This window comes from Marmota monax, unplaced genomic scaffold, assembly GCF_021218885.2.
Source record: "Marmota monax isolate L192 unplaced genomic scaffold, Marmota_monax_Labrador192_F-V1.1 WCK01_AAM20220418_F8-fsc00230, whole genome shotgun sequence".
NCBI lineage: Eukaryota > Metazoa > Chordata > Mammalia > Rodentia > Sciuridae > Marmota > Marmota monax.
Genome location: NW_026693365.1, coordinates 114,879 through 255,180, shown reverse-complemented (window position 1 = coordinate 255,180; position 140,302 = coordinate 114,879). Strand labels below are relative to the sequence as shown.

General features: G+C 56.3%; 4 protein-coding genes and 2 long non-coding RNA genes across 7 annotated transcripts in view; 1 reads left to right on the top strand and 5 right to left on the bottom strand.

The window, feature by feature from the left end:
* LOC124101183 (uncharacterized) overlaps positions 1–860 on the bottom strand; it is a 9,877-nt gene extending 9,017 nt beyond the window's left edge. For both annotated transcript variants that reach the window (XM_058583290.1, XM_058583291.1), the window contains exon 1: positions 1–860. This exon is cut by the window's left edge. The gene's annotated coding sequence lies outside the window, so the exon portion shown is untranslated.
* A 43,389-nt stretch (positions 861–44,249) lies between these two features.
* On the bottom strand, positions 44,250–83,707 carry Ndufa10 (NADH:ubiquinone oxidoreductase subunit A10). Its single transcript, XM_046456930.2, has 10 exons — positions 83,551–83,707; positions 79,544–79,712; positions 78,702–78,917; positions 77,098–77,184; positions 74,653–74,774; positions 72,227–72,306; positions 68,774–68,828; positions 67,046–67,131; positions 59,174–59,282; positions 44,250–44,662 (listed from the first exon to the last, which is right to left on the bottom strand). The coding sequence occupies exons 1-10, from the start codon at positions 83,623–83,625 to the stop codon at positions 44,594–44,596; spliced, it is 1,068 nt and encodes a 355-aa protein (XP_046312886.1). The 5' UTR covers positions 83,626–83,707; the 3' UTR covers positions 44,250–44,593.
* Positions 83,708–87,746: 4,039 nt separating this feature from the next.
* LOC124101174 (olfactory receptor 6B2) lies at positions 87,747–88,711 on the bottom strand. The gene has a single exon (XM_046456959.2). It carries the CDS (start codon positions 88,707–88,709, stop codon positions 87,747–87,749), a length of 963 nt encoding a protein of 320 aa, XP_046312915.1. The 5' UTR covers positions 88,710–88,711.
* Positions 88,712–101,033: 12,322 nt separating this feature from the next.
* On the bottom strand, positions 101,034–102,854 carry LOC124101178 (olfactory receptor 6B2-like). Its single transcript, XM_046456965.2, has one exon. The coding sequence runs from the start codon at positions 102,724–102,726 to the stop codon at positions 101,539–101,541; it is 1,188 nt and encodes a 395-aa protein (XP_046312921.2). The 5' UTR covers positions 102,727–102,854; the 3' UTR covers positions 101,034–101,538.
* A 12,186-nt stretch (positions 102,855–115,040) lies between these two features.
* LOC124101171 (uncharacterized) lies at positions 115,041–118,433 on the bottom strand. The gene is made up of 2 exons (XR_006854553.2): positions 115,801–118,433; positions 115,041–115,533 (listed from the first exon to the last, which is right to left on the bottom strand). It is a non-coding gene; the product is annotated as an uncharacterized LOC124101171 (long non-coding RNA).
* Positions 118,434–135,652: 17,219 nt separating this feature from the next.
* The window catches only part of LOC131424650 (uncharacterized), a 15,702-nt gene continuing 11,052 nt past the window's right edge, over positions 135,653–140,302 (top strand). The window contains exons 1-2 of the long non-coding RNA XR_009228020.1: positions 135,653–136,594; positions 138,507–138,725. This is a non-coding gene — a long non-coding RNA (uncharacterized LOC131424650). The remainder of the gene's footprint in view (positions 136,595–138,506; positions 138,726–140,302) is intronic.

Genomic DNA, 140,302 nt, shown 5'->3' with positions numbered 1-140,302 from the left:
GCTCTGGTCACACTTGGCGTATCTGCTGCGCGCCTCTCCCTCGCTGCCCTTCCAAATCTGCCGTCCCAGGACCCCTCCTGAGGGGCTGCAGCCAAGGCCCGAAGGCCTTGTCCTCCGGTCACCTGGCCTCGGGTGAGTGGGGCAAACATACCTGAGCACAGTCGGCAGTGGGAGGGCTTCAGGCTCCACAGGGCCCTGGCTGACTGGGTGTCGGAGGGCCCTCCTCAAGGCCAGGCCTGGGGTGCTTCCCTGACACCTGCAGTGGACTGGCCTGACGTTCCTGTCCCAGGCACCTTGTTGAAAGGGGGATTCTCACCCCAGCATCCTCGTGGGGCCTGGGGGTCTGCATTCTGACGTCTACTGATGCCGGGGACCTCACACTTCCACGAGAGGGGCCTGGGTTCGAGTTTCCGGAGTGCCAGGCTGGTCCCAGTCCAACTGCCCTCTGGCTCCTTGGCTCCATCTGTCCCCTCTCTCCCAGGCCCATGGCACTGTGTTCTGTCGGGCTGTGCTCCTGCTGCAGGGCTTGCACTGTGGCTCAGGCCGCGGCAGGGAGTGGGCACCTGGCTCCCAGCTCCGGCCCCAAGTGCCTGCCGATCCCAGCTGGTGCTGCAGGATGGCCTCAGAGCTGGGGGACCCTCCTCAGAACAGCCCTGAGAGCCTAGTGCAGGCAAGAGGGTGTGGACAAGCTTGGCCCAGCCTGGGATTCCCATCAGAAGACCCCTTGAGCTGCTAACGGCTCTGCAGCCTGATCTGCCTCCCCCAGGTGCCCTGGGCCTGACTGTGCAGCAGACACCAGCTGGCCGTCTCTCCACTTCTCTCTGGTCAGCAAGACAAAGCTTCCCAGAGGGAAGCGCAGTGATTTGTCCCCAAGTCCCTGGAGCTGGCGAGGCAGGAAGTGCTCCTCGCGGCTGGGCGGGCAGCCAGGAGGCCACTGCCCTGCCCATCTCCCTCTGTCCCCAGCAGGGAGCCCAGGCCTCCTTTCCCACCACCACCCTCCCCATCCCAGTGCCTTGCACACACCAAGGGGCAACCTGGTCCATGGAAGGCCTCGGGAACCCTTTTCTGGGCCTCTGGGTAGACAGCCATGGCTCACACCTTTGGAGGGACGCAGACGCCTCTGGGGAGCGATAAGGGAAAGACTGAAGTCCAGCTCCTCTGCCCAGAGCCAGGGCTCAGCAGGATCGGCAGCTCTAGGTGCCGAGGCATCTCAGCTGTGGGGAGAGGGGGAAAGCTGCTGCTGCACAGGCAGGGCGTCCCCCTCGCTGGCCACGGCACCTGCTCTGGTCACAGTGGGCTGTGAGGGCCTGTCCCCCGGGCTGGAGGCGTGGCCACCTGACAGTGGTGGTGTGTGCTCCCTCCCCTCCGACTGGGTTCTGTGGGCCCAGTCCTTCTGTTGGAGTGGTCTAGCCTTGGCTGCTGGCCCTCCCCCCACCCCACAACTGAAACGTCCCTGGCCTAGGCAGGGTCCACGGCACCGCCCTGGAGGAAGCCCCGTCCACCCCTCTGTCCCCAGCGCCAGCACGGCATTCAAAGCTCCGCTCAAGGCTCCCCCACCAAGGAAATCACAGAGATCCGAAGTGTGGGGTGCGGCTTGTGTGCCCTGCGGCCTGGGCTGAGGGCTGAGCGGCCTCTGTGAGCTCAAGTGGCTGCCAGCTGCCCCGGGTGGGCGCAGTGGCCTCCCAGCCCTGCTCTTCCCTCCGCCCCAGATGGGGTCTTCCCTCTGTTGCAGTAGCGTGGCCACAGTGGCTGTCGGCAAGTCTGCAGCGTGGCCCCAGGGGCCTGCGTGTGGGTGTCCTCTGCCTGCCCCGCCTGGTCCACACAAGGGCGGAGGCTGCTTTGGCAGGCCCTGCCCTTGGAGCTGTTGTGCTGACGGTCAGGTTCAGGAAGCCGGGCAAGCAGATGTGTTTACTCTGAGTGTGAAACAGGTGTGACAGGCGGAGTCGGGGGCTCCCCTGAGCACTTGAGAGGAAAGGGGTCCTGGAGGCACCGAGCGCTTCCGCTGCCACCACCAGTGCTCCGTCCACAGTGGCCACCGGCCTCCAGGCAGGCCACACTGGCAAGTCCACGGACCACCAAGAGGACTCCAGTGCACACAGACGCCTCGCACACACCAGTGCTTACAGGCCTGGAGGGAGGGACCGGGGTTCCTCTGAGCACACAGCCAGGCGGGCTCCCTTGTGCCGCCCCCACTGGGTCCCACTCAAAGAGGGCGGGGCCTCCCGCGAGCCTGAGCAGGTTGGGAGCTGCTCCTTCAGAGGTCTCCTGCCCACGCACAGGTCCACCTGCCACCAGGGCCCCCGGCTTCCTCCTGTGCCCCTCCACACCGGGTCCTCCACACGCCCTGCAGCCCAGTCCCCGACGTGGACACTGAGGCACAGAGACGCAGAGTGGGCTGCTCGGGCTGCCGCTTGCAGGGGCTTCTGGTGGGATTGAGGAGCTCTGTGTCTGGAAACAGAAAGGGCTGCTCTGGCCCCCACGTCACTGTCATGGTCCTCGAGGGGCCTGATGGCTGAGGCACCTCGTCTCCAGGGAACCTTCCCGAGTCCTCCCTCTCTGCACCAGTCAGGGTGACAGGCTCCAGTGACTGCCGCAAGAAAGGGGTGAGGTTTCTCTGCCACAGCCTTGGGGTGCAGCACCCCTTTGTGCTGACCAAGGACTCGCCGGGGGGCCGCTCCGCCCTGGGGGCTGTGCTTACCTCATTATCGCCGGCCTCCCCCATGTTTCTAGGGGCTACTGAGGCCCAGGACATGGGCCTGGCCACGCACACACTCAGCGGCCTCTCGCTGGCCCTCCCTCTTTTCCCTCGCCCAACACAGTCTGAGGGGTGACGGCCACCAGGCGGTGCCCCCGGAGCAGGAACTACAGGCCTTGCAGCCTGGGGCTCAGAGCCAGGGAGACGCAGAGGCTCACTGAGGGAGGTGCGTTCCTGACAGCCCAGAGGACAGACGGCCATCTCTGGTTGTCCCCGAGGCTCTGAGCTCAGCTCCACGCGGTTCACGGCAAACCTCCCCAGTCCCTTCCAGCAGGTCTGGGCGGCCGGCTGCTTTAATTGCTGGAGGACACAGAAGCCCAAGCTGACCCTCGTCAGTGACGGCCTACGCTCGTGCCAAGCAGCAAGGAGAGGACATGTGGAAAAGCAGTGCTCAGACTCCCAAACTGTTAGTTAATGCAGCCGTCACCATGACAACCAAACAGCACAGACACAAACCATCAGCACGCAGATTTATGGCCGAGAAGGTTGAGCTGAAGCCATTCCAGAGGTACATTATTTTCCACTTTTAGTTATAATAATAATAATAAAAAAATTCACAATCGAGCTGGAGAGCCTGATCCGGCAGAAATCTCCACCCAAGGCAGAAGCCCTGGTGCGAACAGGCCCGCGCTCTTTCCCAGAGGCATGGCATGTGCACTGGGCGTGGTGCAGCCTGGCTGTCCAGGAGCCCTGGTGGAGGTCAGCTCAGGGGCATGAAGTGTACCAGTGGGTGGGCTGCAGCTGACCTCCCCGCCGGGCAGAGCAATGGGAAGGTGTGGCGACCACCCCCTGGCTCTGGGTCAGCCGAGAGCCCATGCACAGGTCTGAATCCCAGCTTCCCACCTGTAAAGTCAGGAAAAGGCTTCAGCCCACCCAAGCCCAGGGTAAGCAGGATGGTTCACTGAGCTGGCCAGCACTGAGCTTCACAGCACTCCCTCGGGAGGACCCGGGGCCTGAGACCCCAACACAGCAATCGCTCCCTTCCCTCCAACCCCACAGGAGGGCCGTCCCCGTGAAGAGGAGAGTAGGGAATGAATGCAGCCATGTGGGCCCTCGGCTTCTGCGGGGGCCTAAGTGCGAGGCAGTGGCAGACGGTGGGTGAGGCTGTGTGCCGATAAAGCTTTATTGACAACGGTGGGTCAGACCAGACCTGACAATTGTTCACAGCCCCTACCTGTTGTTTCGGGGCAGTCCCTTGGCATGAATCTGTCATTCGTATCTGTCACTATTTCTGCACCACTAGGGGTTAAACCCAGGCCTCGTGCGCGCTGGGCAGGAGCCTACCTGAGCCACGTCCCAGCCCTGCCAACACCACGTCAAAGAGGGCGGAGGTGTCAAGTGTGGATGGTTCTATCCTCAGGCACCTGTGGGACGGGGCGAGCCTTGGGCAAGGCCCCTGGGGGCCCCGAGGGGTTGGCGTGCAGCACCTCGAGTGGGCAGGAAGTGCCCGGCTGCTGGGCAGAGCTCAAAACTCAGGCTCCCCTTGTGGGTTTGGTCTCTAGGAATCGAACAGCTGACAAGGTGGTAAAGACTGTCCCTGCTGTCCCCCATTCCCGCTGTCCCTCTCAGACCATGCAGTCTCCCTGTCGGTCAAAAAGCAGAAGAGCCCAATGCATTGGCTCCAGGGACGTGAGGATGGGGCGGTCAGAACCGTCAGAGCTCTGGGTGACTTCTAGGACCCTGGGCCACTCACAGGATCCTGTGCTCCCAGAGATTCCCCTTGTTTCTGAAGGTCCCTCCTGACCACTGACCGACAGTGACATCCAATCCAGCCAAACCCTTGAGTTAGCAAGACCTACACTCCTCCTCATGAGGACCTGATGCCCTGATGACTGTCACAGCTTTTGTCCTGGCTGCAGGATGGATGAGCCAAATGGGGAGAGGGTCCACTCCATACTGGAGAGTGTATCTCCAGAGCTGTCCTGGACCAACCTACCATTTCTGGCCAGTAGAATCAGGGCCCTTGGAGCAGGGCTGTCCTGGATCCATGCAGGACCCAGCCTGAAGGGGTGATGACCACCAGGTGGTGCCCCTGGGAGCCGGAAGCTAGAGGCCTTGAGCCTGGGGCTCAGAGCCAGGGAGATGCACAGGTCACTGAGGTCCTGTGCCTGCCATCGAGGGGTCCTCCCCAGGGTGCAGTCCTGCTCTAACCCTTGGGGGCTGTTGCTTTAGTTGTCTTCATAAGTGCACCATGAAAACAGAGCACCAAGATGCCACCTGCCCAGGTCCCTTCTAACAGCCTCGTGTCTGCACCAGTGCCATCACTGGCCGGCACGCGGACCTGGACCCTGATGCCCCCAGGCCCTGCTTCCCACTGGCAAAGTAGCAAAGGCCTGCTGACAGGCCTATGGCCCCCACGTTGTGTCCAGGGGCGCTCAGAGGCCTGCTGACGGCCCACGACCCCGCGCTATGCCCAGGGGCCCTGGCTCCCACCGCGTCTCCTCACACTTGGCAGCCTGCCTGCCAGAGACGCCCTCCCCTCTGCAGTGGGCTCTGGAGGGCCCGAGGCCCTGCCTGCTCCTGACCCTGGCTCCAGTCTGCAGGGCCTGCTCTCCCCCAGCCTCGTCTCACTCCCCAGGACCCCTCCCCTGGAGCTCGGCAGCTTTAGGACCTTCCACAGCAGCCGTGGCCCCCGAGGTGCCTGCTGCCGTCAGGGCTGGTGAGTCCTGGCTTCAGGTAGGACCTTAGGAGTTCCTGGCTCCTCCCTGGTTCCCGGGAGCGTCCATCTGTCTTCCTGGGCAGGAAGTTGCCTGGGAGCCCTGGAAGGAGGCCCCATTGGTTTCCTCTGCCCCTTACTTGGTGTCTGGGATGACACCTGTCACGGCCACAAGAAGGACGTCTGAGCTCAGGCCCAGCTGGTCAGCTCGGTGTGGGGCCCAGCATGCCCACCCTTTCTGGTCCTCCTCCACTGTCCCACCCTGGCCTGGCCACACTGTCTCCAAGTTCCTGCAGCCCCCTGGGCCCCCTCCCCAGCCCTGTATCCTTCCCCATGACCATGGGTCCTGGCCTGGCTGCAGGACGTCCAGGCGCCCTGCTCTGCCCAGGAGCACTTGGGCACTCATCTGTGGGAAGGGCCAGTCCTGACCCCACTGCCTGGAGACGTGGCCTGGCTCCCCTGGAGATGACCTTTCAATGAGAGGAAGTAATTCAGTCCCCGGGAGACACTGGGGCCGGCTCAGGGCCTGTGGTCCTTGAGTCCCAGCCAGGGCACATCTGGCAAGCCAAGAGGTGCCCTGCGAGGTGGTGACATCCGGACAGCAGCAGAGGCACTGAATCCCGGGAGGGGCCATCAGGGCACAGGAAGTAGCTGCGAGCAGGAAGCTGCTCCCAGCAGCCACAGGAAGGTCACCAGGAGCAGGTATATGTGGCCTCGAGACCGAAGCCATGGCTGAAGAAGCCGTGTACAGCTAGCATTGGGCTGGCCAGGGACAGTCCTGCTCCCTGAGAGCCACATGAGAGAGCAGCAGCAGGGTCCAAGTCAGGCAGCTGCAGTGCGAGGCAGCCCCCGCGTGCCCCGGACAGGCCACCTGTCCACCCCCTGCCCGGCCATCTCCACCTCTGAGTCTTCCAGAGCAGAGCCCCCTCACAGCGGGCATGGCTGGAGCCCCCAGCACAGGTCAAGGGCACTGCCCTTCTCTCCTCCCTGCCCAGCAGGCTCACCTGCTCCCCACTGCCTGCGCTCGAGGCTCTGGTGGCCAGAAGCCCCCGTCATTTCCCTGGGCTCACTAGCCCTTCCTCTGGACTCAGCTTATCAGAGTCCTGGGGGGCTCTGTGGCCTTGCCAGGCCCTGCCAGGCTCCGCTCCTCCAGAGTCTCCACCCCCCACACCTGGAAACCACCTGTGCCCTTGTTTTCTAGAGTATCTACACAGTGACCATAGCAGCTGGGGCCACTCTCCCGAGGCTGAGCACACGAGGCTCTGACATGGTCAAGTGGTCAGGGGAGCGTCAGAGATGCCTCCCAGTGGGCAGGAGGCGGGAGGCTCTCATCAGAAACATGGAGGAGGCTGACGGGGTTGGGGGTGGACAGTGGATCCTGACCTCTGGCTGTCCGCCATCCGCTCCCTCCCCCAGGGTGTCTCAGGTGGCCTGGGACACTCCAGGTCAGATTCCAGTGCAGACTTCCTGACCCGCTGGAACATGTGGATGAATCTCTTGTGTTTCCTCAACTTCCTGAGTTAAAAAAGTCTCCCAGGGCTGCCCCGCTGTCCCCCTGGGGGACCTGCAGGAGCACTCTAAGACCGAGAGCCTTGAAAAACCCCACGGCCAGAGGACAGAGTCCCCACACAGGACAGGGCAGCAGGAGCCACTGCTGTGCCTAAGCAGGACAAGGACATGGCTTGTCCCAGGGGCAGGCCCTCTGGTGACCAGCAAGGCTGTGCGGGTCCCTAGCTCCAAAGGGCCTGGCCTTGGGTCAATGCTTGCTCAGACCTGAGGCTTCCTGCAGAGCACCATGAACCTGGGGGCTCCACGTTCCTGCCCCAGGCTGTGCAGCCGCCAGCAGACTGCGAGCGCACGCCTGACGGGGCCTCTGAGGCCTCCTGCTGCAGGATCCAGGGCGGAGGCTCAGGGCCGAGGCCTCCTGCTGCAGGATCCAGGGCGGAGGCTCAGGGCCGAGGCCAGGCTGGGAAGTCAAGATGGGCTTGGCCTCTGCTTCTCTCCAGGACCCTCCCACACCTGGTCGAGGGCTGCCCTCCGAGTCCGGCCCTGTCTGGCCTCCCCAGGACACCTGGTGCCCTCCCTTGGCAGGGCCTCCCAGACGACCCAATGCTCATTTCACTCAGCAGTCCCTGAAAGGTGCCCCAAGCCACCGCCAGGGAGCTCATGTCATGTGGGGTGAAGGGACAGCTGACTGGCAGACGCTGACCCCCTCCTCCACGTAGAATCCCTCCCTTTCCACGCCAGAGAGAGCCCAGTACTGGGAACGTGTTCCTTAGGGAAAGGAGCGCCAGGCACCACGGGCAGCACCGTCACCAGAGCCAGAGACCCGAGCTGCCGGGGGGCTGCAGGTGCAGGGCGGCTCCGGCTCCCGGACTGCGATTCCAGTCCACCCACAAGCACACTGCCGCTCCTTCTGCCCCAGGGGAACGCAGGAGGCTGGTGCTGGGAGCCGGAGGCCGGAGCCTGCTCCTCACCAGAGCCAATGAGGAGGAGGGTGTGAGTGGCCGGGCACGGTGAGGACGGGCCTCCTGCAGAGGGACAGCAGCCCCACACCCGGGATATCCGCAGCCACTGGCTGTGCCTGTGAATCCCTAGAGGAGAGGCAACGAGGGCCAAGTTCAGGGAGATCCAGGGGCCCCACAGGAAGAAGCAGTCAACAAGCCAGTTCTCCACAGGAGTCACGCTTCTGGGACAGTGGCCGCCAAGAGGCCTGGACCTCCCCCGTGTCACCCCCCCCTGCCTCCCTTGACCCTACACTTCCGTCCTCTCCCGTGACCTGTGAGCGCAGGATCCTCACTCTGACCAGGCTGAGGGCCCAGGAGCCCACACCGCTAAATCCCGGCTTCCTCATCGGACCCCAATCTACGGGGAAGGACACTCTGACCCCTGCCTGCCCTCAGTACGTCCACAGCTATGCACACCGCACTCCCAAGCTGGAAGCCCTAGAAAGGAACCCCTGCTGTCCTGACCTTGAAGGGGAACAAGGGGAGGAGCTCTCAGGTGGACAGCCAAGGCCGAGAGCCGGCAGACGAGCTGTGCAGACTAAGCCCATCTGCTGCAAGGCCAGGGAGCTGGACTCCAAACAGGGAGCCGTGCGCCGATCTCAGCCTCCAGGCTGCCCTGAGGCCCCCAGTACATGGCCCTGAGAGGGTGCCCAGGCAAGGAAGCGAGAGGCCCAGTTCCTACAGGGACGCAGCCTCCTGGTGGTCCGAGTCCCTGAGCCAAATCCGCCCCTTGATCCTGGACGTGAAATGGTGGGGATGCTTGTCCCGTCTCTCGGGGAGGCCCTAATGGCCAGCTATGACATAAGGACAGTCACCTTAGCGGCTGGTCAGGATATTGCACACCTGGAGTCTCCTGCGGCCCCAGCAATACAGCCGCACCTGCTCCTCCCTGCGATGCCCACGGGCTCATTCCAGGGGCCTGCACTCCTCGGGTGAAGGGGCCTTTGAAACCTCCTCTCAGCCAGGTACGGTGGCCATGCCTGTGATCCCAGCAGCTCAGGAGGCCCGGGTAGGAGGATGCCAAGCTCAAGGCCAGCCTCAATATTTCAGTGAGCCCCTAAGAAACTTGGCCAGACCCTGTCTCAAAATAAATAAAATAAAAAGGGCTGGGGGTGTGGCTCAGTGTAACTGCCCTGGGTTCAATCTCTGGTACAAAAACAAAACGAACCCCCTCTAAAAGCTCCAAATCCCAGAACAAAACCACAAAGGCATCCATGCCAAGCAACTCCCAGGCCTTGGCTGCCTGAGGAGGCCGGAGAAAGAGGCCATGATGCAGACTCTACTCTGTGGTGAGGAGAGGTCTTCCAGGCACCTGACCTGAGGCCACCTGGCAGGGACCACCCCAGGCTGCCTGGCCCATACTGAGCTCAGAGCACACTGCACCTGTCAGGTGACTGTGGCTGTGCTGCTGAGGCCCAGGGACAGGTCTCTGCTCTGCAGAGCAAGCTGGCAGCTGGTGGGCACCCTCTGCCAGGCACCTGCCGCCCTCCCTGTGCCAACCAGCAACATTGCTAGAGCAGAACTGCTGGCCTCCTGAGTTCCTAGCTGCTTGTGTCTCGTGCCCCAGAAGGCACCCTGAGCCGTCTGACCCACAGGTTCCCAAGAGCACAGCAGGACTGCCTACCCAGGGTCACTCTCCTCCGACCACTGTGTCACGGGCCCCTGTTTTCCAAGCCGTTTCCTATTTTCCTGTGAATACCAGGAAAACATCAACTGGCTCCAAGTGTGCTAAGTTCGTGGGCAGGCAGCCAGCTGGCATGGAGCTGGACAAGGCCACTGGAGGTCCAGTGGCCCACAGGAAGCAGCCCCTCAGGGCTCCTGACCACCGCTGTGGCTGACACGGGACCCTGCACAATCCCTGTGGCATCTACCTCCCATACTGCTGACTCCTTGGGCTGGGGAATGGAGGCTCATCACAACCTGGAAACAGTGGCTTCGTACCTCTCCAGGTGACCCTGGCCCCACCAGCCCCCTCAGAGCAGCCGGGGACTCACCTGCTCACTCCAGAACTCTCCGGGCCCTAGGAGGGCTCTAGCACGGCTCTGCACACAGATCCCTGCCGATCTTGGTAAAGCAGAGCTGACTCAGGGCCCCACATCTGCAAGCTCCAGGGGGTGGTGACGTGGCAGGTCCACCCAGGGTCACAGGATGCTCATCTGCACTGTAATGTCTTTAGTGAAAACAATAGTCACTCGGGGCGTGAACCTCTCAGGTCCCCTTTCCATGAGTAAGGCAGACATCTCCTAATCACAACTGAGAAAATGAATAGGGCAATAAGTAAATGCGGGAAGTTACATCCAGGTCATTTATTCACTCAACAACCATCTCTAGAGGCCCACTGTGTGCTGGGCCCTGTGATGGGGGTTGAGCAAAGTGACCTGGCCTAGAGGGGAGAAGCCGACCACTCCAGTGCCAGCTGCCCTGCAGAGTGAATGCTGAGGACCGGGAAGGGCCTTCCACAGGCGCGGGAGGCACTGAGGGCTGCGGGAGGCCTGGCCCCTTGGGGAGGCTGACGTGGCTGGATTGCGGCTCAGCACCCTATCTGGGGAGCTGATAGTTGGAAGTCCCACTAGGGCTCTGGGGCGTGTCCAGCCTCAGGGCTCTGAGCTCTGGTGGTTCCAGTGTGCAGAGGGCCAGGGCCACTGAGCCTGTAGAGGGAGGAGGAGTCTGAGAAAGTGTCCCCAGGAGTGAGAGAGCAGAGCCCCGGGGACATGATAGTGACCCTGGGCTCCTCCTGTGTGTCCTCCTCGCTGCTCTTACATGACCGCACTGTCCCTCTTCCCCTCACTGGCCTGTCTGACATGTGGGGAAGTTGGGCACAGGAGGAAGGAAGGGCTCTGTCCAGCAGTGGAGGCCAGGCAGCCTGTGCCTGGATCAGGACTGTGGTCAGGGCTGACCCTCAAGGGAACTCACCAGGGATGCCCACCGGATGACGAGATTCAGGACCGGGTCTGCCTCTGCAAAGGGCGCTGGTGCTGCCCCATCCCCAGGACCGAGTGAGCCCACCAAGCAGCTGTCCACGGGATGAGGATGGGACAACGGACACCACAATCAGGCCCCATTCACAAGGTGCCCCCGAGGGGTGCTGGGTTCACGCTGGCTGACCACAGTCATCCAAGTGGTGACCAAAGGTCTCCCAGAGAAATGAAAGGGGGCTCGGCCACACAGGATCCGGGACCCAAGGGCACCCAGTGTCTGAGCAGGGAAGAGGAAACTGGACACAGAAACACCTATTCTCACCAGACCACCAGCCTGGGGCTTCCTGGCCCCTCCTCGGCAATCCTGGGCCAGAGCCTGCTCAGAGCAGGAGGGCAGAGCCTGCAGAAGGCCCAAGTCTCCCACACGGGCAGCTGGACTCCAGCCTGGCACAGGGGACCTGCAGGAGGGAGCCCAGAACTCAGCCCCCAGCACCAGCTCCTGACCCCTCAGGAGACAGAGAACAGGAGGGCAGCAAAGAGAAGAAAATGGTGAACACGGTCACTGGTCTGGCCACCGCGCCACTTAATCCTAACCCACACGTGGTGGTCAGAGCTGGGTGCGGACAGGGCCGCTTCCTTGGAAACCAAGTTGTGTACCTGGGAAAGTTTTACCGAGTTCCGTCGGACTGTGTTCGGTGACGCAGCCCCAAAGGCCAGTCGCCAGAAAGTAGAAGGAATGACGTCCTTGGCGGGGGTTTTCAAGTTGGCTGAGCCTCCCCTCCGAGGGGAAAAGCAGGCAGTGGGAGCGCAGACGGCCCAGGGGAGACCAGAAAGCCCGCCATGGGACCCCCGCAGGGCTGAGACTGAAGACCCCAGCCCGCGTGGGCCAGGGCTGGCCAGCGCATGGCACTGTGGCTGTTAAGGTGCCGCGCTGAAGGTCTGCACGGACCCCCAGGTGGCTTTTAGAGTAGCTTACTAACTCCTGGCCCCAGCAGCCCTAAGGGAGTCCCTCCTCTTCCTCCACCTTCAGGAGGCAAAGTGGGTGACCCCACAGAGGAGCTCCGCCCTCCGCCCAGCACCTCCAGCCCCAGGGGCTCTTCCGGGCATCGCAGGCACACTCTAGGAGGCGCCATGTGGATGAAGGGGGCCTCGGTCGTTCCTGACAAAACCGCTGCTGGTGATCCAGCCCTGCTCCCGGGTCTCTCTCTCAGGCTCTTCAAAGCTCCACTCCACTCATTTCAAAACAGGTGCGCCTTGGTGTGCTGCGGGGACCTCGGCCCTGGGAAGACCTCAGGCCCCTCCCCAGGCCCCTCCCCAGGCCCCTCCCCAGGCCCCTCCCCAGGCCCCACCCCAGGCCCCACCCCAGGCCCCTCCCCAGGCCCCACCCCAGGCCCCTCCCCAGGGCCCACACAGGCTCCTCCCCAGGACCCGCCCCAGGCTCCACCCCAGGCCCCTCCCCAGGCCCCACCCCAGGCCCCTCCCCAGGACCCGCCCCAGGCTCCTCCCCAGGACCCGCCCCAGGCTCCTCCCCAGGCCCCTCCCCAGGCCCCTTCCCAGTCCCCACCCCAGACCCCACCCCAGGCCCCTCCCCAGGGCCCACACAGGCTCCTCCCCAGGACCCGCCCCAGGCTCCTCCCCAGGACCCTCCCCAGGGCCCACACAGGCTCCTCCCCAGGACCCAATCAGGCTCCTCCCCAGGCCACGCCCCAGGACCCACCCCACACCACACCCCCAGCTCTCTCCAGTCTCCTCACCAGACAGTCCCAGGCCCCTCCCCAGGCCCCTCCCAGGCCCCTTCCCAGTCCCCACCCCAGGCCCCACCTCAGGCCCCTCCCCAGGCCCCTTCCCAGTCCCCTCCCAGGCCCCTTCCCAGTCCCCACCCCAGGCCCCACCTCAGGCCCCTCCCCAGGCCCTTCCCCCGGCCCCTCCCCAGACCCTCGGCCCGGCCACGAAGGTGGTGGTCAGGGTGATGTTACCACAAACCCAGAGCACTGAAGGTCACCTCAGCCACGGACACAGGGGTGACTGCAGGAGGATGGGAAGTCCCGCAGCAGGTCTGCCCTGCACGAGGTCCAGAGCCCATGGCCTCCAGGGAGCAGGGCCACCAGCACGGGAGGTGGAGCCTGCGCTCACAGGGCCTCCAGAGCCTCCCGGGGAGGCTCCCAACCTCAGAGCCACAGGTGGGCAGGGAGATAGGAGGCCACTAGGAGGGCTGCACTGTGGGAGGGCAGGCCAGCTAGACAGAAGAGCCAGGGTCACTGTAACCACCCTCCAGACGTCCAGCTACCGCAGTCCAGAGGAGGTGAGGAGAGGGAGGAACTGACCAACCAGGTTGTGAGGCCACAGAGGGCTACGGCCCAATCAGAGCAGTTCTTCCCAGACCTTGGAGACACAGAGGACAGCACCTCCCACTGCTCAGTAGCAGGTCACTACTACTACGGCATCACCTCCAGGGGACATGGCTCCTAGGGGATATCACCTCCAGGGGACATGGCTCCTAGGGGATATCACCTCCAGGGGACATGGCTCCTAGGGGATATCACCTCCAGAGGACATGGCTCCTAGGAGATATCACCTCCAGAGCACATGGCTCCTAGGGGATATCACCTCCAGGGGACATGGCTGCTAGGGGATATCACCTCCAGGGGACGTGGCTCCTAGGGGATATCACCTCCAGGGGACGTGGCTCCTAGGGGATATCACCTCCAGGGGACGTGGCTCCTAGGGGATATCACCTCCAGGGGACGTGGCTCCTAGGGGATATCACCTCCAGGGGACGTGGCTCCTAGGGGATATCACCTCCAGGGGACGTGGCTCCTAGGGGATATCACCTCCAGGGGACGTGGCTCCTAGGGGATATCACCTCCAGGGGACGTGGCTCCTAGGGGATATCACCTCCAGGGGACGTGGCTCCTAGGGGATATCACCTCCAGAGGATGTGGCTCCTAGGAGATATCACCTCCAGGGGACATTACCTCCAGGAGATATCACCTCCAGGAGACGTGGCTCCTAGGGGATATCACCTCCAGGGGATATCATCTCTTGGGGACATCATCTGTAGGACATATCACTTCCAGGGTTTATCACCTCCAGGAGACATCACCTGTAGGGGCTCTACCTCTAGGGGATATCACCTTCAGGGAATGTCACTTCCAGGGGACATCACCTCTGGGGAAGATTACTTCCAGGGTTTATCACTTCAAGGGGACATCACTTCCAGGGATATCACCTCCGGGGACCCAACCTCCAGTCGATATCACCTCCAGGGGACAGTACGTTCAGGTATAGCACCTCCAGGTGTTCCCCTCCAGGGGACAGTATTTCCAGGGGCACCTCCAGGGGGACATCTATTTCTGGGGACTTCATCTCCAGGGGACTTCACCTCCAGGGGACTTCACTTTCAGGAGTCATCATTTCAGGGGGACATTGCCTCCAGTGTCCTCCCTGGGTCATGCCACCTGACACTGACTGCAAGCTATGTTCCTTGTCAGCATTTGGGCAAAATGGCCCTCTGCCTTTGTATTGGTCCATTTCAACAATCAGGATACTTATGGAGTTGACAAGAACTCCAGGTCTGTCGGCTCTGTAAGTCCACCAGAGATCCAGACTCTCTTCCTGCTCTGAGAACTTCTTTCCTGCATGTCTATACCACATAGTTGTAAGGTGGCTGTCACTGGCCCAGAAGTCACATCACCATTCCAAGGCAGAACAGAGGGAGAAGAGTAACAGCAGTTACTACATTAAAATACTGACACAGGCTACTTACAAAGGAAAGGGAGGCTGACTTTGGCGCAAGTTCTGGAGGTTCAAGTTCAAGATGGGGAGGGCAGCACATCAGGGCAGGAGTGTGTTTTGAGTTCCCTCTTACGAAGCCAGAGTGGAGAGAGAGCGGGGAGAGTCGGGGTCCCAGGGTGCCCTGGAGGGCACGCCCCCAGGACCTAGAGACCACACAGGGCCCTGTCTCTGACATGTCCACAGCCTCCCAACCCTGCAGCCTGGGGACAGGGCTCTGCATGTGACCCACGCTAGCCGGCAGCACCCTTCAGCATCGGGAACTTTCTCCCACATTTTTCTTAAACGTGTGCCTGGGCTTACAACCCAACTGTGCCCTGTCCTCTGCCCTGAGTGCCATTCCACAGGGACCTCGAGAGCTCTTCTCCGTGGGCAGCGCAGGTGTGCAGAGCTGGTGTGGAGGGGGCCTCCGCTGCCACCACCTGTCCCCATTGTGTTCCCATTTCTCTCCCCCATGTGCCCTGTGTCCCCGCCTCCTGCCAGCGCCCCCCCATGCCCCATGTGCCCCTCCACCCCCTGCCCCCTGCCCCCCACCCCTTGTCCCCCCCCCCGCCCTCCCTCCTCTGCCTGGTGCCCCTTCCTCCGCTCGGCCACAGGCCTCTCAGCATCAGCAGGAGTGGCCGCTCCCCAGGCCCACGGTGGGACAGCTGCTCCCAGCTGGAGAAAGCAGAGACGGTGCCTCCTCAGCCCTGATGGCAGGATGAGCGAGGGGGCGGCGCCAAGCCAGTCCCCTGAGTGACCCCGCAGGAGCCGGGCTGAGTCAGGGAGCCCAAGCAGAGGAAGGGGCGTCCTTGCCTGCGGTCACGCCCCGCGCCCCGGGCAATTTTGTGCGGCTCAGAATGTGAACCACCTTGGCCGACGTTTGGGACACAGGTCCACAGGTGACCCCAGGACCCCCTCAAATCCCGGTCCACTGCGACCAGAACAGGCACCGTCTACCACAGAGTCACTCTGCACCAGCGGCCTGAGTGGAAGGGTCAGGCTGGCGGGCGGCCCCTGGGCCCTGGCTTTGGAGGAGACAGATGGAGTCAGCAGTCACCCTGAGGGAGAGGCTGCCCGGCTCACAGCCTCCAGAGGGCGGCCTGGGCTCCAGCGGGCACCAGCCTCTCCCTCCCCACCAGGACGCCCCGCTGGGGTGCTTCTCGGCCGACCCAGAACCCTGCCCTGCTCCGGGCGCCCGTCCCAGCCTCTCTGCAGCAGGGCCGCGGTGGCCGAGGTGACCTAACGGAGCCAAAGGGAGACTTGTGGGAAAGGCCGTCCTCCTGGTAAAAGTAGAGAAGCCAGAGAAGAGTCCCCGCTGCTGTCACAGAAGATACGATGGCCCCGGGAAGAGACTTGGAGATGGAGGAGAGCGAGTTCACTCCGCAGGGTGCGGGCGCAGCAGAGCCTCCCCAGAAGCTGCCCGCTGCCCTGTCCTCAGGATCTGGGTGCAGCCCAGACTTCCTCATCCAGTCGCCTCGGTGTCCCGTCTCCAGGCAGCTCTCTTCCTGCCCAGGGCTGAGCCGGCTCCCCACGGAGCAGACAGGAGCCGGTCTCAGGGTTAACAGAGAGAAAGACATGCCTCAAGAAGGAGCCGCTCCTCCGCTCTGTTCCGCCTCGTGACGGACTCCTGACCCCCGCTACCTGCAGCTGTGGCATGAGCTGAAGAAGTTCTCACAGCAGAAAACAGGTGGTGAAAACAGGTGACAGACTGATCCTGAGACCCCCTGACCACAGCAGTCCTGTCCACTCCATGAGTATCCTGATTATTGCAACCATGTTTGGGGCCAGGCCTACAGCTGGCGCCCGTCTAACAGCTCAGGAGGCTAAGGCAGGAGGATCGCGGCCTCAAAGCCAGCCTCGGCAACTCAGCAAGGTCCTAAGCAACTTAACGAGACCCTGTCTCCAGATATAATATAAAAAGAGCTGGGGGTTGGCTCGGGTTTGGGATCTTTCTACCACTTGCATGAACGTGCCATTATAACATACACTGAGGCAGGAGCCCTAATGCAGAGCCGGACTGCTCACCCCTCAGGAGTAACAGGACCCCTCCTCGCAGGTGTTAATAGAGGCTGAGCAGGGGACCTGGGCTTCCACTCCCACCTGGCAGGAATGAGGCAGGAAGGACACGCAGGTGTCACTGGAAGTCACCTGAAACCCATTTCATAGACTCAGAGCTTGGTAATGTACCGCACAATACTTACGGATTTTTAACTGAGCTCACTTGTCACACCAAGACCCAGAGAATTTCAGATTGAACAGAAATAGAAATCAAAACATGCTGACAGTGAGATGTCAAAGATGTCAGAATTCTCTGACAGAGATTTCAAAGCAGCCCTCATGAAAGTGCCCCAACAAGTAATTGCAAACGTGCTTGAAATAAATTTTAAAAAGAGAATTTCAGCAGACAAAATACAAAGATCTAGCAATGAAATAGAAGGTTAAAAAAACTTAAATGGGGAGCCAGACAGATGGTGCACACCTGTAATCCCAGCGGCTCAGGAGGCTGAGGCAGGAGGATCACGAGTTCAAAGCCAGCCTCAGCAAGGGTGAGGTGCTAAGCAACTCAGTGAGACTCTGTCTCTAAATAAAACACAAAATAGGGCTGGGGATGTGGCTCAGTGGTGGAGTGCCCCTGATTCAATCCCCAGTAAATAAAAATAATAATAATGTGGAAACTTAGAGCTTAAAATGTATCTTGAACCTTTTCAAACTAGGCTGGGTGCACACCTGAAGTCCTAGCCCTCAAGAGACTGAGAGGGACGGATTGCTGGGGCCCAGGAGCTTTGGGCCAGTCTGGAAAACACAGGGAGAGCCTCTCTATCTCAGAACAAGTCGGCAATCAGTGGACGGGGACAGCAGAGGACAAGTCAGGAGCCGGACGGCAGGACCGTGACCACCCAGTCTGAACAGTGAGATGCATGAGCAGAGCCTCGGTACAGTGTGAGAGCAGAACAAGGCCTGGCCTTCATGTCATTGGAACCCCAGAAATAGAGGAGACATGGGGCGAGACAACAAAGGCCTTGAAGAAATATTCATCAAAACTCCCCGAATTTAACAAAACAGATATTATTATGTATTCAAGAGACTGAAAAAACAACAAATAATCACCACAAAACCCACACAGAAGAGTCAAGTTCATGAAAACTAAAGACAAGAAGAGCTCGCGGAAGCGACCAGAGGAAGCGTCCCCTACGGAGGAGGCATCTAAGTGACGTGACTTTCCATCAGACGTTGGGGGAGCTGGGGAAATATTCTTCATGTACTGAAAGAAAAGAGCCACCAACCCAGTGTCTCATAGTTTGAAAAGTGATCTTAGGAATAAGAGGGGAATCAGGTGTTACCAGATGTCCTGAAACGGAGGTCTCCATCAGCAGGTGAGCTCCCTGGAGGCTAAGTGAGACCCTCAAGCAGAGGCGGAGGTCAGGTAAGGCGATTTGGGAGGCTGGCTGGGAGTGAGGAGAGGGGGAGCAGGTGGGTAAGGACAGTGGGTCTCTGTTTTCTCTTGAGTTCTCTAGATCATGTTCATCATGAGATGAAGGCAGAACATCTCATTCTACGACACCGAGGACTCAGCCAGTGTGTCATCAACAGGGGGAGAGATGGGGGAGGGGCATCTAGACTCCCCTGGAGGGCGCCACCCCGCCGCGGTCACAGTGCAGACCCAGGGCCACCTCTCAACAAGCTCCGTGGAAGATGCACTCCCATTACGGCCCCGGAGCCTGTGGAAGCCGACCTGCAGCCAGGCGCGCAGGAAGGGGAGCCGAGATGGACGCGGACCCAAGGGACACACAGCAGCGTGGACACCGCAGCCTCCACACAGCAGTGGCCGCACACAGCAGTGGCCGCACCAGACGCAAACGGTGCAAATAAACTAACTGAAGACCAGCAGCCTGAGGAGCCGAGAGAAGCCATGGCCCAGCTACAGCTGACCAGACACAGGAAGCCTTGACAGGATGAAGGAGACAGAGGACGGCAGAGGCCAGGGAGGTGGAGGAGGTGGGGCCAGGCTGCCAGGCTGCCCGCGGCTGCGGAGTTTGCAGGGAGTCTATGCTCGGACTTTCCCAAGGGGAGCCCCAAAGAAGGTGCTCGGTCCAGTGAGGTGGTTCCAGTAAGCCCTCGGGCATTCAGCAGTCCAGCTCCTCCAGGCCTCCCCATGCTTGGCCCCAGCCACTGCTGGCCAGAGGGACTCCTGGGGCTGGGGTTGGAGGGCCAGGGTCTCCTGCACCAAGATGAGAGGGGCCGGAGGGTCTAACTCACCGACAGCACCCAGAACTGGTCACCCTGCATGTCGAGGGCTCCGATGGGCCCCCTGTGCCTCAGGGACCTCCAGTGGGCTGCCCGGCCCCGGCACTGGTGCAGGCCCTGGGGGTGCCGTGCCAGGTGGGCAGAGCCCGTGCCTGTGCGTCCTGTCGGCTGGGTACATGCAGAGGTGAGCTGGCCCAAGTGGCCGCCCTTCCTGGGAAGCTCCACCTGATTGAAAGCCGACCGCAGGGCACGGCCTTGGGGGAGCCGGCTTTAGCAACTCGAAGCTGGGGCCCAGGAGGGCCTGGGTAGACCGCCTCTCTCCCTGGGGACAAGTAGACACAAGTGGCTCTTTGCTAACGGACCCCCGACCCCCAACAAAACAAGACACAACAGAAAACCACCACAAGGTCCTCAGCACCTGGAACTCTTTGTGCCCGCGGCTGTTTCCTGAGAGCCACCTGACCAGGCCTGGGAGGGCAGGTCAGTGTGAGGCCAGGGCCTCCTCAGAGGCCCATGAGCACAAGGAACAGGCTGAGAGCCGGAGACGCTGCAGGGAAAGTCCCCGTCCCCAGGAGACCTGAGCAAGGGGCGGGAGGTGACTGCTGCGTGGCAGAGATGGCCAGAGTGGCCCAGGAGCGGGAGGGCCCTCAGACCTCTAAGGACAGGAGGTGGAGGAGTCCACATGGGAGGGGGACAGACGAGTCCAGCAGAAGCAGAAGGGGTCGGGGAGCTCAGGGTGGTGAGCCGAGTTAGAGACCGGCTTAGAACTCCTGAGGAGGGTCAGTGCAGGTGATGGTGCCCTTCACGCTCCGGGAGCAACCCCACCCGGGAAAGCTTCTCCGCAGTCAGAGAATCGCAGGCAGGAGGAGGCCAGGCCCCTGGGAGGGGAGGAAGAACGTTCCAGACTCCAGATCTGGGCCAGCACCCTGTGAAGGCAGAGGACAGCCCTCCCCAGCTAGGACAAGCTTGGCCACAGGCACAGAGCTGGACGCTGTGGACCACAAGCCAAAAATCCCTTCCGAGGCCCTGGAGGAGTCCCAGATGTCTCAAAAGGCCACTTATAAGCGATTATTCAGGGACCCAAGTGAGGACTGCTGTGATTCCTGGATCTTGTTCTGCGACTGCGGAGCGTCTCGGTGACGCTGCGTGTCCACTGCGTAGGTTTTGACCTACTTATCAGAGGTGTAGTTACAGTGTCCTGGTCACTGCTGATCGATTCTCTGAAACACCAGGGAGACAGCCAGAATCTGGCTTCGAAGACAAATCTGTTTTCCGTTTTGGTCTGTCACTGCTACGTAGGTGGTCACACGTAGCTCAAAGGCCGACGTACTGGGATTGTGAGTTTAAGGACAGCGTTTTACACATATGGCATGCACATGTGAATTGCTCGACTGTCACATCTGGTTCACAAACACTGTGAGCAGACCCAGACCTCTCTGCCCCGTGCTCCAGGGTTGTCTCCCAGGGATCCAGAAACCCTGTTTCCCCTGCTGCCACCCGCCCCCGAGCCTCCCCGTCTGGTCTTGCTGCTGTGTGGAGGTCCAGCTGCTCCACCTAAGCTGGGCCTGCCCTAGAGACGGCGACGAGAGATGCCCAGTGGACAGTCCCCTCCGTGCCTGCTGTACGGGGTGGGGACAGCCAACCCCACGCCACCTGCCGCCTCCTGGGGCCGTTCTGAGTCGTGGTCTGCTAGTGAGGCCTGGAGCAGCACTCAGTGAGTTTGGGGGTTTGTCCGCAGCTGTGGACAGGGGGCTCGCGGTCCTCTGTGGCGCAGGAGGTGGGCCTCCTAACGGGATGGCCCCGTGCCGCTCGCTGGAGTTGGGCTTAAAACACACACTCACTCCCATTGGCCCTGTCCCCAGGTCACCTTGGCCGTCAGAAGGAACTTGAACACGCAAAAGTGACCAAGCGACCGCTGCTCAGAGCCCTCCACGCCTCCACATCGCTTCCAGACTCAAGTCTGTCCTGTCTATGACCCTGAGGTTTTCCAGGCCCTGGGCACCCACTGCCCACACCTCTGTCCAGCTGCGGGACTTCCCGTGTCCCATGGCCTCAACCTCCACCTGCAGGCTGTGCCACCCCTCACACTCGGAATGCGCAGCCACGTGGACACCATGGCCGCCTGGTAGCTGCTGCCTGGTCGCTGCCTGGTCGCTGCCTGCTCTGGCCTGGGGTGCACAGCCCTGCCCTGGCACCACCGCAGTTCCTGCAGGCCTGGCTCTGAGATGCAGGTCTGGACAGAGGCTTCCCTCCTTCTCCACCGAACACCTCTCCCCCGGCACATGGGGGCACTCATCAAGGACCTGGGGGAGGGGGGCTCTGCAGGGCTCCGGGGTCTGTGCAGCCCTGGAAACCCACTTGGACCCAGGGCCTCCCTGAGGACCCCAGGTTGTCCCAATTCTGCTCCTTCCTGTGTCTGGGTGCTGAGCTCCCCCACTGTCCAGGGCAGGGGATGCTGAGTGTCCACGTCACTGGGTCATGAAGCAGCTGGAGAGCCCAAGGCTGTGGGAGGAGGGCGTGGTGTCACGGGGCCCAGTGGAGCTCTGGCCATCACACATCATGCTGGGCATGAGCTGCAGGGACCTCAGGGACAAAGGAGAAGACACTGGACCCCGGGCCCCAGGTTGCCCACCAGCGTGCACAGCCCCTCCCAGGTGTCCCTGGCACCTACAGGGCCCACTCACAACAGAGTCCCACCAAAACCCTGCTCCTTCTGCTTGGCTCCGTCTAATCTGCTGCAGCCACGGGTCGGGCGGGCGGTGCATTCAGACAGAGGCGGCCAGGTCCCCGCGCACCAGGACCGAGCAGAGGGGAGGGGCCAGGGACGAGTCCCGCCTCCGTTGCCCACTGTGGACGCTGGGACTTGTACCCTCCTCTGTCAGGTGGGTGGGGCTGCTGGCAGGCCAAATGGAAAGGGCTCCTGCACGGGCAGCCCCAGGGCCACCATCACCTCTGTCACGCCTCCTGGGTGAATGACCTTGGACCTGGGCCTCTGTCCCAAGCCCACTCAGTTTTCAGTCTCTGAAAAAAAGTTTCCTCCTCTTTTGCCTGGGCTCTACGTGCTGATTGCTACGTCACACACAGAGGGAAATGGTGACACTGTCACTCAGCAGGGTCCCAGCAGAGGTGTGGGCACGGCCGGGCTGCGTGTGCGGGTCTGAGGCTGGCACCCTTTCCACAGGCAGACCTGGCTCCCCGTGAGGTGCACGGGCAGGACAGCCAGGGACAAGGACACCTGGGCTCCCTGAGCTGACAGGGACTGCTGCCTGCTGTCCCCATGGGAGGTGACTTGCCGGGGGGTGGGGACTGAGGAGCTGAGCTGTGAGAGGGTAGCTGGGCATCGCTGAACGTGAGAGCCACCGGCCATCTCCACTCTCCTAAGAGCCAAGGTCCAGGCAGGCCCAAGCCCCCCCGCCAGGGAGGGGCTCCTGCTAGAGCCAGAGCTGATTCCACAGCCAAGGGACCCTTTCCTGCCTGGCTCCCGGCCACCGGTGGTGCGCTGGTCAATTTGGACTTACGACCTCTTAGGATCAAAAACTGAGATTCCAGGCACAGTGAGGGGGTTTCAAAACACTCAGCCTGGCATCAACTACCTTTTCCAAAATATGCATCAACTTTTCTCCTCCTGGTGAGATGGGATAACAGGAAGCAGGGTCCCCTTCTGTCTGAATCCACAAAGAAATGGACCAAACAGAGGAAAGAGCCTCTGACGTGAGGAAGAAAGGCTCTGTGCTTGAGAAACAGGAAATAAACCCGGTGCAGTGGCCACGTCTATGATCCCAGGGACTCCGGAGGCTGAGGCAGGAGGATTGTGATCAAGGCCAGCCTCAGCAATTTAGCAAGACCCCATCTCAAAATTACAAAAATAGTGGTGGGAAGTGCTCCTGGGATGTGGCTTGGTGATAAAGGTCCCCAGTGTTCAATCCCCAGCACCAAAAACCAGAACAAAAACAAAAATCAAAAATAAACCCAGCCAAGAAACCCATGCTAGAGCTGTCCAGCACGGATGAAGCAAGGGCTGAGGAGGTGTCTCCAGTCTAGGACAGTGGCCGGGTGACAGAATCAGACTGGAGACAACCATAGCATGCCAACTCCAGGCTCCTGGGCACTCCCTTGTCCCCGGGCACTCAGGACAAGACTGATCAGGGCACGTGTGAGGATCTCATGGTTATGAGTAGCACCCAACAAAGTCTGCACCCACTGTACTGGGTCCACTTAGAATCTTCCAGGTGCCGAGAAGCAGGAAGTGCCACCCACATGATGAAAGATTCAGATGGAACTGACCACAGCACGACGTGGCCGTGAGGACTGCAGACCAGGAAGTGGCTATAACTCCCTCCGCCTGTCCAAGGAGCCACAGGAGAGACGGCCACGTCACTCAGGGCACTAACGATGCTACCAAGGCCCACAGCAGAATTGGAGGGGTGGCAACCCAAGCCTGATGCGGAGAGCAGCCGGGTGGGTGGGACTCAAGAAGGGCTGACGTCCCAGGCACAGTGACCCTGCAGCTGGACACAGCAGGAGAAGCCACCCAAACAGAGACGGAAGCAAGACTGAAAGGCAAACGCAGAACGGGTCGAGTGCCACCTGACCCCACTGAAGCCAGCAGCCAACACCAGTGGACAGCAGGACTGGAGGGGACGCGTCGTGAACGGGTCAGAACTTGCCAAATTGGAGTATTTTAAACGAGCCCTTCACGGCAGCCTAATGATAGCTCAGGAGAAGTGTCGCAGAGACACAGGACCATGTGCAGACAATGTGTGGCGGCTACTTAGCAAGTGACCGCGGGCGTCTCCAGAGAGATGTACGTCCCTTCTCACGTTGTCCTCCACTGTCTGGGTTTCCAAGTCAGAGAGCATGGCTTTGCATTGCTTTTAAATACTGTCCCTGGCCGCACATGAACTGCACAGAATGAGCAGGTCAAGGCTCTCTCTATAGGTCAGAGTTCACCACCACTCAGGTGTCCAGGCCAAAGCCAGATGGCCTGGCTGCACTCCAGGGGGATGCTCTGGGGAGCCCTCTGTCCAGCTCACTCGGGTCCTCGGTGTCTGTGACTGACATCCCAGCTCTGGCTGCCTGCAGCTCCTGACCTGGCCCCTGTGTGTCCCTGTGCTGGCCAGCGGAGCACGTGATGCTGACTTCCTCCGTCTCTGGCCTCTGAGCGTGTGACTAGGTCAGGCCACTCGAATAACCTCCCTTTTGATTAACTCGAAGTTGGCCGATCAGTGGCCCGATCACATTTGCCGGAATCCTCTCGGCCAGGTCCTGTATTCCCAAATTCCACCTCCACTTCAAGGGAGTGGATCACTCAGGCCTGTGCGGCAGGGGTGGACATCTGGGGACATTTTAAGATTCTGCATACCATAAGTTTGTACAAATATTAAGTTTTCTGCAAGACAAAGAGAAGGTCACCTGGAGCTGCTTACTCATTCAGAGACTGAGGACTGACCGGCACCCGTGAGTCAGAGCCAGTGACGAGGAGCCTGGTGGCGGGCGGCCAGGGGCCTCCTGCCCAGGGGAGGCTGCTTCAGCCTCGCCAGCGCCTGGGCCTCCTAAGCAGAGGAGAGGGCCGTACACTTGTTACTGGTTTGATGAGCAGACAGTAGGTTCTGGAGGGGCCTGGGAGCCTCTGCCCAATCCCAAAAAGTCACTTAAAGGGCACCGCAGAGTGCCATTAACTTACAAGCCTGCCCTTAGGCTCCAGGACGGGACCTGCTTGGAGACCCAGAGAGCAGCACCTAGCCCACCTCCAGGGTCCTGGCCTCTCTCCCCTCCTGGGGGCCCTATGGGACCCCGGGTCCTGGAGGTCAGAGACCCTCTTGACTCCTCTGTATGTGCAGGCCCTGCCTCTGCCTGACTCACCACATCCTCTGGGACCAATGACAGAAGGAATCGAGCCATTTTTAAAACTCAAGATGATTAAAACATCAACGAATCTAAAGGGCAACAGGACACGTGGCGGGGCCTCTCCCGTGCCCTGGGTACCTGCGGTGCTGGCAATTGAGGGGTGGGCCGTGCCACCCCCGGGGCCGGGGGCCTGGGTTCTCTCCGGGGCCTGAGTCTGGGGACGCCTCTGTTCTGGGCCTCGGCAGGGCGGACTTGCTGTCTCTGGCCTCTGAGCGGGTGACTAGGTCCAGCGCCCATTTCTCTCAGGGTCTCAGCTTTCCCCCGAAACCTCCTGGTACCGACACCAGGCCTCGGGTTGGGGGGCTGCATCTTCTTCTGCGGATTGAACATTTTCCTTCTTTGTCCAACACTTATCAGGTTCTGGGGACTGTGTCCCCCTCTCGGGGTCAGTGGCTCCGACACACGGTCTGCCTGGTGTAGGTGGCCGTGGAAGCAGGGCGGGGGCTGGAGTCTCTTGGAGGACCCGTCTCCACTAGTCACTAGTGGGTCCCTGGGGACAGCACAGCCAGCACAGCCCTGGCCCAGCCCAGCAGGAATAAGCGCTTCCACCCCGAGCCAGTTCCCAGGGCCGAGGCCAGCACCGGCCCTCCCTCGGCAGCCCCCAGAAGTGAAGGGGGATCCAGGGGCCAGTTTCCAGACCGGGAGGACACACAGGGCTCCCTCAGGGTGATTCCTGAGACCCATGATGGCCAGAGCAAGTGACAGGGACACTGCCCAGCTGAGGAGGTAGACGTCCAGCACCTGCCCTGGAGACGTCGGTCCAGTGGTCGCCCTGAGAAGGGAGCAGGGTGCTCCACAGGAGTGAGACCAGGGGTGCTGGAGGTGGGAAGGCCCTCTCCTGCCTGGTCCTCGGTGGAGGTGTCAGGTGACAGGTGGAGGTGGCCAGTGGTCCAGGGCCAGTTCCCTTCCATCAGGCATAGAGAGGGAACCTCCTCCCCTGCAGGCCTGGAGACAAGCTGCAGCTGGGGGAGGAGGTGGAGGGGCCCTGATCACCAACCGAAGTCTCAAACGGCCTTTGGGGGAGAGGGGAGGAGCCAGTGGGGAGGCAGCCTGGGACCCTGCCGTGGCCAATGGCCAGCTTGGTGGGGACAGGTGCCTCTAGCCATGGTTGGACCAGCAGGGAGCTTTGTGTGCTGACTCGTCACCCCGGGGCTAGTGGAGCCTGGGGGGCGTTGAACTGGTGGCTCTGGGGTCAGCAGGCTCCATCTGCACGGTGTGGGGCCTGGGAAGCGTCTTGTCTGCAGGAGCTGCGCTGCGTGTCTGAGAAGTGGACGGTGGGCAGGACACCCCTGGGCAGAGCAGAGGGAGCAGGACCTAAAGGCCAACGTGAAGTAGGTGTCCATGATGGGCGCCAGCAGGCCCAGCTGGGTCACCTGCCCACCCTGAGCCAGTCTGCAGAGACGGGGTAGGAGGACTGGTGCCAGATGGCCACTGGTGTGGACATGAGTCACGTTCCTCACGACTCAAACACCCAGGGTCACTCCAGGGGATCTGGGCTGCACGGAAAAACCACACAAGAGACAGAGATAGATTTCTCTTTGGATCCTGTGATGGCTCCTCTGACCTGAGGGGTCCGTGGGGGGGCATGTGCTGACCCCTTTTATTGAGGAGAAGCCATTCAAATGAGGCAAGGGGTCAGGTTTCGGGGGACTGAGTCTACTTTCATGACTGTGAGCAGGTTGACTGACACCTGGGTAGGCCACACCCAAGGGCAGAGCAAGAGAAAGGGACATACAAAGGGCGTGTCCATGGAACATTCTGTCCCAAACAGGGCACAGGGGTAGGATTACAAAGGTACAGGTGAGCGTAGCTCCGCCCACGGGTGACATGCCTAAGTCTGAAGACGTGTCCTCAACCTCCGGGACCCAGGCAGTGTCCAAGTCACTGCGAGATGTAGTGACGGTCAGAACCTCTTGCTTCAGGACGGAAGGCGCGAATCACTCAGAGTGGCTGCCCACGGACATGGACATCAGGGTGCACCTTGGTCTGTCTGTGCCAAGGACACAAGGTTCACAGACCACGGAGGCCTGTTAGGGTCTGTAAACAAGTCTGGATGGCGCCTGGCATTTTGCAGAGGGAGTGGTTTGTGAAGTCACGCCAGCGAGCCATTAAGTGTGGAGATTCCTGATTGGCTGACTGCTGTATCTAGTTTATGCTAATTAGATAAGCTGTGTGGAATGTATAAATACCCCTCCTGTCCTACAATAAACGGCTCCCACTCCTGCTGTATCAATCTACACAAGTTGCTCGTCACCCCCCGGTTATTTTGCTGCAGCCGGACTGCGGCAGAGGCCTGGAGGCTGGACGTCCAGGTCAAGGCCCTGTAGGCTTGGAGTCTGACGAGGGCTGCTGTCTGCTTCTAAGAGGTGCCTCTGGCCCTGCCCCCAGAGGGAGGAGGCTGTGTCCTCCCAGGGGACGTGGGGGAGGGTGGCCTTGCCCTCCAGCTCCTGCATAAGGCTCTGACCCCAATGAGGTCAGGGTTCTGTGCGCCACACCAGAGCCCTTCTTGCCTCCCCAGAGGAGAGCGCCACACGTCCCCCACCCTGGCTGGCTCTCCCTCGTCCCTCAGCATCCGAGTCACCACCAGGGCCTGTCCCCGCATCCTCTCTGTCACTGATGCCACCACCCCTACCCCCTCGCTCTCCTGTGCCTCCTGAGGGGCGGGCAGGCAGGGACTCAGGGCTCCCTTCTCGCTCCTTCTGGGCCAAGTCTTCGCCCCCTGGGGTGGGCCAGGGACGGCAGGTTAGAGGACCAAGAGGCGCCCGGGGTCCTTGGCTGCTGGTGCCTTCACCAGCTGTGTTCCCTCCCAGAGGGAAGCTGACCGCCCTTACAGGCCAGCGTGGCCCCCGTCCTCAGCACCCGCTGACCCCCGCCAGAGGCAAGGTTCACCTCCTCCTGCCCTCAGGTTCCTGGTCCCCTGCAGATCCACATGGCCCCGGGAGGCTGCCTGTGGGTCGAGGAGGGAACAGCAGGGGCTGCAGCTTGAGCCTCTCTGCCCCTGCTCCACGGGCTTTGAGGAGTCCCAAGGGAAAAAGCCACAGGTTCACGGGAAGAAGCACCAAGTTCACGGGAAAAAGCACCAAGTTCACGGGAAAAAAGCCCCAGGTTCACGGGAAAAAGAACCAGGTTCATGGGAAAAAGAACCAGGTTCACGGGAAAAAGAACCAGGTTCACGGGAAAAAGAACCAGGTTCACGGTGGAGACGGTGAGTGGCCAAGCAGCACAGAGCCTCCAGGGACCCATGGGCTCACCTCCACGGGGCTCACCTCCACGGGGCTCACCTCCACGGGGGCTCACCTCCACGGGGCTCACCTCCACGGGGGCTCACCTCCACGCTGGTGCACACAGCTACACCCCTGAGCTCCTGCGTGAGGACCGGGGCTTAAGGTGGCACAGCTTGAGTTCTGGATGGGGCTGTGGGGGGGGTGTGTGTGCACAGGTGCAGGACACATGGGGCAGGGCCCATCTGTGGCCAGGACACAACACTGACCAGGTCCTCCGTGGAAGCCCCCAAGGGCTCGTGACCTGGCCCCATCTGCTCCCCAGACTGAGGCCTTCCCTCTGCGGGTTCCACACCAAGCTGACCGCATGGGATCCCGGGCTCCTGCACGCCCCAGGCCTCTGTCCTGCTGCTCCTGCCCTCTGCCTTGAGGGAGCAGGACCTCCCTGGTCCAGGTGGCATGGACCCTGGAGGAGCCCTGTGACCCCCACCCAGGGACCCCCCCTCCAGGCCCTGCAACCTCACATCTGTCCTTACCAAGATTCTCTCAAGTGTCCCCTAAGCCACCTGGCTGGAAGCAGGACAGGTGGACGTCACAAGGCCAAGCTGGCGGGTGGAAGCCCACAGCACCACCGTGTTCCTTCCTAAAAGCCGTGACCCTGAGAACAGCTGGGCCTCCGGTTCCCATGGGGCTGACCCACAGGTGGAGAAGCACTGAGGCAGCGCGGGCTCGGTGGGCAGAAAGCCAGTGGCCGGGGCAGAGGTGGGAGATGGACGCGTCCACAGTGACACTGGACAGGTCTGGCACCCAGCTCAAACAACCAACCGTGAGCACGCTGCCCAGGATGGCCCCGGAGACGCAGCTGGACCTCACTGTGAGGCGGGAGGCGGCTTCCTGACCTGGGCAGTCCTCACAGCTGACAGGCTTGGGTGCCCTGGGTCCAGGCACAAGGCACTGGGGTCCGACACTGTGGGACAAAGGTCCTGGGGACGATGAGAAGGAGACCTGCAAAGTGTTCACATTTTCATTTTATTTTACTCTTTTTCAGGGCTGACCTTTGAACCCCGGGGTTGCACATGTGCCAGGCAGGTCTTTACCTCTGAGCTGCGTCCACTGTGTCTTGAAAAGTGTCTGCCTTTGAGGCAGATGCTGCAAGATCCTGAGAACTGACCTTCCCAGCCAAGGGGGAAGCCAAGTCCACCTGCCTGCCTGGGCAGCCTCCAGGGCATCATCAGTGCCAGGTGGCACCAGGTGGCACCAGGTGGCTAGACCCACTGTCCGGGCAGGAGTGCAGACCTGTCTCACCAGGGGATGCTCGTCCTGTTGGCAACCATCACCTGGTCACTCGGGGGAGGAATGTGAGCCACCTGAGGTACAGAAGCAGACTCAGCCAACAGCAAGGGGCTCCCCCACGTCCCTCACACAGGTCACAGCCTCAGCACCACCCTGGGCTCTGCAGGGGGAGGAGAGGAGCCCGGGTACCTGGGGCAGGTGTCCCCAGCCCGGCCTCCTTCTTCACTCAGGTACGCTGTGGGGAGACCTGAGCCCTGCTCGGCTGTCACAGCCCAGGCCCCAAATAAGCAGCACAGGAGGAAGAGCCGGCCAAGGCCAGTCAAGGGCCACTCCCACCCACACTCCACGTCCTGAGATGGCCTTGGCCTCAGCAACTCCATCTTTAATGACCTGCAGTCTCCCCAGGCACGAGCCCAGAGCCTGCCAATCGCCATCAGGCATGGCCTGTAAACGGGTCACTTCCCACAGCCTGATAGGAGTCAGGTGAAGTCACTTAGTGTAAACATGTCACTGCCTGAACCCTGATAAGAGCCAGAGTGTGAGATCAGAGTGAAGTCACCAGACCATACGCCTTGGCTCTAAATGGAGATGTCACTGAGTAGCCTGGTGGCAGATGATAGGGCCCAAAGGGCCAGCAGAAGCTCCAAAAACTAGTGGGCATCCTTTCTCTCTCTCCTCGACTGCGTAAGTCACAACTCTGCCCATCGCACACCTGCTCATGAAGTTAAGTGGCCACGGCCAAGGACTCCCCTCAGCTGGGACCAGGCCAAGCTGCCCGGGTAATTGAGCGCAGACCTGTCACCAGGGGATGCTCTTCCTATTGGCAACTGTCACCTGGTCAGTCGGGGGAGGAATGTGGGCCACCTGCGGCACTGAGGCCGGCTCAGCCAACGGCCTGGGGTCTCAGGTCAGCCAGCTCACAGCCTGCACCTTGTCACTGTGGACCTTGACAGGGTGGACATCTACTTGAGAGGCAGGAGGGATTCCAAGGCTGCATGCGAGGCCCCTGGCCACTGGTCAGTCAAGTGCACGTGAGCTGTGGCCACCATGTCGTTATTGCAGGACACCTTGGGCTCTGGTCCATTTCCAGGCCAGAGAGGATGGCTGACACTGGTCCTCCCAGTTTGTGCAGGACTGGAGGCCAGGGAGGCCATGTGGCTGACACCTGTGGTTCTGGAGTGGTCTCGAGGGAGCCCAGACGTCCTGGCTCTCTGTGGAGAGAAGAAGGCCCGGGAGTCCCGAGCCCGGCCGGGCCCACGTGCTCCTGCTGCCAGGCTCACGGCCCCCGGGGGGACGAGGGGAGAAGGAGGGGTGTGGCCTGGTGGTCTGGCCTCTGGGACAGGGACACAGAGAGCACTCCCTGGGGTGGGTGCCCGAGCCCAGGGTGCGGATAGGAGCCAGCACCGAGGGTCACTGCTGCACTGGCCCCCGGGCCCCAGGCACGGCCGCCCGCCCACACGTCCCTCACACAGGAGCAGGGCGTGGACCCCGGTCGGGAGGTTGTCACTCCCGGCAGCCTGGCGCCCCACGGGTGGCCACGTGAGTCCTTTGCATGGCTGGCAGCAGGTGTCCCTGTCAGCGTGCGTCCCTCGGGGGCCACCCTGTCACCTCATTCTTCAGGGGTGAGTGCTCTGGTTCTAGGTGTGTGGCGTGGGCAGTCTGCTGGCCGGCGTGGTGGCCACACCTGGGCCTCCACTGCACCTGGCAGCAAGTCCTGGGGAGCAGCGTTCCTGTGGCCCCCGGCTGCCGGTCCCCACGCAGGCACAACTGGGCAGGGCCCTCGGGTGGCCTCTGTGAAGTGACTTCCCACCCTGGCCCTGCTCCCGGGCCTCCTGTGGCCACTCCTGGGGATGGAGCCCCTCGCCCTCCCAGCAGCAGCCTTTGCCCCTTCTCTGCCCTGCACCGCCCTCCTGCTGATGGGACCCTGCCCAGCCCACGTGACCCCCGCCCACGTGGAACCCCACCCACGTGGAACCCCCACCCATGTGACACCCCACCCATGTGACCCCCGGCCCACGTGACACCCCCCGCCCACGTGCCCCCACGGCTACCTCCCAGCTCCTCACTGGGGCCCTCCCTCCTCATGGGCACCCCCATGAGCCCTCGGCCTCCCGCCCACTGTGTGCCCCTGGTCCTCAGCGGCTCAGCACGACCCCGAATGGCTCTGGCTGCAGCAGTGACCACACATCCCATCCCTCCTGCCCTGTGCTCGGCCAGGACCGCGACCAGCTCTCTCACCAGCCATCTGCTATGTCCATTCTGCGGAGCTCCCTGTGCGTGTCCGAGGCCCTTCCCCTGTGCAGCCCCTGGACGTGGCCCAGCCACGGGCCTCTCTCCTCTCCTGCTGTCCGCAGCGCCCTGCTTCTCTGCGGCCTGTGGCAGGGCCTGGAGCCTGAGGGGCAGTGCCATGGGAGCACCTGGGCCTCTGTCCTCCCTCCTCCTCCTCCTGGCTGCCCAGGTGCTGCCCAGGTGCTGCCCAGGCGTCCACAGCTGCAGGAGAGCCAGGTGGCTCTGATAGGTGGCCCCAGCCGCCCACAGGTCCCCCCCCCACAGGTAGGTCCTGAACACCTACCGCACCTCACTGGTCACTCTCTGGGGACTGAGGTGGGGCATGTCCCCACCTCCCGTGGCCTCCCCACACATTGGGGAGACCCCCTTCCATGCACATGGCTGTCCCCATAGGGACTCCGGGTGACTCTGAGAGCCCCAGCAGAGGACAGAAGTGGAGGACGTGCACCATGGAGACCGCGGCCAGGCTTCCTGCCCCACACACGACCGCAGCCACAGCCCCTCCGCACAGCTGCTGGACCACCACCAAGGCCCAGAGCCGGTCTTCCTGACCTGCCAGGTCAGGGCTGCAGCAGGCTGGACGTGCAGGTGGTCTGAGCGGAGCAGAGGCGCCCTCCTGTGGCAGTGGGGGTGCGTGCGCAGGTGGGGACGTGTGGGGGCTGAGGGCAAAGACCGACATGGCAGGAGTGGGGCCACTGTTCCTCGGCTGGTGGCAGGTACCTGGAGGTTCCCTTGGTGGGGTGGGGACACTGGGGACGATGGGGACGGGCACCGGGAACTGCACCTCCCATTCAGGTGCCCTGAGCCTGAAACTTCTCTGCACGAGTAAAGCCTTCCACACACGGACAGGCTGCTGCCCTCTCCTCGAAGCCCCAGCGGCCCCCAGGCCCATTGTGAGTGAGGGAAGAGGGACCCCGCTCCAGCCCTGGTGGGAGTGGACTCAGGACCACACCGAGGCCCAGCAGGAGGGTCCTGGAGTGACCCACGCTTGGCCCAGGTGGTGTGTGTGGCCCCGAGCCCTTCGCACCCCCGTCCTGCCAGCCTTCTGGTCAGCAGTCTCTCCCGACCTCCACGGCAACCACTGACCCAGCCCCTGTCTCCCTGGACCTGCCAAATGGACATTTCAGGTGGAATCCGACACCACGTGGCCTCTGTTCTGGCTCCTCACTGGGCACGGCCATCCCGGCCTGGGCACCTGGGGCCTGCGTTGGCTGTTTCTTTGCAGGGACCACCGAGCTCTGTCGTGTGGATGGTCAGGTGGGCTGTGCCCGGCCTGGGGACACGCTGTGGCTGCTCCTCCTCCCGGGCTGCTCCGGGCACCTGTGGGTGAGCGTGAGCCTCCTGAGTCAAGGAGTGGGATTCCTGGCTGCGGGCGCGGCACTCACAGGCCAGCAGGTTACGGTGAAGACCCCGGAGAGCACGTGGGGACTCGGCTGGCCTAGGGCAGCTGCTGCAGATGCGGAGTGGCCAGGCTGGTGCCCAGGACCTCTGAGGCCACTCTGTGCAGACGCTGGGGAAGCCTGGACGTCACCAAGGGGGCTGCTGGCCCGGACATCGAGGATGTGTCCCCAGTCATGCCCTCTGCCTCGGCTGCCAGCTGACCCACAGGTCTGCACCGGTCAGAGGCTGTGAGGTCACCCATACTGGGGGCCACCTGCAGGCCAGCGTCCCTGCCCTGGGCAGCTGTTTCCCTGCAGGCTGCCCTGGGCCAGCTGCCACCCGGGCCCAGGCCGAGGCCTGTGGGGCCACCCTGAGGAAGCAGGGCGCCGGGAGAGGGTGCGAGGCTGTCCCAGCAGCACAGAGAGAGCGGCCCCCGCGGCCTGAGTGCAGACTCGGGGCTCTGCAGCCTCTGGACGCCCACACAGAGGGCCGCAGCGTCTCCACCGACCACTCCGCCCCGGTCCCGCCCTTCAGTTGAAGAGATGCTGCTCCGCGTGGACGCGGTGCCCCAGGTGACTGCCTTCAGAGCTCAGGGAGACGCGCGGGGGGACAGCACCTGGGGGCCTGTGGCCAGCTAGGCCCCAGCTGATGGCACTGCCCTCCCTGGGAGGATCGCGGTAAGTCCTGCTGGTGGGGGAGGTGCTGGCTTGGGGTCGAGGGTTCCAGCCCGAGGGCCCTGGGCCACCCAGCCATCAGGTGTCTTCCCACAACTCGGCAGGGGGTGGTTCATTAGAACGGAGCCTGGCCGGCCACCACTGCGGCATCGGGGGCGGGAGAAGGCCAGCAGGGCCCTGGAACATGGAGCTGCAATACCAACACGCCCAGGGAGCGCGTGCCAGCGGACAGTCCTGGGTGGCCGTGGCTCGCCCGCTGTCCCCAAGGCTGGGTCGGGCCTTTCTGTTCGCTGTGCTTACCGACTGCTTCTGTATTATTTAAAAAGTGACTTTTTTTGTTTTGTTTTAGCTAAAAGTGACACAAGCTTATCAAGAAGGATTTGGCCACACAGAGATTCAGGAAATGGGGGGAGACGTTCGCAACGCCCGAGTTCCAGGAGGTAAGGGGACTCTCTGCATCATCAGGAAAGGGCAGCTGTCCAGCCCAGAAGGGGCAAAGGATGTGGGCAGGCAAAGGAAAGAAAATGGCCAGACGTGTCCAAGCACACTCGAATGGGGGCAGCAGGGGTCCACTGCCCTTGACGTCAAACTGCAAAGCTCCCTGCAGCCATGGGCCACAGGCCTTCCAGGAGGCGCTGGACAGCGGCCCTGGGCCCAGCAGGCAGCACTGACCATCACCGCAGCCAAGCCTCACAGCCTCCCAGCTCAGGTGGTAGGAACCGGGTCAGCCTCTCACCAGCCGCTCTGCGCTCCGGCTGGGAAGGGGATGGCGCCCTCTGCCGCTCGGCCGCAACACAGCGCTTCTGCAAGGCGTGGCTTCCACGCGGGTCCCCAGGGGGACACTCGGATCCAGGTAACTTCAGGAGGAAGTAAACTCGTGACTGTCTTTGAGAGAGAGGAAGAGACACACGCTGAATGTGAGGGGCAGACGGTGTGAGGACCGGCTCCCGGGGATCCAGGGCAGTCACTTTCTAGGTCAGGACCTTTCAATACGCTGACCTGAGGGCATGGCAGGCCTGGCTCTCCTGAGAAGGGTCAGCACTGCGTCAGCCCCCCGGAGTAGTCCCCAGAGGAGGACAGGCTGCAGCCCACTGACCCGACCAGTGTCGTCTGCACAAGAAGAAGGCCCCGGGGCATTGTGTTGGGGAAATAATGCAGGAAACGGGTCTGGAGCCCTCGGCCCTCACGCACGCTGCAGGCGAAGCCAGAACCACCCAGGGTCCGAGGGGCTGAGTGGGGCAGGACGGAGCCAGGACCCCAGCAAGCAGGGGCTCAGCACCAGAGCCCCCCACAGCAGCCACATTCCATGCAGGACGAAGGGGAAGTCCCAGGGCCTCTGCTCCCAGCCACGGCCACAGAGCAGCACCACCCGCACGTCCCCGAGCGGGTCTCCCTGTGGTGCCCCCTCACTTCAGGTGTACTTCAATGGCAGTGCCCGGCTTGCCTTCTAGACAGGAAGCCCTCTGCCCAGCGCAGCCTCCTGGACCTGATCATCCCCGGGAAGAGAGGCGGGTACTGGCTCTGCGGACCACCGGGCCAGACCGTGCGCACACGGGGACAGGTTCCACTCCAGTTGTCGGGTGGCAACTCTCCTGTGTCCATCCTGACAGGTCGAGGACAGCAAGTCCCTCACAAGAAGCCACCGGCTTTGTCCCCACCTCGCTATCATAGGCAGGTGACTCCCACATGCAGAGCCCCTGGCCCCGGGGCCATGCGGGTGGGCCCTGAGCAAGCCCCCCGCAAACCCAGAGTTTGACTGCAGCCTGCCCGTCTGGCCCTCGGGCGCTTGCTGCTTACTTACTGGCCTTTGGTGGACTCTGGGGTTGTGGTTGGCCCCTGGGGTGTCTGCAAGCCCTTTCTGACATTACGCATGAAGTCCGTGCTCTTACGAACCTCTTCCTGGCAAAGTGTGGAGAGCGCCTCCGCTCTGCTGTCCCGTCCACGCCGTGGCCTCCCTTGCGTGTCTACTCCTGCAGTGGTCCGTGCACGTTGGCAGTGGCCCCCCACGCTGTCCCTCCCTGCCTTCCACGTCTCCAGATTGCACAGCCTGACCAGTCCTCACCTCTTTCCACAAACCTGGCACCGGGCTGCTTGCTCCGTGGGGTGATGGAGGCAGGAGGAGGAGGGACAGGGCAGGACGGGCTCAGTGAAGCTAGAGACTGGCCCAGGGCCTGGCCTTGCCCTCGGCCTCCCCTGAGCTGCTCTGGACAGGGGCTGGCTGGACGGCACTGAGGGGAGGCCGGCATAGCTCCAGGTCCCGGCCACGCCCGAGTGCCTTTCCCCAGAGGGGGCTCGTGCTTCTGCAGAGTGGCTTCGCGGCCCAGCTCTGCGTCTGCAGCCCGAGCCAGAGTGCCCAGGCCCGGCCACTGGCCACGAGGCTGGGGTGGAGCAGTGGCTGGGGAGCCGGGCTGGTGGCCCCTCTGCTGCACTCCGGGATCTTCTGCTTGTTTTTCTGGGAATCTTTTTCAGCTTTTCCTTATTTCCCCCTCTGTTCTGTTAGGGGAGGGCAGGACGTCCGGTCACTCTGCTGTCTTTGATGTTGCTTTTGCAAGCCCAGCAGCAGGCTGGACCTTGGGCTCTGAAGAACACATCTGGCTGGGGACAGTCTGAATGTGCCGGGAAGGGGTGGTTAGACCTTCAGAGCCAGGTCGAAAAGGACAGCAGCACAAGCCCCAGCAGTGGGAGGGACGCTCCCCGAATCGCATCCCTGGGCCTGAAGACAACGAGGCCGGCAGGGAGGGCACTTGGTCCCAAGAGTGGCAAGACCCCGTGACTCCCTTCCTCCGCAGCTAGCAGATGAGCCCTGCCCCCGCGAGTCCTTCAGATGAGGAGTGGGTGTGTGGTGGACAGCTCCCCTGCAGAGGCCCCAGGTCCTAGTGCTGAGCCAGTCACCCCTAGCCTGGCGGTCAGACTGAGGTCCACGGGGAGGCCAAGGCTGGGCATGCCAGCCGCCGATGTTTTTGTCTCACAGTCATAACTATGGGTCATTCAGAAACCAGAGAAGAGAGGTGACCCAGAATTGGGGACATTTGTTCTATGTCCACCACCCAGCTGTTGGGGACTTCCTTGTTCCTGGGAATGTAACTGTCCCCAGAGCATTCATAAATGTCCACAAAAGCAGAGTTTGCTGAGACCACTGGTCGGTGCAGGGTCGAGTGCCTGGCTGGACGCCTCCCTGTGAGCATCAGCGTCTGGCAGTGGCCACACAGAAAGGCCTCTCAGGATAACCCCAAAGAAAAACAAACCACAGTCCAGCAGGAAGCCCAGGTCTCCAGGAAACAGGATCAACTCAGAGTGCCCAAGGGGAGCCTGCAGCAGGGACTCAGGGCTGTCCCCTGGTGGCCCTGGGGCACTGGGCCCTGCAGCCTCTGCCCCTGCCCCACGTAGAGGTGGCCCTGAAGCTTGGCCTCAGCAGTGGAAGGCCATGCTGACCTCATCCCCAGGGAGTTTCCGCCACCCCGTGAGGGAGGCACCTGTGGGCCCCTGTGTGCCCCCTTTCTGAGTGCTCCACGCAGAGCCAGGGCTGCGGCCTCAGGAGCTGGACCGCCAGAGGGCGTGGCTGGCCGTGCAGACACTGCCCGCCCCTCAGCCGATGCAGGCAGCACCTGTGGCTCTGCAAACCCCGGGCTGCCGGGTCCTGGCAGGAAGGCCAGAGTGGGGGTCACATCAGCCCCGCTGGCCGCTGGGGAGAAGGCGGGAGGAGTGCTGCCGGCTGTGGGGGGTGGCCTCCTCGCAGGGGCCGCTGTGCAGTCACCTGCAGCCTCACGTCAGATGCACAGGTGGGCCTTCCAGGGCCCCTCAGGGCCTCCGGGGCCAGGGGCGGCAAGGCCTTGGGAGGAGCTGCCCTGAGAGGACGCACCCGGGGGAGGCAGTGGAGGCCCCGTGTGGAAGGCCCCATCGGGCCAAGCTCCTCGCAGCGGTCATGGCAGCCCACAGGGCCTGAGCCGGGCCGTGGCGCTGAGGCCCTGAAGGATGGACCACGGCCACACTGGCTCGCGCTGTGCATCTGCATGAAGCTCCTGCAGGCAGGGAGGGGACCAAGAGCGCAAGCCACGGCTGGGCCACACAGCCCAGGTTTGAATCCCAGACATGGGCTCCCCCGCTGTGTGTCTGGGGCGTCCTGCACAGCTCCTCTGAACCTCAGGCTGTCGGGAGGGAGAGACAGCGAAGACCCCTGGATGGGGGGCTAGCTCCCCGCCCCATGGGGATGGGCTAGCAGGGTGTGGTGTGCCTGTCGTGAGGCCCAGGGTGCAGAGGAAATGCCTGTGGAAGCGAGGCTCTGTGCGGGCGCCTCCCTGGTTCCTCCTGGCTCCTCCGGGGCCTGGTGAGGGAGGCTGTCTGGGGCTGCCCCCTGGGGCTGTGGCTGCAGGGACGCGCAGCCTGGAACCAGGCCCAATGTCCTCTGGCACTAGGCGGCAGAGACTGCGTCAGGAGGGTTGGCACCCAGGCCAGCCCTGCACCAGGGACCCTCAGCTCCCTGCCCAGCAAGCTGAACCCACGCTGGCAATGGCTCTGCAGGCCCTGGGTGCCTAGCCCGCATGTCCTGCTGGGTCCCTGTAGCACCTCCGGGGGCCTGGCTGGAGGGCCTCCTGCAGGAGAGCTACCCGGGCAGCATGGGCTGCCCCCCAGGGCTCCCTGCCTGGTTCAGCAGACCCTCCCAGAGAGTGCTGGTAAGGTGGGAAGGACCACCTGCCTTCACCCCAGAGGAGCCAGGCGAGATTCGAGGGGCCTGCAGGACGGTAGTAAGGGGACAGGACAGTTCACGTTAGCTGGGCTGCAGGTGCCCAGAGCTCGGCCAGGCACGCATGGGTGTCCAGCAAGGGAGTTGTGGATGGCCTCACCCAGCCTGCCAGGACCTGGAGAGCCCGGGGCGGGGAGGGGCACTGGTCAGCCTGCCTGGACAACTGGGCTGTCACCTGCCTTCACACGGGGACTTGCCTTAGGACTGTGGGGGTCAAGCCCCTCTGGGCCTCCCGGGCCACAGGAGCTGATTCCTTTAACAAACGCGTCTCCTCCGGGCGGTGTCTGGAGACCCTGCTGTAGCAGGACGGCAGGACTCCAGACCCGCTGGTCCAGCCCCTCGAACCTGCCTTCCCGTGTCCCCCAAGGGAGGAAGTCACAGCGTCACCCCCTCCTTGGCTTACTTGTGCCCCGCAGCGGCAAGCTCAGGGCAGGTCCTGACATCAGGGGACAGGCTTTGGAAGGCTCTGCTTGTCCCCTGGCAGCACAGGGTGCCCATTCCAGACACGGCTCCCCCCAGTCCAGCAAAGCAGCTGTCCAAGCAGAGAGCACCTGTCCTCTGCCACATCTCCCTGGGGGTCCGCTGCACAGGGCAGGGGTCCTGGCCAAGCCCCATGTCCCACCACACTGTGCCTCGGGGCATGGCCTGCAGCTGCAGGCCCCCGGCCCCTCAGGGGGTAACCAAGTGCACACACTGGCTAAGCCAGGTGCTCTGCGGCCTCTGTCCTCCCACCCTGCCGCACGCCTGTCTGTCCACGTGTGTTGTCCCCTACTATGTGTGTGGGGGTCCCCACTCCCAGGTCTTCCTCCAGTGGTTGTTTCAGCGTCTTCCTGCTGACCGGCTGGCCGGGGCCTCTGGCACCTTCTCCTCCGCCCATCTCTCCTCCAGGAGGTTACAGCCTCCCCCAAGCAGCCCTGCCGCCCCCAGGAAGGCCCCCTCCAAGCCTGGACTTCCAGGGGGACTCGGCCGCCCCTTCCTGAAAACCCCGACCCTGGAAGTCCCCAGGAAAAGGCCAGCTCTGAAAGGAAGAGTGACTGAGCAAAGGTGGCAGAGGTGCGTGAGGAGGTCAGGTGACCCTGCATGGGCGGCACCCTGCCCAGGGACTGCTGGTCAGGCCCCTTCCAAGGCCTCCCTGGGCCCCTCGGCACCCCGTGAGCTGTGCTGGGCCTTGGGGTGTCCATGTGGGAGATGAGCTGAGCAGGGCTGGGCGCGTGAGCCTGTCTGGAGGGACATCAGGACCCAGGAGACGGAGCCGCCGTGCCTTCTGCACTCTCTGTCCCTCGCCAGCCCCCTGAGTTATGGCAAGCAGGGTGCGTGGTCAGGAAGGGGCGTTCGGACCAGGGCTCCAGCACCATGGGCCAGGTCCCACAGCGGGAACCACCTCGCCAGGGGAGAAAGAAAAGGCTGCTCTACGTTAAGAGGCACGTCTGGGGTCTTTACAGCCACTTCAGACGACCTAGAAATGGCCGTTCCTATCTGTCCTCGCTGGGAAGAGCTGGCCTGAGCCAGTCCAAGGCTGGCATGTCTTCACTATGCTGGCTGACCACCAATGTCAGGGACACATCCTGCAAAACAGTCCCATGAAGGACACTCAGCACCTGTCACGGGACCACCAGAGCCCAGTGACACCAGAGCCCAGGACCCTGTCCTCAGCCCGGCCTAGCTGCCAGGGTATCAGAGTGTCTGCAGGACCAGCTGGTCAGCTCCTTCGGGGGCAGAGCCCCACCTGTCTAAGGGGCTCGCGCGCAGGTCTCAGGGTGGGGCACACAGAGAAGTCTGAATCACCGGTCCACCCAGGAGTGGCCACCGCATCTGACCGCGGCTCTGCACGGGCCTGGCTGTGAGGACTGCTGGGCCTTGGGACAAGGGTCCAGTGCAGAAGTCGGGGGCAGGGTGAGGGGAACTGACAGACTCTGAGCTGGGACGTGGGGAGGGGACGGCCACAGTGGACAAGGCTGTGGGTCTGGACGTCCTGTCTGTGGATGCTGCTCCTGGCGAGGTGACCTGGGCTGCAACCTGAGCCAGCAGAGCACCCGGCCCTGCAGGAAGCACTGCAGCCGGGAGGGCAGAGGACGGCAGGGCCAGCTGCCAGGAGAGGGACAGGCAGGCCGGCCACCAGAAGGGACCCATGTACAGCTCGGGTGGGCACCCCTGGAACACGCCAGGCCAACGCAGGAGAGCCGGTCACTGGCTCCCACGGACACTGCCGAAGCCCACTGCCATCGTCACTCACGAGCAGCAGGAAGGCCAGCGGCCTCTGCCACACAGGTGAGGGCATCTACAACAGCACATGCCGCGTGGCCACGTGTCCCTTGGCTGCCCACGGGCAGGTCCGGGGTACAGCCCCGCACCTGGAGATGTCCTCCTGGCCTCGCCTTCGCCTGCAACAGCAAGACTGAGATGGCTCAGTGTCCACGTCATGACCAAAGGCTGACGCTGAACACTGGTCTTCAGGGGACCGTGGACCCACTGGGGCCAGCGCACTCCTTACAGTCCCTCAGAAGGGTGGACACTGGGCACCCATCACTTCCTCCCACCGCAGGACAGGGGTCGAAACGCCACCACCTTCCCCCTGCTTCCCACGAGGATGCGGCTCAGCAGCTAAGAGCAGGAGGAGGCGCCTGGTCTCATGCACTCCCTGGGGGCCAGGGAAGCAGAGCCCCAGGCAGAGGACCCCGAGCTATCTGATGCCGCCCGTGGTCCCCACCTTTCCTTAGTCCTACCCTCTGCAACCCCCTCAATGAGCTCTGAGCCCCTCCATCGACGAGACCTTGCAGGTCACTTCCACGGTTAACTCTGGATTCTCCCTGACCACCCAGCAGCAGCTGCACCAGCACCCCCACCTGTGTCCATGCTCCCAACCACCAGCTCCTCAGCCCTCCCCTGGGGCTCACCGGGCCTCTCCAGCACCCCCCTGGGCTGGTGGGCTCACCTGGCCTTCCCCAGCCGTCCCCTGGGCTGGTGCCCTGGGGCTCACTCAGCCCTCCCCAGCCATCCCCTGGACTGATGCCCCAGGGCTCGTCCAGCCCTCTCCAGCTGTCCCTGTGCTGGTGAGCTCACCTGGCCTTCTCCAGTTGTCCCCTGGGCTGGTGCCCTGGGGCTCACCCGCCTTCCCAGTCCTCCCTGGGCTGGTGCCCTGGGGCCCACCCCCCACCTGGTCCTCTCCAGCTGTCCCTGGGCTGGTGCCCTGGGGCTCACCTGTCCCTCCCCAGCTGTCCCCTGGGCTGGTGCCCCGGGGCTCACGGCCCTCCCAGCCCTGACAGGCTGGCTCTGCTGGGTTCACCTGGTCCCATGGCTTTTAAGTCGTACAGGGTCCTGACCCAATGCTGGGCTGGCCTGGGCCTCTCCTAGAACGCAGCGGCTCCTCTTGAGGATGATGATATCTGTGTGCGGAGAGCAGTGCTGGGGATGCCTGAGCTCTGGGGACACACGTCACCGGGTGAGCGTGCCAAAGGAAACATCTGGCAAGAACTGAAAGCCAGGGTGTGGAAGGGAACCCTCGCCCAGCCTCAGAGGGGACACGTCCACCGAGGACACTCCCCAGCGTGGCCAGCCCTGGATGCAGCCGGAGGTCGGGATTTCCACTTAGAAGACTCTCAGGTGTGAAATGGGAAGTGTTCTATCACAACAAAGTTAAGATTTTCAAAACCATTAAGAAAATGGTGCACGCCAAGGAGCACTTTACCCAAGACGGGACGTGACTGTGCCTCCCGGGCCTCTTGGGTGGAGGTGGCCAGGGTGCGGCCTCACCACTCCTGGGGCAGGTTTGGAGCCGAGGCTCTCCAGCCTGTGGGCTTCGGGTGGGATGCCCAGTGCCATGGAGAGGGTGTCACTGGGGGAACTGCAGCACCTGGGGAGGGGGCGGGGCCTGCAAACATCATGACCCAGTGTCCTGCTTTCCGATGGGGAGGCCCACTGTCCCAGGCCACAGGTGTCCCTCTCTCAACGGGCTTTCCTTGGTGAAGTCCCACGTGGTGCGGGTGGTGTCTGCTGAGGCGCCTGCTGGCTTCTGGTCTGCATCTGCTGGGAGCGGGCCTTCAGTGCCCGGCTTCCTGTACACCCAGAGGGGACCCCTAAGCCACTCACCTGATTCTGACTGGCCAGGGCTGCTCCCACCGGCCTCCTTCAGCAGGCACAGATGCACAGGAGTGGCCGTGCTCTCCAGCCCTCCGCCAGGCTCCGCCCTGCAGACCTGCCCAGGAGCCCGGGGTGTGCTTTCCTACAGCGGAGCAGCTGCCTGCCTGCGCCTCAGCTCCAATGCGTCCAGCCAGCTAGAAGCTCAGGGATTCTGAGCCCATTAGCGGCCAGGAGCTTGTACAGAATGGACAGTATAAGGGCGTCTCCTGTTTGGCTGCGGAGCCCCAAGCTCGGGTGGTGCACCTGGTACCCAAGTCTGCTCCTGCCACAGTGCCTGTCAGGTCCAGGCAGCCATCCCCACAGCTGGACGCTGAGTGAGCAGCACATGGTACCCCGCCCTGGGGCCAGGGCACTGGAGTCCTGCTCTTCGAGGTGGACAAAAGGAACCGTGTGTTACGTCCTCTAAGCAGCTCCATGTTCTTAACCATCTGGTTCCACAATGTAACAGAGACCAGGAAGGGACTCGGGGAGACACAGAGCCACCGTGCCCACACACGCAGCTCCATGCAGGCCGCGGTCCCCGCGCTGGGTGACGCCTGCCTCCTTCCTCGGCTTCAGAGCACGAGATCCCCCAGGGAAGGGAGGCCTGAAACATGTGCCCGCCTCAGCCTGGGCTGTGTCTAAGGGCTGTAAGTGTTTTGTGAAAACAGCCCCTGTGCCCTGCCGAAGTGAGGGGTTGGGGCATCCGCGGCCACCTCTTCAGGGCTTCCCAGTGGAGAGGAGACTGGACTGTTTGACGCCTTCCTCTGCCCGACATGCGCACCAAACACCAGAAGACGGAGCAGATGGGCTTCCTCAGCACTGCGAGCTGCACACGCCTCACTGCAGCAGGGGACGGCACAGGTCAACGCACATGCCTGTGGCCTCCCGCAGGCCAGGTCCACTCCGCTCCTGTGCAGGGCTGACCACACGCAGCCCTCCGGGCTCTGAGGCACTGCCACCCACCACCCAGGCCCAGCGCAAGCACTGGCAACACCAAGAAGGTACAGCCCGTCTCCCTTTCCCTCCTCACCTGAAGGGGCTCTCAAGGTGCTCAGACCAAGACACACTCCAGGCCTGGCCCAATGCCTGGCCACTCTCTCGTCTAATGATCAAAACAGTGGCCACTTAAATCTGGACCCCAGCACAGAAGCCACCAGCAAACTTTTCAACCTTAAGGAATGCAAGAAGACAGTGGGAGGAGGGAGGAAGGAGGGAGGGAGGGAGGGAGGGAGGAGGGAGGGAGGGGGAGGGAGGAGGGCAGCATGCGTCCTCAGCGTGCTCTACAGCAGGGAGGCCAACAGGACTTCCTCCATCAGGAAATGTCCTCTTCTGCCCAGTACTGAAGCACTGCAACTAAGGACTTGCACTTTAAATTGCATTTGACTTTAACCAACTTAAAGGCACATCACACGGGTGACGGCTACTGGCAGGACCCAGTGGAGCTCAGGAGCCAAGCAGCAGAGTCACGCAGGAGTCACAGCTGGACGCCTGACCAGCTAGGCTGGGCGCTTCCGAGTGCCAGCAGAGGTGAGCAACGAGGTGACTCTCACTGCTCTCGTCACGGCCACCGACGCGGGGCGACCCAGCACCCTGTTCTCCGCTCCGGCTAGGCTCAAATCCCCTGCAGGGGAGCTGGGAAGCCAGCAGGAGGGTCTCCTCCTCCCTTTCACTTGCTCTGGCGCAGACTTAAACAAGGAGAACAGACCCTCAGACGCTGTCCCACCCCGGGGGACGCGCATGTGCGACAGAGAGGCGTGTGCAGACGCGGAGGGGACTCCACAGCAACGGCTTTATTTCTTCAAGTCAGAGGAACAGCGCGCCACCGTGGTGACGGAGCTGGGCGGACACCACGCCTCGGCGACAGCTGGGCTTGACAGCAAATGCCGCTCCTCCCCAGTGACAATCACGGTGACTTCAGAACACAGCCAGAAGGCCCGAGGCCGGCAAGAGAAGTTGTTTCCCAAACTCCACAGGCCGCACTGGGTGGGCTGCATTTGCTGGGCCCTCCGCGCAGCTCACCACCATCTGCATCCCGCAGCTGCACAGCTCCGTGGAGTCCGTGAGAGGGACGGGACAGAGGCGTCCTCGTGCCGTGACAGCCTGGTGGGCGCCGCTCACTTCAGCCAGATCCACTTGTCGCCCACGTCGGCGTTGTACCCGGGGCGGTACCTGCGGCCCGGCAGCTGGGGAGGAAGAAGTGGCCGGTGTCAGAGTGCAGTGTGCGCCCTGGTGCCCGCACTCGCGCCCCTTCACTCGCCCAGCCACTCTGCCTGAGGGAGGAGCTGCGGGAGGCTGCCCCGCCTGCAGGCCTACCACCCTAGGCGGGGACCTGGACAGACAGCACCCCCCACCCCCCGGGTTCCTACAGACACCAGGAGGGTGTCACTGGGGGAAATGCAGGAGGGGACAGGGCCCGAGAACAGGCTTCCCCATCATGACCCGAACACCCACTGACAGCCAGCAACGGACCGGACCGTGGGCAGGAGGTCACTGCGGCTGGTGCTGCGCAGCCCCAGCCGCCACCCAACCTGTGAAAGGCCTGGTCCAGGTTGCTGCACCGCTGCCCAGATGCGTGACCGGCGTGGGTGTCAGCCTCTCCTGAGGAGGCTCGTCAGGCTCCCGGCCTCTCTGCCTCACGTGGGGGTGACAGAAGGAGCTCCCAAACCTGCATGGGGCCCCTGGTCTCTGGCGAGGGCCTCCTGCTCACAAGTAGAGCTCCGGGCGGTGGCGTCCATGCCGGAGCCGCTTGCCCAGGACTCGGGTCAGCGTCCCACCACCAGCCTCTCCGTGCACACAGGGCAGGAAGAGAGCCCCCAGGCCAATCCTAGTGTGTACACTGTCCCCCGAAGACCAGCTGCCCCAGAAGCCCCCCAAACTGAAACTCCCATCCAAACAGGCTCAACGCTGCCATGCAAGCAGCCCCCCACCCACCAGAAACCCCAACGCTTGTCTCAGACCCAGAACGAGACCCCAACCAAGGCGAAAAGCAGGAGTGCCAGGTGATGGACAGGGGACCGGGACATGGAGGTGGCTGCCATGAAGCACTCGCATGCTTGGGTGCTGAGGGGAGGGCGGGCCTACTGAGAGCCCCCCCCCAGAGGGTGGCCTTTCCCGAGCCCCACGTGCAAACCAGGAGTCGCGCTCTCCCCAGAACAGCCACCTCCACGTAGCCCCTGGGGCTGTGAGCGTCCACTGTGCCATGTGCTTGTCCCCAGGCCCTCCCGCCCCCTCAGCGCCTCCCCGACCCTCCCTGGGCACTTCCCCACATGAAGCCCTTCCACAGTGAAACTCACCCCAGAGGACAGAGGAGAGGTCAGTGGCCCAGAGACAGCCACCTGGGTGTCAGGCACCCAGGACACGGATGGTACAGAACAAGCAGCTGAAAGCAAGCCGCGGCCTGTGGAGAAGGCCAGCCCCGTGCACGTGGACACACATCCGAGAAGGGGAGGGAGGGCCCCCAAAGTTCAGAGACGGCAACCTGCGCTTCCAGGAAGCCGAGGGCCCCCACCCGAGGTAAGGACAGCGAGGCAGCGCGAGGCGCGTGACCCGACTCTGGAAGCTCCAGGAGCAGCCGGAGGGGAGGGTGCGCGGGTGCCAGGAAGAGAGACCAGAGCAGCCGCGGACTTCCCGTCAGCAACCAGGCGCCCGGGCCGTGGGCATCTGCTCTGCTGTGGGAAGGGGACACACCACCCGGAGGCAGGCACTGCCAGTGCCGAGTGGAGCAGGAAGGAAGGTGGTTATGAACAGCAGTCAACAGCAGTTGTCACGTGCCGTGCCCTGGGAACACTGCTACTGAGGCCGCGCAGCTCACGGAATATGGTGCCGACCACACCTGGGTCCAGACGAAGGCACGAGGCCCGAGGTGGCAGGGACGTGCGGATGGTGCGAGGCTAGGAGTCCCTTCAAGACTCTCCAAAGACAACGAGGATGAGAGCCCCCACCGAGAGGCCCGCGGCAGGCGCGGTGCCCATGGAAGTGGAAAGCAGGAACCGCCACGGCAAGCCAGAGGCACAGCCGGAGCCGCCAGGAGAGAAGCCAGCAGGCCCCCGAAACAGCCCAGGGCAGAGCACACGCGGCCGGGAAAGGAGAGGGAGACCCGGGCCTCCTGGCCACCGCGCGAGGAGGAGCGCACCGGGCAGTGGGGGCTGCCCCCAGCCCGCAGGCTGGACCTCGGGGGCAACGGGGCGTTCACCCACAGCCCTGTTCAGAGTCCTCCTGGAGGACACTCAGTGCTGGTGTCACACACAGGTACACAGGGACGGACCCCAGTGGAGCTCCTGTAAACAGGGAGCGCAGAGGAGACAGGACTGAACGTAGCTGCGGGCAGGAAAGGGCTGCGTCAGGGACGGCAGGTCTGCCTCCTCTGGGCCTCTGAGGGACGCGGGGATTCTGGTCAGCTCCTGTTTCCGTCACTATGTGTACACAGATGAGCTCTGCTCCGAATGCTGTCGTTAATTGTAAGAAATAACATCATGGAGACTGCTGACCATTTCCTCAGTGTGCCATTTCCCTAAGACTTCTATGACTGTTCTCCACAAGTCAGGATCACAGTCAATTTCAAGAGAAATATTTCCATTGTCCACGTCAAGTTTCAAAAAGCCACCCTCTGTCTGCCATACAGGCATGGTGTCTGTGTACAGGCAGGCCACCTGTCGCTGGGATGCTCACTGGGACGCACACCACGGCAGCCCAGTCCCCAGTGTTCACCCCTCAACTGGCACCAGCCGTGACCGGCAGAAGGGCTCCCAAGCACCTGCTCACACGCTGGAGACAGCAAGCCCCTCCCAGCGCCCACAGACGTCTGTCGTGTGTCCGGACAGTGACGCTCTGGACCTCCAGGCCATGCCGAGCCCCCCACTCAGGTCAGCACATCTTCACACACGGTCACCAGCAGTGGCGAGCAAACCCACCCTCCTGTGCCGATTTCCTATGTGGGTAACTGAGGTGGCAGACTGATGCCAGGTGCTGGGGTTCTGCAGAGCAGGCATGAAGGCAGGCAGACCCGTCTCCTCCCAGCCCTGCTCTAGCTGAGATCTGGACTCTGACTTCATAACCAGATTCCCAGGGGAGCTCTGGGCTGAACGCCACGAGGACATTCCGACCACCACGGGCGGTGGTCTTCCTCTACAGGTCCGGTAACTCTCCTGGTACCCACTGCTGACTGCAGGTGAGTCCACTACGGTGAAGTCCCTAAGGGCCAGACCGCAGTGTCAGCACAACGGAGGTACTAAAGACAACTCTGCGGTAAAGGAGGATTTGAGACCGAGGATGACACAACTTGAGACAGTTAAGAAATAAAAACTAGCAGGTCAGAAAGCAGAAGACTCTGCCGTCCTGGCCACCGCCTCGGCCCTTGGATCCACGGGAGGAGCTCAGCCTCTTAGCAGCCCCTGGCCTCACTGGCGGGAAGGGACCAAGTCAGGGAGACAAAGACCAATCAGTCTGTGGCCCCAGAGCAGCTCTGTGCGGAACTGGAAAGTGGCTGTGAAAAGCGGGCCTGCTGACGGTGCTCAGGCTCTCCATGACCACGAGTAGGCACGGCTCCAAGCACAGAACTGGGAGGTCACGGATGGAAACCTGTTAACAAGTACTGCTGGGGTCCCAGTCCTCCTGCTCTTCTGAGAGCCACCCGGGCTGAAATCCTGGATCCCCAGGCACAGTGGCCAGGCACGGGGCAGTCACCTGGAAGCTGACAGACACTGAGAGCCTCTAGCACTCCAGCCAGACCAGTGGCAGGACTGGTCAAGAACGCCAAGGTCACAGGACCCATGAAGACACAAAACAAAACCACCCCTATGAACACCTGAGCTGCCTCGTCCTCTGCAGCAGTCTCTGGTTGCGTATCTGTGCCCACGTCAGTCGGCAGAGCAGGAAATGCTGCCTACCCAGGACGACCGCTGCAGCGCCAGGCCAGGGGCTGCGCACCGCCCAGGCACCTGCATGCTGACCACGCCTCTGCAAGTGGGAGGGACAGGCGCTTCCTTGTGGCCACCACACGGTGCCCAGCACACAGCAGGTGCCCGTGGTACTCAGCAGTCACTGCTGTGAGCGCCAGCCCCTGCCTCTGCCAGGTCCTGCTTCCCCCGTGACCACCTCGAAACACAGCCCCTTCCAAGACCCCTGCCAGCTCTACAAGCCAGGGCACCAGACTGACCTGTGTACCTGCCCAGGCACCCACACGGGAGGGAGCTGGAGCCATCCTGGAAATAAGCCCAGGGTTATGTCTCCTGCCCTTCACGACCAAAGCCACTCCTCCTACTGGGAAAGTCTTGGGCCACCACCCTGTACCTTCACCTGCACTGTCACCTCCAGTAACTTTCCTGAGCCTCACTCTGTTGTCCACCCTCTAGGATTCACTCCCAGGTCTCCCAGAGCCGGCGAGGTGTTCAAAACAGCCCTGGAATCCTCCCTCGCCCCAGTCCACCATCCTGAGCACCTTTCCTAACTCTCCCCGGCACACTGGCCACGCCCTTGCTTGGCGAGGCAGGGACATGTTCCGGCGGTGCTTAGGTAGCCTCTCTCACCACCTGCAGCAGCACCAGCACGCCCCGCTGGCCCGCTGCCCTCCCCTTTACACACCACCAGGTGGCCACCAAGCAGCCCCATGCCCTCAGGCCAGCAGTCCTGCCCTCAGCTGCCCCTGACCTTCTCCTGCTGGGCCAAGTTCACTTCTCCTGTGAGAATCCTGAGGGTCACGACCCCAGGCCCTGGGACCACACCACACCTCCTCCCTCACACCATGCCACGCCCACGGCTGCCCTGCCTCCTGCCCAGCAGGTCTGCAGGGACGGGCTGCGCCTGCATCTGTGTCCCCATGCAGCGTCCAGGCAACAGGTGAGTGCGCAGAGAGGCAGGGCTCGTGCTGGCAGGCTTGAAGGCCTAGGAGCTGTCCTGCAAGGACAAACGGTGAACGGCCCAGGGCCTGAGGACTGAGCGGATAAGCAGAAAAAGTGAGCTCCTGGGAGAACCACTCCCCCGTGCAGCCAGCCCCAGGGCAGCAGCCCCTTCCAGAGGCCGCCCGATGCAGATCACTGCATCAAACAGAGGGGTCCAAGTTCAAGCAAAGGCAAGACCTGCAGAGCCCAAGCAATGGGTTGGTGGGAACCTTCTGAGACTCGGGCCTCAGGGCCTCGACTCCGCCACCACAGAGCAGTGGGAGGTCTAGGTCCCCACGCTGCGCTCCCTAGGCTCCCACTGAAGGCCAGGAGAGACAGCTGCAGCTTCCGCCTGCCATCAAGGGTGGCCAACTCACCCCAACCACCACGTTCTGCTGGCATTCAGTCCCCCAGCCACGATGCCACCAGGTGAAGGAACCCGAGGCTCAGAGTCCCATCAGCGCCATCTCTGCGTCCTGGTCCTGCACGGCCACACTGCTGGGGTGCGGGCACCAGGCCCTTACCTCCCCGGACAGCCTATCTGAACTGTCCACTTGAGTGTGCAGCGATTGGGAAAAGGCGGCTTCCGCGGCCCAGCGTGGCAGCCTGGTGCCACGGCTCGGCGTGGCCCAAGAGCGCTGAGCCCCGCAGTGGCGCCAGCTGCTTCCAGACACTCTGGCCACCACGTGCTTCCACCACCTTGGAAATGGTGCTGACACAAGTGTGTGAACACTGTAGAAAGCCCAGCAGCTCGACCTGCCCTGCGTGTGCACCAGTGGCTGCCAACAAGGGGACGAGAAACTTCAACCCGGAGCCAGCGAGGTCCTGAGGTGGGGCCACAGGAAGACTCCCACCAGCCCACGCGCCCTGCACCACCAGGAAGCAGTGAGTCCTTCTCCTGCGCAGCACCCCTGAACCCCTGCACCCCTCTAGAGAGGAGCTTGGTGGTCTTATAAAATGAGCAGTGATTGGCACTGGCATGGCCCCTGCCCTTCTGCTGCGCCCAGAAATGAGGCCCTAGGCCCCATCCCACCCGCTGCCCGGTCTCTCTCTCACACCTCCTGCACACCAACCAGTGGCATCTGCTCTTTCCTTACACACACTCAGGAGGTCTTGGCCTTTAAAAACAATAAAATGAGAAGCTAGTAAAAGGTGGCTAGCAGATCCCTGCGCTCTCCTGAGACCGTCCCCACGGTCTGTGATGACCCAGTTGTCACAGCAGCATCCTGCAAGGGCCTGCTGGCTGCGACCCTCCCGCAGTGCCTGGGATGGGAGCTGCGCTCTGCACACACCTCCACGGGTTGGCCCCTGCCCAGCACTCGGTGAGCTGGTCCTCCCTGGCAGCCTCAGGTTGGCAGGCAGCTCCGGGGCCACCAGACCTGTTAGCTGGGGCAAGCCCTGCTGGACGCTGGTGGCAGCAGCAGTACTGCTCCTCTGGGCAGGCCAGGAGAGGCGTGCCTGCGCAGCGAGGCCTGGGAAGCGTGAGGCTGCAGGGGCAGAAGCGACCCTCCTACGACTGCTGAGCGAGCGCGGTGTGAAAGGCAGCCTGCTCGGTCAGAACCAGGCCCACACCCTGGAACCTCCTGGCAACGGCAGGTCACTAGGCCAAGGCTGCGCGGGAGTTGGCGAGCCTGTCCCCCACCAGCCAGGACGTTTCCCAGCACCTGCAGGCTCTGCTCGGGGCGGTCTAGCTACACTCCTGCAGCAGGAGTGGGACCGATGGCTTCCTCTTGTGACAAGCTCACTCCCAACCTGCTCAGGCTCGGGCTCAGCTGGCCCAGCCTTCACGGCTCCTGCGCTGGTCACTGGCAGAGCTAAACCAGTCAGTGGGATACCCACGGTGAGCACACCCAGCCCCAGAGAACCCTCGCCCACGTCCACTGTCACCAAGAGCCACCTCCCTTCTCTGAAAGCCAGAGTAGCCGCTCAGTGGACTCCAGTGCTGTCTGTGAGTAAGCCCTGCCCGGGCGAGGAAGCCGCCGCGCCAGGCCTGGGCCGCTCCCCCAGCTTCCCCACCCACCCTGAAGCCCACGGTCTGCGGAGTTTTGAAAACCTGAGGCAAGAACAGACCTGGCTGCGCAAAGAGGGAGGCCTGGGGGGAAGGAGGGCACTGGCCTCGGGCCACGCTCAGGCCTCAGCGTCTCCATCCAGAACTGGGGAGATGCTCCCAACCTTTCCCAACCTGCACCCTGGCCCTGTCACGTCCAACACACACACGGCTACAAGGGAGGACTTGAGTGGGCCCACAGCCTGAGAGCACCAGTCCTCTCTGCAGCCCGCAGGCCCTCCTGGCCTTGCCTGGATGGCCTCAGCACGTTCCTGGGCAGGAGGCTCTCCTGCTCGCAGACTGCCCGCCTGCTCCCTGCCCGAGGTGGGCTGCTCCTCACGGCTCCAGTGCTGCCTCTCGGCAAGGCAGCCCGTGTCTGGCCTGGTCTCAGATGCCTCCTGCGTACTGCTCATCCCTGCTGCCCACGAGGATGCAGGCTCCTGGACAAGGCCTGTTGCACCCCGACATCACCCTATGCTGGAGACCTGTCAGACATCTGCCGAGGGGTGAGAGACTGAGGGGGGAGCTCAAGATGGCAATGCTGGGGGCTGAGCCTGGGGCTTGGCTGAGCACCAGGTGGCTGTCTTCCCAGTCGCTCCACGATCCTGGGCCCAGGAACCTGGGGAAGGGCGGCCAGAGCTAGCTCCAGACGCAGGACGAACAGTGGATGCGGCACTTGGCACACACTCACACCACCAAGGCAAGGCGGTATCTGAGCACCCTGCGTGTGTCGGGCTCCTACATTCTACCGGCCAGGCCAGTCCTCCTCAGGAGGCGATGCCCAGGGCAGAGGCCCCACAAAGAGGAGCCAAGACTCCAGAGTCCCATAACAGGGGAAAATGAGCCTCCAAGGGTAAGAGCAAGGAAAACCAAGGCAAGACAAAGTGAAGGAGCCTGGGAACCACAGGTGGACACAGACCACGCAGGAACGCAGTTTCAGCACTCAGGAGCCCAGCAGCGGAAGCCCGAGCCAGGAGCAGGTCTGGCAAACACTGCCGTAAACAAAGTCAAACCAAGACCTATCTTGTTTGTTCAGCTACAAAACTCCCAAGGACAAAAAAGTCGGAAAGATCTCAAAGAGATAACAACACTACACTAATTAATGAATTTCAGGACGGGCAGCAAAAGATGGTTCCGTCTCCAAGACTCCAAGCAGAGCCAGCGCCAGGCACTGTGAGACCCGACCACGGGAGAGAAGGGGTGCACCAGGACACACTCAGCACCTGCCTCCTCCACGCCCCAAGTTCAAGCTTCTCACAAAACTAGAGCTATGCTCTTGGCAATTCGTTTGTCTTTCTAATGTTAACTGAGATTATATAAAGGACTCCTGTTGTTGGTGGAGTCTGGTGAAAACCCATGTGTTTCTACCTTTTTAAAAAAGTTCCTGCTGGGCCTGGTGGTGCACACCTATAATCCTAGTGGCTCAGGAGGCTGAGGCAGGAGGATTGCAAGTTCAAAGCCAGCCTCAGCAACTTAGCAAGGATCTCAGCAATTTAGATCTCATCTCAAAATAAAAAATGGGCTGGGGATGTGGCAGTGGTTGAGCGTCCCTGGGTTCAATCCCAGTGCCAAAAAAAGAAAACAAATTCCTAACAAGGGAGCAAGTGCCTCCAAGGTGCTGGTGCCCAGGGCCCCACTGCCTTCCTCCTGCTCCAGGAAACAGCTGGCCATGGAACACCCCTGTGCCATTATCAGGAAGGCCCCTCTTCTGAGAGGTGCCCACGCAGCTGCAGGCTCTGGAAGGGACAACTGCAGGTCTTCTCACCACGGGCACTTGCAGGTGCTGTAGGCCCGGCTGGCTTCCGCTTCCTGTGCTCGAGGGCAGGGTGGTTCTCAGGCAGCAAGCTCGAGGTGAAGAGCCAGTCCATGCGGCCTCAGGCCCAGCACTGCCTCTGCCCCTGCCAAGGGGCTGATTCTACTTTCCTAGCCTCTCAACAAAAGGCCCATGAAGCAAATCCCAGCCCTTCTCTAAAAGGCTCTGTTCTGTTCAGATCTGGAAAACGGCAGTGGATCTGGTTAGCAATTCAACTTCACAGTAACCCTCAGTAACCTCAGAAGCCCAGCCTCTGACCTGACAAGAGCAACCTGACAGCGTGTCCTTCTGCTGGCCTGAGGTGAGGGTCTGCAGGAAGAGCAGCCTCCACTGGGTGTTCTCGGAGCAAGGCCAGCACACTGCCATCTGCATGGTCCCTGCCCCAGGCTTCCAGTCTTGCCTAGGCCTGAGGTCCCAGCGGAGCCACAGGAACAAGGAGGAGCACTGTGACCTGAACAACTAAGGAGGGACGCCTGCAGGACAGCCTGCCTTCGGGCCTCTCCACTCCATGGCCCTGGAACTGCCTCCAGGGAAGGAAGACAGGGCAGAAGAGGTGGACGGCTAAGGGTTTGTTTTTTGTTTTTTCTTTTTTTTTTTGTGGTGCTGGGGATTGAATAATGTGTTTTAATGCAGTGGGGTGTGTTGTCCCTAATATGTGGCCTGTCTGAAGGGATGGCCACAGAGAACGAAGCTGCCCTATGACTCTGCCTCTTGAGCGTGGGAACACATGGACCTCCGTAGGGCGCTGGAGGAGGGAGGCCAGGTATGTAGGCATCTGCCTGTCTGCCGAGGCCACCAAGAGGCCACCAGCCAGCTGCAGCTCACCAGAGGGACTCTCGTGCAAGACGGAGCACAGCTGGGCAGCTGTCCACCCAGGGAAGCCACGTGTGGAGCCACGGACCCAGACCCTCAGCACTGCTCAGGCACCCAGAGCCCTCCACTGCTCATCGCCACACCCCACAAGCCACCTCCAGGGGACACTTGGGACAATCCTCACTATGTCCTCAGTGGCCAGAGGGAATGCTATCAATGAAGAGAAGCAGAATCTTTAATATCAAGCAACTGAATTTCCTTAAAAAAAAAAAGCATTCCTCTCAATGGTCCCACAATTCTCCCCAACAGGCACATACAAAGCCACACCGTGCGGCGACCCTCTGGAAAGAGGGAAGAGCCACTCTCCATGGACCAGGTGGTCAGTGATGCCAAGTGACGGTCACACTGACAGGGCACCTCGACCCCTGCCCAGCCCAGCTGACCTTGAGAAAAGCCCGGCCAGCCATCGGAGGCTGTGCTACAACGGCCGCTGTGCTCCTTCTGGCAGCCGAAGGTGCCCAAGTCAGGGAAGGCCGAGCAGAGGCCACCGCCCAGAGGGGCCTGCAGGCTTGGGACTCCTGCCGGGAGGCCTGGACTGGGGGACACTGGGAGACCCAAGGTTCAGGTTCCAGCGAGGTGTCCGTGAGGCCTCACTAACAACACGTGCTCTGCACCCGACCTGGAGGATGTGGAAAAGCACCGTGGGGAGAGGAGGCCTGTCTACCGTCCACGTCATTGTTCTGTAAATCTAAAACTGCTCCAAAAATGCAGCTTGTTTTTAAAAAACATGTACAAATTTTAAAAAAAGATTTCCCCAATCACTTAAACATTGATTAAAAATTTTATCATTTCTCAACATTAAATTAAAATCACAAGCCCAATAATATCCTCTTTTATGTTGACAAGTTAAACTGTACAAAACACAATAATGATAAGAAAGTGCTAAGCAATCTCCCTGTAGCTGGTTAAGACAGCTGAGAGGCCAGTTTGGGTGACTGGCTTGGTCAACCAGGTCCTGCTCCTGACCACTCCTACAGAAAGGACCTGGCTCACAAGCCCCAGGCAGGAGGGCTCCCGGGTCCCAGGAGAAAGCAATGCGGAGCCTGTGCCTGCCACCCAAGGGCCTGTCCACCTCCACCAGCAGCAGCCTCTGAGATACTGATCAGGACTTTCCAACCCAGAGAACTCAAAAATTTCAGGACCCACCAAAAAGAAGGGACCCTCCTGAAGTTGGCCTCTCGGGAAGAGCAAGTGAAGCACACCAGACCCAGAGAACCGGCTCCCTTGCTCAGCTCTTGGACGCACTGGGACCTGCTCTGCCTCCCACGCCTGCCAGAGACGGGGCCACGGAAGCTTCGCGCAACCTGCACAGTCTTAGGATGAACAGCCACCGTGGAGAGCACTGCGAAACAACAAAGGACAGCCCCAGGCAGTCAGTGACCAGAAACACAGGGCAAGAGACCCGAGGGTTCGCCCACCCCGGAGAAGACGCTGCGGTTATCAGTTCACTGTGCCTGGGACCAGGACGCCCAAGACACTGACGACAAAACAGTTACAGCAGAAAGTGAAAATGATGACAGGAAATTCTAGAGACAAAAATTGACAACAATTAAAATTAAACACTAAGATGCAGGAAATGCAGGTCTATCAACAGGTTAGAAAGAGCTCAAAAGATGATCAGGAACTTGCAGACAGTGTAGAGCATGTTTTTTGGGGTTTTTTTGGTTTTTTTTGGGGGAGGGGATGCGCGGTACCAGGCATTAAACTCAGGGGCACCCGACCACTGAGCCCCATCCCAGCCCTATCTTGTATTTTATTTAGAAACAGGGTCTCGCTGAGTTGCAGGAGAAAACCTGGCTTTGAATTTGTGATCCTCCTGGCTCAGCCTCCCAAGCCACTGGGATTATAGGTGTGTACCACCGCGCCCTGCTCCCAGGCTGAGCATGTTGAGAAACAAGGGAGGGGCACAACAGGACACAGGGACAGGGCAGGACAGGCCCCTGAAAGGCGAGCAGGAGGGAACGGAAGGCAGTCATCTGACAGCAGAGAGCAGCCAGAGAGCAGAGTGCTGGGCCACAGCAAGCTGACGCACACCCACCAAGGGCAAGGACAACCTGGACAATGCGCAAAGCCACCCAGACACCTGTTTGACAGAAGAGACCCTGCCAGAGAAAGAAGAAAGGCATCTTCAGGGGGAAGAGCAAGCTTCTCAAGAGAAACGCAAAGGACAGAGTTATGAAGTACTGAAAGTTTGCAAGTGCTGGGGAAAACAGCACTGTGGGCGGCTACACCCAATGCAAGTGTTCTTCAAGAATCAGTCGCCTTCCTCCCAAGTTCAGTCCTAAAGTGACTGTGCCCAGCTAGGGCTGGGACAGACAGTGGCAATCTTGGCAGGCCAGCATGGCAGCTGAGATGGCACGCTTGTCACACATAAGGATCGATCCAGCAAGGAAACACCACACCAGGGATGGAACCAGGCTTCCCACTCTGAGACGGTGGCACAGGCACTAGAAGAACCCTGCAGGGTCACACTGGAGCAGAGACGCTGGGCTGGACACACTGTTCCCAGCAGACACAGGTAACTGCAGCTGAGTGGACAGGAGCCTGGGGTGGGGGGCGGTCCATGGTGACACAGACACGTTAAGGAACAAACCAGTGCAGTAGGAGAAACGTTTCCTCAGACTGGACACTACCTAGAGCCACAGGAGGAAAGACAGACCTGAAAAAGCCGAACAGCGCGGCAACCACCTTGTTAACAACCAACGCAATCCAGAATCCAAGGGCTGCTCCAACGGCCGAGCGAAGCCTCAGGGAGAACTCCTGCACAGCCTCGAAGCGCCCAGGGTGCACTGGCCACCAAAGGCCACAGGGTGACCTCACAGTGAGGATACCACTCTCAAGAGAGGCGAGGAGTTCGCCAACAGTCCCACAGGGAGAAGGAAAACCACCCTAACCATGGGAAACAGCCAATAAAACCAAACGGAGAGATGTTCAAAATACAGTCCCGGGGTCCTCCTGAGTGTCAAGGCCTTGAACGTTGAGCAAAGCCCCAGGAACTAGTGCAGACCAAGGAGACCAGGAGCCAGGCCTGGCAGGGTCTCTGCTTGAGTCACAGCACTGGCCTAGAGGGCTGACCAGGTCTGTGGCAGGTGGCCCAGCATGCAGCACAGGCACGCGCCTGCTCTACTGGACCAGGACAGCTGCTGGCTGGTGAGGGGACGCGTCCGTGCCTGTGAGGAGGACACATTCAAACAGAGTTCTCCAGCCTCGGTGCCCATCAGAGAGAACGAAGCTCTCGTCCATGGGGTGACTGACCAGGGAGGAGGTGTGATGCAGGGGTGGCACTCTGCCAACTGGGCAGTGTGGTTTGGGAAAAGCTAATTTTCTATTCTTGTTTGATGCTCCAAAATAAAACAAAGAAAATGAAGACCAACTAAAGGCCATTTTAAATAAATGTGAGAATCTGTTATCTGCAAAGGATTCTTCAGGCCGAAGGCCAGCGATCCTGAACAGAAGCAGGTGCCAGGCAGGTGTGAGCCATAGCAAGGCAAAAACACAGGCTGAGCATCACATCAACCCCGACTGCACCGGAGCACGGCTGAGGGCTGGAGGGGCACAGACCGAGGACACAGGGCCGAGCAGCGCTGCAAAGTCAGGAGAACCACAGGCGCCGCGGGACTCCAGGCAGCCAGAGAGGAGCGCCCGCCTCTCCAGGTCAGTCACTGCCAGCTGTGAGGAGGACGAGGACCAGCAGGCAACAGAAGGGGCGAGGGCGGGAGGACAGCTTCATCCAGAGAGGGACAACAGCACTCAACAGGTAAGAAGACCATGAGAGCAAGACAAGCTATTTACAGATTTATCAAGAACGCATTAAATCCGAACAACGTTCAGGCTAACAAAAGATTTAAAAACACCTACAAGCTTTTTATAAGGTACTTACATTAAATATAAACACACAGAGAAGCTGAAATTACAGGGTGGAGAAAAGCTACCCAATAAACATCAATTAAAGAAGCTTGGAAGCCACGTGAACATCAAATGAAAAAAGCTTTAAAGTCGGAGTGGCCACTAGGAGACCAGGGGTTTCCCAGCGCCCACAGGGCAGCTCGGCCGACACCACGCCCCAGCAACAGCTCCCAGGCCAGCAAGACGGAAGCCGGAGAGCTGAGGGCAGGCGAGGCCTGCAGTGGGCACAGCTTCTCCTCGCGGTGGCAGGCGGAAGGAGCCCGAGGAGAAAGCTGCAGGTCCACACAGCCTGCTTAGGAGGAGCGGCGCAGGCACCCTGCAGGGCGCCAGGACAGCAGGAGCAGCGGCAGGGCCACGGCGTGCAGGCAGGGTCGGCAGGGCTGCAAGTCTACACTGGAAGAAGTCACGTCAGAACCACCCAAAGAATTCACGAAAAAGAAAGTGATGGGCTGGAGATGCACAGATCAGAGTAGAGCACGTGGCTGGCACGCATAGCCCCTGGGTTCAAGGGTCCATTCCCCAGAAAAACAGGCACGGAGCCAAGTAACCTCAAGGGAGGTGACGCATACCCTCCGCGCCTCGGGGTACCTGCAGCACCCACCTGAAATCACAGCAGTGCAGAAGCGTCCCTCTCCAAACCCATCACGGGTCCCCTGCTCAGCTCAGAGTGCAGACCCCACTACGATCACGCACACATTGCCAGTAGCCAACGACCAGAGCAGCCCCGGCTCTCCTGCTGGCCCCTGTCCCTCCCTCAGAGTCTGGCTGGGGATGACTCTCCATGCCAACGGGGATACACAATCCACTGGACGGCGTGGAAATCACAGACAGGATGAGTGGGATGGGCTGGCCCCCAACTTCCTGCCCACTGTCAGGCCCGGTGCTCCCACTGGTTGGAGGCCCTTGTGTAGAAACGTGAGCCTCATGATTCACAGACGGACGTGAGAGTTGAGGTGACAGCAGAGAGGAGATGGTGGCGGAGGAACAGAGGACGTGTGTGCATCAAGATAGCTGTATGCCAGGCGGCCAGGGCCACCAGAACACGGCTGCTCCTGCCTCCACCTGAGGACCCCAGCAGGACTGCAGAAGGGCAAGGCAGCAAGCCACTCTTCAGCGGAGTGACGTGGTGTCTGCGGCCACCACCACCCCAGCCTGGCTGGCCCTCAGGCTTCCTACTCACCTCTCTGAAGGCTCGAAAGACCCGGTCACTCTGATGAGCCCCAATGGTGATCTCCGGGAGATAGACAGGGATGGTCGTGTAATTCAGCACCTCCAACTTGTCCTGAACCCTGCAAGACAAGACCGACAGGGATCACGCCAAGCCATCAAAAGGAGTGTCACAGAGCACGAGTGTCACACGGCAGGCACTGATGTTTTCAAAGCATCTGCACAGGAGCTCGTGGCCTCAGCCACAGGGGTTCCCCCCGACGCAGCCATCCCGGGCACAGCCCCTCTGCCAAGACCTTGGGGCTGTGTCACCCCAAGAACCCAAGGGAGCCTCTAAAAAGCCTCAGGGCTGGCAGACGATGGCCTTTGGAAACATTTAAAAAGGAGCCCTGGTGTGCTCTGTACACAGGGCAGCTGGACAGAGCTGCCAGTGGACGGCACCCCAGCGCTCTGCTCTGCGTGAATGTGTCCTGGGACAAGACCTGGGAAGAACTGGGCCCTGCAGCTCACCAGCCGGCAGGCGGGGCCGTGTGTGTGCCAACCGCCTGCAGGCAAAGTCCAGACTGCCTGCAGCTGGAGCGCGCAGGCACCCCGTGGCCTGGCCTGTGAAAGGTCTACTTCTCCCTTCCCGGGCACCAACAAACTCAAGTCACAGGGCACTCTCCTTGTTTCACCATGTAATTTTGCTGAACGCTAAAATCTTTATATTTTGTTATATAGGCCTATTTTAAACCAAGTTAAGTCTGAATATTACCACTACATTTGAAGTCCTCCCCTATAGATTTAGAGCAGAGAGCGTAATTATTTTCAACAGCCACTTTTCCATGGGGAGCTATAAAAGCAGTGGAAGAACAGCTCAAGTGGAGACTGAACAAAGCTGACCCTGGCCAGGCCCTGGACAAGTGACCCAGGCCTGCTATGTGAACCCCAGCTGGTTCCCACAGCAGAGACAGACCACCCAGTGGGGACACATGCCATTCCCAGTATTGATGCTGACAGCCATGTCTGCTGGTGCCCCTCAATGCTCACGGGGAGTTCCACTTGGCTGGGCAAACGGCTACCATGTACACACTCAAAGGTAAGATCACTTTCTTTTTTTCTTTTTTTTTTTTTTTTTAAAGAAAGAGAGAGAGAGTGAGAGAGAGAGAGAGAGAATTCTTCAGTATTTATTTTTCAGTTTTGGGCGGACACAACATCTTTGTTTGTATGTGGTGCTGAGGATCGAACCCGGGCCGCACGCATGCCAGGCGAGCACGCTACTGCTTGAGCCACATCCCCAGCCCGTAAGATCACTTTCTTAATTTCAATGTCAAGTTGATTTTATCTGCCGAAAGACCAAATATTTTTAAAAACTCAGGCAAGTGTATTGGGAAGTCTGCAAGGGCACAAAGTGGCTGTGCTCTGGGCTGCCAGAAACACAACCTGGCTGCTGCTGAGCCCTCAGAGCACAGGACCCTCCCTCCCAGCTGCGTGGGGCTTCCAGTTGTGCACATGCACCTCAGTGACAGGTAAGCACACAGCTCCTCACTGTTCACAGGTCCGACTCTTCTACACCTGTTACTGCATAACTTTCTAAAGCCATCTCACAGTAAGATTCAAATAAAAACGAAGTTCACATAAACATTAACAAATACCGTGGTGACTAGAGGCTGATTTGGTTTTCTCCACAGTTGAAAACCCTAAGAAAAATCTAGAAAATTTGGAAGGACTTACTGACCAGCAAACGTGGGGAGCACACAGAGCAACGGTGCCATCTACGTCTGACTTGGCAGAATTATAATTTGCACACTGCCCTGAGAATCTTCCAGAGAACGTGCTTCTCAGGATGCTGAAGATGAGGGAAGCCACACATGGCCGCTGCCCCGGCTCATGGGAACCAGGCAGCACTGGGTTCCAGGACCTGGGAAGGGCCAGGGTGCAGCCCCACTGAGCCCGAAGCCTGCGCCTCTGCTGGCCTATGGTGCCACCAAGGAGCAAAGACACCAGGAGCCTCTCCAGATGCAGAGGAAAACAGGGAAGGGAAGCACAAGCACGGTGTGTACTTTAAGGACCAACATCTGACAGAATAATCCATTGTCTTAGGCCGAGCGTCCAAATTAAAAAGAAAAGCTGCGTTAGTGTGGTTTGCAGTTATCAAAAGAAAAGAGTGAGACTGGAAGACAGAAAAGAATAAGATGGAAAATAAGATTTTATGGCTCAAACTGTGTCCCAATCACCAGAAAGTCCACTTTCTCCTAGGTCCCAGCCGGCTCACCCAGCCCACAGCGTTCTGCAGGGAGACTGCACCTGCACGGGGGACCCCAAGCCTCTGCAGTGTGGGACGCCGGGCTGCAAAGCTGAAGGGCTCCAAGCTGGGGGCAGCTCGGAGTGGAAGGCCTGGGCTCTGGGAAGCAGGAAGACCAGACAGAGGCCTGCACATGGGGCGCCCCGCTGGAACCACGCTCCTCACAGGCCAGGCCCACTGGGCAGGCGCCAGTCGTGGGCCACAGAGGGGATCGCAGGGCCAGCAAGACCAAAGCCAGTCACCACCCCTCAGCATGGGCATGCACAGTGGATCACACACCTACACCGTGGCTCGGGAGGAACCGCGGTGCTCTGGACTGGCCATTCAGCCGGTCTGGACAAAACACCTAGGATGATCATCGCAGAAACCGGCGATGTCCACTTCAGAAATGGTGATCAAAGGAAAATAAAGACAACACCATTGTAAAATGTCACGAGATGTCCAGGGGAGGACAAGGAATAGGAGAAAAGGAAAGGACCAGACCACAGCGAGCTGAACCAGGACGACTCACTGGACGCTGTGGCGTATGAGACGGGCAGTTACAGGGTCCTTCTGTTTGATAAGCAGATGACCAAGTAACTACTAAAATAATGGTCTTAGGACATCAGTTTTAGGCATGGTAGAGAATCAAGATCAACAAACACTTCAGAAGGCGTTTAGAAACTGACAAGGTACCGTCACTAGAGGGGCCAGCCAGACATCCCGAGGCTGTGGCTTCAGGACAGCACCCCTCCTGCGGCCAGCTCACGCTCTGCCTGGCAGAATCAGCAGCAGCCAACAGGGGCACACAGGCCCACAGGCAGTCAGGAGAGCCAGGGAGAAAAGAGAAAGCGACTCCACACAGGCTTGAGAGTGCGCCAGGACAAGCAGGCCACATCCAGGCAGAGGGGCGGGCAGGCTCAGTGCAGGCCACGTCCGGGCGGAGGGGTGGGCAGGCTCAGTGCAGGCCACGGCTGGGCGGAGGGGTGGGCAGGCTCAGTGCAGGCCACGGCTGGGCGGAGGGGTGGGCAGGCTCAGTGTAGGCAGCCAAGCCGGGCAGACACCTCGGGTTCTGGGTCAACTCTAGAAAATGAAATCTGGATCTACAACCGGATGAGGACAAGCCACCGAAAGATTCTGGAAAGAAACAGCAGGTCTTGTGACATTTGTGTTGGACACTAGCCTGGTAGAGGCATGTACTGGACAGGTAGGAGAGCAAGATGCAGATGGGCACAGACCACAAAGGCAGCAGAAGCAAGAGAGGCAGACAGGAACCACTCCAACGGGACACAGGACAGGTAGAGGCCAGGTCAGTGCAGGGAGGGCAAGATGGCGTCACCTGCCCAGGGCACTGGTAGCTCCGGCCCCTGCAGCACAAGCAAGAGGCTGACCCACAACTGCCCCTGGGCCCGCAGTCTCCAGACCTGAGCCACAGAGCACATCTCCATGTACCCTGCAACAGAGGGCACATGATGCAACTGCACATTCAGGCCACACAGAACACACTCAGCTTCGTGGCTACACAGCTTCTGTGGCACCCACTTCTCCTCCCTCCTGAGAGCAGCCAAGGCTGAACCTGGCCCGCGGGCAGCGGTGTGCCCCCCACCTTGCCCCTCAGTCAGGGCACGCAGGGGAAGCTATTAGAAAAGTCAGACTGTTGAACGTTCAGAAAAACAGAGAAATGCTCGTGCCGTTATACAAGGTGAGCGTCCAGGAGACGGTGAGGACCACGCATGCGTCCTGGCCGCTGTGGAGCAGCAGCAGGTGCTATGTGTGGCTTCAGCCTCTGTGTGGCCCTTCAGAGGAAGGGCTTGTGACCTCGAGATGCTGTCCTTAGCCTCTGTGCCCAGCTCTTGGCCGCGAATGGGTCTGCCTCTCATGAGCCTGTCCTTGCCCATTCACAGCCTCCTGCTGGGAGCCTGGACCTTGAGGGAGCAAGGCAGTTGTGTCTCGCTCTCCTCCACCCTGTGGGGCCTGGGCACTCTGCCCACAAACCTCAACTCCCGAGTGCTCCGTCAGCCCAGGTGACCTTCCTTTAAAGTCTTCCCTTACTCCACAGAAAGCTCACAGCTCACAAACGGTGACGAGCTACAGTGGGAATCAGCCCCCACTCAATTCCAAGCAAGGCTTCAGGACACTGAGGTGATGGAGGCAGCGGGCACACGGGACAGGACACTGCTCACGGCACAGCCACAGGTGAGCGGGCGGAGACCCATACAGGGCACTCAGCTCAGAAGCAATGGCCCAGGGCATTCAATGGGAGAGTGGCAGCCGACAACCACTGGATCTGGGGCGAGGCCCGAAGACCTGGGAGAAAGGAGTGAGCCACCCTGGGAAGCTCAGCTCCACAGCCGCTGGCCTGGCAAGTGTCCACAAGGCAGTGAGTGGACAGGGCAGAGTGAGCCAGGAAAGGGCAGCCTCACAGCCCCTCATACCATGTGCCTTTGCTTGGTGCTAAGGGCTGTGCACCTCCACTGTACAATGTGGTCACCTGCGATGGACACTGGCTCAACCTGGTGCCCAAGACAGGCGCTGTCCAAGTCCTTCAGACCAGCTCTGCGTTACTGGGTTTTGCACTGGGGACTGGACCCCAGAGTGCTCTACCACTGAGCTCCATTCCCGGACCTTCTTAGTTAGACAGAAGCTGTGTTTACTTGGCTTAAGACAGTTTTCGAGGGCAGTGAGTCCATGAAATGGACAACATACAAAACTCATATGGAGAGCGGTCTTGTTTTCTCTTCAGAAAATAGAGCTTAGCCTTTTACTTCTGTGCCAAAGTTTACAGATGAAAATACCAGGCACCACAGATCAAGTTGTTAGGTACTAACTGGTAATGGGCAGTGACGTGTGGCCAGTACCACGGCAGGTCACAGGCTTTTCTGGATTCCTTTGATGAACAATCCAGTACCTGGAACACGGCAGCAGGTGGGCCTGCCCCGGGGGTGAACAGGCGGGAGCAAGGGAGCCAACTATGAAACCCACCAAGAGGATCGGCCAAGGCAGCTGGCTCCTGGCGGGGTCTGCCGAGGGCACCCTGAGGTCAGGACCTAGGCCACAGGTTTCTGTGGGAACTTCAGAAGGGACAGTTCGCCCCAGCAGGAGCACTAAGTTAATCTCCCCATCGTTGATGGCAGCACCGTCATTAACCTGGGACTGGCTTGTGGAAGCAGCCCCCTGAGCAGGATGTCCCCGTGCAGGATGTCCTCTTGACAGTGAGGAGAGGACCTGCGAGGCTCAAGACCTCCCGGGGGCCTGGGGAGGAGAGAGCCGTGACTCGGGAGCCTGGACGGTGGGGCCAGTTCTCCCGGCAGACGCCAAACAGCGACAGGCTTGGCCGCAGCAGCGCTGCCCCCTGTGGCCTCCGCAGGAGAAGGGCCCGCCCCAGGCGCTCTGTGCCCGGGTCTCACTTCACCCCCACTGTGGCAAAGCTCTGCTGCCTGGCTTTGGGGTCTGACCCTAGATTTCCCTTTGCTAGGGCACACGGATGGACGTTCGGAGTTTTAGCTCCCCACTCTCCTGTGCAGAGCGACAGTCCCAGGACCACAGCCTGGAGTTGACCTGCCGCATCTGCCTGCCTGTGGCCTCCTCATGCCTGCTACACCAGCACCCGTTCCCTTAACTGGGGGGCAGGTCTCACTGACAGTGACGAACACAGGACCCAGTCTGATCTGGACTCGTAAACACGACTGTGACCTGAACACCACTGAGCACAGTGCTGGGAGCACAGGCACTCGGCAGACTCACTGGTCCTTTCTGCCAGTGACCCTGCACCAGAGACAGAGGGAAGCTCAGCTCAGGCCTGCAGGGATCGGGGACCTCTTAGTTACATGTGCCGTGAGCCACCAACCCTCTGGAGCTCTCGAGAGGACTGCTTCACTCACCTCCCGCAGATCCTGCCCACACAATCAAGATCAAGGGCCAATGACACAGCAGCACCAAGAAGGAGCTGCCACCAGGCACAGGGCCACCTCTGCAGCCACCTGAGGAGCCCAGCCTAATTCCCTCTTAAGATTGGGAGCCATCTTGTCACAAAGCCATGGAAAGTTAGTTTCTGCTTCGCTGTAAATTCCTGCGATTTCTAAATTCTAATTCTATAAATTCTAGCTTGGAATGCCTGCCCGTGCCTTGAACTCCCCACACCTGACCAGATAACAGCCCTCTCTGAAACCTCAGGGGGCCTCACAAACCCTGATGTGGGGATCTGAATCTGCTCCCTTCCTTAACTATCATGCCACATCCATCATTAAGCTGCTCTCTGACTCTGTACCATGACTGTCAGAACCCCATTGTCTCTAAGTTCTCAAGACACCCCCGCCTTTGCAACTTTTTGTGCTATAAAATCATGTTCCTGGAGAGCTGGGGGCTGGTCTGCAGCCCGGGGTTTTCAGGAGAGACAGTCCTGGCCTGCTCCTGTGCACACAAATACAAGCTTGCTTTAATCTGATTTAAAACTGGAGTCAGAGGTCTTTTCTTCATGTCGGGGTTCAACACCACCATCACGTCCCTCTGAGATCAAGGTGACAGGACATGCGCCAAGGCCATCCCTGCCCCAGACAGGCCCAGGAAAGCCAAGGGGAGTGAGGCTTCCATGCTGAAGGGCAGGGGCCCTGAGAAGGTGTTCTTGGGAGATGGCCAGAGATGACCCAGAAAGGCCCCGGTGGCAGCCAGGACTTCAAATGAGAAGCAGGCCCCAAACACCACGCACCCAGCTCAGCCCTGCTGCTATGAGCTAACTATTCACACTTACAAGTCATCACGACCAACAGCACTTTCTTTGCCAATTCCTGAGCTTTGCAGGAATTGTGGTCCTAAAAGCGATGAGGACAGCTCGCCGCAGACCTCCCTCCCAAGTGCGCTTCTGTGTGACTCCTGTGCCAAGGCCCTCGGGGCAACAGACAGGCCTCCTGCCACCTGGAGTCCACCCATGGAGGCCAGAGCACGGCTGCGACGAGGCCGTGAAGATGGCTGTGAGCCAGCAAGACGCTCAGTGCCCTGAGAGCCCATCCAAGGCTGCGGGAGCAGACCCTGGGGGCAGGAATGGCGTGGCCCACACAGGAGAAAGCGGGAGTCCCATGTGTGCTGACCACCGCAGGAGGCCAGCAGGGAAGGCAAGAGGTCGCAGGACCAGGACCCAGACTCTGGGCACCCCGGGCTCACTCCTGCCTCAGAGCCTCTCCACCTGCTGCCCCTGCTCTGGCCGATGCGTGGGGCCCAGTCCTGGCTCTGCTGAGGCCTCTGCAGGAGGGTTCTGCACAGTGACAGTGCCGGGGGCTGCCCAGCCCACACAGCACCACCCCTCCTCAGAGCCTCCAGGACCCAGCACAGCTGTTTCTGTGTCCCCACAGGAGACATCTCTGCGTTGATGCCACGTGCCCTGAACCTGGAACAGTGCCCAGCGCAGAGCGGAGCAGAATCTCTGCTGAATTAATGTTGGCAGCCAAATAAGTAGCGACCCAACCAGGCACCCAAGAGCTGCCTGGAAGGAAAGAGGAAATCAATACACGTGGTGCTGGCTGGCGCCACTAACGCCTCACTTAAACCCCGAACCCTGGTTGCGGACCAGACCCAGGACTGCACTTGGAGGCAGCGCTGCCCCTGCTCCCCGCCCACAGGGGCACTCACAGCAGCCGCAGGTTGTGGAAGGTGCGGTCGTCCTGGCTGAGCCACGGCCCCTTGTCGTACTTGAGGTATTCGATGTCCTCCACCACCTGGGAGAGGAAGAGCCCAATTTAAAGGGAGAGCCCACTGCGGAAGCCTACACGCAACCACACTGTAACCTCCAAGTGCCTGTCAGAAGGATCACCCTGAGGTGAAGAGGGGCACAGGGGACGCCCTTCAGGAGGCCTGAGCACTGCCTCCCAGGAGGGCCCACCCAGCGCTCCAGGCGGGGTGTGCAGGACCACCTCACAGGCGGGGAGGGCGGGCCACCCAGAGGAGGACAAGGCCAGGGAGCAGCCCGCCTCGTGACAGACCTCCCTTTCCCCCCACAGGCTCCTTCTGGAAGGCAGGGCCAACTCACAAAGTGACAGGAGAACCCACGTCAACACACTCCCAGGACGTGGCTGGCACCTCCTGCCCTAGACACCTCCCTGACAGGCACCTCCAGAGCAACCCTTGCACGCCACTATCTCCCAAACACGCCTGACTCAGCACCACCTTCAAGTTTCAAGAGTTTGGGCTGGCGTGCCATGGACTGGCGGCCATAACTGCTGGTGGTGCCTGTAATTCCAGCCACTCAGGAGGGCGGAGCAGGAGGATCACAAGTTCAAAATCGGCTTCGCAATTTAGGGAGACCCTGGGTACCCACGGGGCTACCCCGCCAGCCCCAGAAAGGGGAAAAAAACAAACTTTGTGCATTCAACAATGGCCTTCGACAACAACGCAGTCTTGGAGACAGAGTTGTCATTCTCCTAAGATGCGTGCCACTGAAATATTCTAACACAGGTATAAAAATAATCTGAAAATACACAATCAGCACTACAAAAAGAGCTCGGGAAAGCACGACTCTCACTATCCCAGCAGCAGAGCTGCTAGGACAGAGGTTCCGTCTCTCTGGGGACACTGCTCTTGGGGAGAGCCGCCCAGCCCCTTCCCTCCCCTTCCCTCCCGCACAGGGAGGAACCCAGCAGGGCTGCTACTCAGTGTCCACTCTGCCAGCTCCTCTGCCAGGACAGCAGTCTGCAGCCTGCATGTGGTCCCACAATTCCTATGCCCGCCTTGCTGGTCTCCTGGTGATGTAGGTGTGACACAGGACACAGAATGGACGCTCAAATGCTTCAACACCATTCAAAAAATAACCCATTTCCTCCACTTCATTTTTTGTTACCCTTCAGGATGTGGCTTTGCCAAACTGTGACCCCCACACGGCCTGTTTCCGGCCTCGCCCACCGTGGCCGCACGACGGCACACGCACACGCTTCTACATCTGGAAGGGCAAGCGTCCTGAATGATTCTGCTTCACAAGTTTTTGGTTATCCCCATGAAGTTCCTGAAAACCACTGAGACTGGCAGGGAGCTCACAGACACAGACCCGGGAAAGCAGCTTCTAGGAGTGACCAACTGCCCCCGATGAGGCCGGCTTTCAGCCTCACCAGGATTTAACACAGACACCGAGGCTGGCAACCAAGGTTCTGCATCTTCACTGCCCACCATTTTAAGATCATAAAGCTGTTTTTTTAAAAAGTCAAAATGTCACAGCCACGGGAGGTGATGGGCTGGCTGGATGCTGCTTCTGGACCACGAAACACTGATGGTCGCAAAGACAGTAGAATGGAACTGGGTAGATGAGCCTTGAGAACGGCACCTGGGAACCACAGGGAGGGGCACTCACCATGCTACACGTCTGCTCACCTTTTCCGCATCCTCAGCCTCCCGCGCACTGTAGACCAAGACCTCACACTTCTCACTGCAGGGAAAAGCAGAAATTCCACATGAGCCTTCCCGCGCCGCAGTGCACACGTGCGCCAACACAGGCCACACACATCTCCCGCTCCACTAACACTCTGTGGCCCTGACCAGGCACCGGGCTGGGGCTGTCCTGCCGCGCAGCAAGGCAGTAGCAACGTGCCATGGCCTGGTGGCCGTAACTGCTGGTCTTTGCCCTGGCTCCACTCCCTGGACTGTGATGCCCAAGGCGTGGTGCATGGGCCACCACCTGCCACACCCACACTGGCCACAGCTCTGGTTACAGGAGAGGACAATGTGGCCAGGCCTCACCAAACACGGCACCAAGGCCAATAGGCAGAGGTTGTGGGGTGCAGAATGTCTGAACTGCTGGAATTCAAAACCCAGGGACACAGTAAACTCCCAGGAGAACCAGACCAAACCAAACCACACAGATGGTAGCAGCTCCCCAGGCCCTTGGTCCTCAGTCCTTCATCTGGACACTGGATAATCAACCGCTCAACTCTGTCTCAAAAAGAAGGGGCAGAGTTCACTGCTGCCGGCAACGCCTCCCCCCACAGATCTCACTGACCATCTAGCGGCCTTGGCTGTCCTGCCTTGGATGCTTGAAAACCCACAAGCTGACATGACACAGGTGGGCCTCACCCTGCAAAGGAGCTGCCTCTGTCCACCTCCAGAGCAGCTGTGTGGACTGGCAGGCCATTTGGTAAGCCAGACCAGGAGGACCACTACAGTGCCCTCACCGCCCAGCATGGCAGATGCTGGACACTCTTCAGCCAGAAAACCACCAACTACCACTGCTGCAAAGCGCCCTCAGATTCTAAAGCACAAATGACATAGAAACCTTAGGCTGTGACCTATTTGTCCTGAAATTTTAATTGAAATAGTCAAATTCCATAGCAAATTTCTGAGAGAAGACTGTTAGGTCCCAATCCTTCCCAGAGCTGCAGCATGACACTGGTCTACACTTCGTGCTTAAAGTAACGAACACTGCACAGAGGACTTCAGGACCTTATCCTCCTAATCTTGACAAATGACACATAAGCTATGTGGCTGTCTAGGAAGAATTCACCGTAACAATGAACAGAGACTGCATCTGTCCAAACGCTCGAAGCTTACTGAATCTGTGGAGCAGGAGAGGTCGTAACCAGACTGTTTGAACAATGCATGGTATGACACAGTCACGCAGAAAACCCCACAAACCAACGACACACGAAACCTCATACGTGTGCCTACACTGTCTACGCACAGTGCCCCCGAGCACAGGGCTCCACCCAGCCCTGCAGTAGGCGGGCGGCAAGCACAGCAGGCCAGCAGGCCAGCAGGCCAGCAGGCCCTGGAGAGGGTGCCTGCTCACCTGACCATAGAGCAGTCTTTACAGTCCTGTCCTGGTTTGCCCGATACCCCGGGAGCGAGGATTCGCAAAGCAACCGTTCAGCGTGGGCTTGGACAGCACCAGAGGGAGGCGGGATCGCACAGAATGAAGAGGGGGGCAAGTGAGCATCCTTGCTGCCCATCAGAAGCAGCTCCATGCGGGACGGGTGCCACCAGCTCTGCCAACAGAACCAGCCATCCTCAGGGCGTCTCTGATGCCTACTTGTCCCTTGTAAACAGAGAGACCACACAACAGACCTGGGAATTTAATAAGGTTACACTACAGAAAAAGAGGCCTAAGGACCCCAGGAAGGCGGCTCGCTGTACCCCTAGATCTTCAGACTCCAGTGCCCCCCGGGCAGTCAGGGAAGCTGCCCCCCCAGGGTGAGGTATAGCCCAGCACAGCCAGGGAGTAGCAGTGGCCTTGAAGGTCCACATGGAAAGGCTCAATCAGAGAACAGCGCCCCTCAAGGCACTCACACAGCCACTGCCCCTGCCACAGTGGTGGGGACACTGGCACCCAGTGGTCTGCAGAGCTGCAGGAGGCCAGCTCTGGTCATCATGGTTTCTGATGAAAGGACGGGCTGTGTGTGAAAGACAAGAGGACAGGACGCTGCAGAAAAAGACGGGGATCCGCCCCAGGCTGACATCCAGCTCAATAGGTAGGGTGGGCAGGATGCGGCCTGGGCAGCAGCAGTGTCCCAGCAAGGCTGGCTTGCAGGGCTCCGAGACACATGTCCTCAGAAGCTACCCAGACTGCACAACCCAGAAACGGCTCCTGGGGCTCTACCCAGCAAGCCATGGCCAGACCTGAGGTGACCTGAGGTGAATGTCAGGCTCTGAGCTTCTGCTCCACACGGCAGGTCCCCATCACCATGGGGACACCATATGGAGGAGGTGGCAGCAGAGTTCCAACACCTCGGAATGTGGGACCTCAGGAGCGACACTGCTGTGCAGCCCAAGCCCACAGCGCACCAGGGCAGGGTGCTCAGAACCACTGCTCATGTCTCTGCCCACCAGCAGCCTGCAGGACCCACCCCTAGACAACACCAGACCCCTGGAGCTCCCTGCCATGGAGGGAGGAGACTCTGGACAGAGGTCAGGAGGAGACTCTGGACAGAAATTCTGGGGTCACGGTCTCTGCTCATGCGGCTCACGCAGCTCTGCATACTCCCCTGGGCACAGATGGGCAAACAGCCTTTTTTTTTGGGGGGGGTGGGCACTTCTGGTCTTGAAAACAGAACAGGCTGAGGAAGAACAGCTCCGTGACCTCAGCACCACCTCACAGCGAGACACTCTCAGTTCAAACACAAAGCTTCTTTTCAAAATTACTACACTTTGTTTAATTCACAATTTTTGATTACTTTGAAATTTTAAACATGAGCGTTAAGTTTTTAGGTATCAAAAGAGGGTTAAGTTTTGAAGAAGTATGAAACTTAGAAGTACATTATCCTACTGAAAACCTTTAATAAAAGCCTTATTCAAACAACCCAGCTGTAACTGGACCTGAGTGACAGCAGTAACATGGACACCCAAGGACCCCAGGACGACAAGCTAGAGTGTGGACAGAAAGATGCCTCTCCCAGCTTTCCAACGGGAAGAGGAAGGAGGTCTGGCTCCCCATCGGTGCCAGCCCTCTGGAGATGGGAGTGGGAAGCACCCAGAGACTTGCCCCACCTCACTTCTTGTGGCCACACCCAACAGGGAGGCCAAGTGCTTCGAGCAGCCCTTCTAGGTGGACAGGAATGTTCAGTTGTCCCCTGAAGTGAAAACACATGAGCCCTCCAGTGCTAAACCCTGTCACAGACTGGGTGTTTCTTTGTGCCCCCCCAAATTTTAAGGATGAAACAAATCATCTCACAAAGATCAACTGCAATGTCTCCTACAATGTTTGCTCAAAAACACTGGACGCCCAGACAACCCCCAGCACGGCCCTGAGCCAGAGCCCACTCCCAGGGCTGCGGGGTGAGGACCGATTCGTGAAGGAGCAGCGCTGCTCCTGCGGTCGGCGCGAGCTTGGCTCACCTCATCTCGGGGAGGAAGGTTTTCTTATAGGCATTCTCGATGTCCTGGAGGTAGGCAGAGGTGATCTTCATTTCATGTGGCTAAACAAAAGCAGAAAATTCACACAGGGACAGTCTGACGTTGTTCTTTTACCTGTGCATGTGTACAGTGCAAACCACTGAGTGGTGGGGAGCCCTGCAGGGTCCCAGGGGAGGCCCAGCAGGACCTTCCTGCACAGGCTCTGGAAGCCCCTTAGAGGCTGCGCTGTTGCACTTGGGCCCAAGTACAGGCAACAAAGGGTCACAGCCACCATGGAGGCCGCTGGCCTCGCCCCAGCTTGCCCTCAGCACCCGCTCTTTGTCGCAGACCCTCTCTGCATCTCTCCACACCTCCCTTCTTACCATCCCCACGCTCCCTATCTCTCGCCTCCATTATCATCTGAAGTCAATTTCTTTAATATTTTTTTTAGTTATAGGTGGACACAGAATCTTTATTTTATATTTATGTGGTGCTGAGGTTCGAACCCAGTGCCCACGCAGGCTAGGCGAGGGCTCTACCTCTGAGCCCCAGCCCCGTATTAATCCTTGAATACAATCACATCACGCGGGGCCGGGCTGGAACCCAAGATGCCCTGCCCTTGGCAACCCCAGGGGCTAAGCTGCGCTCTCTTTCTGCACTTCTCTCCTACTTGTGCCTCTGCTTCTGTCTGACGCACTGTGCGCATTCCCGTCCTGTTACCAAGGGCCTGCCAGGAGAGCGCGTGCCCACTGAGTGCGGAACTCGCCCGCACTGCCCACACACAGCTGTCCGCTGCCGGGGCGCTGGTGAATACTTGTCGGGGGAGGGGGAGAAAGCATTAAGCCTACTGTTTTGACTTCACAAAATGATAAAAATATCCTAGAACTGGCTGATGGTGTAGTTGCCATGATTTGGCGACTTTGCTAAAAATCATTGAGTTATACCTTAAATTGGGTGAATTTTAAAAAGTATAAATTATACCTCAGTAAAGCTGTTAAAAAAAGAAAAAGAAAAAAACATTAAAATCACTCTGGAGCATCTCTGGAGTGCTCGCAGCCCAACACCAGCCAGCCCTGGGACCACACGACCAGCTGCACCCTCATGGCTCTGTCCACAAAGGGGCCACTCCCTCAGGAAAGCTGCTGTCACCGGGCGTGTGTCAGCAAGGACCCGGCACAGGGCAGGTGAGCTCCCAGAGCCAGCCTGCAGGAGGCACCCAGCACTAGAGGAGTGCGGGGGAGCCCACACTGGCTACGGCCCAGAGTGAAAGAAGATCACCCCTAATGTGACCAAAACCCCAGCCCCATAAACACCACAGAAATGTGAACCACAAACGCCAGCTAGCATCCGGTGACCAGGACCAGCTGTCCTGGAGCAGGGAAGGGGCTATTTCCAAAGGCCCAAGGTACAGGCACAGCCTGCACAGAGAGACAGGACACAGGCCTCTGCTACCATCTCTCTGGCCCGAGGTCTCCGAGTGTCTCGCTCAGTGCTCGTTTCAGCTGATGACATCATTCATCTGACACTTTACTTGGGAAAAAAACTGATATCTCTAATTTTGACTTCAGAATTATTTCCAAAATGTTGTTGTCTAAGATAACAAAATAGTTACCTTGAGAATTTGGAATACATGCCCTAGATTTTCTCAATGAATGTTAGCATGGGAAGTGTCACCTTATTCCACTGGCAAAGGATCAAACATTGTTAACTTGCAGGTCCCTCCTTTTGCCGCCTGAGGGCATGTCCCCAGTCTAAGTCACTGATCATACCAGGAGCAGCCTCTCAGGCAGCTTGAGGCACAGAGAGGATGAGCAGGGACACTGCAAGTCTCACACATGCTTGACCTGAGATGAGGAGTCAGTCTCCCAGGCCACCAGGGACAGCAAAGGACAACAGGAGGCTGCCATTCAGAAGGGACCGCTGAACCCCACACAGTGGACGGCCCTGGAACACAGGCTGCCGTCACCTGCATCCTCCTCACATACCAAAGAGATCACATGTCCCTACTGCAGCACTGGCCAGAAAGGCCCCAGGACAGCAGTGTCCACCCAGCACCCTCCACCTTGCCTGCAGGGCTCCTGGGAGCCACCTGAGACCCAGCCCAAAGGGCAGAGAGCAACCTTCTACTCTCCTAGAAACAGGAAGGAGGTAAAAGAGGGAGGGGCTCGATTCAAGAGCAATAGGAAGGAGGCACTCAGCAGGCCCCCCCACCCACGGGGACAGCCAGGGTGGCCCAGGAACAACAGGGGCCTGGGCAGCACTGGGGAAGGCAGCTCCCACCGGAGATGGCGCCCGGCTGGGCCCAGCCCTCCCACCCACATGGGCACCTTCTTCAGCTGTGACCTGATTGGTGTCAGTCACCCCAGTGAGGACCGCCAGAATCCCACATGGCCTTGAGAGAGCAACATGGGCTCCACAGGCCGACCTACATCTCCCTTCTTCTGGATCCGACTCTGAACCTCCGGCACAGGCACATCCACGTAGATCACCAGGTGGGGAGGCAGGTACTCGCAGGCCGTGATCTTCTTTACCTCGTTGTAGTGGTCCACACCTGGCACAAGAGAGGCCACTGTCACTGGCCCTCGACAGGCCTCTGCACACACCCCTCCTTGAGTAAAGGGCAGAGCTCATGTCATCCTCAGGCCTTGTGCCAACCGTACACTCCTAAGTCAGCTGAAGCCATTGAGCACGCCCTCAAGGGCAGATGGCCACAGGGCCATGGGCACTGCACCCAGCAGCACTGCACTCAGAGTAGCCACCGAGCCTGTGTCCCTTCCACCCGGTGTCCACACGCTGGAACCATCAGGTTTCCTCAGCTCAGATGAGGTCCAGCATGGATTCACACTGCAACCTAACGGCACCCAGGGACAGAGCCAGCATGCACCCACTACCTCGTCTGCCGGGCAGGAGGGAGGCACACGTGGATAGGAGGTGTGACAGGTGCCTGCTGTGTGTGCGGGGCTCCAGAGCAATGCACTAAGGCCTGGCCTTCTCCACAGCCAGCAACGCAGCTGAGGCGGGACGATCCCACCAAGGCGTCACTGAGAGTGCCCACTGGCCAGCCCCACAAGACAGCCACGGTGCTGCGGAGAGCTGGTGCTGTTCAGAGCACTCTGCCCAGGGGACATCACACACCGGCCACACCAATCACCACTCGGTGTGTGGAGTGAAGCCACCACCTTCACCCACAGTGTCAAGGAACCCTCGCCTCTGCAGGCGCTGCCATGGAGGAACCTTCCAGAAGTCACAGCAGGTGATCAGGTAAGGACCACTGAGAGACAATTACTTCACTTTAAAGAAAACACTCCTCCTGGAAACTCACTCTGGATGCACTCTGGGGATGGGCCCTGGCCCAAGGCCAGCGAGGACACGGCTGGAGGAAGGGCAAGGACCCTGGAGGAGAAGTGGCTCTCCCACTGTTGGTGACATTCCCCTGCCCTGCCCACTCTGCCCAGTCCCACTCCCTCCTGACTCGTCAGCATCCCATTTCTCAGGTGACTCACGTGGCGTGGACCCTTTAACAGGGCTCCACCTCCCTGGCAAGGGCACCAGGTCTGGTCTCAGCTGTCCCCACTGCACAGCTGCTCCCAAGACAAACGTGCCCTCCGCGCGGCCCAGAACTGCCTCCAGCCCAGCCCGGCCCTTGGTCTGCAGCACAGGCTTCCGCTGCCTTAAGGCCTCGCCCAGGGACCCTCCCCGAGACGCCCTGACAGGGACCCACCCCACCGCGCTGTGCCCTGCATCCTCCTCTCACAGACCCACCGTCACTCTCCCACTTTGCTCCACAATGCCACCACCAGCCTGCCAGTGTCCTTTCTCCCTGTCTCAGCCCAGCCTCCTCCAATCTGGGCACTGGTCCACTCCCCTCACCACATGCACCATCCACCCCAACGCCTGCCACCTCTCCACACTCACATCCAGTGGCTCTGCAGCCGTCACCAGCCCCCTAACCCTAACCAGGTGCCAGCCCTGCTGCTCCAGTACCCCTCCACAGCAGTCCCCCCACAGGCCTGCTGCCCACTGAGTGGCTCCCGTCTGTGGGGACCCCTGGAGGCCCCCTGTGGAGGAAATTCCCTGTCTCCCCGCAGGCCAGACACCTCTGGTGTGCTTCGCTGCACAGCAGCCTGGGGACACTGGACTGCAGCCCCTCCGACTGTGCTGCTCTAAGCCCCACCCACCCCCAGGATTGTGAGTCCTGCGTGGTGCCACTTCATGTCCCAAACACCAAGACAGAGCTGGGCACACAGCGGCACTCCAGAAGGCCCGTTCATCAACAGCCACGCTTAAGCTGACCTCCGCACTCTAGTTCCCTGCTGCGCCAGCCACCCCAGCACAGGGTGGGGAGTGGGCAGACTGACCACATGGTCTGGTCAAAGAACTGCCCAACACACTCCCGGCCACAGAGGTTCCGACCCCACCCTGACTCAAGTCAGTCTTCCCTCACAGAGGTCATTACCCCTCACCTGCTACTGTCAATGCCCCACACGATGCCACTGCCCCTGAAAACATGGAGCAGCAACACACCAGAGAGGGGAAAGGACTGTGGTGACCACCAGGACGCTGCAGGGGCAGGCTGAGGAAACGGCCCCTGCCAACGCCTCAGGAAGCACATGGGGACTGGCTCAGCACAGGTAAGCCTGCAGGCCCAGGGCTGGGGTGCTTTGGAGGAGGGTCAGCAGCCGTGGGTCAGCTGTGTGCTCTCAAGTGCCCGGGACTCCACAGGAGGAAGGGGGTGGGCAGCTCAGTCGCTCCCGTCTGTGAGGCGCATTCCACAGCGGCATCAGGCTAGGCCGCGGCCTTTCCCCGAAGGCGCTGCGGGCCCAGGGCAGCCACGGCAGAGCCCGCACATGCCAGGGAGGGGGGCTGGGACTCACACTGCTTGCGGATGAAGCCCTGGTTGTACATGGCCTCCAGGAAGACAAAGTCGCTGAAGATGGAGCGCTCCAGGACCACGCCTTGTCCTGTGGAGAACAGGGCAGCGGGACTCAGACGGCAGGCAGGCAGGAAGTCCTACCCACCGTCAGGTCATTTTAGAAATGGGGAAAAAAACACAATTCCATTTCCAAGCCAATGTAGTCAAAGGACCAAAGTCAAATTCATAAGAAAAAAAACATTTTCAAAAACTCCTCCGTTCCGTTCCAGTGACCTTTCATCTCCACGGACACTCCATCAGCCATCCCAGAGGCGTCCCACGAACACGGGGAGTCTGTTTCTAACCAAGCCCCTGCACCTCGCTGTGCCCAGCAATCTGCTGCTGTCCCAAGTCCCTCCCTCACACCCACACCCCACTCATCCCAGCCGTCTCAGCATTCTCCAAACACCACCAAACACAATCACTGTGCACCGCCTCTGGTGGCACTTCCTGATCCTGCCTCGCCCGGTCCCCGACAGCAGAGGGACACTTCCACCTGCCACATGGATCATTCCTGCACCAACCCTCCCACTGGCCTCCTCTCTCCCTCAGGAAAACCCGGTCTCTGCCGTGGCCCTCAAGACCCAGCCATCTCAGCTAGGCTACTTCTTTGATGCCCCCTCTCCTGACTCTCAGCCTCACTGCTGCCACACTGTCACAATGGTCCCAAGGGTCACTCACACTGCTCAAGGCACAAGGCCCTTGCAATCAGCCCTGCTGGGACTGGGCAGAGCCCTCCCTCCCCTTCCCCTCTAGAAGAGCAGAGCCCCAGCGCCCTGGCCCTTCTGTAGAGCCTCTGCCCTCCACGCCCTCACTCCCTGGCACCCTGCCTCCGCCTCTGGTCACCACCCACCTGCTCATTCAGAAGCCTCCTCCCTGTGGAACCCAGGCTCCTGGTCGGGCCTTGCATTCGTGTTCAACGTAAAGATGAACACAGCACACAAGGAAACAGGCCAGTTTCCATTCAACAAGTAAAAGATTTTAATTTTAAGAAATGGGTAGTCAGAAAATAGGGTGAAGTGTGCTTCAAAATGAAAGTGGAGTGGCCCAAACACCAGTGTCACATCCAAGCTACTGCCCAGCAGTGAGAGTTGGGCACCATCCTGGTAGAGATGCCTAAAAGGTAGGCTGCACAACACACACGTTCGTAGGAGCAACACGCACCTGGGCTCTGCCTGCCTGACTGTACAGCCCCACCTGTGTGTTCTGCCTGCCCCCCAGTTCTAACTTCCCCCGGGCTCTGTGTGGATCAGCCAGCTCCAGCCCCGCAGAACCACCCGGTGCTGGCCGCTGTGCTTCTGCTTCCCTCAAGCCCCCTCTTCCCAACTGTGACTCCACTTCCTCCCAGCAGCCTCCGTGTCCCCACTGCCCTCCACCACTGTGGCGTGAAGCTCACTGCAGTGCACAGGGAAGTGCGTCCACCTCACCCTGGAGCATCAGAAACGGGACCAAGACATTCCTACTCTTACTGGAAAGACACGACTTGCCCCAGCACCTGTACAGAAAAGCACTAGTGATGGGATTTCAAGGGCTGGACCCCAAAGAGGACTGAGAAGGGCGGCCCACCTGTACTCAACAGGTGCTCCAGGGCGTCTGCGTACTGCAGGAGGCGGCTGGCGTACAGCCAGGACTGCAGGCGGTAGCTGTTGCCATCGTTGCTTTTCGGGTCGTCATAGAACTTCTCCAAGCTACAGTTGCCACTGAACTCCACGTCCAGGGGCCGCCCATCCCCTGTGGTGCTGTCTGCGTAGTGGATCCCTGCTTCAGGAAAGTGCTTCATGCCTGAGGGAGAAGTACTGGTGAAGCGCGACTGACCCCCACTCCCGCAGGGGGATCGTGGGGACTGCAGGACACACAACCCGGTCTGAAGCCACCTGAGGAGCCAACCAGCCCCAGTTCCGCTGTGCATCCTGGGGGACAGAGACGCTGGTGACAACACGCCCAGAGCGCATCAGGGCGGAACAGCCATACTGTGCCCATAGGCAGAGCCCTCCTGAGAGAATGACCTCCCCTAACAGGAGTCCTCTGTGCACACAGGCAGCTGCCACTGGATGCCAGTGAAGGCACCGTGGAAAACTGGACACGGGTTCTAATGACCAGCTGTGTGACACTGGCTTACCTCCCAATCCACCCAGTGTGAGTCCGAGTAACAACCACAGCTCTACAGCAGAGGCCATCACAGAGCCCACAGGACAGCTCACAGTACACGTGTTGCCTGCACTGCCCAGGCAAGTCCAGCTCCAGCTGGTAACCGGCATGGACAGGAGACACTATGATTCTCCAAACATACCAAATGTAAATGTAAAAGACCTCCCTTGGACCAGGGCCACCCCTGGATAGTACAGTGAGGTCAGCAGGAGACCACAGCTGTGTCTGGGAATCCCGCTGCGCATGGCAGTGGCTCATACCTAGTTTCTCTGCTATTGCCTTGGCCAGTGTGCCTTTTCCAGAACAGATGTTGCCATCCACAGTGATCACTCTGCTGGACTCCGTCAGCTTCTTGGTTGTCCTTTCACCAAGCAGGAATGCCAAAGCCCCATACCGCAGCTCGCACTGTGCACTGGTGTGAAGCAGTCCCTGGAAGACACACCGTCCCACAGCATGTGACCCTTCAGCACTGCAGGCATCAGTAACCTAACAGCACCAAAAACCCATCAACGGCAAAAATGCCAGCACCGGCACCCTCCTCATCCCAGAGTGCACAGGGCCTGCCTACACCCACCCTCCTCACCCCAGGGCACACAGGGCCTGCCTTCACCCTCCTCACCCCAGGGCGCACAGGGCCTGCCTTCACCCTCCTCACATCAGGGCACACAGGGTCTGCCTGCACCCACCCTCCTCACCCCAGGGCACACAGGGCCTGCCTTCACCCTCCTCACCCCAGGGCGCACAGGGCCTGCCTACACCCTCCTCACCCCAGGGCACACAGGGCCTGCCTACACCCACCCTCCTCACCCCAGGGCACACAGGGCCTGCCTTCACCCACCCTCCTCACCCCAGGGCACACAGGGCCTGCCTACACCCACCCTCCTCACCCCAGGGCTGCACAGGGTCTGCCTACACCCACCCTGCTCACCCCAGGTGCACAGGGTCTGCCTACACCCACCCTCCTTACCCCAGGGCACACAGGGCCTGCCTTCACCCTCCTCACATCAGGGCACACAGGGTCTGCCTACACCCACCCTCCTCACCCCAGGGCTGCACAGGCCCTGCCTGCACCCACCCTCCTCACCCCAGGGGCACAGGGCCAGAATGGAGCCTGCAGTATGCTTGCCATGTTCCATGAAAATGGAAGGCAGAAGGCTGGCAGGCGGGAGGGAGAAAGGCAGGAAGAAAGCGGCTGGGGAGACAGAGAGGGCATCTCCTCTTTCCAGGAAAGCATCTCTGGGCTCATCCCAAGCTGCAGCTGGTCCCCTACACCTGTGAGCTAGCAGTCCTAAACCAAAGCACAACTTCCAACCCCAATCCATAAATCTGCTCTCACTCACAACAGGCCGCGTCCCCTACCTAACAGCTCCCCTCCTCCTTCCTCCAGCCCCACCACCACTCTGATTCCTGACCCTCCACCTCTGGCCAAAGTGTCACTTTGCTCCCCTGCTGCCCTGATTCTGCAGACATCCTCATGGCGCTCATGCACAGGGTGAGACGCCTCACCTGCCGTCTCCAGCGTCTTCCATCTGCCCTCCACACTGAAGCCAAAATAATCTCCCGCCAAATAAAAATACCAAGCAGCATGTGCCTTGGTACAAGGACATTCTACACATCAGTAAGACATATGAAGGGTGACCTCGCAGCTTGCTCCTTTTGGCACTAGAGATTCGGCCCAGGGATCGCTTTACTACTGAGCTGCACCCCCAGCCCTTCTTATTTTTTGAGACAGGTCTCACTAAGTTGCCCAGGCTGGCCTTGTACTTGTGATCCTCCTGCCTCAGCCTTGAGTCAGCGAGACTACAGATATGTCCACCATGCCCAGCTACACAGCTCATTTTTAAAGTGTTAGGTATGCAGATAACCACACATTCAAATGTCTGGAAGAGACAACAACAAAGGAGAAAACACTTTTTCATGCATCAAAACAGGAAATACTTGATTTTTTAGGACAAGACAATGAGTTCCCTCATAAACAGCTAATGGTGCTTAAATCTAGGCTACTGAGCCTAGCACCAGAAACCTGTCCTAAGGGGACACTCATCTGTGCAAAGAATCCCCTATAAGGATGCTTGATGAAATATTGTTCATAATGGCAAATGCAATTATCCAACAACAGAGGAGGAGCTTAAAATTTTAAGGTATACCCTTACCACAAAATAGTAACCACTTACTTAATTAAATAATAAAATACTTTATTATAAAAAAGAATACAGGAGAATTTAAAATATTAAGAATAGCTGGGTGTGCCACTGCTACTCAGGAGGCTGAGGCAGGAGGATTACAAATTTGAGGCCAACTTAGTGAGACCCTGTCTCAATAAGGAAAGGGCTGGAGATGTAGCTCAGTGAGAACATGCCCCCCAAGTCCAATCCCCAGTACCACAAACACAAAAAAAAATTTACATAAAACAGATGTTTTTCACACTTGATTTACTTGAATACTGAAGGATGGGGGGGGGGGGACACAGGTTGCAAAAGAAGGCACAGCAACAACCCAGAGGCTGTGAAGGCATTCCTGCCTTGCGCCAGTCCTGCCAGCTGCTCCGGCTTCAGCCACTTGGCTTTTTACCACTCTATTAAATGTATGCTTTTGTCTCCTTTGTCCTTTCACTTGTGATTCCCAGATGACAGATGCCTTGGCCATCTTTTCTTGTGCTTACCTGCCATCTACACATCTTTTGATATGCAAAAAAGGTAGTGTCAAAAAGTCAGGCAGTATTCATACAACCCGGTAAGTCACAGGAACAAGAAACCAATAGGGACACAGCCAGGACAACGTGGGCAACACATGCAGCAGTGACTACCCATGATTCCTCACACACCCAGGGAGGAGAGGTCCAAATTGCCAACCTTGACACTCTACAGGGGAAGGAGCACAACCCTGCTCCATAAGCATGGCACAAAGGGGCTCCCTCCTAAGAACACAGGGTGCAGGGGGAGAACAGCCTCACAGTGGAGAATCAGCCTCAGCACAGCAGTCAGTTGACCTACCTCAACATCAACCAACAGTCATATTCCTAGTGTGCTGGTGAGACGCCAGTAGCCCTTCACCTCTGCAGTCCTCTTCCCAGCCAAGTTCAACCAAGACAAACCCTCCAGGTTTCTGAGAATCAAACACCTGCTTAGTACTTCTCAGAACCATCAAGGTTACCAGAAACAAGAGCCTGAGAAATCCACACAACCGAGGACACAATAGATGTTACAGGACATACTAGATGGGATCTTGGGACAGAAAATGGACACTGGGGAAAAACTAATGAAGTCTGAATAAAGCCTAGCTTTAGTTAATTAAAAGAAAGAATGCACTATTTTGTAAGTTACACATAGACACACATTCACAGCAGCAAAATGGGAAGAGGGCTATATACATCAAAGACGTTCACTGGAGTAATGCCTCTAAAGCAAAGACCTGGCCACCTACGGTCCACGCACAGGAGACTAGGTTGACAAGCATCCTTGACTCCATTCTCCTGCTGCCCAGAATAACACAAATAACCGACTTTTCATGAACCGTTTTCGATTCCTTTAATTGTCCCTCCAGTCCAACACAGACCTACTTTTCCCCTTGCATGCGTCCTCCTGACCACTGAGGATACCCTACACCGTGTTCAATCTGAAGCGCCCCAGAGAACGCGCCGCCACAGCTGGGCACCGGGCCCAGGTTACAGTGAGGGTCCGGGCTCTCTGGGCGTCTGGCTCCCCTTCACAGGCCCACAACAGCAGGACAGCCAGCGCCTCTCTCCTCCAGATCAGACCGGCACCCTCTCTGTTCACGCTCAATCCCTCAGCTCGCGGCCAAGCCCCTTTAAAGCCATGGCCCAGAGCCTCCGGCACCCAAAGTCCACCAAAGGTTTCCTGCGTCTGCAGCCACGGTTCCTTTGCCCCTGTCCTCTGCACGTGCGAGGTCACCTCCCTGACCCCCACAGTGGGAAGTTTCCCTCGTGCTTCCGAATCTCACCCAGCGGTCCTCTTCGTGACGGCCCCGGGCCCGGCGCCCCGCCCAGGGCCTGACCCTTCCCAAGGCCCCCGGCAAAGCTGCTGGTGAGCTCAGGACCCGGCGAGCCGCCGCCTCCGGGCCGTGCGTCTGCCGCGGCGCTCCGCCGGCGGCTGCGACCAAGCTGGCCGCGCTGGGGACCGCCACGGAGGACGCCGCCGGCAGCAGGACCCCGCCGGAGAGCGGTCCCGGAGCCGCCGCGCAGAGACCCGACCCGGCCCGCCGGCCCGCCCACTGTCCCGCCGGGCTACCCACTGCCCCGTCGCCTCACCACGCGCGGGGCGCCCCCCGCCAGGCCGCGCGCGGACGCGGACGCGGGGACTAGTCTCAGCAGCCTCAAGGCCATCGCTGCGCGCTGGACTCAGGCTCAAGGACCAGGCTCAAGGACCGAAGGGACGCGGTCGCATAGGGGTCCTCTCCTGAGGCCGGCGCGCCGCCGTGACGTCACAACAGGGGTGCCCGCGGCGCCTGTCAGAACTTCTACATAAGGCGGAAGGGGCGGGGCCCGGGCGAAAGGTGTGCTGGGAAGTCTGGCGGGCTCTCCGCAGAGGTCGGGGCTGGCTGCCGGTTTCGGGATGGGGTAGAGCTGTGGGGGAGTGTGACGCCGCGCTGCCCGGGTTCTACCTGAGCACTAGGGAGAAGGGCCATGCCCTGCGACCCTGGACCGGGTGCGCAGGTCCTGCCAGATCTACACTCAAGTCCAAAGGGGGGAAAAAGACGTGAAATGCACACATATTGGAAAATAAGCAAAAAAACTGTCTTCGTTTGTAGAGGACACTATTGTTTACACAGAAAACCCAAAGGAATCTATAAAAGACCTCCCAGAGCTAATAGGTGAGTTCAGCAAGGGTGTAAGATAAAAGATAAACACAAAATCACACAGCACGCATAGCATTCTGTAAACCACGGAAATGAAAGTTGGAATACTATTTACAATTTCTCCAAATAAAATGCAATGCACGGGCCTGCTTGCTGAGAAGTATAAAACACTGGTGAAAGAGAAAAACCTCAGACTGCACTTCTCTTCATGGTCACAAGCCCACAGGCATTGTCCGTGCTTTCCACATCTATGTGTAGGTTATATGGGATTACCATCCTGACATCGGCAAGGTTTTCTATAGGCATAGACAAACTTACAAAATTTATGTGGACATATAAAGGCCTTGCCACAATAATTTGGGGGAAAAGGTGAAGTCAGTAATCGGTGGCCTAGTGTTAAGGTTTACCATACAACCACATCCATCAAGAACATGTATTGATAGAGGCGGCCTGCTCATAGACACATGGATCAATGAAAGAGCACAGCAACTAGAAATAAATAACATGTATTCTCAACCAACATTTGACAACAAATGAAGTTCAATGAAAGGTGGCCACGGGGAAATGTACCTGGATGTGAACTTCACTCCTAAAACCAACAAAAGCCAACTACCAGACTTCTGGGGAAAGAGAGGGTAGTGGTTTGGGACTAGGGAAAGATTTCCTAGATTTGACATCAAAAATGTGATTTGTAAAAGGAAACATTGGACCTCATCAAAATCAAAAATTCCTGCGGAGAGATGCTCTTTGGAGGATGAGAAGACAAGCTACAGACAGGAAGAAAGCGCTGCAGACACACCTGACCAAGGACCTGGATCTGGAGTGCGTAAAGAGCGCCCCAAGCAACGTGAAGAAATGAGCAATCCAGTTAGAACACCTGGAAGGACGTGAACAGGCACTGCACTGTAGAGGATATTCGGACAGCAGATAAGCACAGGAAGACGTCCTCAGCCTCAGTGGTCATGGGAGAAATGTAAGCTAAATCCACAAGGAGATATTAGTACAAATGTAGCACATGCCAAAATAAAAACAAAGCATCAGGTGCTGGGGAGATGCAGAGAAGATGATTCATCCCCACAGGCCTCATGACACTGGGAAATGGGGTAGCCGCTCTGGTGAAGAATATGCAAGTTTCCTTTAATCTGAACAGATTTACCACACAAGTCAGCATTTACCCCAGAGAAATGAGAATGAGAGATGTGCAGCTGTGTTCCCAGCACTTCCCACTTCCCCAGTGGAAAACCAGAGCCACTCCCTTGTCCTTCAGCTGTGAGGGTCAGCGCCCTGTGGCAGGCCACACTATGGGATGCTGCTCGGCAGAAAAAACAGATGACGGATTCACAGAGCAGCGCATGCAGCTGAATGGGTGAAGTGACAACAGGCCAGTCTCAAAGGGCTGGGGGCGTGGTTCCTTCTGCATCACATCCTTGAAATAACAACATGTGGAGGAGAACAAATCATGGTGGCCAGAGGCTAGAAGGGGGCCGTCTACAGAGCCATAGTGTGAGACAGATGCTGGTGATGGAGACGCTGCATCTCGGTTACAATGATGTCCATGAAGTGACCTGTGCAGGTGGTAAAATTGCACAGTGCTACACATGCACTCACACTTGTGCACACACGAGTGCGTGTGTAACTGGTGGCACCTGGACAACCCGGCAGGCTGTACCATGGTAGGTGTCCTGGGACTGGCAGCACTTGTACCACATCCTGCAAGACAATGCCATTTGGGGAGATCTGGTAGTGGGCAGGGCGCACCCGGTGTGGTTCTTTGCAACTTCCTGTAAATATATCATTATGTCCAAAAGAAAGCTTTAAAACATATATTATATGTCCCAGCATAAAATAATATAAATTTTTTAAATTTAAAAGGTACTATTTGTGTTAAAATATTCAAATACCAGGATGACCTGAAAGAGCCCTATACTGAAAAACTACAAAGTAACATTGAGAAACTGAAGAAGCTGTGCACGAAAAGAGGGATGTGCCTTTGTAGGTGGAAGGTCTTGATACTGTTAACAATGACGCTCATCTCTAGACTGATCTTTAGATTCAACATAATCCCAGTAAAATTCCAAAAAGTTTTTCTTTTGTTGACAGTGATGAGCAGATTCTAAAATATATATCCACCTCTTTGGAGGAGCTAAGAACCACCAAGGCAATCTTGAACAAAAGAACGTGGGTGGAGAGCATGCTGAGGGACACGAAAGTCAATGGCAGAACTACAGTAATGGCCACAGTGTGGCACAGGTGCTGCAGCGGACCTGACTTATGGGGAAAGAGAGGTCCAGGAGAGAGGCCAAGCACCATGATCCATAGACATGCACTCTGGGTTTACTGACAGGGTACAGTGCAGAGGGAAAGGAGTGTGGGAGCAGGTCAGTGTCACTCCACAGAGCAACGAGTGGTCATCTCAGCCCATAAAGGAAAATCATATTCAAACGTGAAAAACAAGACAAAAAGCCTTCTAGAATGAAGCAGGAGAATATCTTCATGCCGGAGGGGGAGGGCAAACGTGTCCTAAATGGAAAATAACTACAAAGGGGTATCCAAACACTGGACATGGAATAACAGAACCTCTCTTCATTAGAGGCACCGTTGGAGGACACAAATGCAAGCCCACCACCTGAGGGATTTCTGCATAAACGCAGCCACCAGAGGCCTGGAACCAGAGCATGTGACCCCTGTGTGTGGAAGAAACCCATGTGAAAGTAGGTAGAAGACATGAAGAGGCATAGACAGTATTATGGGTACTGCCTAGGTTGTATCCAAAAGGACTGTAAGCCACTAGGTGCTACAAAGATGCTCAATGGCACTTGTCACTGGGGAAAAGCAAGTTCAAGTCGAAGTGAGATACCGTCACCACCCCAGAAGAATAGCTAAATTGAAAAATACACGTAATACTAAGTGTTGGCAGGGATATGGAGCTACTAGAATTCTCCGGCACCCCTAGTAGACGCCACTTTGGTATACCACTTTGGAAAACAGTTTTGCAGTTTCTGCTAAACCTGACCATATGTATACTTCACGTTGCAGCAATCATAGATACAGCCTGTATGACTAGGTCTCTCCTAGGTAGTTTGTGTAGTTTGCAAAACTGCATGGACATAAACCAGAATGCTCACAGTAGCACTCTCCATAATAGGCAGTACCCATAACACTGCCCATCAACAGTAAAATGCAGGCATGCCTTGTGACACCCTCGTGATGATTAGACAGCAGTGTGGTGCATGGATTCTCACTAAGGGCAGGAACATCAAGGACTCACACAGGCGTCATGATGAACCAAGAAGCTGGATGTAAAGTGTGAATGCTTTGTGGTCCCACTCATAAAAACCTCAAAACACCCAAACTAGCATCTGGCTCTAGAAGTCAGGGCAGTGCTGAGAGCCATAGCTAAGTAGGAATGACACCTTAGCTATGGCTCTCAGCAGGGCAGTAGTTCTCTTGGGGCAGGGACAATGACTACAGGGCAGGAAGCATCTAATTCTCGGTCCCTTGGGGAGCTGGTTGCAAGAGTGTGGCCCTGTTCTGAACACACACCAAGATGAAGGCTCTTTATTGTGAATAGGTGAGTAGTTTGTTAAATTTCATTGATAATTTAAAGAGCATTAGTTGCCATATGAAACATCACTTTGTCATCACAGATCAGGTTCTAGGCAACATGACTATCCTGCTGTGACCCTGACCCCGGCCCAGGGCCTTCCGCAGGGCCTCCTTAAACTCCTTGTTCCTCAGGCAGTAGATCAAGGGGTTTATCATGGGTGTGAGGACTGTGTACACAGCAGAGATGAGCTTGTTGGAGCTCCGGGAGTCGATGGCCTGGGGACGGACATACATGAAGATCATGGCCATGTAGAAGATGGTGACAACAGTGAGGTGGGAGGCACAGGTGGAGAAGGCCCTCCAACGGCCTGTGGCCGAGGGGATGCGCAGGACGGCCAGCGTGATGTGCCCGTAGGAGAGGATGGTGGCCAGGAGTGGGAACACCAGGATGAGGAAGGCCAGGACGAAGTCCACCAGCTCTGCAGTGGAGAAGTCTGTGCAGGCCAGCTTGAGGATGGGCGAGATGTCACAGAAGAAGTGGTTCAGGACGTTGGAGCCACAGAAGGTGACGCTGGAGATGAAGTAGACCTTGATCACAGAGATGGCGAAGCCACTGGCAAAGGAGAAGGCCACCAGCTGGACACACAGCCCCGTGGTCATGATGACTTGGTAGCGCAGTGGGTGGCAGATGGCCACGTAGCGGTCGTAGGCCATGGAGGCCAGGAGCACACACTCGGTGCACACCAGGGAGCTGAAGAAGTAGAGCTGAGTCATGCACCCCACAAAGGAGATGCGCTTCCGCTGCAGGAGGAAGCCGTCCAGCATCTTGGGGATGATGTCAGACACGTACCAGATCTCCAGGAAAGACAAGGAGCCCAGAAAGAAGTACATGGGCCTGTGGAGGGAGGCACTGCTCCAGACGGTGAGGATGATGGCCAGGTTCTCCACCAGGACAAAGAGGTAGGTGAGCAGGAAGAAGAGGAAGAGCATGTACTGCAGCCTGGGGGCCGTGGGGAAGCCCAGCAGGATGAAGGTGCCGACCTTGGTGGCGTTCTCACCCCTCATCCTCTCCACCTGCAAAAGAGCAAGGGGGAAGCATGGCAGGTGGAAGGGCAGCAGAAGGGGACAGAACCAGGCCTGGGGGTGAGCCTCGGCCCAGGATGGGACCCTGGCCCTTTCCGGCAACAGGGCAGAGTGGTGACTCATTCGTCTCTCAGGTCTTCAAGTAGGAAGTCCTGCCTGCTTGCGTCTGGATGTTGTAATGAAGTGGCTGAGGAGGAGAGGCTGAGCTGCAGGTGTGCACACACACTCATCGGAGCTCACACGCACCTTCACACACATGCTCACACACGTGTGCCCATACTCACGACCACATCCCTGCCTTTCTGGCCATAGACTAGAGTGGTGGCAAGAAGCCAACTCAGGTCAAACATGGGGAGACGGAGGCCAGAGCAGGCCTGAGCAGAGCCGGGAGAAGCACTGTGGGAGGGCCGGTGCCAGCAGGCCGTGACGTGCCCACCCGGCCACGATGCAGTTCTGCAGGGACAGGCAGTGGTAGGCACAGAGAAGGACGGTGCACAGCTACCCCAGGCAGACCCAGGAGGGAGGACCCATGTCCCAGTGCATCAAGAGCATGCTGTGAGGTGAGGGCAGGTCGGGGTGGGGCTGCGGGGACAGGGCCACCAGGGCCAGTGGGGTGCAGCGAGTGCTGGCCCCTCCCAGCAGGACTGGCCCTGTTCTTGGCTCTTCTGGTTGGCAGGGTGGGTGAGGATCAGCGTGGCCCAGCCAGGGCAGGGGTTCCTGGTCCTAAGTGGCTCTGAGACCGTAGCGGTGGCTTAGGTGCTTTGACATTAACAAGCCTCTGCAAGAGCAGGCCACAGAGCTGGACCAAGGCAGGGCAGAGTGGGGAGGGGTCCCTGGAAATAGGAGGGAGATTAGCAGAGCCAGGGAGGGGCTGAGGGGGAGGGGCTGTGGGATGCAGGGTCCACAGCGAGGTCCCTGTGAGCCAGTGGAAACAAGGGGCAGAAGACCAGGAGAGGAGGACAGGAGAAGGCAGGGAGGGGAGAGGAAGAGGAGACTGGGGCTGAAGTGGAGCCATCATACTCCTCGCGCTTAGGACTCTGTCAAGATGGCCCGACATTACGGACGACTGTAACTCACTCACAAAAATGCCAACAAGGTGAACACAGATAAGCCAACAAAGGGAAGCATCCAGAGAAACCCAAGGGCTGGGTGTGCCACCTGAGAGTTGAAGTCACTTGCCTGGGGCCCCTGGGGGGGGAAGCACACAGGGGCAGGGGTGGTGGGCAGGGGACTGGTCAGAGTCCAGGCAGTTGTGATAGACAGGGCAGGGTGCTGCAGGCAAGCACGCCAGAGCTTGGAGACCCAAGACCTGTGCCAATCCAAGGCCAGTCAGGTGGAACTCGAGGTCCCAGCGGCCACAGACACAGAGGGAGGCCACACTGAGTGCCCGCCCCACAGCTGGCAAGGTTCCCGCAGTTGGGGCAGCAGCCTCGGCACAGGGTCAGGCTTCCGGCTAACCAGGGCAGACCCCCAAAGTGATAGCTGCTGGAGAGCAGAGAAGGTTCCAGCAACATCAGGACTCAGCTCCCGGCTGAGCGACGGCAGCGCCCCGGGAGCACTATGATGTGAGACCCCCAGACTCTCAGGGTTGCTGGGCCTCTGTCTCCCTGCCCCAGCCACGTCCCTATATCCAACCGCAGTGTCCTTGTGAAAGAAAGGAACACGTGGAGACAGGGGAGGGGCCAACAGACAGCTGCCCTCGGGCTGAGGCAGGTGCAGAACTGCGTGCAAGGCAGAGGTCGCCCAGGCCCTTTGGTCAGCTCCCGGGTTGAGAGCTGACGTCACTAGGGGGCAGAGGCAGTGCAGCCACCAGGAAAGCAGGGTTCTCACTTAGGGTTAGGAGGGAGCAGGGCCCCGCCATCCCTCTGTTTTGAGCTTCCAGCATCCATAACCTTGAGGACAGTTGCTGCCATCACAAGCCCCCAGGCGGTGGCCCCAGACACTGATGGGGGAGGAAGAGGTGAGAGGGGAAGCAGCTGACAGTGCCAAGGACAGGAGAGGGTCCCGTGGAGCCCAGCGGCCAGGTGTTTTGCCTTGGGGGTGGGAGCAAGCGCCTTCTGGGGGCTGATGGCACTTCTAGGGCTGGCTTGTAACTCTGGACTTCATGGGGCAGTTCTGCATAGAGGAGGAAATCTGAAAGGAATCACCCAGGCTCTGGTTGGACTTGGGCCATGCCCACACTCCTGCCCTCAAGTGGAGCACCCATGACAGGCACCACCCACCCCAGTGAGTTCCCTGTCACAAGGCCAGCATGCAGCTCAGTGTCAAGAGCAGCACATCCCAGCACATCCCACCGCCTCCTTTACAACAGTGATAATGACCGCCTGCCACTCAAGGAGGCCCAGGGTCTGATACTGAGTGTGGAGAGCAGGCTTTGCCCTGATGACTCCATGGTGTGTGGAACAGCAGTCCTCAGGCTGCGCCTGCCCTGGTGACTCCATGGTGTGTAGAACAGCAGTCCTCAGGCTGCGCCTGCCCTGGTGACTCCATGGTGTGTAGAACAGCAGTCCTCAGGCTGCGCCTGCCCTGGTGACTCCATGGTGTGTACAACAGCAGTCCTCAGGCTGCGCCTGCCCTGGTGACTCCATGGTGTGTAGAACAGCAGTCCTCAGGCTGTGCCTGCCCTAGTGACTCCATGGTGTATAGAACAGCAGTCCTCAGGCTGTGCCTGCCCTAGTGACTCCATGGTATGCAGAACAGCAGTCCTCAGGCTGCGCCTGCCCTGGTGACTCCATGGTGTGTAGAACAGCAGTCCTCAGGCTGTGCCTGCCCTGGTGACTCCATGGTGTGTGGAACAGCAGTCCTCAGGCTGTCCCTGCCCTGGTGACTCCATGGTGTGTAGGACAGCAGTCCTCAGGCTGTCCCTGCCCTGGTGACTCCATGGTGTGTGGAATAGCAGTCCTCAGGCTGTGCTTGCCCTAGTGACTCCATGGTGTGTAGAACAGCAGTCCTCAGGCTGTGCCTGCCCTAGTGACTCCATGGTATGCAGGACAGCAGTCCTCAGGCTGCGCCTGCCCTGGTGACTCCATGGTGTATAGAACAGCAGTCCTCAGGCTGCGCCTGCCCTGGTGACTCCATGGTGTGTGGAACAGCAGTCCTCAGGCTGTGCCTGCCCTGGTGACTCCATGGTGTGTAGAACAGCAGTCCTCAGGCTGCGCCTGCCCTGGTGACTCCATGGTGTGTAGAACAGCAGTCCTCAGGCTGCGCCTGCCCTGGTGACTCCATGGTGTGTACAACAGCAGTCCTCAGGCTGCGCCTGCCCTGGTGACTCCATGGTGTGTAGAACAGCAGTCCTCAGGCTGTGCCTGCCCTAGTGACTCCATGGTGTATAGAACAGCAGTCCTCAGGCTGTGCCTGCCCTAGTGACTCCATGGTATGCAGAACAGCAGTCCTCAGGCTGCGCCTGCCCTGGTGACTCCATGGTGTGTAGAACAGCAGTCCTCAGGCTGTGCCTGCCCTGGTGACTCCATGGTGTGTGGAACAGCAGTCCTCAGGCTGTCCCTGCCCTGGTGACTCCATGGTGTGTAGGACAGCAGTCCTCAGGCTGTCCCTGCCCTGGTGACTCCATGGTGTGTGGAATAGCAGTCCTCAGGCTGTGCTTGCCCTAGTGACTCCATGGTGTGTAGAACAGCAGTCCTCAGGCTGTGCCTGCCCTAGTGACTCCATGGTATGCAGGACAGCAGTCCTCAGGCTGCGCCTGCCCTGGTGACTCCATGGTGTATAGAACAGCAGTCCTCAGGCTGCGCCTGCCCTGGTGACTCCATGGTGTGTGGAACAGCAGTCCTCAGGCTGTGCCTGCCCTAGTGACTCCATGGTGTGTAGAACAGCAGTCCTCAAGCTGTGTCTGCCCTAGTGACTCCATGGTGTGTGGAACAGCAGTCCTCAGGCTGTGCCTGCCCTGGTGACTCCATGGTGTGTGGAACAGCAGTCCTCAGGCTGTCCCTGCCCTGGTGACTCCATGGTGTGTGGAACAGCAGTCCTCAGGCTGTCCCTGCCCTGGTGACTCCATGGTGTGTGGAATAGCAGTCCTCAGGCTGTGCCTGCCCTGGTGACTCCATGGTGTGTGGAACAGCAGTCCTCAGGCTGTGCTTGCCCTAGTGACTCCATGGTGTGTAGGACAGCAGTCCTCAGGCTGCGCCTGCCCTGGTGACTCCATGGTGTGTAGGACAGCAGTCCTCAGGCTGTGCCTGCCCTGGTGACTCCATGGTGTGCAGAACAGCAGTCCTCAGGCTGTCTCTGCCCTGGTGACTCCATGGTGTGCAGAACAGCAGCTCTCAGGCTGCACCAGTTTGTAATGCAACAGTTTCTCAGGAATTTCTCCATATGGGCACAGTTGCCCAGGCGGGTGACGCCGCACCTTGTGTGTACAGTGAACAAGCAGCGTCCCCCAGCACTCCCAGAAGGCATGAACTGATAGTTAACTTACGTGTGTCAATTTATCAAACTCTATCAAGGAGCGCCTGGACCTGTGGGCGTCCCAACTCATACTAGGAACACCAGACACAGGAGCTTATCAACCTCCATAATTCCAACCCTCTCACTCAAGACCCATATAAAGAAGAGCCCCAAGATTGAACACAGCAGCACCCTGACCCTGTCACTTGCTCACTTGTCACAAGTCTTGCCCAGGAAAATCACCACATGACAGATCTCTTGTTCTGTCCCCTTTGGGATTCAGCACTGTGCCTTTTCTCCTCCTGTGACAGCGATACGTGACCCACTCCAAGCTGACACCTCAGCTGACACTCTGAAGTTCCTGTGCATCAGGAACCCCTGCCTTGACCACCCTCATCTGACCACCTGCAGTGGCCCTGCGACTCTGCAGTCCTCTCTCTGCCTGTGCCCTGGGCTCAGCATCCTGTGACCCCACAGCTGTCTTAACTGTTTCTCGGTCTTTCTGTGACCTATCTGTATATCCTTGTGAAGTGTGATGTGTGACTTGAGTGTGTGGATGTGGAATTAAGACCAGAATGGAAGAAGGTGTGATTGCCCAGCTGTGACCACAGGTGACCCACGAGTACTTGGTGAATTGCAGCCCCTGACGTGGAGAAGCCTGTGGACTCACTGGTGTCTAGTGGACTCGGGCATAGTGGGAAGAGGGGATGGTTTGGTCTCTTGGCAGCATAGCTTGCTCATGCTCTGAGTGTTCCCTCTAGAGACCACTGGGTGGCTGTGTCCTCTTCCCAGCTGAGTGGCCACTGAGGGCTTTGGAATCCTGAGGAGGGACTCTGGGACTCCAGGGGTCCTGCCCTGTTCACGGGGTTTGCTGGAGGCTGTGTCTCATGCTCCCAGGATGGTGTGTCCTCCTGGATGGGGCTGGTTGTGTGGACAGTGGTGATGATCACAAGGACTCGGCTGGTGTACACTGGCTGGCTGGTTGGAGGAAAACTGCGTTTATTGACAGATTCAGAGCCTGTGCAGCACACTGTCTCTGTCACCCGCTCTTGAGACCATGGCTGTGTTTTGTAGTTGTTGTTTTTTATAATCTGGAGCTTGGAGAAGCTGCAGGGGACCCTGTGCTCAGCTGCCGCAGGCGGAGGCTCCCACCCCAGGGCCTGCACTCCCCAGCAAGGGGCACAGGTAGCTCTTAACCGTGCTCCTGGCTCCATGGGGACGTTTGGCCTCCACTGTCCTGTCCTGCCCAGGTCCCTCCTGCTCTGAGAGTGGGTGCATCTTGTGGGCTCTGCCTCCCTTCTTCCTGGATGGAGCTGGCAGAGCAGCTGGCTTCTGAAGAGGGCACCCAGTGTCCCCTCACCCTGGACGAAGCTTGCTGGGTGCTGCACACAGAGCGTCTTTGGCCAGAGATCCAAGCTCAGGTCTTTTAAGGAAACCTGACTCAGGGAAGGGGAGACTGCTGTACCCGAGTGGCTGTGTTTGGGGAGTCAGTTAGAGGGTCCTGCAGCAGCTCCTCCCCCTCTCCTGCACCCCCTTCAGCCTGCAGCTGTTTACTTTGAGGCCTGCCTGACTTCCTGGTGGGGCCACCTGGAAGCAGACCTTAGCTGGATGGGAGCTGTGGGTACTCTACCAGTGCAGTGAGGGTCTGGCTGGGCTGCCACTGCTGGACATTAGGGCACGGCCCAGTGCCTGCAATGTGCACTCAGCACAGGACCCACAGATGTGCACTCAGTGCCTGCGAATGTGCACTCAGCACAGTACCCACAGATGCACACTCAGAGAGTGCCTGCAAATGTGCACTCAGCACAGTACCCACAGGTGCACACTCAGTACAATACCTATGGATGCACACTGAGCCCAGTGCCCACAGACGTGTACTCAGCACAGTACCCACAGATGCACACCCAGTATAATACCTATGGATGCACACTGAGCCCAGTGCCCACGGACGTGTACTCAGCACAATACCTACAGATGCACACTCAACATGGTGCTTACAGATAAAAGGGTCACTTTGGAGCCCCCATGAGCCATCATGTGGGGTGCTGAGACCACAGAGGTGAGTCCTCGCCCCATACTCACCGGGTGTGGAAGGGCTGGGTCCAGGGCTCGACCATCACACACACTCACAGCTCCACCAAGGTGCAGGGTATAAGTGCACTCTGAAATCACACAAGGCCAGACAGACCCTCTTCAGCATGACGTGCTGGTCCTACCTGGGGGCTCTTGAAGCTCACTCTGAAGGGCTGCAGCTGCCAGGGGACAAGGAGTGGCTTATGCCCGTGTCCAGCAACTTGCAGGCTGGCCAGTGACCAGGGCCCCTGAACCGGCTCCTGAGATGTGGCCTCCCCCAAGCACCAGGGAGGAAAAGCTGTGGCTTTTTCTGAAGGAGCATGGTGACTCCAGGGCCCAATTACCCCGTGCTGCTGACGGGCTGCCCACACTGCCAATTAGCTGGGTCTGGGCCTCTGTGGAGCCCATGCCCCGGGGCCCTTTTGAGTGCTTCCCCGCTGCCTTGGTGGCAACTCTTTCTGTCCCCATGAGAAGGCCTGCTTCTCTGGGCAGCCCTTTGGCCCTGGGCTCACAGGGTCATTGAGTTCTGGTGCTGAGGGCCGGGCCACACTTCTGCAGGGAGCCACACTCCACATGCAGGAGGGAGGCCGGGGGCGAGGAGGCTGTGCTGAGGCTGGAGGTGGAGTCAAGCCAGAGCCCTGGTGGGCCATGCTGCTTTGGGGGACTCGACAGCTCCTTAGGTCCTGACCAGCTCAGAGCCCCAGCCCTGTGCTCTCAGGGAAGGACTGGTCAGGCCCAAGAGGCCAGCCACCATCTGGCCTGTTTCCCAAGTCCATCTCCCCTGAGCTCACTGGTCTCTCCTCTCTGATTCCACCCAGCACCCCTCCTCCAAACACGCTGGTTCCCCCATCTCCCCCGGGTGTCTGGACTTGCTGTCCCCTCAGGAGTCTCTCCTTCCACATGCTGGCCCTGCGTCCCACACTCCTTCAACCCCATGCAACCCAGGATGTCATTCTTCCTCCCTGCTGGTCAGCCTCCTCCTAAGGCTGTGAGAATCTGGGTCCTGCCTCTTCTGGCTTCTGGTGGCTCCAGGGCTGGTGGCACTCTGGGTCACTTTGCCTTCTCCTTGTGCCAAATCTTCTCTGTGTCTCTTGTAAGGACACTAGATATTGCTCTCAGTGCTACCAAAACAATCTACAATACTCTTCTTGTCCCCAGCTCCTTGATTACATCTGCAAAGACCATTTTCCAAATGAGGTCACGTTCACAGATTACAGAGATTCAACGTGGACACATATTTGGGGGCCATCTTCCAGCTGATTACAGCCATTGTACATCTTTTCCTTAGCAAGTGTCCCTGAATCCCACTGAGTGTCTATTTATTTGAGTACTTTTCTCCCTCCTGATAGAATGTAAATGGCCTGAGAGCGACTTCTGCTGTTTTGTCCAAATCTGTACATCCGGTGGCTATAGGACTCCTGCACAGGACAGGGGCTGGGACAGATGGATGGACAACTTGATCAGCTGTGGCCAAGAAGGGTGTTGGCAGAGGAGAGCAAGCGATTCTCCCAGGAGAGCCAGTGTGTCCTGGCCAGCTGCCCCTGGTCTTTCCAGAACTCCTGGTCCTTCGTGAGCCTCTTCCTCAACTAACCCAGCGAGGGTTAGAAACGCAGAGCCCATAGGCCCAGAGTCCAATGAGCTCATCCTGAATCTTTGCACAAATCCCCTAATACCCTCTAAAGCTCCCAGGAATCAAAGACTCTTGTCAATTGTCAAAGATTTCATTTAAAAAGGACATAATATTACGTATACAGTCCTGACAATATTCCAATATTGATAGTTAAAAAAAAACATGGGTAAGGTTGGAGAATTGATTGATGACTGACAACCAAGTAACAAAACTGTGGTACCAGGTTTCCTGTAGCTCCCAGTTCTCCTACCTCATTACCTAGCGCACCTGCTGACTCGGCTTTGGCCAGCTTTTCCAGTCAATGGAGGGTCAACACTTGCTCCTTTACCTGGGCACACCAGTGTGGGCCTGCAGCTGCAGGAGTGTCCACAAAGCCACCCCGACTCCCCCGCTGGTGCTGCCAGGCAGTTCTGCTCTTCCCTAGGAGGCATGTGACAGCTCACCTTACCTTTCAGGCCACTCACCTGCCAGGCCACAGGCTTCCATGGGAAACTTCAGTTTTCAAGAAGAAAAAAAAATAGCCCTCAGTTTGGGACAAGACTTAATGCTGCAGGACTTCCCTGTTTCCTAGAGAGTGGGAGGGACTAGTCCCCCCTGACCTGCAGCCGGACGGTTGAGTAGTGCTCCTGGACTGGCAGGTGCTGGATCCCGAACTGACCCTTCCTGCCCCTGCCAATGAATAAACCCAGTTCCAGGGCCTTGGCCTTGGATGGATGGTCCCAACAAGGCTTCTGGTAGCCAAATGTAGGTGACCTTCCCTCCCAGCAGGCCTTGGGACTTCCAGATCCCCCTGAGCTTCTCGCTGCATTCACTCATGAGCATAGCAATGGGGAACAGACCCCGCAGCTGAGGCTTAGCCTGCCTCTGGAAAGCCCAGGTAGAGCACAACCTATTGGGAGACGCCTTGTAGGAACTGGTTTTGGGAAATGAACTCTTTCCAAGTTCATTTCCAAGTTCATTTCCAACTCTACCAGAGTTCAACCAAACTCAGCATTTCTCGGCAAGTAGATTATTAGCCTCTTCTGGAATTCCTCTCTGGTCTCCTATTTTCCACCCAAGACATTGCAAACTCCGTCACCCTGCCCCTCTCCTACTGCTGCCCCACCATGGAGAAGGCCGCACCTCTGTCCAGTGCAGCATCAGAAGCCATAGACCCTTGTGCTGGTTTGTGAGATGGTCCTTGGAGGATCCTGAGCGAATGCTGTACTCTGAAGGCAAACGTCAGCCCAGGTGAGTCAATAGAGAAAGGACGTTGGCTGGACTGCAGCGCTGTGGGCTCCAAGTGTGTCTTACAGCCTCGGACGGACGAGGTCACCTGTACACAGACAGCAGGTATGTGCGCGGAGCCGCCCAGACTCTTGGCATGTTATGGAACCTGAGAGGGCCTCTCGTTCTGGTGGGCACTTGCATCAGAAGCAGACTTCCAGCCAACAGTCTTCTTCTTCTACCTCATTATCCTGACAGGATTGAAGCTCATGCCTGTAAAATTAACCCTGAACACCACGGAAAGGCCTGGAGTATTTTAATGCTGAATCTTCCGAGTTGGATCTGTGAGGACGTACAAATTGGACTCTATGACTGATCCCAGGCAGCTGTCCTAGTGAACCGTGCCATGGACCTGACCTGGAAAAACAAAGCCCACCCCTGAAAAGATGTCAACTCAGAGTTCAGTACGGCCCCTGGAGGGCTCAAACAGCTGCCCCTCCTCCTGAGTCCTCGAAGCTTCCATTGTTAAAAGCCACAGCTCATCGTGCAGCAGAAGAAAATGATACAATTACGCCAGGCACAGTGGACCAGGAGCCTCCCAGCAACTCAGAAGGCTGAGGCAGGAGGATTGTAAGTTCAAAGCCAGCCTCAGCAACTTAGCCAGACCCTGTCTCTAAATAAAATATAAAAAAGGGCTCAGTGGTGGAGTGCCCCTAGGCTCAACGGTTGGGTATCAAAAAAAAAAAAAAAAAAAAAAGAAGTCCACATTATAAGAAACAATGGTGGGTGACTTCCAAAATTACTAGAACGGTTTATCACCAATATCATGGGGGTCAGTGTGTCCTTGTAGCAGTCTGTGTTTGCTGGTTGGGTAGAGGGTTTCCCGTGTGGGAAATACAATGTATGGCACAAGCTAAGAACTTCTTAGAAAGTGTGTTTTCCTTTATGGAGCATCTCTCTAGAGCTTGAGTGACAGGGAGCTCATTTTACTGAAAAGGTTACACAGCAGTTAAGTCAGGTCTTACACACGCAGGTACCTCTACCGACTCTGCAGCACTCAGTCTTCTGAGAGGTCAGAAAGACACACGACTTTTGAAGGCCCAAACTGGCCTTCAAAACTGACTCGATTGGCTTTCCAAGGCCACAGGTATTAGTGACAATCAGGTCACTCCTGCTGGACAACACAGATCAGCCCCTTGTGTGGTGGTCCCTGGGAGGCCTGTGACCCTGTTAGGATGCAAGCTGCCAGGCTTCCGAGATGACACAGTGTCCTTAACCAGGAAGCCCTCTGTGACCCACCCATTGAGCCACAAACCATTTGTGATCGGGAACCCTGAGGGGGTCCTTTTGAAACAGCATCTGGGACAGGCTCCCGGATCCCTGATGGGGGCTGTGCCCACCACCCACGTTGGCTCGGACTCGTCCAGTCCCGCGGTTCCGTAGGGCCCCGTAGGAGAACTAGAGCAGAGCAGAGCAGCGGGTTCTCCAGGGCAGCCGGCACCCCTGGCCTGGACGGCTTTCCCAGGCCACAGGTCAAGCCTCCCGTGCCACCACCTTCCTCTTCCCTCCAGGAAAATCAGTGGGACCACAGTCCGTGGGCAGTTCAGCTAGGGCCTGTCCTCTAGTTAAAAAGCAGACCATGGCGGGGTTGTGGGCTCATGCCAGCAGTCAGGCCAGCTCCTCCAGTACCAGTGCCCTGGGTGTTCTCAGCAAGCTGCCCTGAGCCCCCAGGTGTGGACGCTGTCGTTGGTGTTGTACACGTCACTGCTGCTCACTGTCCCGAATCTGCTGGACGCAGGCGCTGACACTCCGCGTGCAGTGAACTTCTGGGCTGCACACCCTCGTGACTGGGGACTGTCACCAGGTTAAATCCAGGAGGGTCCCCGTCTGCACCCCCACAGCAGGCCCTCAAAGGACCCAAGGAAGGCCTCCTCCAGGAGACCTGGTCTGTGACGCTTGCCCAGGTCCCGGTCTCACGCCAGCCCTGTCCCTGAAGCCAAACTGGCCATGGCCAAGCCGCATGGCTGGCCTGACGCTCCCCAGGGAAACACCTCCAGACCTGGGCAGCGTTCCTTCTGTTTGGGATCACCCCGCTGCCTCCTGTGAAACCAGGTCGACAGGGCTGGACTCCCAGAGGCTTCCAGGGAAGCTGGCCTCAAACCGACTGCGTGGCCTCCCGCGGAGAGGCTTTGCTCACCCTGAGCTCAGGTGGCTCCAGCTGTGAATCCAGAAGTAGCCTCCTTTCCTGCCTTCCCCACCCCGACCCCAAATGCAACCTGAACACCCAGACAGAGAGCTCTTGGCCACTCCATCCCACCCCTGTGTCCAGTGCTCAGCCTGGGTGGTCTCCCTGCCTCCCATGGGCCCCCCACCACCTCACAGCCTGCCCACACAGCCCACCCCACCAGTGGCTGCTGTCAACGTCCAGGCTGTGTGTCACCGGGAGCCCTCGGGTCCTGACTTTGCTGGCCATGCTGGTGCGTGCTGGGGGCTTTGCCCTCTGGCCGCCCCTGGAGCCTAGACCCCAGCCTCCCTGCCCCTCCAGGTCTCTCCACTTCACGCTGCGTCCTTCCTCTGGGCTTCTCAAGGCTAAACTGCCTGAAGCTCCTCCTTTTTCTTTACCCTTTAATATGAGTAACTCTTCTCCCTGCCTTGAGATGTGACTGTCACTCCACCCAGGTGGCCTTCCTGACCCTTCTAGCCTCTTGTCTTGTGGTCTCCTGTGTGTGCCTCCACTTACACACCACTCTGCACCACACCCTGCGTCCTCTCTGTGGGGCACTAGCCCTGTGCTGGGCTTTGGGGGTCCAGGGCAGGACAGGGCAGACATGGTCCCCACCTGCCTGGGCATCTGCATGTGTTACAAGGTGACCGAGATCAACTCAAGCAGTGATAAAATGCTTTTTATTTTCTCAGCAGCTGATTGGCTGGGCATGGGATTTACATAGGAAAGAAGCAGAGGCTGGTGCCCCAGGACCACCAGCACGCCTGTGCACTCCCCCAGGTGCCCCAGGACCACCAGCACACCTGTGCACTCCCCCAGGTGCCCCAGGACCGCCGGCACACCTGTGCACTCCCCCAGGTACCCCAGGACCGCCGGCACACCTGTGCACTCCCACAGTCCTAAGAAGGCTCGCTCAGGTGACTCTTGAGCTCTTTGTGCCGCGGGTTCGAGGCTCCAGCTCCTCACCATCCCACGTTCTTGAGGATGGCAGGATGAGCTGGCATGCTTTTCTGTCTTCTGAAATGCCTATGGCGATTTTAAAGGTGGGGGAAATTCGTTAAACTTTGCCAAGTTCTGCTTTGCTCATGAATTAAGACAAAAAACAATAAAATCCAGGAGCAACAGCAGCCATGAAGTCGGCCTCTGTGATCTGAAGGAGACCAGATGTGGAGTAATAAGGAGGCTCGGCCCCACCAATGCCCAGAACCTCCAGCTTGGCACAGGGGCCCCATCAGAGGGGCCGCAGGTTCTCAGCTGCTGCTGGAGATGGGACGCGCCCCCTGCTAAGGCCCGGCTCCACCCCGGCCCAGGGCCTTCCGCAGGGCCTCCTTAAACTCCTTGTTCCTCAGGCAGTAGATCAAGGGGTTCAAGATGGGCGTGAGGACTGTGTACACAGCAGAGATGAGCTTGTTGGAGCTCCGGGTGTCGATGGCCTGGGGACGGACGTACATGAAGAGCAAGGCCGTGTAGAAGATGGTGACAACAGTGAGGTGGGAGGCACAGGTGGAGAAGGCCCTCCAACGGCCCGTGGCCGAGGGGATGCGCAGGACGGCCAGCGTGATGTGCCCGTAGGAGAGGATGGTGGCCAGGAGTGGGAACACCAGGATGAGGAAGGCCAGGACGAAGTCCACCAGCTCTGCAGTGGAGAAGTCTGTGCAGGCCAGCTTGAGGATGGGCGAGATGTCACAGAAGAAGTGGTTCAGGACGTTGGAGCCACAGAAGGTGGCGCTGGAGATGAAGTAGACCTTGATCACAGAGATGGCGAAGCCACTGGCAAAGGAGAAGGCCACCAGCTGGACACACAGCCCCGTGGTCATGATGACTTGGTAGCGCAGTGGGTGGCAGATGGCCACGTAGCGGTCGTAGGCCATGGAGGCCAGGAGCACACACTCGGTGCACACCAGGGAGCTGAAGAAGTAGAGCTGAGTCATGCACCCCACAAAGGAGATGCGCTTCCGCTGCAGGAGGAAGCCGTCCAGCATCTTGGGGATGATGTCGCACACGTACCAGATCTCCAAGGTTGACATGATGCCCAGAAAGTAGTACATGGGCCTGTGGAGGGAGGCGCTGTTCCAGACGGTGAGGATGATGGCCAGGTTCTCCACCAGGACAAAGAGGTAGGTGAGCAGGAAGAGGAGGAAGAGCACGTACTGTAGCCTGGGGGCCGTGGGGAAGCCCAGCAGGATGAAGGTGCCGACCTTGGTGGCGTTCTCACCCCTCATCCTCTCCACCTGCAAAAGAGCAAGGGGGAAGCATGGCAGGTGGAAGGGCAGCAGAAGGGGACAGAACCAGGCCTGGGACGGGACCCTGGCCCTTGCCGGCAACAGGGCAGGAGAAAAACAATCTCCAAGGTAAGCATTGAAGACTAGATGCCTTAGGTCCCAGGTCACTCTAAGACGGGGCCCTGGAAAGTCCTGTCCACTCCTGCCCAACAAGTGCCACACCCAAGGCCTCTGTGGCCGTAAGGACATCCACAGCTCCTCGCACGGTCTCTGATCCAGGCAATGGTTGTGACTGCCAGGCCCTCTGGGCTCACCGTCAGGTGTCTCCCCGCTCTGCCAGGTGGCAGAGCTGGCCCAGCTCTGGTCAGACCCCAGTTGGCTGGTGTCTGACCTTTTGCCTGGTTCAGAGTTGATTTTATCAGGGATGTGAGGCCAATAGAGCCTCTGGAAAGGTGGGGGACAGGTGCTAAGCAGCTGGACCCCACCCCCAGACTCTCCCTGGGTGCAGTACTCAGGAAAACAGGAAGGTGGCCAAGTCCCTGGCTCTGTGCATCAGAGGGGACATCACAAAGGAGGGGACACATCTAAGTTCTGGAAGAGAGAAAGCTGACATAGAGGGGTGTCCAGGGCAGGAGAGTGGAGAAGGCCCAGGATTTTCTCCAGAGTCCACAGCTGAGGCGCCATCCTGCACCCTGCACAGGCTGCGTGGAAGCGTGTGGGTGAGAGGCGGGCTGGGAGCCGGGTGGCAGACTGGCTTCCAGAGCAGGGAAGAGGCGTCCAGGCAGAGCTGCGAGCCCAGCTCTCTGGATGAGGATGCCCAGCTGTTACCACCTGGGCGTCTGGACCCCTGGCTCCTCCTCCCAGCCTCGTTGCAGCCCTGGGGGACCAGGCTCCCTTTAGAGGGGGAGTGTGAGGCTCCACGGGGAAGGTTTAGGGACTCATCCCCAGCGGTGGCTGTTGCAGGACACAAACCTGGGTCTTCTAATGCCAAGGCTGCCACTCTCCTGATGAAATACCAACAACAGAAGGACTGAGCCCATTGGGTGCTGGCTGGAGACTGGGATTGTGAGACAGGTAGATACAGGGCTGGGAACCCCACGCTCTAGCAGGCTCTAAGAACAGACGGTCACAACCTCAGTAGGCAGAGAATTCGTTCTGAAAGACGGATTTAACCAACCTGAATGTTTGAATTGACAAGCCACCTGGCTGAGGAGGCTTTGTGACAGCCGTGCTCTGGAATGCCATGCAGACATGGAGCTGTAGAGCTGGGCTGGCCAGCTCCGACACAGTGCCAGCACACCTGGGAAGCGACCTAAAGGAGGAGGCCCCTGGGCTCAGGGCTTCCGTCTCAGTGCACTTGGCCCTGCTGCTTTGGCCCTGTGGCGGCCCAGCACCCCGAGTACAGAGGACACTGCCATACACAGTGTGCCAGAGGACACCGCTCCTGTCACGGAGGCCGGAAAACAGAGAGGAAGAGGCTGGGGTCCCCATATGCCCTGTGAGACACTGGGCCCAAGCTCCTAAAGGCTCCACCACCAGCTGGCCACCAAGTCTTCAGCATAGGGCCCTTGGGGACCCTCCAGATGCAGACCACACAAGGCCCATCCTCAGACTCAGATTGTTCCCAAGAGTGGCAATGAAGGCTCCAGATGTCCCCACAGCACAGGGTCGGGGAGGACACACAGCCAGCAGAGCAGCCTGAGCGGCCACCCAGGAGGGACAGAGCCATGCTGGACACAGGGCCAGGGAGGTGCCTCACAGTGAACCTGTTCTCCTTTCTGAACCTCATTCTTGTGAATGCATTATTTATTCAAAAGGTTGACTCATTACATATTTTCAAATTCCCAAATCCTTTAAAAAGAAAAGGCAAGGGCTGGTCCAAGAATTCAACAAGCAACACCATTCTCAACCAAGGCTCCCGGGCGGCACTGACCAACACCTGGACTCAGTGGCCGGGAGGAGGGGAGGGCCCGTGTGGGGGCCGGGAGGAGGATGGGGGCCCTGTGTGGGGGCTGGGAGGAGGGTGGGGCCCTCTGTGGGGGCCGGGAGGAGGGTGGGGGCCCTGTGTGGGGGCCGGGAGGAGGGTGGGGGCCCCTGTGTGGGGGCTGGGAGGAGAACAGAAGACAACAGAGGGACTTATGCAGAGGGACAGGGTCACAAGGCCTGAGTGTCCTGTCTCCCTGGAGCTCTCCTGTGTGAGGGCAACAGGGAGGGCTCAAGACCACCCACTCTGAAGGAGGGCCTGTGAGCCCACCCTCAACAGGGAGCTCAAGCAATGCAGGGCGGTCCCCAGCCCAGGACGGCGGCAGAAGGACCGCAGGGACGGGAAAGAAACCTTCCCTCAGGGCCCCATGGTGGCTGCACAACCAGGTGCACATGTCAGTCCTCACAGCGAGCAGACCCCCGTGGAGAGGAACACTTACCTGGAGAAAGAGAAGCTGCCTTTAAACACAGGAGGAAGAACCAGGAGGGGCTGAGACTGTAAAAGGCAAAATATGTGTTTTCCTCGTTTTCAGAGGAGGAAGTCAAGGCTGTATTTTATCCCTGGAGTTTATCCTTAGAGTGATACAAGTTGTTGAAAACTTCACAGGTCACAGTATTTAAGACGACAGGGATCCTCTCAGTATTAAAAGAACGTAGGATTTTAAAAAACAAGAAAACATATAAAAACATGTACAACAATGACTGTAATAAGGAAAACACAACCAGGCAATAAATGTAAATAGGGTAAACTTACTCGGCAAAAGGAAGGGACTCCCACCTTGTGAAATCAGAATCTACCACAACATCTGCAAGACCCAGAGCCAGAACTTGAGCTGCAGTGGAGGTTCACAGAGTAAACAAATGAAGTTGCTGCCAATCAGGGCACAGAGGGGCTTCTTTCTTCTGGGTCCTTAATTAATGTATTCATTATTATTTTTAGTGGACAAAGTCAGGGAGTATTTTTGTTTAAACTACATCACAAATTTAGAGTGAATTTTCTAGTTGTTATTCAAGACAATAAAATTTTCACTTATCTCAAAAAAACCCCAAATGAACAGCATGATTTCATGATTAATATCTTATTAAGTAAAAATCCAAGGTGAGTTTTGTTTATATAGCTTTCAGTGAATAATTTGACTTCAACATCAAATCAGCAAAGACCAGACTTGGTATTTGGCAGAACCAGGCATAAATGAGGGAATAAGAGCCAACTTTGAGACACATCTGACACTACATCTCTCAGGTCAAAGTAGATAAAGATGTGGTATCAATAATGCTACTTACAAGGCTGGTTTGAAGGCTACTAAACTCAGTACCCTCAAAAAAAAAAACACCTTCTTTATAATGGGAGAAAAAAATTCAGTGCCTCAAAACAGTTCAGCGTGTCTTTAAGTGGAGATCATGAACTCCCCGTCTTCTCCCACACAGGGGTGTGACAGCTGAAGCCAGCTCAGGCCAGAGACCGCAGGCTCCCAGCCACACAGAAGGGAGGCACCCCTCCCCGCAGAGCGGCAGGCAGACCCCGAGAACTGCATGCAGCACCGTGACGGGCCTGCCGGTGCAATCTCCACTCCCCATGCTTCATGGCTTAGCCAGAAAGAAGGAGGCAACGAGTTCCCCTCCGAAAGCCAGAAAAACCTCAAGGCAAATGTGAGGAAAGTAGAAGAGAAAATAAAATCCATTTTCATTACTTAGGAAAAGCAGTGGAGCCGCGGGGCAGCAGCGATGGGCTGGTGGGGAGGACACCGAGATGGACGCCTCGCTAGCTGAGTGGACAGTGCAGTAAAGCCCAGATTCAGAGGAGAAGACACACTGCAGGTGGACAGGTCAAGGTACAGGACTGGCCACAGGTTAGCACCCGAGGTCCCAACAGTGGTCCTCCTAGAGCCACTCAGTGGGGACATGAAGTGACACTGGGGAAGGAGGGCCTCCGGGCAGCAGGAGACTACCCACGTGAGCACGTCAGGACAGGAGTCAGCAGCTCAGGTAGGGGACACTTTCTGAGGAAACTGACACCAGGGAGCTCCGCAGGTCATGGGGTGACTAGAACTGCTCCAGTGGCTCCAGAGAAAGCAGACAGCCCGAGGCCTCCCTGGCTGGCAGGCCCCCTGGGGTGGGCCCCCCCTGGGGCGGGCCTGGACTGTTCTGCTGTGTGGACGGCCCTCGGTGCTGGGGTCCTAACACAGAGCCTCCCCAGGATCACAGGGGAAGTGCACACATGTGATCCTAACATGTCACCCTGGCCATGAGACTCAAAAGCCCAGCCCTATGGCATCTTCAGAGAACTCAGGCCTCCCGCTCTCGGGGCCAGGGTACCTCGGGGCTGGCCCACTTACCACAATGATCACATCGTGAGTCCCACTGACACCCAAAGCCTCCATTAAAAATGACCCCCTTTTATAAAACACTTGCCACCCCCAAGGAAGTGGGTGGCGATCTTTCAGGGAACGTGGTCTTCCGTGTCCCCCATCAGCCCTCGGCATCTCCGTAGCTAAGTGCCGGAATCACCCGTCCCTCCAGGGTCAAGTGTGGGGGCTCCTGTGACTGCTAAGTGACCTGCCCCTGTGGGCTGCCCACCACAGAGAGGCGCAAAGAGGTGGACAGCTGGTCCTCATTTCCAGAGGGTGTGGCCATTAACCTAGAAAACCCTCAGCATGTCCTGATTGAGGGGCTCTGAACACGAAGTCTCATGCAGTGACCAACAGTCAGGACCCTCCTGCAGGAAAGCAGAGAGTCGAGAAGACTGGATCCCAGCCCCGCAGGCCTGACTCTCTCCTGATTGAAGCTCCTGACTTTATTTTTCTTGAAACAAGATAAAGTAATTGTCACGACATCTAGAAGCAGGGCCGATGGGAGCGAGACAACTCAGGAGAAAGAACAGGAGGTTTGCAGAGAAGACTTGCTTGTCGGGGTCAGAGAGAGAAAGTACTACAAACAAAAAGTGATCCTAATGGAGTAAATATTTAAAATGACAACACCACCGTCAAGAGCCCCCAACACTCCCCAGGACATGCCCAGAAGTGGACAGGGGGTGTCCGTGAGGCTTCTCCTCCCTGGGGTTGGGTGCAGCGGGGGCCACGTGCTGGTGGACAGAGAGGAAGGGCAGGAGCCAGGCCTGGGCCAGGTCTACACGCAGAGGCCTCGGGGGAGAGCCACGGCAGCAAGGCCCCCCAGGAGGCCCGTCAGATGCCACAGGGGGCAGGGGTCAGCATTTACCCACCTGCCCAAGCTGTGTAGCCATCCCGGGCAGGCAGCCAGGCTGAGTCAGGAGGAAAGCTCAGCCCCTGACCTCGATGTAGCAGGGGAAGAGGGCAGAATGAACAGTGCTCGGGGCAGCAGTAGGCGCTGTTCAGAACATAAAAGGCGGAAAGCAGGCGGGAGAGGGGCCGCTGCTGCATCTGGACACTGAGGTGACCCTCTCTCTCTCTCTCTTTCTGCGGACCCTTAAGGTCAGAGGAGCCGTCACAGCAACCCCAAAGAAAAAGGTATTTGTGTCTCTTGTGTGGTTATTTCGTGCAGCCCAGTTAACCCAGTTTAACTAGAGTGACCCCTGAGCCTTTTAGTCGCGAGAACAGAAACCCGGCAATTGGCGCCCAACGTGGGGCGAAAGGTCTTTAAGCCGCTGGGACAAAAGCGACAAATGCTGGCTCCTAAGGGGACTCCAATTTAAATATTAAAGAAAGTTAGTGAAGTGGAAAGTTCTCTCCAGAAGTTAAGCATGCTTAGGATTGCAGAGTATTGTGGGCAGAATTGTAGAAAGTAAGTGAATTAGACAAAAGGAAAATCTGTGATGTTAAAATTTTTAATATTGGGAATAATTGTAGAGACTCTAAATAAATATAGTTATTAAGATGATTGATGGGCTATGTTGTTGAGTTGAGTCCTCTCCATGGAAAGCGTGCTTTTGTGGATTTTTTATACTTGTTTTTATAAATCTTTATAAAAGATTTTTTGGGGGGCTACGATTGTTGCTCAGCGGTAGAGTGCTTGCCTAGCATGGGCGGAACCTGAGTTCGATCCTCAGAGATCACATAAAAAAAAAAAGCTTAAAAAAAAAGAAGAGAGATTTTTTGGCCTTTATGTTCTAGAAGTTTGCGCTAGGAGAGTGAGAAAAAGGGAGAGAAAATGTGATGTTTACCTGGAGAGAAATAAGTTTCAATTTTCTATTGTTTTTGTCAATACTCAGAAAGTATGTATGGACCTTTTTACTACATGATTGTCCTATGAATCAGAATGGCTGTAACTCAGCCGCTGGGGACAAGAGACTTTAGCCACTGCTGCTTGCTGCTCGCTATGGGGTCCTAGCCCCTGCGGCCAGCAGTGCTTTTAACCCTTGAATTACTTGACCTAAATGCCAAACACAGACTAACTTAAGATCTGATGGTAATGCTAGCGTTTGCTGCTAAAAAACCTTTGGAGCACCCACATGCCACAGAAAAAAGTGCAGGATGTACACGAGCTGCAACCGCAGGTCGCAGAGACAGAACAAGCTGCTACCGCAGGAAGATCTTGGCCAGGCGGGGGAAAATGCAGACAAAATCAAACAAAATGCAATCAAAATGCAATCAGCTAGGAAAACTTTTGCCCCCAAAATGGGTAGCGGACTCCATGTTGTTTGCATCACAATGGTAACCATGGGGTGCCTGGCCGGAAGAGCAGGCTTCTTGGTCCCACCTCCCACACTTTCGTGGGCTTCCGATTGGTTCTTCCAAAGTCACTCAGATGGGACTTCTAGTCCCGCCTTCCAGCCACTAACCTGTACTACTGTGTTTCAGATTTCTACCGGAGCTGTTCAGAGCCTGTATTTTTAAGAATGCCTACCTGTAAATGCTAACGAAAGATATCTTTTTCAGACAAAATTTAATTTCACAGGTTTCTATGTTGCAGTCCTAAATTTAAGTTAGTTCTGAGTTAAATAACCTGACTTTTCTCTATAGTTGTGTTACTAAATAATGTTCTATTTATGAGAGATATCAAACATGCTTCTTTATATTTTACTTTTAATTTTGGAGGTTATGAGGATGCATTTGCTCGCCACAGGAACAAAGCCAGCAATGTTCCTGTGATGACCAAAAAATCCTTATTCTCATTCCTAACTATAAAAAATAAATATGTATACTCAAGGATCTTATTTCAGTTACATCAAGTGACGTCACATAGAAGAGTGCACTCCTAGTTAAAAATAAATCAAAATGGATCCAAATATTTTAAGACCACGTGGTTACATAAACTTAATACAATTATAAGTTATGTTCTTATTCTTAATATATATTTTTTTAGATATTTAGATAACCTATATTTGTTAATCTATAAAATAATTAACACATACCTAATTGATTAGTTAATATATATTTGCCAAATTGTTTTTCTTCAACAGAAAACCCATAACTTATGTTTTATATTTACATTTATCAGATACTCTGCCTTTTCAGTTACAGCTATTTGAGATAATTGTGTTTACTACAAATTTGCTTTTAAGTGAAAATACAATCTTCAAGTAGTTTCTAATTCTCAAAGTTACTGTTCAAACTCATAAGATGATAAATAATTATAATTCTGTCTACAAAATATCTAAGGATTTTAACTATATTTTCATTGATATTTCTTATCAAAGTACAATAATTTGTTTATGGATTATAAGGTTTTCAGAAATTGTTCCAAAGTATAACCAAAAAAAAAATTTCTAAAAGAAAAAGATGCTTCAACAAAGAAAAAGCACACATGGATCCTAAAAAGAAGAAAGAAATCATCTTTGGGTAAAACAAGGTCTTTATATTCATATTTCAATGATAAAAGTATTTTCCTAAGTAAAAAAGATTTTTATATTGTTATCTAAACAGATGATGTAAAAAGTTAGAAAGATTTAAAAAGATATTTATATATACTAAACTGACTATAATTAATTTAAGGATATTTCAGGTTATTTCCTAATTTAACTATACTAATGTGAGCTAAGATTCTGTCCATATTTTGACATGATAAGCAACCTATTAAAATGTAAGTTTATTTCCTTAAAGTAAGATCCTTATTGCCTAATAATTCTTACTGTTTAAGACAAAGATTAGTTTTGGTAAATAAATTCACATTGTTGATTAAACATTAAGTATATTGAACTACTAACTTAAATCTCGATTTTAATAATTGTCCTTAGAGACTAAAATTGATTAATTCTAAGACAATGAGATACTAATTTTTACATATTTTGTTTGTTAGATAATTATAAAATTTAAAAAAAACATTTTATTAAGACTAATTTTCTCCAAATTAAAGTTATATATTAATTTTAAACAATAAAGTTTACAAACTTAAAAAAAATTCATTGATATTATATAAGTTCTCTGACTAGATCTATTGTCCATAAAAAATACAGTAAGATTTATACACTGCTCCCTACACAAAAAATAACCTTAATCATATTTTTTAAAGGCAATCAAGAGATGCCTATTTAAAGGATAATCTCTCAAAAAGATTGAGGATTCTTTCTAAATTGTTAGGATGGATCAACTAGTCTATATCAAAAAATTTTAATAATCAATAAAAGGTAAATCTATTCTTAGTCATTTAAATACTTGTACTATTATCTATAACTTAAACTAATAATACTATGACTTATGCCAAGCCTTTACTCAATTTTATTAAATAAGGAAAAGGGGGAATACAGGATCCCAGAGAGACACTAGATTTTACAAAATACTTTAAAAGTTTTTTCTTAAATTGTAATATTGAGAGTCTTAATGTTACTGAACATGATTCAGTAAGTTAAATCTGATATCAAAGGAGAGTTTAAACCAGTCATCATGATAATGACTGAGAAACCTGGCCCAGGAAGGTCACTTTCCAGCTACAGAGTTTATAGCCATGCAGCTCCACGAGCTTGTCAGGTAAATAAAAATTATGAAAAGACTTGTATGGACCCATTTCCCAGGCCCACCTTTAATGTGTCTTGCAGTGTGGACTGGAAAGTCCACCCATGGAACTAGATTACTTGTCCTGACTGTAATGGTCAGTTTACCTATATATTGATTCTATGGTAAACAGACTGTCTGGAAGTATCTTTTGAGAAAAAGACAGTGTTGAAATAACGGATTGTTCTGCATCCGTATGGATAGCGGCTATGGACCAGATGTGAGTAACACCAATTAAGGGCCAGTTCTGTATGAGGGATCTCCTCTTCATCTGTCTCTCAGCTTTGTCACTATATTACTGTCTGTCTGTCTATGGCCTGTCTCCTTCCTTCCTGAACGCAGCCCCACCAGCCCAGTGCTGTGAGCTGGGCCCTCCATGGAGAAGAAACCTGAGTTTGCTGATCCTAGGGTAAATGCTGGCGAGGAGGCCACGGGGGCATTATCTATCAAGGAGACAGAGAGCCCTCTTGGGGACGATGCCATGCACACTCCACATCACCCTGTTTGGCCCCGGAGAATGGCTGGTGAGCCAGTGACGGGTAAGATTCCTCAAGGGAGGGACAACCTAAGACAGGCACAGTCGCAGAGGGGCCATCAGGAGAAAATTTGGGGGCCAACAGAGGTGAGGCAAAGAACCTCACCCCCCACTGGTGCAAAGGCCTAATTCTTCTCCCCTTCTGAGAGAGGTCTCCTGCCCCATGGCTGCTTTGCTCCCCACATCCAGCTCAGATCAGAACCCTAGTGACAGAGACCTGGTCAACAGTGACTGCCTGCTCACCACAGCAGGAGACCAATGCAGCTACAGGAATGGGCCATGTCTGGACGCTTTTCTCCTTCTTGGTTCTCATTTTTTCTATGCTTTTTCTTTTCCTTTCTTTTCTCATCAGCGTTCTCCTTTGACAATAAAATTAGTAGAAGAGGAGAAAATGTTAGAAAAGCCTTCAGTTGCAACTAACAGCTACGAGCACATAGAGTTTCCTCACAGTATGGTTACACTAGGCAGAAGATGATTGGCTTATGGATATTATCTTGCTTATGTAGATTGACAGGCACGCCCCACTCAAACCCTATAACAGTTGTGTACATTCCAAAAAGAAACTGAGCTACTGGACATTGACTTGAGGTTTGTCACCAGCCAGTTATCACCAGCTCCCGGGACTGAGGTAGCCAAATAGCGGAGCAACAAATTGACCACACCAGTGACAGAAATTTATGCTAGACAGCAGATAAAAAAACCCACGCCAGCCAATTACGCTGGACTTTAGTGACTAAGACTACATTTACCTTTATGGACAATTGTTGGAAAGATTATTAAAATAATTTTTCTAAGGGTATTTGTATTACTGACAGACCTAATTAACTCCTTAAATATGAGAGTGAAGAGAAAAAATGATAAATATCCTGTAGCCTATAAAAATACAACTTATTGCCTCATTAATTATTGCCAGCTAATATTTCAGAACTATAATATGCTGAAGTTAATATTCAGGCTTTGAAACAGGTGCATGTCTATTAACCAGACCTAGCCAAACTGCTGATCTCATAATCCCTAAAGTGGCTACTTTAAATATTATTCCTTGCTTGTTCAATTTTGGCCTTTGTGGCTATGTCTTAAAACTTACAATATATAGATTTTCTTAATGTTTGACTTAAATTACATCCAACTTCCTTCATGGTCAGATAAGTGCTGATGGAAGGATGAGAACTAAGTAATGATGTTCTAGAAGACAATGTAGTGAATAATGTGCGTGAGCCCTTTGCCCTATGGTTTATGGAGAGGCCTAAATGCCATGGCAATGAAAATGTCTGTTACTGTGGCCAAACACAATGCTTCCCAATAAAATTGGGAAAAGATTAAAAATCTTCTGATGAGTATTTGGCAAGGTAATAATCATGCAGATTATTGTGTTGACTGTTATGAAGATAATGTTTTCTACTAATTCTTTTTGTGTTTCAATAGCAGATTGTGATGACCTTGGACCAAGAGCCAAGTGACTGAAAGAAAATTTCCCAGTTACATTCTTTTTTTATATTAAGAAAGGGGGAATATGTGGAAGGCCAACCTTATGGGTGACTGAGTTACACTCCTCAGCTGGGTGCTGAGGCGCTCAGTCACAGAAATGGGTGTGTCTTGCTACAGCCCCATGGTGAAGCTATGCTCACCTGTTCCTTTGTAATATAACCCCTTGCCCTGTTTAGGATAGAATCTTCCATGGAAGTGCCTTGTGTGTGTCCCCTCCTCTTGCTCTGCCCTTGGGTGTGGCCTACCCAGGTGTCAGTCAACCTGCTGACAGTGGACATCATGAAGATAGACTCAACCCCTGAAACCTGACCCCTTGCCTCATTTGAATAGCTTCTCCTCAATAAAAGGGGTCAGCACAGTGCTCTCTCTCTCTCTCTTCCTGTGGACCCTTAAGGTCAGAGGATCCGTCACAGCGACCCCAAAGAAAAAGGTATTTGTGTCTCTTGGGTGGTTATTTCGTGCAGCCCAGTCAGCCCAGTTTACCTGGAGTGACCCCTGAGCCTTTTAGTCGTGAGAACAGAAACCCGGCAGTCGCAGTGACATGTGGCCAACTCCCTAGAAGTAAATCTCCATGACAGCAGGACGTGGGTGAGACTGGCCGAGCACAGTGTCAGGACCAAGGGGACAAGGACAGAGGTGGAGAAGTTCCCCTCTGGGGCCAGCAGGGAGGGGCTGGCAGGGATGGTCCAAGGCAGAGGCCATCCCTGGAGGGTGGTCCAGGTGAGGCGCGGGTGGGGCTCTGCCCCATGAGGTCAGGGACACAGGACTGAAGGGAGCCCTTGGTGACCACAGTGAGGACACTGACCAGAGAGGTTGGGACAGAACTGCACTTTAGGGGAGAGAGCAGGAGGTAGGACAGGTGACAGGGAGCCCGCAGGAGCGGGTACTCAGATGAACGCAGTGACGGCCTGGAGTCTCTGGGTATCTCCCTCGCCCAGGAAGTGCCCACTCTGTCTTTCTGCTACCTTGCAGGGCGGCTAGACAATGCATCTGGAAGCTTCTGACCTCGGTGCTGTCGCAAGCACCATGGAAAGGCAAGGGTCCCAAGTTCCGCAGCCATGAGAGACTTGCAGAATGTGCTCTAGGGGTCAGTTCCCAGCAGCTGCCTGGTGAACGCGCCAGCCCCGGGCCCCTGCCCTGGGGAAGGACCTGACAGGAGGGGTGGCCACAGGAGGCCTGGAAGTGGGGGCTTTGGAAACAGAATGTCCCCTGCCCATCACACTCCACCTCTCCCAGAAAGTCCTGTGCACTGCCTGGAGTGCCACCTGGCCTGAGGGTGGAGGGTCTCTGCAGGGCTGCTGGACAGAGGTGGCCTCTGCCTGGACTGCTGGCAGGCTGAGCTGGGGTTCTCAGCACACGCAGGCCACAGAGACCTGAGGGAGTCAGCGCAGGAGCTGGCCAGGCCCAGGATGGGTCAGGAGGGTGACCTGCTTTGAATGTCCCTGTTCGGGTCCTCCAGCTCACGTGGGGTTAGGGGGGCTGTTCTCAGGGCTCCTTCGTGTCCTGTGCATTTCTTGCAGCCTCAAACTGCCCAGTTGGAAAGAGGACACAGGGTCACTTTTGCTCTTGCCAGAGATGGGACAATCAGTGTAGTGGTGCCCCTTTGGCACCCCCTCCTCCACCAAAGAGTCATAATTCAGCTACTCCAGAGACCCTCACCATAATTGTTTTTATTAACAGAATATCAGCAAAAATGTCTGCAAAGAGCTCAGTGCGGTTTGACACTTCCTGTTTTCTCTAAGGTCTAAGTTCTCTGTCTTGCAAAAGCCGAATTTGCCCACAACCTTGATGAGGCACAAGAATTGTCACTTCTGTTCCTGTGGTAAAGACTTGTGGGACCTCTGTCTAGCCTAAAAATATGGGACAGAGAGTGATCATTGGGTTGGGCTGTGGCTCAGCAGTAGAGCACGCGTCTAGCATGTGCGGGGCACTGGGTTCGATCCTCAGCACCGCATAAAAGTGAATAAACAAAATCAAGGTATTTGTCCATCTACAACTTAAAAAAAAAAAAGAGTCCTCGCAACTTACCCAATGACATGTACCACCCACGCTGTGAAGACTGAGGAATTTCCAGACTCAAGCTCCAGAGACTTTTTAGGGGAGAGCCGCTCTGGACCTGCTTCCTGCTAGTCCTCGGTGTCCACCCTGCAGGACAGATGGTCCCACATCAGCAGAGGGCTGAGGAGCGGGAGGGGAGCAGGGGTGTCAGCAGGAAGGGGCGAGCCGGAGGAGGCTCTCCCAGGGCAAGCAGGTCAGGGCTGTGGAGGTGGAGGCCGGGACAGTGCGGGTGGGTCTCTGTGCAGAGGGAGCGTGTGGAGCACGGCAGGGGCAGGGCATGGGGTGGGGCATGGTGCCATTGGGCCAGGGGCCGGCGGTCACTTCACTGAGAGGGAGAGACCCTGTGGCACCTACCTTGGAGAGCAGCAGGAGTCTCTGTGGCCGTCCTCCAGCGGCACAGCCGTAAGGTGACTTCTCCCTGCCCACTGACTCCCTGACTGGCCGGCCAGGCCTGAGAGCAGCTGGCCCTACTCTGAGCGATGGCTGCTTAAGGAGGCATTGGGGAGGAAGGCTGTTGGCTTCCTTCCCTCATGCACAGATGTGGGGACTCCAGGGTCCAATTACCCCGCCATGAGGGTAACCGCCCCACACTGCCAATTATCAGGACTCCCACGTGCTAGACGGCATCTGGCTGAGGGGCAGCCCCGCGTGGCCTGGTAAGATGCAGCCAGCTAGCTTCAGCGCTGACCACCCAGCACCCTGTCCAGGTGCATGGGCCTTTGGCCAAGCCTCCTTCCCTGCCACACTTTCTCTGGCCACACTGCCCCGTCCTGACCATACTTCTTCTGGCTTCTCCCTCAGGTCCAGGGGAGGGGGACGCCCCAGCCTAGAGACAGACCACTTCTGCAGGCACCTTCTCTCCAACAGACCTGCCTTGCAGACATTCTGTAAAGTGGTTTTCTGGTGGCAGAAGAAATGGGAGGTGCACTTTTTGGAGAACCACTGAGCCCAGATGGGAGTGGGGACACAGACGGGGAGGGCTGTCATTCTCATAGGTGATGCTCTGACTTGCCAGTGTCTCCCCACTCCTGCAAGGCCAAGGCCAATGGGCAGAGCAAGGGACTGCCCAGCTGAGACCGGCAGGTGACAGAACCACACACCTGGAGAGATGCAAATCACAGGTGGCCACCAGGGGGTGCAAGTCAAGCCACGAAGAGCCGCCCCACACCCATCAGAACACCCGGCAGCTTCGGGCAGCTCCCAATGCTGGCCAGGATGTGTGGCCATGGGCGCTCTCCCACACTGCTGGTGTGGACACAGTGGCCATTCACTCAGAAAAGCAGCTCAGTGTTTCTTATAAACTTGTAAAGTTAAATGTACAGCAGCTGTTCCTCCACTCCCAAGGCTGTTACTCCACTCCTCATCCTTCAACCATAAGCAAAGCAGCAAATCTCGGCTCACCTCTGGATGGAATCCTATTCAGCAGCACAGACAACACAGCACGGATTCACGGCAGTGGGGAGGGACTTCACCCTTTCCGTGCTTGTCCACTGGGGTATCTTCTTGGGTTTTCGGTGTGTGTTTCTCCAGATGCTAATCAAATTGGGCACCTGTTCGCATCCCAGCTGACCGTCCCTGTGATGTGCCCGCTCAGATCTTTGCTTGTTCTTGGCAGGTTCCCTGCATCTCTTGTTGGTCTGCAGGAGTTCCTAGTTTATGCCGTCGAACGTGTTGCTGGAGGTCTGCTGTCCTCCAGGTGGGTTCTCCCACTCCGCGTCTGTCTCTTCACCTCACTGACCACTTCTGAGGAGCAGAAGGCACCAGATCTGGGGCACTGAGGCCTGCAATTCAGGGCCGGGCACCTGTCCCCAGCTCCCAGGGAGAGCACCAGTCCACCTAAGCTAACCATAGCTCTGACATCCATTTGCCCTCTGAGTCACAGGACCCAGAGTTAAGGAAATCAACTCATGGAGTTGCCCTGGGAGAAGTTAGTGGCCTCTGGCCATGCCTGATCTGCAGCAGGAGGACATTCTTCCTCGGGATGAAGACACCCTCTCCATAACTGTCTGGTTGGTTAGTTTTCTTCCCTGAGGTCAGCACTTGCTAGCATCTGCTTGCCCAGGGGTCCTGACAATGTCTCCTGTTTTGCTCTTGAAGCCGTCTGGGTCTCCCTCATTGTGTGACCCATAGATAGCCTCCTCCTCCTCCTCTGCATTGGTTGAGCTTTAGCCCTTGAAGGGGATGAAAGTGCCACCACCGCGCTGGCCCCAGGGCAGGGGCATCCTCAGCTGAGCCTGTGCCTCCCCAGGCCCACTCCCGTGCCCACCAGGAGGGTGGCAGGCATGAAGCCAGCTGGCTGTCACACCATGGGGCAGCCCAGCGGCTCCCGGGCATTCCAGTGTTTCCAGAGTGTAGGCACAGCCCACCCAGCACCCAGCACCCCGCACCCCAGCATAGAGGTGGTGCAGCCGTGGAAGCTGGGGACTGTCCCTGCTTCCCACCCTGCAGCTGTGGCTCTCATCCAGGACCCTGGCAGCACACAGAGGTGGGAAGCTGCGGAGATAAAGGGTGGAGCTGTCACAGTCCCAGCATTATCCCCTTCTCCAGACCCCAGAAGAGGAGGAATCCATCTACGGGACCCTCTCGCCCTGTAAGCTGGGAGCACTCACTCAGCCAGGCCCCACCATGGCCACCAGCGCCTCCTCTGCCAGGCCTCCTCTGCCGCGCTGCTGCTCCTGTGGGCTCTGCCATGGTGGCACACGGAGAAAAAGAAAGCGTGCTCCTTGGCTGGGAGAAGGCCACTCCTTGGTGCAGATGGAAGGACAGCTGCATCCCAGCCCACTGGCCACAAGGGGCGCACCCCCACGAGGACCGCGAGGCAGAGCACGCACCTGTCCTGGAGTGACTGGCCGTGGCCCACAGGCCTCTGCGCTGCTCTGGCAGGACCTTCCTCGGGGGCTCCTGCCGCCCTTCTCACCATGTCTCTGATGCAGATACCCGAGGAACACGTCCAGGCCCTTCCCCTACCCTGCTGTGGTCCCGCACCCCCTCGCCCGCCGACCCTGGTGAGCCCCTCAAATGAGTGCCCCAAACACCCCTCCCTGGTTCCAACCGCCTTCCAGTCCTGGAGGGGGCTCTTCTGCTGGACACCAGTACGTCCTGCCGGCAGGGCCAGCAGGCTCCCAGGTGACCTCTCCATCCAGGTGCAGTGGCCAAGGCAGAATGCCTGTGTCTGGGTCACTGATAAGGAAAAGAGGCTATTGCGGGTCAAGATCAGTCAGTGACTTCCGGCAAGGGACTCTGTCCTAAGGCGGCCAGGGCCTCACATAGCAGGAGTGAAGGGGGACCGGCTATGGAGGAGTGGGTGGGGAGCTCTGGCAGTGACCAGGCCCTCCCTCACTCCCTCACTCCCACCCCAGGGCGCTGACAGCTCTGAGAGCTCTGCCCACCGCCTAACCACTCACCCTAAGGTCATGCCCTCTAAGGCCACCCTCTGCCACACTGAGGACAGCCCGGACAGGAGTTTTGGAGGGACAAAGCCCCGCGTGTGAACCACAGCAGGCCCATGGCCAGCCTGTTAACAGTCTGCTCCCACTGCCCCTGCCCCTGAACCCACCCTCTCTGAAACCTCCTGCGACGGCTTTTCCCCATGGACCTCCTCACACCGAGGACCGCGGGAGGGCCGGTGCCGCTGGCCTGTAGCTCCAGAGCAAACGAGGACTGCCCCTCCCGATTGACAGCCCGCTGACTCTTCGTGTGTGTTTCCGCCTGTCCTCGAGCCTCCTCTTCTTTTATAAAAGCTTCAGCACCCAGCCCCGGAAGGAGACTGGGACGGGAGGCTGTCCTCGGCCTTCCTATGCCTTCCCTTGCCAACCTTCCCCGAGGCCATGTGGTGGGGTCGTGTTGTGCGGCGCTGGGGATTGGACCCAGGGGCGCTCTACACTGAGCCACATCCTCAGCCCTTGTTTATATTTTTCTTTTGAGCTGAGGTCTCCTTGAGTCGCCCAGGCTGGCCTTGAACCTTCGATCCTCCGGCCTCAGCCTCCGGAGTCGCAGGGATTGCACAGGCGCGCCCACCTCGTGCAGCTCTGTCTCTGAGTTTTAGCGGAGCCCGCAGCAGTCAGGACTGTCCCTCGCGGCCCACGTCCCACAGCCAGGCTCGGCCGCAGGGCCAGGGCGCACCCACGTCCCCATGCCCCTTTCCTCCACCACCCAGCCCACGGAGCGGAGCGTTCCGGCCTCCTCCATCAGAATCCTCCGTCAGTAGCAGACAGGGCGTGGCCTTCCGGGCAGGTGCTGTCCGTCAACTAGGAACTGCCGTCCCTGATCCAGGCGGCCCGTGGAGGGCCACTGCCCGCGTGGGGAGGGGCCGGGGCTCCTTAGGCGGTTCCCCTGGGGCGGTGGAGGAAAGAGGAGCGCCCGTGGGAGCCAAGGACCTCTCCATTCCTCTGGGCTCGCCCGGAGCATGGCCCTGCGTGGCCGTTTCCTTTGCTCGAGCACTCCTCGGAGCACCGACCTGAGAGTTTGACGTTACCCAAGACACTCTGGGTACTTCAGGTTTCGAGATCCTTCATGGCCTTGGTCGCTGGGCAGCTCCAGCTAGTGCCAAGAGCAGCTTTCTGGAATGGCGCGCCCCGGGCCACTCGACTGCACATTTTCTGGTCCCAGTTCGCAGTGTCTGCCGCTGGGTGGCGCCGAGGGGCTGTAGCCAGGCGCTCGGGTCCGCAGGAGCTGCAGGTTCTGCAGGAATCTCCGTGCGCCGCGGGCGCCAGGGCGTGGACGAGGCGCCTCGCGCACCTCCACCCAAGCCTGCTCGGGTTCAGGCTCCATTCGCGGCCTTCCCTCAGGTAGGGTCGTGGTCGGCCGTCGATAGTGCCGTGTGTGCAACGTGCAGCGTCCAAACAGCCCCGGTCCTGCGCTGTGCGCCCTCCTGAGTCTCGGGGTAGGCGAGGACAGCAGTGTAGACTTCGTTGCCTGTGGGGTGTCAAGGGTGACTTCTGCTCGTGCTAGTCCTAAGAACCGCACCCCGTGGGTGGGCCCTTCGTCTTCTCGGTCTGGCCTTCAGCAGCGCTGCTATTAGAAGTGTCCATTCAGTGTTTGGTCACCCTTTGAACCAGGTAGTGACAGTAAGCTGGTGAATGCAAACAGCCCAGTGGAGCCCAGTGTGGCCCTCCAACCGCCAGGACCTTCGCAGAAGGCTCCTCTGAGACTCAGGATCTCAGGGCGGTTGCTGGGCATGCTGTCCTCGGCGCGGCTGAACCCCTAGTGTGAACCACGGGGGCCCGGCGTGGGCGCTTTCTTCACCCTCGGGAGCCCAGCTCGGCCTGCAGGACCTGCAGGACCCTCGCGCCGTCTTCACGGGCCACACAGGCTCCTGCACAGAGAATCCGCCGACAGCCCTGCGGCTTCGGGTTTGTCTGATCGTGTTGATCGGAAGCCCCGCTCCCCTTTCCCCTTTGTGTTACACACGGTTTCAGACAAGAGCTGCCGGCGCTCCGGCTCCCGCGGGACCCCACGAAAACGCTCAGTTAATGGGACTGAAGTGGGCTTGCAGGCCTTTGGCTGGGCAAACTTGGCAGGCAGGTCCCTGGTGGGACTGTCTCCCAGCACTGCCCAGGGCCAGCAAGGACCGCACTCACCCCCCAGGGCTTCCCCTGCCCTGGCCAGTCCTGCAGCTCCCAGGGCAGACCGCTGGGCCGCCTCTCACTAGCTTCATTCCTTGTGTCATCCTTACTGTTAGGGTGGACTTGAAACTTCTTCTTTCCTCTTTTTATTGCCAGAATACAGGGAAGTGTTCCTTTTTGGATGATATTGTGGCCTTCCTAAACTCACTTACTACATTAAGAAGTCAGGTTATAGATGGCTGAGTGTGTCACAGGTAGGAAATCGTGTCACCTGTGAACATACACTTTGATTCTTTTTGCCCAATCTCCACGTCTTTTACTTCTTTTCCTGGCCTCATTAAAATTGCTGGAAACTTGGGCACAATGTTAAATAAAGTAACAGGAGCAGATATCTTTGTCTGATTTCTCATATTGGAACATTGTTTCTCACAGTCGTGTGTGAAATCGACTGTATGTTTTTGTAGACTCCCTCTCATGGCTTGATAAAGTGTTTTTCAATTTTTCTATTCATGTTTCCCGTGATATTTACTTTGAACGGGCATTGATTCTTTCCAAAGTTTCTTCCCCTGAATTTATTCAGATGATCATTTTGTTAGTGTGGTGAATTACAGTGACTAGTTTCTGAATGTACTCCAAAATTGAGTTCATGAAGTAAACTCTGCTTGGCCCAGATATCATTTCATGTTGCTAGTTTTAATTGCTAATGTGTTTAGAAGCTTGGCGCCTGTGTTGAGGAGGTGTTGGTCTGTGGTCTTCCCATGTCTCTCAGTTGAAGAGCAGGGTCTCAGAGCTTCCACCATAAATTGGAAAATAGCCCTTTCCTCTCTCCTGGAAAAGTCTCTCTGAGAATGGGATTGTTTTTCATTACTTTTTAAATAATAATTTCGCTCCACCAAACTCATTTTGATCTTCTTGCCATCTAGAATCCTAAGTCAGTAGACTATGTCGTTTGAGCCACTAGGTCAGTGGGAATTTGTCACAGTAACAGTAGAAATGAAACCAGTTTCAGGGGTTAGTCTAGAAACTGACGCGCACACCTGCAACACACCCCAGTCTGTCTGTAGTTAGGACCCTACTGTAAGAGGGTCGGTCGATTTTAGAATGTTGCCTTGGGATTTCACTTCCTCCCCTCCCAAGCTTTTGCTCTGGTGATGTTTTCTAGAACGCTCTTTATATTTGCTGTATGCTCTCTCTTCCCCTCAGGTCCTCTTTGCTCACTCATTGAAGACCAGCTTCTCTCTTTCTGCGGAGATGCCTTCCTTTTGAATTTCCCAGTGCAGGGCCACAGGCTCCAAATCATCTCGGCCTCTCTCTGCCTGTCTTCACTTTTGCATTCACTCTGAGAACGATTTTTGCTGGATACAAAATCCCTACACCGACAGAGTTCTCCTTCATTACCAGAAAGACATCTCCACTGTCTTCCAGCCTCCATCGACCACCAGGAACAGTCAGGAGCCAGCTTAATGCTTATGGGTGTGTCCCCCCTCCTCCCCACACACACACGCCCCAGGCCCAGGCGGCTTTTAGGATCTCGGTCTCTGTCTGGGGCAGTCAGACGGCAGCTCTGTGCAGAGGAGGCTTCCTCTCCTAAGCACCCTGGCTAGGTGGCCTCCATGCCGGCTGGGCGTCCGTGGGAGCCCTTGCTCGCCCTGCTTCACCACCAGAATCCACAGTTCTGCGGGTGGCATCCGTGTGCCTTCAGCAGTGCTGAGGATCTGAGCGCCCGGAGAGGTCGGGGATCTGAACCCGGCCACCTCGAGGAGAAGCTGGGGCTCTCCCCACGCTCCCGGCCCCTGCATTCAGGGCCCTGGCTCCTGGGACTGGGGTGCCCTTTGTCACTCGTCGGACTTGTTTTCTGTGGCACAGGAGATCTCTGCCATCCGGGCGGACTCCGGCCACGCGCGCTGCAGGTGCGGGCGGACTTCGGCCATGGTGCGGTTGGACTTGCAGGGGTTTTGTTCCCTCCTTTCCCGTCCTCAGCTTTTAACAGGACCAGTGCAGGGTTTTCAGCACTGCAGTCCTCGTTTCCCTCCACACTGGAGCCTCCTGCAGCTGAGAGCCTGGGGCCTCCGACGGCCTCCTGGGACGGCCTCCTGGGCCCGCCCAGCGCTGCACAGCCGGTGCGGAGGACTTGGGAGACCCTGTGGCCTTCGCGGTCACTCATCTCTCATCCCTCGCCACGCTCCATCCGTGATCCACACCTGCACCGGGTGGAGAGCCACCGTCAAGACTTCTCAGGCAGGTGCGCTCCTCTAAGTTCTGTCCCCTGCTGCCAGCACAGGACACTACTAAACCCATCCAGAGGTTTCCTACTTGTTCTCTCCCCTCTGTTGTGCATTTTGTTATGTGTAGTTATGGAGGGGAGCCTCGGGGATCTTTTCCTGTGTAATGTTTGGTATTTTCTAGAACTCAGTTCACTTAGGTTTCTTATGGTCTTCAGATCACTGAGTTACTTTTAACTAATTTTTATTTTGAAAGAATCATATAGTTACATGTAGTTGTAAGAAATAAGAAGCCCACACCTCTACAAAAATTATATGATGTCAAAAGATTTACGCTTTAGTTATACTCTATGCCACATGTGAAATGGATCACCGAATGCCCCTGTGTGTTTCCTTGGATCTCTCCTGAGTCCTAAGTTTTGCCTTTCAGGTAATTCAACATCATAAGTCAGGACAGTTTTAGTTATTAAATTCAAATTGTTTGAAATTCCATTTCCTGCTTGCCCTGCCTCTTGATCTTGTGGTTTAAAGGCTTTTAAAAAAGTTATTCAAAATGTTTATAATCTTATGGTGTATTATAAAGACTTTGTGATTGCTTGCCGTGCATTTAATGATATGTTTATACATTTCTTACAGACACTTTTGTCTTTACCTTTAATGAAGGATACATCTTAGTTGAAAAGAAAGAAGAAATCACGTGTGGAGTTTCCGTTTTGTGTTTTCTGTTGTGCTGATGTGTGCCGGGTGTGAAGTTCAGGCTGGCTCTCCGCCCAGGCAGTTGCTGCTCTTGGTTGATCTGCGTGTGGATGTCTCACAGCCCAGCTCTCTCCTCCACTGAAACACATTTCCACCTTCGAAAAACATCAGTTGGTCAGTCTCTCCCCTGGCACAAAAATCAACCCAGGATGGACCCAAGACCTGGGAAGTAGGCCAGAAGCTACACAGGCCACAGCCTCCTTGACAGGACCCTGAAGCCCGGGAAGTGATACCAAGAGTTAATAAATAGGCTGGCATCAAATTAAAACATTTCTGCACAGCAAAAGAAATAAGGAGGTGAAAGCAGACCTGCAGGATGGGAGAGAACCTTTGCCAGCCGCCCTTCCCACAGAGGATTGATGTCCAGAATATGTGGAAAAACTCAACCAAAAATGCCCCCCCCAAAAAACAAACAAATAAAATAATGCACAAACGAACTAAACACATTTCTCAAAAGAAGAAATACAAATGACCAACAAATTTGAAAAAATATTCGACATCCCTAGCAATGTCAGGGAAATGTAAATCAAAATGACACTCAGATTCCACCTCACTCCAGTCAGCATGGCAGTCATCAAGAACAAAACAGCCTGGCACAGTGGTGCAGGCCTATAATCCCAGCGGCTCAGGAGGCTGAGGCAGGAGGATCGCAAGTTCAAAGCCAGCCTCAGCAAAAGTGAGACACCATGCAATTCATTGAGACCCTATAAATACAAAATAGGGCTGGGGATGTGGCTCAGTGGTCAAGTTCCCGTGAGTTCAATCCCTGGCACACACACACACACAGAATACAAATCACAGTGAATGCTAGAGGAGATGTGGAGGAGAAGGAGCACTGTAAGTTAGTACAACCACTCTGGAAATCAGTGTGGAGTCTCCTCAAAAGACTAGGCAGGGACCACCTCTGTGACCCAGGTGTACCACTCCTCGGCATTTATTCAAAATAATGAAAGTTTCATGATTCTTTAGCAAGGCATGCATACCCATGTTTATGACCACAAAATTCACAATAGCCAAATCATGGAGCCAGCTTAGGTGGCCATCAACAGATGAATGAATAAAGGACACGTGGAGTATATACACAGCGAGTTCTACTCAGCCTTGAAGAAGAAAGAACTTAAGTCATTTGCAGGAAAAATGGATGGAACTTGAGAGCATTAAGTGAAACAAGCCACACTTAGAAAAACCCAGGGTCATATGATTTCTCTCACATGTGGCAGCTAGATAGCACAAAGGAATGCCAGGGGAGGGAGGGCGTCCTGGAAACAGGGGGTCAGGGAGTAGAGGGAGGGCGTGAGGAGGAGAGGGGAGGGAGGGGGGTGTGGACACTGGGGACTCAAATGGACCAGATCATGTTGTGTTCATGTGCAGATATGTGACAACAAGTCTACTGTGACGCGCAATTAGAATGCACCAGTACATTTTTTAAAAAATCGTATTAGCCTGTGCGTATTTCTGAGTTCATAGAATATTGGCATTATTTTTTCTTGGAATGTTTGGTAGAATTGCTGGAGAGACGACGCCTAGGTCTGTCTTGGCTTTTCTATGTGGGAAGATTTAAAATTATTGACCTAATGTATTTACTTGTTATAGGTCTATTTAGATTTTATGTTTTTCTTGAGTCCATTTGGTGATTCATGACATTCTAGAAATTCGTCCAGCTTCTGAAAACTGTCAGGTTTGTTGGCCTAAGGTTGTTTATGGTATTTTTTAATACGATTTTGATTTCTGAAGAGTCCTTGGGACATTCCCTATGTTGCTCCTAGTTTCTGAGTTCTCACCCTCTCCACCTCCAGTTCCTCTTTTGCTAGTCGAGCCAACAGTTGGGATGTTGCTCTTCTTCTCCAAGAGCCCAGTGGTTTCCTGTCCTTCTGCTCCAGTCCACTAGGTTCTGCCCTTGTCTTTACTGCTTCCTCCCATTTGCCTTCAGTTAGAAGCTAAGTGGTGACTTATAGGTTTCACTTTTCACATTCTTTAACTTTCAACCCACCCGTGTTTGAAAATAATGCCGACAGCCCACCTGGGTTCAGTACCCAGTATCTGTGTGTAGCTGCAGAAAACAATGACAGCCCCAGATTTGATCGCCTCAGATTTTTAAGGAAGAAGCTTAAGAGTATCTGTTTAAAACCTTTCTTTTTTTTTTTTTCAATATCAAAAGCTGCCGCAGTCCGGCTGCAGCAAAATAACCAGGGGGTGACGAATAACTTGTGTACGTTGATACAGCAGGAGTGGGAGCCGTTTATTGCAGGACAGGAGGGGTATATATACATTCCACACAGCTTATCTAATTAGCATAAACTAGATACAGCAGTCAACCAATAAGGAATCTCCACACTTAATGGCTCGCTGGCGTTACTTCACAAACCACTCCCTCTGGCAAAATGCCAGGCGCCATCTTGACTTGTTTACAGACCCTAACATTTCCCCCTTTTGTTTAATTTAAATAACGACCATAGTGGTTTTTACACAAACACCATAAATAATCTGCTACAAGCAGAAGGGGAGGATACAAAATGCCACAATACCAAGCCAATTGATGGCTCCATGCAAGAAGCCCTTGGAAAAATTATACCAGCAATGACACCGTTAGCAAAGATACCGAGTTACAATTTGTTGTAGATTACAGTTTGTTGTCTCAGTCCAGGTAAAGCAGTGTCTCAATAGATTAACTCACAGTCCAGGTAAATCACAGTCCAGGTAAGTTCTGCAGGCAGCTAGCTTAAATCCACAGTCCAGGTAAGTTCTGCAGGCAGGTAGCTTAAATCACAGTCCAGGTAAGTTCTGAAGGCAGCTAGCTTGATCCGAAGTTTCGTCCGGTTCTCAGCAACACTGGAAATTCTTCCACCCTCGTCCTCACCGGCACTGGGATGAAGGCAGGAACTCCGGATGGCTAAAGAAAATCCTGTAGTATTCCAGCAGGTGCTAAGAAAACAACCTTCTGAACAATTTAGCACATTATCTCAAGGTTATTTTACATTTGAAATAGGCCTTAATGGTGCTCATTACTCATTAGCTTCCAGGTGTGGGAGAACCATTGTAGTTACTGGCCTTGGAAATGATCAAACTTCAGGGACTTGGGCCGTCTTCCGCCTGCAGTGTCCCGGGCAGCCCCAGATGGCCCCGGGGAGAGTCCGAGAGTCCAGGGAGTGTTCCGGACTCAAACTGCCACTGGGCATGGGGAGCAAGAGCCTGCGAGACTGTGCCTCTGGGTCAGGTTTGGGTTTGGGCTCTCGGTAGTGGCATCCCACTCCCCGGGTGGGGGGCGGGGAAGAGCCGGCTGCTGCCGCTTGGAAATTCCTTGCTGTGCCATGATCAGCTCCCGCACGTGGCAGCCGCTGCACAGATTCACGCACCCTCTGGTAATGAAAAGTATTCAGTAATAGCCTTTTGCTGTAACTTTTTTCCTGATAATCCTTCTTCTCTGAACTTTCTTTTTCTTTCTGACTAGAGTTCCTGGGCTTCCATCAACACATGCCCTAACTATTCTTGGTTCCACTGGGGTGCCTTCTTCCCTTAGTAATTTACTTCTCACCCCTTCCATATTTTCGTCACAAAGACAATACAACATTTCAAGACAAAACAAGACACAAACATACTGTATCAATCTTCTCCATTTTCTCGAAATGGCCATTTTTCCTCTCACCCTATCTGCCTAGGGATGAGCAGATTTGCTCCCATCCTATCTATGGACTGGCAGCTTTTTTTCATCAACTTACCCCTGAGTGTCCCAGGGCTCCCCGTACGGGCCACCATCTGCCGCAGTCCGGCTGCAGCAAAATAACTGGGGGGTGATGAACAACTTGTGTACATTGATACAGCAGGAGTGGGAGCCGTTTATTGTAGGACAGGAGGGGTATTTATACATTCCACACAGCTTATCTAATTAACATAAACTAGATACAGCAGTCAACCAATAAGGAATCTCCACACTTAATCTCCATTAAGTTACTTGGCGTTACTTCACAAACCACTCCCTCTGGCAAAATGCCAGGCGCCATCTTGACTTGTTTACAGACTCTAATAAAAAGCTATGATTTTTCCTGTATTGCTTTAACTGTATCTCTTAAATGTTGATATGCTGTGTTTTCAATTTCATTGAGTTAAAATATTTCTAATTTCTCTCATAGTTTTTCTTTTGACATATGCTATTTATGACTATGCTGTTAATTTCCAAAAATTCATGGATTTCCAGTTTATTTCTATGGTGACCAGAATACAAACTTTCAAGTTTTAAGAAATTTTTAGGGTATATTCTATGGTTTAGTTTATGGCCAATCCTGGAGAAAGTATTGACTCTGCTGTTGTTGGGTTCAAAGTCGTAGGAAGTCTATGGGGACAAGTTGAGCGTAGTGTGGTTCAGTGTTCTTTATCAGTAGTAGCGTGCTTTTCATTGCTGTGACCAGGTACCTGATGCTGGGTACTTCATAAAGGAGAGGAATTCACTTAGCTCTCAGTGTTGGCAGCTGAATGTCCAAGATCAGGCAGTCTCCTCTGTCTGGGCTCTGTTGAGGGGAGCTTTGGATGGGCCACACCATGACAGAGAAGGGGACAGAGCCACGTGCGGAAGAGGCCAAGGACAGGGGATGGCTCTGCTTTACAAAGGACAGTCTGCTGTCACGAGAACCGACTCCACAAGGTTGTGAGTCCTCTCTGAGGGTGGCACCCCAATGGCCTCCTCATCTTGTACTGGGCCTCACCTCTGAAACGCTCGACCTCCTTCTAACGCTGCCCCTGGAGGGTCCCAGCCTCTGGGTACACACTCAACCACAGGTGAACTGGAGCAATACCTACGGTGATTTCCTGCCCAATTGTTCTGTAAATTATTGAAAATATTGAAACCTCCAACTAGCATCCCTGAGTGGCGTGCCCTCCGCGGTTCTGCACTCTTAGTTTCATGCACTTGAGGCTCAGTTGTTAAGTTCGTAGGGCTTATTGTTGCACCCTCCTGCTGAATTAGCCCTGTATTAGTACAAAATGTTTTCTGTAACAACTTTATCTTAAGTCTATTTTGTCTGACACAAATATAGCTAATCCAGCTCTCTCCTGGTTTCTATTTATAGGTTTCATTTTTTACATTCTTTAACTCTCAACCCACCTGTGTTTGAAAATAATGCCGACAACCCATCCATTACACACCATCTTGAAGTCCACACGCCTTCGGCTTTTGATTGGGGGCTTAGTCCATTGACACTTAGTGCAATTTTCAGTGTGCAAGGGCTATTCTGCTGTCATTGTTTTCTGCATGCTACACACAGATGCTGGGTGCTGAACCCAGGTGGGCTTTACCACTTAGCTACATTCCCCAGTCCTTTTTATATTTTATTTTGGGATACATCTTGCTAAATTGCTCAGGGTCTTGCTAAGTTGCTAAGGCTGGCCTCAAACTTGCCATCCTCCTGCCTCAGCCTCCTGAGTCCCTGGAATTAAAGGGCCTTCTGTTCTCTTAAATGTTAATAGGTATTTTCCATTGCACCATTTTAGCTCCTTCTCTTCATCGTGTTTCTGGACTAGTTTTCTTAGTGGTTGCCCTGGTAATTAAAATTGGCATCTTAAATGGAAATTAGTTAGGGCAAATACTAATTTAATTTTAATTAATTATTTTAATTATATTGCCGTTACGTAAAATGGTATTGCAATATAATTGCCTTCGCTCAGCCCTCCGCACAGATTTCACAGGTGGTCAGCGATGGACAGCGGGTGACTGGCATTCATCCTTTAAAACCAGGAGCTGAAAGCGCCCCCAGAACACGCCGCCCTGCGCTTCCATAGCTGGGCTCCGGCCCCGGCTCTCTCCTTCTTGACGGGACTGAGTGTCCCTCTAGGGTCCTTTATTTCTGGCCAAAAGACTTTTGGGTTCCTTTGTAGGGACCATCACCAACCTCATCGTTTCACACATCTGTGGAAACCCCAGTTCCTCTTCACGGTTCCTGGCCACCACCTTCTCTTTCCACAGGTCAGCGACTTCCAGCCGACTCTGGCCCGGCGCTCCTGACGGCCAGCCGGCTCTTGCGCTGACCGAGGCCTGGTGTCCTGGCCGTTGGCCTCGCTGCCTTCTGGGGGCCTGGGCTTCGGAAGCGTGGTCAGGAGGTTGGCCGTGGCTCTCTTTGGATGCACTTCCATGTGTGGAGGTCGGTTTTTCATTGAAAATGACTTTATGTTTGAATGACCATCCTGTTTTTCATCATTTGGGAGTTTGCCACCATGAGTCTTGGGCCCCGTCCCTGGCCCTTTCTCCCTCTGCTCCAGGGACCCCTGTTGTGGGACGTGTTGGTTCCTCCAATGGCGCCCCTGGTCTCCGAGGCTCCCCACTGGTGCCCCGCGGATCCTCCACTGGAGGCCCGGGTCTCGGAGGCTCCTTCCACGTTGGTGCCCCAGGTCTCCCAGGCTCCTTCTCTGGGGCCCTGGTCTCTGAGGCTCCCCACTGGGGCCCCGGTCTTGGAGGCTCCTCCACTGGAGGCCCAGGTCTGGGAGGCTCCTCCCTCGATGGTGCCCCAGGTCTTTGAGGCTCCTCCTCTGGGGCCCTGGGGGCTCCCCACTGGGGCCCTGGTCTCCCAGGCTCTCCACTGGAGGCCCAGGTCTCCGAAGATCCTCCCCGGATGGTGCCCCAGGTCTCGGAGGCTCCCCCCTGGAGGCCCAGGTCTCGGAGGCTCTCCACTCACCTGCAGTCACCCTCTGATCTAGCTGTTCCTCAGGCCAACCACCTCTTGGCCCATGTGCATCTGCTAGGCCTTCCTCCTGTGCACAGTGAGTGTGTTTGGAAAGCCGTTGGGGTGTCTCCTGCAGCTCTCACATGGGTCCCCTCTAGCTCTTGGTTCCATCAGCAGGTTATCTGTGGGGAACTTTCAGCCAAGCAGGCAATCGAGGATGCAGGACTGGGAGACACAGGGTCATCCTGCTATGCTCAGAACCTTCTGTCCCTGGGATTTGGTGCCTCAATTCAAGGGCTTTTCTGATGACTGCTGTGTGCCTTTGCACAAAGCACCTGAGCATCTCGATCTGCACCTTCACACAGGCAGCTCCCAGCTCCACGCAGCCACAGAGAGTCAGAGGCCATGATTCAAATCACTGCTCTCCACAGGTTAAAATATCAGCACCCTGGCTTCAGTCTCTCAGAGCATCACACACGGGTAAAATTCGGGCATTCATTTTTTGTCGGTGCATTATAATTGAATGTGATGATGGGATTTGTTGAGCACATTCATACGTGCACACCATCTAATGATGTAACATGGTGAATATGTGGGATTTGTTCAGCACACCATCTAACGATGTACTATGGTGACTATGTGGGATTTGTTGAGCACATTCATAGGTGCACACCATCTAACGATGTACTGTGGTGACTATAAACTCCCCAGTATTTCCCCTTTCCCTTCCCTCTCCTGACCCAGACCCTTCCCTCTACTATACTGATCTCCCTTTGGTTTTCATGAGACTCCCCCCCCCCCGCTTTCTTTTCCTTTTCCTCTCTAGCTTCCACATATTAGAGAAAATATATGACCCTTGACCTATTTCCTTAACATAATGTTCTCTAGTTTTATCCATTTTCCTGTGAATGACATAATTCCCTTCTTCTTTATGGCTGAACAAAAGTCCACCGAGTATATATACACGCATTTTCTTATGCATCCGTCCACTGATGGACACCTTGCTGGTTGATGATTTGGCTGCTGTGAACTGTGCTTCTGTAAACAGGGGTCTGCGTGTCTCACTGTAGGAGATGACTTTAATTCTTCAGGATAAAACACCAAAAGTGGTTTAGCTGTGTCCTATGGTGGTTCCATGCCTAGTTTTGGGGAGAGTCCAAACAGCTCTCCATAGTGGTTGAACTTATTCACAGTCTCATCAGCAGTGAGAGAGTGTCCCTTTCTCTCCACGTCCTCTCCAGCACGTATGATGGTCTGTATCCTGACAATGACTGACATTGTGTGAGGTGAAATCTCAGAGTAGTTTTGATTTGCGTTTCCCTAATTGCTACTGGTGTTGAACATCTTCTCTTATAATGTTGGCCACTTGTGTTGCTTCTTTTGAGAAGTGTCTGTTTAGTTAGTTTTCCCATTTATTAAATGGGTTCTTCACTTCCTGGCATTAAGCTTTTTGAGTTCTTTATATGTTCTGAACATTAATCCTGTTAGAACAGTAGCTAGCAAATATTTTCTCCAATTTGTAGGTTTTCTCTTCAAATTCTTAATTGTTTCCTCTGCTGTATAGAAGCCTTTGGTGGTATTCCATCCCATTTATGAACTTCTGGATTATTTCCTGAGCTTTAGGGGTTCTACTGAGAAGGTCCTTGCCTGTGCCTGTGTGCTGAAGGGTGGACCCCACGTTTTCCTCCAGCAGTCGCCTAGTTTCTGGTCTAATTCCTAGGCTTTGGATTCGTTTTGAATTAACTTTTGTGTAGTGGGAGAGATGGATCTAGACTCATTTTTTTCTACTTATGGATAACCAGTTTTCCCAGCATGTTCCTGGAGAAGCAGAACTAATATTGTTAATATGGCCATAATAGCAATAGCAGGTTCAATGCAATTTCCATTAAAATATCAATGACATTCTTCATGGAACTAGAAAAAAGCAGTCCTTAATTCCTTTGGAAGAATAAAATACCAAGAATAATCAAAGCAGTTCTAAACAATGCTGGAGGTATCACAATAATTGACTTGAAATTACACTAAAGAGCTATAGTAACAGCAACTGCATGGTACTGGCATAAAAACAGACACATAGTCCAATGACACAGACTAGAGGACCCAGAGACAACCCCACCCATCTACAGTCATCTGATCTTTGATAAAGATATCAAAACATACACTGGAGAAAAAAATAGACTTTTTAAAAAAAGTGCTGGGAAGCTGGGTACCCATATTCTGATATATTCTTCAGTTTCTCCCTCAGTGTCTATAGTTTTCTTTTCAGAGGTCTCTTGCCTTCTTGGTCAGGTTTATTCCTAGGTACTTTTTCCCCATGGGTATTGTGAACAGGGCCATTTTCTTGCTTCCTTTCTCAGCAGATATGGGTCTAGACATTCATTTACTTCTTTTTCTTCTTGGGTTTTCAATGTATTGGAGTATAATTTTTCAAAATAGTCTCTGTTATTCAGATTTCTGCCATGTCTGTGGTGATTTCTCCTTTTTATCTCTAATTTTATTAACTTGGGTCTTTTTCTTTTGGCTAAGGGCTTATCGATCTTGTTTATGTTTTCAGAAAATACCTCTTCATTTCTTTGATCTTCGGAACTGTTTAATTCTCATTTTCATTGATTTCACCTCTGATCTTAATTTCCTTCTACTAGTTTTGGAATTGTTTGTTCTCATTTTTCAAGAGCCTTAAGATTAACCATTATTGTTTATTTGGGATCATTCTGATTTTTAAGAAAGCTACTCCTGCTTGTTTTCAGGCTCCATTCACATGGTATATCAATTTCAATCCTTTTATTTTCAATCTGTGGCTATCTGTTCCTGTAAGGTGAGTCTCTTGCATACAATATATAGCTGGGTCTCCTTTTTAATCCATTCTATTACCATATGTCTTTTAATTGGAGAGTTGAAGTCATTTATATTTAATATTATTATGAAGAGATGTTTATTAATTTCTGCCATTTTGGTTAATTGATAATGTTTTCTTTGGTCCTGTTTATCATTCACTTAGCTAATTCTCAAAGGAGATTGGGTTTTTGTGAGCTCTGGTGTTTGTTTTTATTTCTTCTGCAGTAAGTATTTCTGTAAGGTTTCTCTGAAGTGCTGGCTTAGCAGTCATGAATTCTTTTAGTTTCTTGTTATCTTGGATGGTTTTCATTTCTTCTATAATTCTGAAGCATAGCTTTGCAGATATAGCAATCTTGGTTGAAAGTTTTTTCTTTCAGGACTTGGAACATCATTCCATGACCTCCTGGATTTTAAAGTTTGTGTTGAGAAATCAGAAATAATCATGATTGGCCTCTCTCTAAATGTTACCTGATATTTTTTCTTGAGGCTTTTAAAATTCTATCCTTGCTTCTATACTAGGAATTTTTATTGTTTCTTTTTAATCTTATCTATTAGGAGTTCTTAATGATTCCTATATCTGAATGTTCATCTCATTCTCAAAGTCTGGAAATTTTTCTATTACGATTTCCTTGAAGAAGTTATTTATGCCATTAGCCATATCTCATAACCCTCTTAAATTCCAGTGATTCTTAAATTTGGTCTCTTAATGTTGCAGAGTTCTTGGATTTTCTGGTCATGGCTATTTATTTTTCTTTTCTTTATTACTGTATGAATAATTAAGGCTACCAACTTTGTTTTTCAGCTCTAAAATTCTGTCTTCAGTATTATCTACTCTATTAGAGAGACTTTCAACTGAACATTTTATTTGATATAGTGGATCTTTTTGTTCCAAAAGGTTTGTTGGGTTCTTTTTCAATACATCTATCTCCTTCTTAGATTTTTCATTTGTATTTTGTACTGACTTCTTAATTCATTCAGCTCTTTTTCCTCAGTTTCTTGGAATTCATTAATCATTTTTATAATCATTCTTTTGAATACTTTATCTAGTATTTCACCTGCTTCGATGTCTTTGCAGTCATTATCTGGTGAATTAAAATATATTTCTTGTATTCCTATGTTTTGGACTTCATGCATATGGTGGAATGGATTTCTCTTCTACTTTTACATGTGGGCCTTTTTAGTGCACATCCTCCTCTAACAAAGTGTCCTAGAGTGGAGTCCCCATAAGTGTGGTACCTGTAGCCTTGATGTTAGTTCTGACTTTACTGTAGGAAAAGATGTCCATGTGTGGGAAGCCATCCTGACACGTGACTGGGCGGCTCCTGTTAAGGGTCTGAGGCTTCTGGCTGTGTCGGAATTTTCCCGGCCCTTTCCTGATGAGAGAACCCGTCCATGTAGGGGTGTGACTGACCACTGACCCCAGGGGCCCAATCACTGACCCTGACCTTGGAGTGCAGTCCCCCCTCAACCTTCATTGGATGGAATTATCCCTTGAATTTCTTGTTCCCCAATAAAAGGCTACTCCCTGGCGTGTTCACTCTCTCTCTCTCCTGCTAGCCCTGAGTAATCCTTGCTGCCCTGCTGGGCAGTTAGAGGTTGGAGCCAGAGAGGGGAGCCGTCTTGGACCTGGCAATAGAAATAAGGTAACTGAGTCTGTGTGTTTTATTTCGATCTCTTCTAACGGCCCTTTCCTGATGAGAGAACCCGTCCATGTAGGGGTGTGACTGACCACTGACCCCAGGGGCCCAATCACTGACCCTGACCTTGGAGTGCAGTCCCCCCTCAACCTTCATTGGATGGAATTATCCCTTGAATTTCTTGTTCCCCAATAAAAGGCTACTCCCTGGCGTGTTCACTCTCTCTCTCTCCTGCTAGCCCTGAGTAATCCTTGCTGCCCTGCTGGGCAGTTAGAGGTTGGAGCCAGAGAGGGGAGCCGTCTTGGACCTGGCAATAGAAATAAGGTAACTGAGTCTGTGTGTTTTATTTCGATCTCTTCTAACTAACTTTATGCCAAGAACCTCATTAATGAAACCATTGCACAGGCCGCATGGTAGATCCATGGGATCTGAGGTACCCCCCACTGCCAGTCATGTCATTCTCACTTGGGGCCTGGCCATTAGTTTTGGGTCTTTGTCTGTTCTATTCTTTGTATTAAAGCATACTTGAAGTTTAAGTGTGATTAATCTGTGTGTGAAATGAGGTACACTATATTTTGGCTGGGTTTGGTTCAGCAGCAAAATCTCTAATCTGTGAGCTTGTAGTGTCCCTGTAGATTTTTATCACCTCACAGAGAAACAATAGCAACAACCCAAGCAACAAATACAGCATTCAAATAAAACCCTTGTCTGTTATGACATCTAGAACACGAATTACCACAGAAATGGGAACCATGGGGCCAGTGATTGCCAACAGCAAGAACAATGAGTAATTGTTAACTAGATCTGGCATAAATCAGCAGGTGTCAGTACTGATAACTGCAGCAACATAAATGGCAGGGGCACAATCCTATAAACTAGATAGGCCAAAAGATGGTGAAAATACAGCTCATTGAGAGAAAAAAGTGTGATAGGAAGGTTGAAGAAAGTTTAGAATGTTCAAAATGTGAACAGAGAAAAGCTGAAGAGATAAAGTGATGGTTCTTGAAAAGGAGGAGGAAAAATAGAAAAAAAAAGTAAAGGGAGAAGGAGAGAACAGAGAATATGGATGTTAAGGGAGAATAAAAGAGACCAAGAGAAAACAACAAACCCAAAGTAAACAAACCACACACCCTGACCCTCAAAGACACGGTGAGGGAGAATAATTGTCACAAAGAATGCTAAAAAGGAGAAAAAAGACACACACACACACACACACACACACACACACATCCACAAACCATGCAGCACAGCAAGAGTCACCACAAAGGAAAAAGGAGGAAAAAAATATTCTTAATGAAAAGTGAAAGAGCTGTCTCCACTGAGGAGGTCAGAACAGCTGACAAGGGTGACGTCACTGCTGTGCCCCGCTGTCCTTTCTGCCATCTTTTCTTGGGCCATGGGCTGGAAGAGAGCAGGCTGGGGTTGCTAACCGCTTGCTCTCCCGTGTGGCTCGCGGAGCTGCGGGCTGGAGTGGCTGGACGGACGGGGTAAGGGAGCTCTGGGTGTCCCCCCTCCCGGTGCGGGTGGGCTGCAGTGGGAAGTCCTGTTGGTTGGCGTCTGTCCCAGGGGGTGGCTGCGGCAGAGTCCTGTGGGGAGTTCCAGCAGGTGGGGCTAAGGTCTCATCAGGCCTCAGGGGCTCTGCTGGGCGGTGTCTGCTCTGGGGAGATTAGATCAGCACCCACAGGACCCCCTAGATGCCCATCTCTGTGGATCTGGTCCCAGGATCTTCTGAGAACTCTGCTGGTGGGCAGGGGGCCAGGCCCCGCACACTCTGCTGCCCGTGAACACCAGTCTAAAGAGAGAGATATAAGGAAATTATTGATATAAAATGTATTTAATATGAAAAATTAGAAAGAAAAAATGTTTTTGGATGAGAAAGTAATTTGTATGATAAAGTAACATTTTTGTGTGATAGTCCAAGATAAAGGAAAAACTAACACTAAGGTCATATCGGGCTGGAGTTGTGGCTCAGTGGCAGAGCACTTGCCGAGCATGTATGAGGCCCTGGGTTCAATTCTCAGCATATAAATAAATAAAAAATAAAGTACCTCAACAACTTAAAAAAAAACCAAAACCTAAGGTTGTAAACAAATTGTAGAATGTCTAAGTAGATTGCAGAATGTTTGTGGAAAGTAAAGCTCCAAAAGTTTGTATGGGTGATTAAGTTGGCTATGATTAGTTCAGTCGGTAATTAATATGGTCAGTAAAAATTATTTAAAGGGTTTTCTAAGGTCGGATTTTAATGCACTGATATAAAACAAAGTCTAAAACATTAATCTATTTTTATCTATCAAGATAATTTTTTATATCCATTAGGTTACACTGGGTGGGATTTATTGTATTTTTGGAAGGTAATAAGGAGATCATGATTGTTTAAAGATTGGCAATATGCATCATGGAAATTCTTTGCCACGTTGTCCACAAATAGAACGTGAAGAGCTCTTCTAGCTTTTAATTCATGTTGCAGATGTGATGCTGTGTTGTGTTCACTCACATTCACACAGATCCGGGAAATATCATATGAGAACTTTGTAAAATATATTTTAAAAAGAGGCAAAGATCAGCTTGAGAAATAGACACTTTACCTAAGATTTGTCCAGAGCCTCGCCTTCCCTGAGAGAAAGCTCTGCCTTCCGCCCTACTTCATGTCAGGATGACCCCAAAGTGGACTGGGCTTAAGCTCATTTAAAGGTGTGTTCCAAAGATAGGTTCTTGTTGTACAGATCACTGTGATCTCAAAGTAAACAAGGGATATAATAAAAAACTAAGTAAAGTTTGGGAAAATTATAAAAGTAATTTAAGGGGGGCTAGGGTTGTAGCTCAGTGGCTGAGTGCTTGCCTCACATGCGTGAGGAACTGGGTTCGATCCTCAGCACCACATACAAAAATATATAAATAAGACAAAGATATTGTGTTCATTTACAACTAAAAAAATAAAAATTTTAAAAAAATAAAAGTAATTTAAGATTGTAAAAGAGTTTTAAAAGAAAGTAAAATTTGTAAGGTTTCTTATATGTGATTGAGTTGATAAAGTTATGAATCTTTGTGGAGGCAAAATAGATATTAAATATATATTAGTGCAGTTTTAGAGATTATGTTTCTTGGTTCAAAGCTATTATATAAACCAAATATGTTTTTCCTCGTTAACTTTATTTACTTATTTTTGGTATCAAGGATTGAACTCAGAGGAACCTCAACCACTGAGCCATGTCCCCAGCCCTATTTTGTATTTTATTTAGAGACAGGGTCTCATTGAGTTGCTTAGGGATTTGCTTTTGCTGAGGCTGGCTTTGAACTTGAGATCTCCTGCCTCAGTCTCCCAAGCTGCTGAGATTAGCTCTTGTTAACTTCATTTTGTATTTTCTTTGTAAAACTTTATTACCTCTTTGTGTTTTGCAGAACACTGCTTCTATCAGAACAACCTGAGTGTATCTGAGACAATAAGCCATCACCTATAGGACAGAAAGAACACAAGGCTGAATTCCAGGGCTAATACTGACCCCAATTAAATGGAAGGGGCGACAACAAAACTATAGATATGCAGGTTGAAATCCAGTACTCCGACTTCAAGTGTTCCCAAGAAGGATCTCTGAGGAATCTCAGCTGACCCCAACAGAGGTAGGAACAGGGTCAGTTTTGACCAACTTGGTATTAAGCATGTGGTGACAGAGTGTGGCCAAAGCACAGCCACACATGGACATTAGGAAAAGGCATGGTCTCTTTAAGGTAACTTGAGGTGCACATTTGTGTCAGTCCTCCCCAAATCAGTGAAACTGCAAGGTTGGGAAGGAAGGGTCTTTACACAGGAGTGCCTGATAAATATCAAAATGAGCAGTCACACGTTGGTTTTGAATCAATTAGAGACCTACAGATCTTCCTAACGTCCTAATAGGAGGATTTGATCTGTGTTTCGAGGTTTTATTGTTGTTTTGTCTTTGTTTGTTTGCTGGTATGACTATCTAGCCCTGACACTTATTAGGAGCTACTATGTGGGCTCCCTTGTTTGGGAAAAACTGCAGAATTCCCCACCAAGGAAACTAAAGACCAGTTTTTAAGAGAATATGTGCTGGCCATATCCTCCACTTTATCATCTCTTGGGTAAAGGGACTCCTTTCTGAGACTCCTCCTCTGGAGTTTGCAATCGATAGATTGCCGCTCAACTACTTGGTTTAATCAAGACCTTAAGACCTGAGAGAAGAGAAGCTTCAATGGAGCTGGGAAGGACACTACCAGGTGCTCCTGACCACCAGGATGGCTATCCAGAATGCTAAGAAGGGGGAGTGCATTACCATGGATGGTTTCCCCCACAGAAAGTCAACAGGACTAGGATGCCTGGCAATGCCAAGGGGTACAGAAGCAAGATGAAAATGAGACGACAAGGTATAAAAAGAAAAGGGGGTTACGAAAAATAGAAAGTCCACTGGTCCACTTTCAGAATACAGTATTTAGTCTTCAATATAAAATTACTGAGGCTGTAAGAACAGCAGGTGAAGAGGAAATGGAACAGACGGCTACAGGCAGTTCACACCTGAGTCTGCCAGATCCCAGGCCCTTGACGCACAGGAGGTGAGGGAGAGGGGCTGGCCTGACCAAGACACACACAGGAGGTGAGGTAGCAGGACTGGCCTGACCACGAGACACACAGGTGAGGGAGAGGGACTGACCTGACCAAGAGACACACAGGAGGTGAGGGAGAGGGGCTGACCTGACCTAGAGACACACAGGAGGTGAGGGAGAGGGGCTGGCCTGACTAAGAGACACACAGGAGGTGAGGGAGAGGGACTGACCTGACCTAGAGACACACAGGAGGTGAGGAAGAGGGGCTGACCTGACCTAGACACACACAGGAGGTGGCTGAGGGGCTTCCAGGACATCTCACGGCACCGGGGGCCACCGCCTGCGTGCCAGGACAGTTTCCGCCAGCCCAAGCAGTCCTGCGTGGCAGAGAGGCTCCTCGGAGGAGGCCGTGTGTCTGCGCCCTTCTCCTGGGGTCCTAGGGAAGGGACCAGACTCTCTCCCCTGTCCTGAGCTGCCAGGCAGCAGCACTGGGCAAACCCGCTGCCAAGAGGGAGGATGGCTGCGGTGGGCGGGTGAGACACCGGGGCATCTGTGCTCTCCCTTCAGACACTCCCAAAACAACAGGGGGGGGCAGCCAAGGAACCTCCTGCTTCTCAGTTTATTCATATAAATTGCCT

What these genes read in the sequence shown, in the direction of transcription:
- Ndufa10 (XM_046456930.2), bottom strand. Translation starts at nt 83,625, where the DNA reads ATGGCCTTGAGGCTGCTGAGACTAGTCCCCGCGTCCGCGTCCGCGCGC. An exon ending in GGCAATAGCAGAGAAACTAG is followed by an intron (nt 78,918 to 79,543) that starts GTATGAGCCACT and finishes CTTCTCCCTCAG; the next exon opens with GCATGAAGCACTTTCCTGAA. An exon ending in ACCTTCCTCCCCGAGATGAG is followed by an intron (nt 68,829 to 72,226) that starts GTGAGCCAAGCT and finishes TTTTCCCTGCAG; the next exon opens with TGAGAAGTGTGAGGTCTTGG.
- LOC124101174 (XM_046456959.2), bottom strand. Translation starts at nt 88,709, where the DNA reads ATGAGGGGTGAGAACGCCACCAAGGTCGGCACCTTCATCCTGCTGGGC.
- LOC124101178 (XM_046456965.2), bottom strand. Translation starts at nt 102,726, where the DNA reads ATGTCCTTACGGCCACAGAGGCCTTGGGTGTGGCACTTGTTGGGCAGG.